The sequence below is a fragment of the Acinonyx jubatus genome, chromosome A2, assembly GCF_027475565.1.
Source record: "Acinonyx jubatus isolate Ajub_Pintada_27869175 chromosome A2, VMU_Ajub_asm_v1.0, whole genome shotgun sequence".
In the NCBI taxonomy this organism is placed as follows: domain Eukaryota; kingdom Metazoa; phylum Chordata; class Mammalia; order Carnivora; family Felidae; genus Acinonyx; species Acinonyx jubatus.
The window spans coordinates 110,854,385-110,996,889 of record NC_069383.1 but is presented as its reverse complement, the minus strand read 5'-3'; the positions used below and the strand labels follow the sequence as shown (position 1 = coordinate 110,996,889).

Sequence of the window (142,505 nt, the reverse complement as noted above, 5' to 3'; positions counted from 1 at the left end):
TAGTTTTTTGGGTTCTTTTAATGTTTATTTATTTTAGAGAGAGAGACAGACAGTGTGTGCACAGCGGGGGAGGGGCAGAGAGGGAGAGAGGGTCCCAAGCAGGCTCCACACTGTCCCCGCAGAGCCTGATGTGGGGCTTGATCCCACAAATCGTGGGATCACGGCCTGAGCCAAAGTTAAGAGTCGGACGCTCAACCAATGGAGCCACCCAGGTGCCCCGGGAAACATAGTTTTAAACGTTGACTGACACCGGCTCTGGATGCTTTGTGTCACTCAGGGAACAACAAAGAAAAACGCCTCCCAGGTCTGCCCCAAGCACGAAAGCCGCTGTTAACGGAACTGGAGATTCTTTTCACATAAGACTGCGCGCGCGCTAGCATGCAGCCCTTTTACAGACGAGGACTGAGCCCCAGAGATGTCGGTGACAACCTGCCGTCACACAGGTGGCCACGGCAGAGCCTGTCAGCCCGTCCCTTGGCCAAAAAATGAAAGACTCAACAAATGCTGCCTGACTCGACTGCAGGTGCACCAGCCATGGGGCGGCTCTGGAGAGAGGCCAGGGACCAGGGCACAGGCCTCTCTGTGGGCTCAGCAGGCGGACCTAAGGTCTCTGGGCCTCAATTCAGCCACGTGCAAAACGGGGGAAATAACATTGCCTGTTCCTGCTTCTGTCTTCGTGAAGATGGTAAAAGGAGTGATGGGCTGAACGGATGAGAAGGGACATGTTCCCTCTCTGTGTCGAACAGAGCTTTACAGGGCTGCAAAGCTGGAACAGAGCCTGGGTGTCACAGCCCCCCGGCATTTAAAACAAGTACAGGACTCCATCTCTGAGGCCCAGGGGCAGGCACCACATTGTACGGACCAGGAGGCCGAGGCGTGGCAAAGTTCGGTGAGTGGCTGGCAGACTGGAGACCCGGAGCCCCTGGGACAGGCCCCCGGGCTCAGCGAGCTGTCACTATTGCCCAGGCCCCACTCACTGCTCCCTTTGAAGTTCAAAGAATGGGCCTCGCCCCTTCCAAGCAGGCAATAAATCAGGCAAGAGAAAGGAAACTGTCCACCTGGGCTGAGTTATGGTGGCCATGGCGAGACAGCCCTCACCCTCTGGGACTGTGGGCCCCAACCGTACCTGTTTCTCTGGCCCCCCTCCAGCCCCTTACCTGCCCGACCAACCCCTTCGTTACCCCCGAGCCCATCAGCCAGCCCAGCTCCTCCATTCCCAGTTCCCCTAAAACCAGAATCTGTGGCTTGAGGTCCCTCTACACCTTCTCTATTAAGGAGTGGATGAGCCCATGCTTGCACACCTCCTATGATGGGAAGCTCACTCCCGTGCCCAGCCGGCTTTGGCTTAGACAAAGCACTTCTTCCCACAGGATTTCAGATTGGCTTCCCAGTGTCCCTCCTACCTTCACTCCTGTGGGCTGGCCCACACTCTGGGTTACAGGCCTCCCCCCCCCCCAACCCCAAGACAGCCCTGCAGAGGTAGGGAGGGCCACACAGCCTCCTCAGGTGGCTCTCATTTTCTCAGAGGTACCTGGGATGGTCACAAGGGACCTCTGGGTTTGCAGGTCTGAACTCAGGGATGAGGGTGCATTTGTAGGGGTGATTTGTACTCAGGGCTGTGGACTTGTGGGTAGATGAGGGGGTCAGGCACAGAGAAGTGTGCATGTTGGAGGGGCATAAAGGAGTGTGTGGTGTGTGATCCTAGGGTGGCCATCAGCACCCAAGAACACGGACCTGAGAGCATGTCTGTCCAGCAGTGTTTGTGCACGCACATGGGCGTGGGTCAGAGGGTGGGCGCGTGTGAGTGCGTGGCTGGGTGGGGGGTGCACTGGGGCCAGCAATTCAAGGGAACGAAGCACAGGTTGGGGAGGCTGTGGGGCTCCAGGGTGTATGTGAGAGTGTGAATGAGAGAAAGTGTGTGAGAGAGTGTGAGAGAATATGTGTGCGTGTGATTGGATCAGGGTACGAGAGAGTGTGCGTGTGAGCGTGTCAGTGTGAGTGAGTGTGTGTTTGTGAGACGGGGTGTGAGAGAATGCGTGTGAGTGAGCAAGCATGTCTGGGGAGGTGTGGCGTTAAGAGCGTGTGACCGTGTGTGTGGAGTAGAGAGAGGCTGGGGGTGTCTGAGGGGGCGGGCAGGCTGTGTCCCCCAGCCCCGGGGGGACAGCCCGGGGCAGGGTGACATCACTGGGCAGGAATAGCACTTGAGCTCATCTCCTGGATGTGGATCCGAGAAGGTCGCTCAGGAGAAGCCAAGTGTGGGCAGCAGGTTGGGGGGCAGGGGGGATGCGGCCTCTGCAGAGCGCGCCTCTGCCCAGGGACCACCAGGGTCTGGAGGGCAGAGGCAAGGGGCCTGGCTCCTGACTCCCCGGGGTCGCGGGGCTCTTGGATCAGCGGTGGGGGCGGCACTGAGGCTGGCGGTCATGGCTCAGACTCAGGCCCACCGCCTGATCCAGAACAAGCCAGTGCACCGGTCCCCCCTCTGAAGCGGGGGACTCACCCCCTCCTCCGAGGCTGCCAGGAGGGCAGCCCAGTCTGCCCGGCAGCTCCAGTCTGGCACTCTGTCCCTGCGGGGGCTGAACATGGCCAGCCGGTCTGGGGGACGGTGGGCCCGAGGCCTTCTCCCTTTGGGACCCTTGGGGCGAGTCAACCAGGGATGCAGTCGACACCCGGAAGCCATACTGACCTGCCCACCTTCTCTCGCCCCATATTCGACCACTAGCAAGGCCTGTTGGTTCTCTCTCCTCCATCTCTCTTGGGTCCATCCTCCCAGCTCTCTGTCGCCATGGCAACCCCCGGGCTTCCCACCACCATTATCTCCTGACTGGACCAACACAGCGGCCTCCTCCTAGCCTCCTGTCCCTGTCTTGCCCATTGACATAACCCAATAGGCACCTGCATATGCACATCCCCCCGGGCCTTCTACAAGCCATACTCACACACATCACTTGCCAAGCCAGGTCCCCTCTGGCCTGGCTCAGGCCAGGTTTCTGTACCTGTCCCCAACCAGGGAATATGACTATGTATGCTATTTGGCCCCAGCCCGCAGGGGCCCAGCCCCTGGAGCCGGGGAGGAGTCAGCATCCCAGAAGCACAAGAGCCATTAGAAGGGACAATGCGTGCTGAAGAACACAGCCCCTGTCCTCCCTCCCTTCCAGATTTCCGCTGGAAGTTTCCTCAATAAACCACAGGCACTGAACCCCTGCCTCAGGCTCTGCCTCTGGGAAGCAGCCTAAGCTGTGAGGGTGGCAGCGGGAAGACTGGGTGGAGACAAGGCAAAGGGACCCTCTGGCCACAGACAACAGAGTTCTGAATGCATCTGAAGGCAAGAGGAAGGAGACCCGGGTGTGCAGAGAGGGAAGCTGCTCGGGAGAGGGCTTCCCGATGGAGCTATGTGCTTCACTCCCCGTGTTAAGTGTCAGAAGGCACCAAACGACATTCAGCATCAACTTGGAGAAAAATCTCGCCTAAGAAAGAGCAGAGCCAGCCAGTCAGCAAAACTAACCAAGGGCCTGCTACGTCCAGGCCCTCCTCTGGGGTGTGGGGAGGGCAGACACACACAGACGAGAGAAGGCACAGCTCCTTCAGCCTCACTTGCCTTGTTTTCCTTCCTTCCTTTCCTCCTTCCTTCTGTCTGTCCTTTCTCTCCAGATCACTTCTCAGTCTCTACAGCCTTGCAGATCCTGTGTACAACAGATTTAACAGAACAACTAGACATTGTTGGAACCCTAAGAGAGAATAGAAGGCAAAGAGCTCTGGAAAAGCCCAGAAGAGGGAGGTATTGAGTCAGACTGCAAGTCTGGGAAGGCTCTGGGGAGTGGACCTCAAAGCCAAGTCCTGAGAGAGAGGGGATGACAGGTGGAGGGGGATCTGGGTGTGGACAAGAGGAAGGGGTTAATTTTTGGCAGGCAGCATCCAGACTCTCTCCTAATACCCCGAGAGGTCCTCAAGAACCTCTCCTTTCCTACTCCTGGGAGCCTCTTGGCAGAAGGGGATGCCCATCTCCAACCACAGAGTCTAAGGCACCAGCTTCTCCTCTCCCTGCCCTAGGGTAACCCCAGATGGGCATAGATCTGAGCTGGGCTAGCCAGATGCTGCAGCCAGGACTCGGGGTCTTGAGAGGCACCCAAGAGCTGAGGAAGGCGATGGAAAGGAGAGGCTGGGAGGCAAGCAGCCAAGCAGGTGAGCACATGGTCTCTGATGAGTCTCCAGAGAACCCTCCAGATCACCTCTCCCCCTTTTCAAAAAACACAATTTCAAGATTTGGTCCTTGTGAGGCCCACTCATTTTTGTTTTGTTTTTGTCCCTTACTCTGTAGACATATATCTGTAGACTATAAACAGTATTGTGACTGTGGGTATTAACTGCGAGTATCCTTTTTGTAGCTTGCCTCTCTGGCTCCACATTGTATTTTTTAAGATTTATCCATGTCATTTGTAGCTCAAGTTCATTCATTTCAACGGCTATATGACTATTCCAAAATGTGAAGACCTCACAACTGCCCCCAGTGGAGTCATTGACTCGAGCGCAATAACACAAACTTATGCTTTAAGTGACTGAGTTCTGGGTTGTTTTGTTATGCAGCAGTAGCTAACTGACACAGGTGTAGGGGTCTTCAGGATTTTGCTACTACAGGCGGTATAGCAGAAACCAATCTTGTGTCTCTTGGTGCCCACGAATACAAGCAATTCTGAGAATTTCCCTCAGAGGTAGTATCGCTGTAGAGCAGTTTATGCACTACCAGCCTGCCTGGATATTCTGGCTCACTTTCCAGTTAGGTCCTCCTGACTCTAATGGGTCTGTAAATTCCCACCGTCTCTTCAATAAAACCCCTTTTATTCAAGTCCCCCAGAGTTGAGCCCGGCCTAGATAAGAACCACCGCGCTGACCACCAGCTTGTAAGCAATAATAAATGGGTGTTGTTTTACGTTGCTTCTGGGGTGGTTTGTTACATGGCAATCACTGACACAGACAGCTGTCTCAATGTAGCCATCAGCTGAAAGCATCCATCCAGCTCTTTAGATACTAACCCTTTATGATGACAGAGGGAACACGGAATAACAAAGAACCACACCTGGACAGGTTAGTTAGAGCATTCTCATGCAAAAAAATAGTGACAACCAGAGTCCTTCAAATAAAGTCACTCAACTGGGGCTCAGAATAACTTACATGTGGTCCCAGCTCTCCTACTGGGTTATCATGAGAAGTAGGGCAGGTCCCTTTCCATCTCGGAGTCTCAGTATTCCTGTCTGTAAAATAGGATGCCAACCCCTAATTCACAGGCATAGTGTGAGGATTACGTGAAATAATGGGATTGGGTAGGGTTGGATTTCAGTTCCTCTGCCCCTGGTGGATTGAGTGGCATACAGCAAGCCCCTGGATCCCTTTCTGGATCTCTTCATCTGTAGTTTGGGAGTAATCATCACTACTTCAGGAGATTTGTGGAGCAAATGACCGAATGAACGTCAGATCTTCACATCAGAAAGGTTGCTTTTGGTGGCAAGTAACAGAAAAACAAATTTTAACAAGTCCAAACTGAAAGGGGGGTTTATTACATTTATTAAATCACCTAACAGAAAATTCTAAGGGTGGATGACTTCAGGCAGGGCTCGATCAAGGCTCCAGCTTTGTTTCGCTGTGACCCTTTCTTCTCTACATTCCTTTGGATGTTGATTTGGTCCTTAGGGTGACCTGTCCCCATGCACTGGTTAGCTTAGGTACTCATGGATCCATCACTATGATAAACAGGGTGGGATTGTCCCAACTGGCTTGGGCCAATCCGTGTCCATGCTAGAGCTAAAGTGGAGACAGTCACCTCCAAAATCTCATGACCACTGCTTATGAGGAGGGGAGAGAATAAATGCTGGGATTTCCATAATTAGGACTCTGGCAAGTGCCGAGTCCCATGCTAGACACATTGCATAAGGTGACACCACTCCTATCGTGATCATGTCCCTGTCTGGACCTTAGTTTCTCTGCCGTAATACAAGGGACTGCCTGGATGGTGTCTATAGACCTCCACCCTCCACCCCACCCCCTCCAGACTCGCAGAGCCTAGGTTTTGATAGACCACTTTGAGGCTTAGGTGGGAGGCTAGAGCTCACCACCTGCCATTCACGGGGTGGAGTGGACTCCACGGGCAAATGCCTCTGAGCAGAACAAATTGCTAGGGCATTGTTTCTCTTTCTCAGGGTGAATGATTTCCAGGGGCTTACTGAGGTGGGTGAATGATTTCCTTGCCCTGCCAAGCCCTTTCCAAGACTATAATTGCATTTCTAGTGATAAATTCTCGACTGGAGCCCCCCAGCAAGGGCCAGGCTGTGGCAAACTCCAGTTTCCACATCTGAGGCCATCTGTCTGCTGCCCAGCCACCTCCCGATCTTGCATCTAGCACTGCATCATCTCATAACCACGTCGCTGCCAGCCACATGTGGCCATTTAAATGGAAAATTCAGTCCTCAGTCACACTAGCCATATTTCAAGCGCTCAGTGGCCATATGGCTAATGGGTACCTTTGGACAGCGCAGACATGACATTTCTATCATTGCAGAAAGTTCTACTGGCCAGTCTACCTCCAGCAGAAATTTAATGGGAGACCTCAAGCCAGTCCCTTCACCCCTCTCTCAATGTCCTTTCTGGCTCTGAGCCTCAGTTTCCTCCTCTGTCAAATGGGGGTGATAAGGCTAGCCTTAGAGGGACAAATTCACAAGAGCTGGGGAATGCTGAGCCAAGGGCCAATAGTCACTGGAACATGGTCTAGAGTTCAGGCTCCTGCCACCCCAGATGTGTGGCAGAGTAAATGTAATATTTGAGCAGACATCACACAGTAGATTCGGTTGGGTGTTCACACATTAGTCATTTGTTCTTTCTGCTTATTTATTTATAGGACCCTCATTTTTCACTAGGGCTAAAACGCACAGTCTGGGGGAACGAAGGATGAGTGGACCAGCTAATCATGGCACTCTCACGATCATTTGCCTGTCACTGGTCAAGGGCTGACATCAGCAGAGGTGTGCTGGAGGCTTCTGAGAAAATGTCTCCTATCTGATAAGAGACACACACACGAGAAGAAAGTCACATTGGACCTTGCTCTCACCTCCCACTTCAACTCTATGGTGGCTGGCACTTCAGCAGCCATTTTGGAACCATGAGACACAACCCTGAACGAAAGGTGAACAACGCTGAGGCAGCTACGTGGGAGAACTGGGTCCCTGATGTGTCTGTTGAACCCCTGAACCCACACTGACCCCCCCTCACCTCCAGACTTCATGTAAGGCAAAAATAAATGTCCGTGATGGATGGACTTCTCACAGCCAAAAGCACCCTAAAGTGGTTCTCATGCAGGGGCGAGTCAGGTTGGCAAGATGCACAGGTCCATTCCCAGCAGAGAGAACAGTATGTGTGAGGGTGCAGAGGTGCAGAAGGAGTGCTGCATCCCTGGAAGTGTGAGAATAGCCTGTGGCTGAGGGCGTAGCTGCTGCCAGAGCTGGGCAAGTCTGCGCGGTTGCAGGCTGGTGGGGCAGGGGGACAGTGGAGCGTTTTAAGGACCAGCTCTGAGTTACAGGGTGAACTGTGGGTGGGGGCGGGGTGATGGGGGAGCGTGGCGGGGGCAGGGGGCGCGGGGGAGAAGCCAGGGAGGAGGTGAGAGGGAGGATGGGGAGGAGGTGAGAGGTTTGGGAGGGTGGGGAGGGAGGAGCAAGCAGGTGTTGATGGCTGAGGGACTGAGGCAAGGTGCAGAGGAGGAGCTGAGAATGCCTCGGGAGGGAGACAACTGAGAACAGGGCCCTGGGGATGAGGACGCCTGAGAGAGGGAGGAAACTGAGAGGAGACAGAGAAAGAGGTCTGAGAAAAGACCAGAGATAAGTGCAGAAAAGGTTTCCAGCAGGAGGGGTGGAGATATGCAGCCTCCCTCATTCCACGGCAGACGGGAGGCTGACCAAACTAAGCTGGGCCATGCTCCTCCTGCTCCACACCCTCCCGTGGCTCCCATCTTCCCGAGGTAAGAAAGAGCCAACATCCTCACAGCCACCTTTGATGCCCGAAGACCCCACTCCCCACCCCACCTCACCTGCCGCTACTCTCTCCTTACAGTTTGAGTCACACTGGCCTCCTTGGTGTTCATGGAATAGGCCAGGCATAGTTCCCCCCTCCAGGCAGGACTTGGCACTTCCTGTGCCCACTGCCTAGAACATGCTCCCTTTGAATCTTTGCAAGACTCATTCCCTCACCTCCTTCAGCGAGGTCTTCCCTGGCTACCTTGATAAGAGAGCCCCCTCCCAGAGTGCTCCCCAGCTCCCCTCCCCTCGGGTTATCCTTGTCCAGAGCCCCTGTGTGCAGGATGCTATATGTGTGCATACACAGCTGACCCTTGAGCAATGCAGGGGTTACAGGCGCCGACTCCCTATGCAATCAAAAATCCCTAAAAAAAAAAAAAGGGGGGGGGTGCCTGGGTGGCTCAGTCGGTTAAGCAGCTGACTTCGGCTCGGGTCATGATCTCGCGGTCCGTGAGTTCGAGCCCCGCGTCGGGCTCTGGTCTGACAGCTCAGAGCCTGGAGCCTGTTTCGGATTCTGTGTCTCCCTCTCTCTCTGACCCTCCCCCGCTCATGCTCTGTCTCTCTCTGTCTCAAAAATAAATAAACATTAAAAAAAATTAAAAAAAATCCCTGTATAACTTGTGACTGCCCCAGAAACTTAACTAGTAATAGTCTGCTGTTGACCAGAAGCCTTACTGATAACATAAACAGTCAATTAACACATTTTCTGTACGTTATATGTATGATATCCTCTGCTCTTACAATAAACTAAGCCAGAGGGAAGAAAATGTCACTAAGAAAATCATATAAAGAAGAGAAAATACATTTATAGTACTGTCCTGTATTTATCAAAAGGAATCCACGTACAAGTGGACCCACGCAGTTCAAACCTGTGTTGTTCAGGGGCTCGACGGGACTATAGCTACTTTTATATTTAGCAACTCGACTCGAGCTGAATGCCTGGCCCATAGGAGTGGAGGAGGAACATTTGCAGGGCTGCTGAGCGTATGAGGATCCAGCACAATAAAGACCACAAATATTCCTTCGGAGTTCGGCGACGAATCCGGAAAGCGGAAAGTGAGGAAATGGAGACAGCAGGTATGGACGAATCATTCAGAAGTTGGGGTGTGAAGGCAGAAAAGAAACAGGACACAGGGGAAAGGAAGTGAGGGAGGCCTTTCTTTCCCAGACGCATGTAGTTGACACAGGTTTAAACGCTGATGGAAGGAGCCAGTAGAGAAGGAGGAATTCAAGACACAGGGAGAGATGACTGGTGGAGAGGCTGGCCAGGGGCGGCGCGAAGGAGAGGGACCGAGAGCCTTGGAAGGCTGTGCCCGTAGAGGTCCGTTTTGTTACCCTAGCTCTGAAAGTGGTCCCTGCAACTGGTAATAAGCAGGAGAGTTAATAATAACATGTGGCATTTATCAGGTGCCTACTCTATTCCAGGCCCTGGGGGAAACTCTGCCATGTAGCTACAACCAAATACCAGGAAAAAACTGAGTCTCTCTTTGCAACGCTCCCTCCTTAGGGATAATGAGCATCATGTCAGCGTTGGTGTTTCCTCCTTTACTTGGCTACCAGGAAGCTCAAAGCCAAACTTGAAGATCAGCTTTTAAAACTGGGTAGAGAATTGTGTGGCCCATGAGCTGCCTTCTTATTTTCTTCCCCGACTTGACCACTAGTTAGATTTGTATCTTGTCTTGCCTGGAAGTTTTCGTTTGTCATTGCAAGTCTGTGGGGTTGCAGTTCATAGAAAATCTACCTAGCAGTGGATCAAAAGAAGACAGTACAATAAAACCTGGGGCTGTGAGGAACTTGGTGTGCTAATGTTCCGCGAGACGAACAAACATTTCTAATAAATTTTAACTTGATGAGCGAGTGATGTCTTATAATATGAATAGTACATGATGAAATGTCACACGATCTCAATGGAGCCAATGGTTCCTGAAATTCACTTTGATAAACAAGTGCTTTGGATAAGAAGCATGTTTCCAGAACGAATTGTGCTCACAAACCAAGGTGTTACAGTAGTTTGTGTTTCTCTCTCATAACCAGAAGCCAGGAAGTATATAGATCAGGCATAGGCAGCTAGGGACCTGGGCTCCCCCTCACTCTACTCTGCATTCCTTCAGGTGTGCTCCTTGAACTCATGCTCACAAGGTGGCTGCAGAACTCCAGCCTCAAATCCAAATCCCAGGCAGAAAAGACCTACCAGAGGATAAACAGTAAAATACGTTCCCTAAAAGTCCCTCCTAGCAACTTCTTCTTAGAACTCATCAGCGAGGGCGGTTTCCCATGCCCAATCGTACCTCAAGGGAAGCTGAGAAAGGTAGTTCTTTACCTGGGCAAAGTGCAGCTCTAAACAAAATCGAAGTTCAGTTACTGAGAAGAAGGGAAGATGGGTATTGGTTGGGTAAACGGCAGTATCTACCATGGTTAGCTACATTTTTCTCCTTCCTCTTTTATAGAATAAAGACAAGTACACATGTTGCAGTAGAGCATAAAAAGCCCTACCGTTGGCCAGGTAGCCATAAACTCTGTGTCTGTCTCATCTGTGGTTTTGTCTTCGGTTCCTCCAAAAGGAACCAAGCACCTCTCGCATGGAGATGTCATGATCCCCATCTTATAGGTGAGGAAATAGCTCTTCCAGGACCTCAGCACACATCTAACCACACAGTCATCGGGCTTAAGGTTATTATTCTGCAGAGGAGGGGACGTGGTCCAGAGACATCAAGTGACCTGCCCCAGATCACACAACTAAGTCATGGCAGACACTACAGGTCAGGTCTCTGGAGACACAGTTCAGATTGAACCTGGTCTGGACACAACTCAGCCCTGAAGGCTGACTAAGACAGGCTTCCTGCATTTCCCCCCTACCTATACCATTACCTGGTGAGTTGGGATAGAGTCACCTGTGAGTGAGTCAAGCAGCTGCTGTAGGGTCAGGCGAATGAAGAAAATAATTAATAATAACTTTCAACCAAATTCAGGGTGAAACTGCTAAACAATGAACTCGAGTGCTGAAAAAAAAATTGTTTTCATCTAAAATTCCATTTCCTTGGGTCAAAAGCATTTTCGGCAGGATGGCTTTCCAATAGACCATGAAGACCTGACCGTGCCCATCCCTTAATAAGTGCCAGAGAAACCCTGGGTTGGCGCCCTGACAAGCTGCCACCCAAATCACAATACAGTTTCAGCCCCCAGAGAGGAATCAAAGTCCCCATTATTAAAATGTGTTATTTATGGCTTACAGAAAGCCCTCCAGACCCCTGACAGCTCAGGAATGAGCTCAGAAGTTAACTCTTCAATATTATCAGGGTCAATCCATGTCTCCGGATTCTTTACCCCATGTTCTTCTTCTTCTTTTTCTTCTTTTTTTTTCCTTCCTTTTTCCTGAAAGGCACGTACTGAAGAAGAATTTCATTCAAGACACAAAGAAATGACGAAGCTGTTTGGGGAAGTGCCTGAGTCCTTTCGCTGCTCAAACCTCTGATTCATCCGCCCTTTCTGTAAAGACAGAAATGACTTCTCACTTAATTGAAGGTGGCCATGAGGACAGGAGAACACAGGAGGTGGCCGGGGATGCACGGCATGAAGCTGGACAGCTCCTGGAGACCCTCTCATCCCACAGAGGCTCCCAGAGGGCACAAGGCCTTGCCGTTGTCACATAGCAAGACTGTGCCCCAGTGCTGTGGGAGGTGGCAGGAAACCAGAGTCCCGGGGCCAGTGCTGCCCTCCTGAAGGTCCTTGGCAAAGTCCCGACTCTGCTTGGAGCCTCAGTGTTCTCATCCGTAAAATGGCTATGGACATGAGCCCAGTGCATTTCAAACACTTTTTTTAGTGGTTCAATCCTATTTGTTTTTCAAGCAAAACCATGCAAGGAATCCCCAAAACATACTTTAAAATGAAAAATGCAGTCACTTTCCTCCTGGAAAACCCAGATGCGAAAGGAGCCCAGGAAGGCTGTGGTTCCACGAAAGGCTGTTTGAACTTCAGGCATGAGCTGAGCATTGAGACACTTCCTAGTGGAATCTGAAGTCCTGCCATCGAGGGAAGCTGTTCTTTTACCCCCCACCTGAATTCTGACGGGGGTGGCCCTGAGCAATAGCAGGGTACCCCGTCCCCCATCCCAGCCCCACCCACCACACACAGGGCTCCCCAGTGCAGAGATGGGCCCTTGCTGGCTGATGGGACCCTGCTGGGAGGTGAAAGAGTGCAGAGACGGGCTGCCTTGCTGGATGCTGGGGGCTTCGAGCCCCCTACGTGCTGATCCTTCCCCAGAGGCTGCGCTAACCAGGGTAAAGCACGGGAGTGAGCAGCAGAATGCGGGCTGGCGGCCAGAGGGCCTTCGGTTAGGTCCTGTGTCTGTGAACCGCTCACGGGGTGACTGTAGCCAAGTCATTTCCCTCTCTGAGTCTGTTTTCTCTACAGGTGCAACGCCAAGGGATATATCGGCCGGGATTATTTTAGGTGCAAAGGATAGCGAATCCAAACTGGCTTCAAAAACTGGAAAAGTGGGAACCCGTGTGCACTGTTGCATAAATTGGGGCGGTCGCTATGGAAAAGAGTAGGGAGGTTACTGAAAAAATTAAAAACACAACCACCGTGGGATCCACCCATCCCACTGCCGGGGACATATCCAAAGGACATGAAAACACGATACTGGAGAGACGCTTGCACTCCTATGTTCACTGCAGCATTATTTACAATAGCCAAGATAGGGAAGCAACCCGCGTGTCCATCAACTGATGAATGGATAGAGACGTGATGTATATACACAATGGAATCCTACTCAGCCATAAGAAGGAAGGAAAACCTGCCATTGGCAACAACACGGATGGGCCTGGAGGGCATTATGCTACGTGAAACGAACCAGACAGAGACAGACAAATGTTCCGTGGTATCATTTATAGGTGCAAAACTAAAAAAAAAAAAAAAACCCAAAAAACAATAAAAAGTCAAACTCTTAGAAAGAGAGAGTTGGAAAAGGGTCGCCAGGGGCTGGGGGTGGGGGAAACAGGGAGAGGTTGGTAAAAGGGTACAAACTTTCAGCTACAAGATGAGTAAGGTCTGAGGATATAATGGACACCATGGTGATACAGTTGATAACGCTCTATCTTATAAGTGAAATTTGAAAATCACTAAGAGCGTAGAATTTATATGTTCTCACATATTTGTGTGAGGTGATGAATGTGTTCATTAACTAGATGTGAGGAACCCTTTCACAATGCCTAGGCATATCAACCCATCACCTCGCACACTTTAAGTACGTCACAAATGTGTCAGTCATACCTGAATAAGGCTGGAGAGAATAAATAATTAAAAATGCTTAAAAATGAAATTACAAATGCCCGGGGCTCCCAAATTGCAGCCATGTAGCTCCAAGCCCCTAGAAAACAAGAAGGCACTCCCCTGATGGCACCGAGCAGAATCTCAGACTGGGACCAGCTGGCCAGTCTCAGGTCACGTGACCACCCCTGACCCTCAGTCACTGTGGTTGGGGCATACTTTTGTCTGACGGGCCATGCCTGGGTCACATGCTCATGTATGAAGCCTAGAGTGACAATTCACTCCCCTTCCAACCCGTATTATCCCCCCAAAATAGTAAGTCTCCCCTAAGAAGGCCAACGGAGTGTGGGAAGGCCAAATCCACAGAGGACCACTAGAGAGAACTAGGGTCTCCAGCGGGTATAAACACAGAACCCCATGCTCAAACTATAGCTCAATGCAGTGCCCAGTGATCTGATGCAGAAGAAAGTTCAAGTTGCTTTTGTTGAACGAATAGGGTAATTTAGGACCCCGTTCACACACCGCCCTTCCCTTCTCTGTGGATCCCAGCTGGGATGTTGGAGGACCCATCTAACTCCCTAGAAGAGATGTTCTGATGGCCTCTGGAGGCTGGAAATCATGGCCCGTACTGCCAACAATGGCCTGAGATCAGGGACACTGTGCCAACCTGCCCCTTCCTGCTGACAGGCCCTCAGGTCATCTTGCCTAACCTCCCATCAGACAACTAAACCGTCTTCAAAAAGCAGCCTCTCCAACCTCCTCCATGCCTCCTTGGTGAGGGCCCTCATGCTCCTGGTACTCACCCCACTGGGTGCTATTGTCTGTTTAGCCTTTACGCCAGCCTATGAGCTTTGCGAGGGCAGAAGTGGTGCCTGTTTTCATTGTTGTGGTCCCAGCCTGATGCAAGAAGGCTTGGTAAATATTGTATGGATAGGCAGGTGGGTGAATGGATAGATGGATGGATGGATGGATGGATGGATGGATGGTGAGTGGATGCATAGGTGGATGGGTGGGTGGGTAGTTGGATGGATAGGTGGGTATGTGGGTAGTTAGAAGGATATATGGTGTATGTGGATGGGTGCATGGACAGATGGATGCACGGATGGAAGAAATACACATATCCTAAGATGACCCATCTCTTTCCCAGAAAATAGGACTTGGAAATAGCAGTTACTCAAACAGAACTACCAGCTTCTCGCAGTGTCATATATACACAGAGGGTCCTGTCCCCTGCCCTCTGATCCACAGACTTGCCTGAACCCCCTTTACTATTTCAGGACAGCCCTGCAGATACTAGAGGAGGTAGTGACCAGGATCCCTGGGGCTGCGTCTCTAAGTTGAGTGGCCCAGCTGCTCTAATCGAGCCCCAAGAAGCGAGGTCTCTACTGCCTGGCTGCCCCTTGAAGACATACCCAGCCTACACCTGTCCTGTCAAGGATCTCAGCTCTAGCACTTAAGGGATTCTGAAGGATGAAGGCAGCGGTCGTCTTCTTCCTTCTAGGCTCTGTGACTTAAGTAAGATGGCCTGGGGCACATTTGCTTGCCTGTACCACACAGGGACTGAGCTCCTGACCACCATGGACAGTGCTAAGCCGTACCTCCTGAACCTGGCCATGTGTGGCTTGCATTTTAGACCATATCCTGGATTCACATTCATTTCTAGTCAGATGCACTTTGCATGAATTCTGCCAGTGTGACAAGGCCATTCTGATTCCTGACTCGGTCTGTGGCCTGTCCACAGCTTTGGGCCACCTCCACCTCCATTCTTGGAGCAGCCAAGGGCAGGACATGGTGGCATTTCCCCCTGAGAAGCCGTGGCAGAGAAGGAGGGGGTTGGAGGGAGGAGATGGGATAGAGACGGGAGAGTAATGCAATGCCCTCGCAGCGAGTCCCTGGGTCAGACTCTGACCCCTGACCCTCCTCTAAGCATTTTTTCCACCCTTTGCTTTCCCCCTTATCCGGTGCTCAGGATTCCAGTCCCCCTTTGGCCAGAGGCTTCCCAAAGACTCAATCCTACTTCCCCCCCAAGAATCACTAACAAATACATGAAACACAAGTGTGTTTTTTTACTTTCCAGATGGGGAAACTGAGGCCCACTGAGAAGGTCTCTCAGAGCATCAGGAGCCAGATTGGATTCCACCTCTGTTAACTTATTGCCACCACTTAAACTGCAGGGCTGAGCAGTGGTTAGACAAGGGGACCCAGTTTCCAGGGTAGAATTCCGGTTCCATCCTCCATGAACCAGGCCACCTTGGGCAAGGACCTCTCTGGGCTCAGTTCGCCCCGTTGTGAAATGAGGATAGTGTGGCACTTACTCCACACTACACAGGTATTACGTAGATTAAACGAGATAGTCCGAGTCAAGTGCACGAACAGCGCCCCAGGCATAGAAAATCTGCGTGGTTTTCACTATCATGTGCCAGACGGAGTGCTGGGCACTTGACACATTGTCGCCTTTTTCCTCACTGCACACCGGCTGGTTAGAAAGCATTCTTCCCATTTTACAGCTGGGGAAACCGAGACTTGGAGAATGAAACCAAGTCAGCCCCTCTGCTCGCCCCTCAAACTTCCCAGCGTGTGTCCTGTTGAACAAGAGGACGAGAGCATCCACTGTTGGGTTGCTGCCCACTTGCTTCCAAGTTCACGGTTATTCTAATTCTCATTTCCAGGCTCCAGCCTGGACCCAAAGGAGACTGCAGAGAATGGAACAGAGAAGGCTCATTTTTCCCTGTCGAGGGACACCAGGGCTGACCCTCAGCCGGTGCCATCCCTACTTTCACTTGGGTGCCCCACCGTACCCCTGAAAGAGCTGGACCTTAAACAAGTAAACAAATACACAGAAAAGACTGATTGCAAACGTGACAGTCTCTAATGAAAAGAAACAGGACAATAAAGAGATGGGGTGGGCAGGACTAGGATGGCCAGGGGCCATCTCTCAGGAAATACAATATGAGTTAAGAAAAGGATGGATCGGGGCTCTCTAAAGGAAGAGGTTCCAGAGAGGGGAACTAGCAGGTGCAAAGGCCCTGAGGCAGGGATATTTGACATGTTTGAGGAACAGTGAGGTGGCCAGCATGGCTAGAAAGTACTAGAAGAGGCACTGAGTGGGAAGAGACGAGGCCGATATTAAGGATAGCCAAGAAAGCAGTCAGCCTCTCCGGGTGGTATCAGCTCTTGCAAAGCATGGGAAAGTGTGCTTGGAAAAGGGAAAAAAACACAGCACAGATCACTTTCAAGCCCAGAACATTTGGCATACAAACTGACACACAGATGCTGGGAATATGAACTGATATCAAGAATCAAACATTAAAAATGCACATCCTTTGACCAGACAATTTCAGTCACGTGGAATGGGGAATAATAACTATAGCAGGGAAAACCTAGAAAACACCTAAGTATCAGCGGGGGGTCTGGTTGTGTGTATTCCATGTCAAGGCCACAAGGTACGATGTGGTCGCGTGAAATGATGCTGCAGAGAAAAGTTTACCGACACGGGAAGATGCGCGCTACCATTAAAATGAAAAATGGCATGGTCCCTTCTTTCTAAATATAAATCTGCATGCGTAACCACAGTGAAAGAGACTAGAAATGCAAATGATCATCTCTGCGGATCCTCTAAATGCTAATGACCAGCTCTGTAGGAGGAAACTGCAGGCAAATGTTCTGCTCTTCCTTTTGTTTAGCTGGGGTTTTTCCCCCAAAGTTACTTCAAGCCCCCCCCCCCCCCGAGTTAAAATGAAAACTTTAAAGAGACTCATGGCTTTGCGGTTCTGTCCCCAAGATGGTGCCCAGAGTGCTGGTGAGTGCTGGGCTGTGGCTCCGGGGGATGTAAAAGATATGGTGACCATCCGCAGCCCTCTGGCCATGTGCTGACCCACAGCTGAGTTCTCTAACAGGACACTCTCCAGGGCCTGGGGGAGCCCACACTGCCCTGGGCTGACCCAAGGGGAGGGGAGGTGCAGGGCAGGGCAAGGCCAGCCAAGCAGCCAGGACATCAAAGGCCAGCACCCACAGGACTGTGCCAGGGGGCGCGTGCCCTGCACAGCCTTCCTTCATGTCTCCTCTCACCCATTTTGGGAGATACTGCTGTCCCCACTTTACAGATAGGGAAACTGAGGCTTAGAGAAAGGGGCCAACCCACCTATGTTCTCACAGCTAAGCAGCACTAAAGCCAAGACCCAAATTCAGGCCCGGAGGACTCCAGGGGACACGTGACTAGACGAGAGGGCACACTTATGGCCAGGAGCCCACCTGCACATTCGGCATCTCTCGGTGCCTACCATATGCCGGGGCCTACACAGGGCAGCTCAGCACATGCCCTCGCCACAGCCTCATGATGGGCAACTAGGCACAGAGAGGTTAAACAGTTTACCTGAGGCCACACAGCCTGCAGATAGCAGAGCCTGGGGCTCCAACTCCCCTCTGCACACTCCAGCTTCCATAAGAGGTGAGTCCAGAGAGAGCTAGGAAGAGAGTCACCTCCTGCCCCTAAGGACTAGCTGGGGAAACAGAGGCAGTTGTGGGTGGTTGCTGGGAGCGGCTGATGACCCCCTTCCCAGGCACCCCAGCCTCCCTGCCCTACCGTCCAGAAACTGAGGATCTTGGGTGGAGACTGATCAAAGTATCCCCTGGAGGTGTCCCCAGAGCCATGGAGTCCCACAGGAGTAGTGACTTGCCCAAGGTCACACAGCACAAGGGCGAGGCAGGGCCCACAAACCTCCCCCGCTCCTGGTACTATGGGCTGGAGTAAGGGGGTTGTCAAGGAGAAGGAAGGAGAGAGCCCACGTCTTCCAGGCAGAGAGAGATTCCTCACGCCTGGCGATCACGTCATCGGCCGGGACGCCACGGCCCCCGGAGTCACCGTCCCCGTCCTTCATGACCTCATCTCTTGGCTGGGCCCCAGCACAGCGCCTGGTGCCTGGAATCAATACCTCTTGGCAGGGCCCAAGGCCCCCTTGTCTTCCTGTCCGCCCCTCCCAGGCGGCCCTGCCCAGCAGCACATCGACCGGCTCCCAAAGTCCAATTGGAGCTGCCTGTCGCCACTCACCACAGGCTGGGAGTGAACCCCGAGATCTTCATGGAGCTCAGACTGATTCTCCTCCTGACTCACCTGGGCTGTGCCACTGAAGGTGGGAAAGGCAGCTTGCACTGAACTCCAAAGGCCTCCCTGACACTTCCTGCCCCATCAGGGCAGCTCACGCAGCCTCCTTGTGATGAGAGGGTGATGGATCCAGCTTACAGAGTGGCCTTGGGGTTCCACTGGCAAACACAGTGCCTGGCAAACAGTAGGTGCTTAATAAGTGCTAAGTCCCTTCTCCCTTTAGTCTGGATGCTTGTGAATGCACGGTGGGGGCTGTTATCGTGCATAACAGGAACTTTGCACAGGAGGCTGGGTGGGAACTAAAACCTCCACTTGACAGATGGGAAAGTGGAGGTCTGGGGAGGGCCACATGGACACAGGTTTAGAGTCCAGCACTGCAGGACTTCAAAATGCAGCTCGAGGCTGCAGCTCAGGGCCTGGGCTGGAAGGCCTCTGAGAGAACCTGTCACTCAGCCCATTTCCTGTTCACAGGTGGGAAAACCAACAACCGTGGCCCCGAAAAGGTCAAGGCAGTGCTACAGTTCACAGAGCAGGTCAAAGGCAGAGGTAGACAGGGGCTGGGTGTCCACACTCCCAGGCCAGTGGGGAGGGGAGGTCTTCAGGACCCAGGACTGGAGGGTACAGAGACAGGAGGGGCCCTCCGCCATGCTCTGTCCTCACTGGGCTCCTGGGGAACTGATCTCCCCGGGGCATGCTTTACCAGGAAACCGGGTCCCTGCTGCCCAGCCCCCACCAGCTTCGGGGCCTGGAGTCGGGTGGGAGGGGCAGGGGGTAGGGAGGACCTGACCCTGACCGAGTATGTATGCGAAATCAATGCCCAGGTGCCAGGCAAGCAACAGGAGAGAAATGAGAGAAGCCGTTGGGGCCGGCAGACTGAAGGGGGTGGTGGGGACTGAGGCAAGCAGGACAGCATGGGCCCCATCAAAAGGGAGGCGGACTCAGTGCCAGCCAGTTGTTGCTGGAAATGTGGGCTGGGGTGGGGGGGGGGGAGGGGGCTTCTGGATTGTTGTCATAGTGTTGTCAAGAAAAGCAATAAACACAGATTTTAATTTAAAATCTCCTCATTGAATCACTGAAAACGCAGTCTCAGACAAAACCCACGTGCACGCTGAAGGAGGCCTCTCCAGAGAGGGCGGGGGCAGGGGGAGGGACAGGCAGGAGTAAGCATGGTGGACAGGAAGGCACCTGGGGAGCGGCCAAGTGGCCAGGCCAGCCAAGGGAGGCCAGCGGGGAACCCAGGGGCCTACTCGGGGCTCACCACTCAGCCCCAAGTTCACTGGGTGATTGTGCACACGCTTCCTGGCCTCTCCAGAGCTCCGCACGCTCCCTTTCCCCTTTGCTTTTCTCCAGCTTCTGGAAAGGAGGCGTCCATCCCTGAGTGGCCCACCCTGCTCTCTGCAGCACAGCGTTCAAGCCACGAGGCAGCACTGCGGGACAGGGACCCTCGCGCAGGCACCCTGAGATTCATGAGACCCCCGGGAACAGCCCTGAATGTGTGGGTTTGGAATAATTCCCGGTGTCTTTGCTGATGCCTTTCCTTTCTCTCCCAACCCAGGGAGCAGAGGGGGGCTGCTGAGAACCGGGATAACATGGATGTGTTCTGCCGGGGGGGTGGGGGGCAGTGAAAGCAAACCCTCGCACCCCTTTTATTCAGGGCACAACCCACCCCCTGCAGCTCACTCTCACTGGTCCAGACCCCCCCAGAGGACCCTAGTCCCTGGAGCCCCTGAATGTGTTACGTCCCATGGCAAAGGAGACTCTGTGGATGCGGTCATTAAGGATGTGGAGGTGGGGAGACCGTCCTGATTGTCCAGATGGGCCCAGCATCGCCATAAGGGTCCTTAAAAGGTGGAGGCGGGGCGGGGGGGGGGTGGTGCAGAAGGCCAGAGTCACAGAGAGACCGAAAGCTGCTGGCTCTGGAGGCGCAGGAGGAGGCCACCAGCCAAGGAAGGCAGGCGGCCCACCAAAGCCAGAAAAGACATGGAAGGAGATGCTTCTCTCCTGGTCAGTCCAGGAGCAGCGAGCCCTGCTGACACTTTGGGTTTATCCCCATCCGACCCATTGTGGATTTCTGAAAAGCAGGACTGTAAGGAGTGTTTGCGGGAACTGGACACAGCAACAACAGCAAATAATGCAGATGCCAAGTCGTCTAGAAGAGGGAGTGGGAGAAGAGCGGCTGGAGGCTGGGGGCGAGGGGGCCCTAATGCTTCGGCCCAAGCGGCAGGCAGCCCCGGGAATGTGCCCCCTGGGACAGCACCCTAGCCCCCGGAACGGCTACACCCCGGAATGGGTGGCCTCGCCTCACCCAAGCTAAGCTGGCCTCTGGCATCTGACCCAGGCCAAGGCCAACAGGAACATGCACCCTCCTCCCCCAGAACTGCCGCAGGAAGGGCCCAGTCCGTGTAAAGGCCAGAACCTTCCCTAGCTCTGCCAGAAACCCTGCCAAGTGAGGCCTAGAACCACGGCAGCCCCTTTGCCATCGTGAGGATGATAAAGCCCAAGGGGGCCAGGACCAAGAGAATGACCGGTGAGAGCTGAGGACAGTGGCTGCAGAGAGGGCAGAGGGGCAGAACGAAGAAGACTGGGGAGAGGGAATGGGAGACACTCCCTGTCGCTGAAGAAGGGAGGACAGCCCATGGGGACACCGAGCCACCAGCACCTCGCCTACATTCTCCCCACGGGGGCCAGAGGTGTCCCATGAAAACCTAGGTCCGATCGTGACACTCCTCTGCTCAGACCTCCCATGGCTCCCACCTCACCCTGAGCAAGGCCAAAGTCCTTCCTGTGGCCACAAGGCTCTGCACCATCTGGCCCCATGGCCTCCCCACCTCCTTCCCCCTCAGGCAGCCTGCTCTGTAACTCAGACACACCAGCACAGGCCTGCCTCAGGGCCTTTGCCCAGGCGATGCCCTCCGCCTGGTTCACCCTCTCTCAGATGCTCACTGGGCTCACCCCCTCCTCCCTCTCTTTCAAGTCTCTGCCCAAATGTCATCCTCCCAGGAGAGTCCTTCCCTGACCCCCAGGCATCAGAACTGCAATCCCTGCCATCACTCGCCACCCTGGTTCCTGCTCGGTTGGCTCCCTAGACCGTTTATTCACTAATATGTTTTCTTAATCGACTGTAGCTCCCCGAGGGCAGTGCCTAGAGTGCTGCCTTACACACAGTAGCTGTAAAACACACACCTGAGCCAGAACCTGGAGGCCTCCAGGTGGAAGTTCCTGCGCTCTGACCCCACCCTCCCATCCCCACCCAGGGCCCAGGCTTGCTCTCGGGCGCCCCCCACTGCCCGAGCCGGCCCTTGGCGCCAGACCCTGCAGGCTGCACAGACAACTCCGACTTAAAAAGAGCAGGCATTCCTGGGCGCCCCCCTCCCATCAGCCCTGGCCCCAGGCCTCCCGTGCACGAAGGCACGTGTGCTGACAGGCCGCACGAGTGGATTCCAGGAGCCGAGGGAGCAGCCCGCCGGGCCCAGAGAGGCTGTCCACCGTGGGGCACCACCTGCCCCTGCCCCCCGGGAGCCCCAAATCTGCTACTTGAGCAGGGGGGGTGGGGGGGCTGCTCCTTGGCACACAGGCACGCACACACATGCACACACACTCTACTCAGAAGTTCTACGACCTCAGAATCTTAGGGGTCGGGAAACTTGTTTAATCCTTATTTAGCTTGCGTGGTATTCTTTAAAGTCTGGGGCATGGCGAATTGTACATATCCGAACCCTCAGCCCCCTCATGAGTCCATGCACAAAGGCCCATGAGATCATTCTGAGGCAGAGTCAGCTGGTAGCCCCAAGCACCGTCTTCCCCTTCTTTCTCTGATTTTCAGCTGGGCTCCCAGAATAAAGGCCTCATTCCCAGCCTCTCTTGTATTTAGAAGTGATCATGTGACTAAGCTCTAACCATTGGGAAGTATGAAGTGATGCCCAGCATCAACTTCCAGGAGCCTGTCTTAAAAGAAATCTCATACCCGCCCTTTGTCCCTTTTTCTCCTTCCATCCTTCCTCTGTCCTTCTGCTTAGAACTCTGATGTGACGGCTGGAACTCCAGCAGCCATCTTGGACCACAAGAACCAGATGTCCTTGGTTTTGTGATGCCGGAAGCTAGAAGAAGGCTGGTCTCCACGCCAGAACTGTACACTAGCTCTGGACTTAAATAGGAAAGAGAGATTTCTTCCTCATTGAAGCCATTGCTCTTTGGGGTTTTCATTTACAGTCCGACCCTCTTGTTGCATAGATGAGGCAAGTGAGGCTGGGGTCAGGCACAGACTGTGAGTCAGAGCAGGGCCAGCACAGAACTGAGGCACTGGCCTTATCTTCTTGTAATCCCCTGGGTGGATTCCTCTTGTGATTCCCTGGGAAGTTTCCTCATTTCTGCTTGAGTGGATTACAGAACCCACTTCCCTCAAGGTCATGCAGGCCAGCCTTGGGACCTTCCACTCATGGAGGTCCCAAGGCCCCCAGAGGCAGCCCTGGGCAGAAGCCAACCAAGGTCTGGGCTCCATCAGAGGCATCTGTGCGAGCCTGGGCAAGGCCCTCCGCCTCTCTGGACTTCATGTGCACTTCATCAGCCCCAGTAACTTCTCTCCATGTCTTCCTTCCCTCACTTCCTCCAGAACCCAGGATTCCTGGGTTCAAGACCAGACAGAGGTCACCAGGGGTCCCCCAGCCCAACCCCTGTCCCTCTCCTGGCATCCCTAGTAGACGGTCACCCAGGTGCTGCTTGGACACGTCAGGTGCCAGAGAGAACACTTTCTCCCCGACAGTCCACCCCAGCCCTGCTGAGCTCTGACTGGGACACCTGGGCCCCCAGGCCTCCATCCTGACCCCACCCCCTGAGCTCACCTGAGGACAGAGGCCAGGACCTGAGGCTGCTCCTGTCCACACTCATGGGCATTTGCCACCCTGCCACCCTCTAAATTCTGCATCCCCGGAAGACAGACAGGAGAGTGGAGGGAAGGGAATGCCCACTGACTGGGCTTCCCCTCAAGTGCCGGATTTTATTTCCGCAGATTCAAGGCTGCAGAAGCTGACCCGGGCCCCGCATGCTGAGCCCTGGCTGTTCACCCGGCAGAACACTGAGTGCCTCGTACATCCTCTGCTCTAATTTTCATAACAGTCCTCTAACCCTATCATTAGCCCCATTTCCGAGATTAGGAAACTGAGGTGCAGAGAAAGTCGTTCATGGTCGTGGCCCTAACAAATCCAGATTCGACCCCGATGTGTCCGACTCCAAGGCCCGGGCTCCTTCGGGGAGCCCAGCCGCCCCTTGCCCCCAGAGCAGGCCTCGGCCACGGGGTCTGAGCACTGACTGGCCCACCGCCTCCAGGGCCCCTCCCGTGGCCCTCGTCAAGACAAGACTCCAACTTGCAGGAGAAATTATGAATAAGGCAAAAGAAAGTTATCCTGGCCCCTGTGCATGCCTTAAGTATTTAAATTCTTTTTCATAATTATCTCAAATAGTAATTATTGCAGGAGCAGATGCGCTTATCACAGACAAGAAACCACCTGCCTTCCCATTTTTGTCAAAAGTGGAAACACTGACATTATTTCTGCGATTTGCTTCAATAGCTGTTTTCACTGTAAATACCACCTTAACCACAAGAAAAATACCCTGGGAGACGCTGGAGGTATTCGAGGTTTCAGAGGAATTATTCCAAGTGGGCTGTAGGTGTTTCACAAGGACGCGGAAAGAGAGGGGCACAGGAAAGTGGCTTCCCCTCCACGCCAAGGGAACAAGGGCACGAGCCGAGAGAAGGCCTTTACCACTCTGGGAGGGAGTTCGCATAATACTTACTCCCCGACACCCCGTCCTCCTCTCTGCCCCCAGAGCCCATCCCACTGCCACCTCCCTGGGCTGGCCGCCCTCTGGAAACACCTCATGTACCCCGAAGGACATCAACATTAGGAGGCTCCCTTCTGGGCTCTACCAGAAACGAGGGGACCCCCTTCTGATGGAAAGTTCTAAGAATTCAAAGGCCGAAGGAGCAGGTTTCCAAGCACAGAGCATTGCTCTCTCCTCTGGCACCGGTGGGCACAGGGGAGGCTGGGAAAGACAAAAGAACCTCAGAAGCTATGGCCTGAGAAGCGCCCACCCTAGCAAGCTCCTTCCTCTGGGAGCACTCCCTCTGCCAGAGCTGGCTACCTACCGCCTACAAGGAGTGTGCAAGAGGGCCTGGGTGGTCCAGGAGAGTCCAGGGCTGGGTGAGAGGCTGGGGACAGGGGCTTTGAAGGGGCAGGTGCCAGCTCCAGTCAGGATAAGCTGTGACAAGGAAACTGGCATCTCAGATTCTAGTCCTGTGTCTGCCACAGGGTGGCCCTGGCCAGGCTGACAACGGGGTCCCCATCTGTCAGATGGACAGGCAGTCTGGGGGGGGTACAAGTTAAGCAAATCCCTCCTGCTCAATATTCCCATCTGAATAGCCAATCTCCCTCCCTCCCTCCCTCCCTCTCTCTCTCAGCTCTACACCCCCAAGTCATTAATCCTCATCATTATAAATTATCATCACCGAGCATTTACTAAATGCCAGGTACTGTGCTGAGTACCTAGCATGCATTATTACGTCAGCTGCCTTGCACAGGATTCCCGCACCACAGCCCTACCATCAGCCCCGTCTTCCACATGGGGAAACTGAGGGTCGGGTGTAAGCAAGTTGCCCAAAGCAAGTTAATGAGCCAAGGCACACATCACTGCAAACGATGTTACAGAGACCTACGACGGCCCCCACAGAGATGGAGCTCTGACTGTCCCCATTTCACAGACGCAAGCATCAGGAGTTTAGCAGGCACTGTTCCTGCTGCTGAGGAGGGAGCAGCTGCAAGGACCGGCACAGAAACGCGGGGGCTCTGTCCTCAGCCCCAGCTGCCCGACAGCCCCCCAGCGCTCAGGTTCAGCCCTCTGTCCCCCATTCTCTCCCAGTCGTGTTCTCTGCTGCCCCTGTGTGGCCACCAGAGCTGACGCAGCCTTTCACAGCTTTTGGGGTCCTGTGAGCCGGCTTGAGTGAAGAAGGGGTGGCGGGAGTGGGAAGAAGGCAGGGGGGGCTGGGGAGTGGGGCACAGCCCTTCTCTTGAGTCCCTGTCAGCCCACTTCAGCCACTCCAGCGCATTCTTACTTCCGGCCTTCGCCCCGCAGGTCCCTCTGCCAGCCACGTCCTCCATTCAGGCTTGCAGCCCTACGATGCCACCTGTCTCCTACCCAGGCCTCCGCTGTTGCTCTGCTCCCCCGTCCATCTTTCTACTTGTCACCACCTGCCATCACATTCTAAACTTATTTGTGGACTGTCCATTTCTCCGGCAAAATAATGTCAGCTCCAGTGTCTGGCACACAGTAGGGGCTCAATAATGACTTTTGAACAAATGACTGCTTCAACATTCCCATCCAGTGGTCATTCCAACTTGCTCACCCCCATTATGGGGCAGCTGTGACTAAAATGGGAGCACTTACTCACAAACTTGGGTCCTGTCTTCCTAAGGGTCCCAGCCCTACCCACAGACCTACTGACCCCTCCTGTCCCTCCTGCCCCAGGACAATCTTGCCCAGAATGAGGGACAGGAGCTGGGACCCCTGGGGCTGCACTTGTCCTGGCTGAGCCACTCTTCACAGACAGGGGTCTCCAGGGTTCACTGCACATCTCAGAGTCCACTGAAGGGTCTGGACCAAGCACAGGAACCAGGGAGCTCAGAGAAGAGCAAAGTTGAGCTGAACATCTCCTTCACTGCAAGCATAGATCTTCGGTAATGTGGCCTGACAGACGCAGCCATGCACTCAACAAAATAAATTCATGCTGTTCCATGCTGATATGAAGAGGTTTGCAGAAATGAATTTGGTCTGGATATTGATCATGGAAGAGACATATAGGCTCAGCCATCTTCATCCCACCCACCTCTTTCTGGCCATGTGACCTTGGGCGAGTCCCATAGCCTCTGACTTTGGTTTCTCTTAGGTACAGTGAAGGGCTAGTGAGAATGGCCACCAAGTTCCTACACAAGCCTCTCTCATTGTGTGACGCAGCTAGGGGAGGCAGCCGCTCAGGTCTGTTGAATAACTATTGTGTGCCATAGCCCGTCCTGGATGCGCCCCCTCAGCCCCAATGGGGGAGGTGACTGCGTCCCATTCTACAGGTGGGGACCCTGGAGCTCCGAGTGCTCAGCAGCTGCTCACAGTCGTGGCCTGGCACAGACCCTGCCTTCTGCAGCTCGACCTGCTGGGGCCTGCCGTGTTCCTTTTTTTCCCCGGAAGGGAAAGTTTGGGCCAAAGGTCTCCTGGATGCTCCCGGCCCTGAGGATTTATCCATCTGCTTTTCTTGACTTCCGGAGGCTCTGCAGCTCCTGCTGTAAGTGTCTCGGTTTCCGAGCCCGTGAGTCAAACATGATGTAATGAGTGATAATAATTCCCACTCCATGGAGGCAGAACTGCGCTGCCTCCTTCGGCCCTCCCTGCAACCCTGTGAGGCTGGTATTGTCATTAACCCCGTCTCACGGGCCAGGAAATGGAGGCACAGAGAAGGTAAGGGAGTTACCCACAAAGAGCTGGTACCTGGCAGTGTCAGGGTTTGAACCCAGGGCCTGGCTCCAGGGTCTGTGCTCCTCACCACTCTATACCATACTGAGATTCAGAGCACACGGAGTCCAGAGTTCTGATGCTGAGATATGAAAGCTGCAGTATCACAGACACAAAAGAAGGCGTAACCTCCTTAATCCAACGTCCCCCTGATCTCTGCCTTCCCTCTCTGGGAAAACGGGGGTGCCCAGAAATCTCTGGGTGCCCGTGCCCTTCCGAGAAGTGACCCAAGATCTCTTACTACCTCTGGGCGGCCTCTTCCTTGAGAAGGGGCACCCCAAGGGGGGCTTGGGGCCGCTGCTCTGGCTCCCTCCAACCCCAGTCCACTCACAGAGGCACTACTGGGGGAAGTCTGAGCCGGCCCCATCAGCCTCCCCACCGGCAGTGGTGAGTGGCCAGACCAAGGAGAGGGTGGGACCCCACATAACCCCGGTCTTGGGGAACGGCGGCGAGACCCTCAGGGCCAGGCCCGCCACCCACGGGGCCTGGGCTCCTGTACACATTTCCCACGGCGCCGCAGCGCCCCCTGGCGGCGCCTGGCTCCAGCGGCGCCCAGCTCTGGCCTTGGGCGCCTGAGGCCCTTCCTGCTGGAGCGCCGGCGGGGAGTGGGATGCCCTGGGCGGCAGCGGGGCAGGGGCGCGCCCCGGGAAGGGGAGAGGCGCTCAAGGCCTGGCTGGGAGCCGCTCAGGGACAGGGCTGCTGGCTCCCTGGAGGGCTGGGCCTCACCACCTGCCAGAGGAGACTGACTGGCCCTTCAACAGAGCCCTGGGCTTCTTGCCCCCTTCCCCACCCCCCACCCTCACCCCTTCCAGGCCTGGGCAGCAGCCAGACAGACCGGAAGACAGAGACCACACCCCTGAGCCCAGAGGTCACGGACCTTACGGCCGGCAGCTCTGTCCTGGGGAGGCATGGGCAGGGGTTCAACCTCCCCACCAATCAGTTGTGCCCAACAGGCAGGCCCTCCCTTCCTGCAGCGCCTGATGGGACAGCCGGAGCCCAGGGGATGTCTTCAGTTGCAATCCTGCTGACAGCTGTCACTGTGGCCAGTGACGCCCACCCAGCAGGGCCCACATTGTGCCTCAATGGGCGCGGGAGCAGGGAGATGGGCTCAGCATTGATTTTTCTTAAAGCAGAACCGTGTGCGGGTGGAAATGCCAGGGCTGGGGACATAAAGGAGGGCAGGGGAATGGAACACCTAAACACAGTGGGTTGGGGCCATGCCGGTGGTCCAGATGCCCTGGGTTTCCTGTGCCCCTGATCCTTCACCACTCTGCAGTACACTTGGCCCTTTCATCATCTGCTTCACACGCGAGACGAAAGGGAGGCTCAAGGGTAAGGAGGATGGCCAGACTGGGGGTCCCCAGTCTTGGGCACTGGCCCTCAACGAGCACAGACCTCAGGCAGAGTTCCTTCCCCAAATCCAGCAGCAGGTGGGGTGGCCCCCATCAGGCAGCCCTTCCCGGATCTCACAAAGGGAGGTTAAGGCTCCCTCTGCTGGAGCCTAGTGCCTCTGTTTCCATGGCAACCTCTCTACCCAGGACAAAGCGAGGCTTCTGAATTACCCACATCATGCTGGCAGGCTGCAGGAGAGGAGAGGGAGAGCCCGGGCCTTAGGGTACAGACGGGGAAACTGAGGCAGAGGCTTGCTCTGAGCCCCCCGCAGCCTCCTGTGTCTTCCCCATCATAGCACTCATCACACCACAGAGTCCATCTACGAGGGACCCCCAGACAATAATCGTACAACTAAATACATAAAATAACATCAGTTGAAGATGTTTGGAAGAAAAATATAAAAGGGTAAGGATGTGGGGAATGATACGGGGGCGGGGAAGGGCAAGGACTTACTGTAGATATGAGGACAGGGAAGACCTCCATGAGGAGGTGACAGTTGACAAACGAGCTGATACAAAGGAGGGGAATCTTATGAACACCTGGGAAACAATGTTGCAGGCAGAGGGATCAGTAAGTGCAAAGGCCCTAAAGTGGGAACGTACTAGACAAGGTCAGGAACGTACTAGACAAGGTCAGGAACAGCGAGCAGCACTATAGTGGACGTGGAAAGAGACTGAAACAGAGATGAGGTCAGAGAGGTGAGCAGGGGCCAGAACTCAGAGGCCTTACAGACCACGGGAAGGAATTTAAATTTATCCTGGGTGTTATGGGAAACCACGGAAGGTGGGAGGCATTGAGGACGGACAAGTTATTTACAATAAATGTTCAGGCAGCTTTGAGGAGAAAGGGTGGCGAGGATGGGAGGGGTGTGGATGAGGGAGGAGGCAGGTGCAGGGCTCCAGGTGAGAGATGAGGGCGGGAGCCAGGCTGGGGGCAGCACAGGCAGGGGACATGGCTGGGTTCCGAAGTGTTCTGAGGACTGATGATGCAGGAACTGCCTGTGATTGGATGTGGGGGTTAGCAAGAAGTAAAAGCTAAAGAAGAGGTTGGGTTCTAGAATGTTCTGAGGGTCCAGCAGGCCAGACTCCCTGATGTAGGTAGGGGGCGAGAGAGAGGAGCCTGGCTACTCCAGGCTTCTTTTTTGTTTTAATTTTTTTCCATGTTTCTTTATTATTTTTGAGAGAGACGACAGAGCACAAGCAGGGGAAGGGCAGAGAGAGAGGGAGACACAGAATCGGAAGCAGGCTCCAGGCTCCGAGGTGTCAGCACAGAGCCTGACGAGGGGCTCGAACTCACGAACCAGGAGATCATGACCTGAGCCAAAGTCGGACTCTTACCCGACTGAGCCACCCAGACGCCCTGCTACTCTGGGCTTCTAAATGAGCAACTAGCTTACCAACGGTGCCGCGTCCCCTGCATCCCCAATCCCACTCAGGCTTGCCAGCCCCTGCCCCGCCCCCACCCTTCCCACTGTGACTTCTGGAACTCCCGGTGAGGCCAGCAAACCTCTCCCCTTACTTCTTCACCATCTGAGCTGCCACTGTGGCTCCTGAAGAGCCCTGCTGAGGGGGCTTCCTCTCTGACTCCCGGGGCCTGGAGGGACGGGTGGGCAGCGGTGCAGGGGGACGGTGTAGCTAAGGCCTTGTGGCTCGGGGGTGGGGGGAGCTCCCCCAAAGTTAACAGTGTAGGGGTGGCTGGTACAAGAAGGGGAGGGCCACCAGGCAGACACGAACTACTGGTGCCCCCTGCAGGTGCACTCGTCAGTGAGCACACACCGCCCCTTATGCCTTCCACGCTTGAGGAAACTGAGGCTCATGGAGGCGGGAGGTCCTAGCCATTGTCAGTGAGACCAAGGCTGGACTGGCCTCAGGCCCCACCGGTCGGAGACTTGCCCCTCACCACGGCTGCTGGGTGGGCCTGCCCGGAGAGTTCCCGTCCCACGGCACTGATAGGGTGACTTGTGTTCACTTTGGGCCCAGTCTGCAGGGGGACGGTTGTCTCAGGGTGCCTCTGCTCCTCCTGCCCCCCTCCTGGCCAGCTCCTCCAGGCCCCCAGCTCTTGGGGTGGGAACATCAAGGCATAAATCCTGACTCGGCCGACAGCGCCCTGGGGCCGACGCAGAGACCCACTGTCCCCTTCCTGTCCCCACCCTTCCTGGCGTGTTTCACAGGGTCAGAGTGGCTGGGGTGGGGAGGACCAGCTCATAAACCTTGGCCCCGGTCGGGCCGGACCAGCCTTGAGCTTCCGACCTGATACACGGATGGAGGAGAGGATGAGGCCTCGCCCAGCAGTGACCTTTCAGGGCAGAGAGAGAGAGAGAGAGCCACCGAGGGCTGAGCCCCACTGGGGACCCTCAGGGGCCTGTGTGGAAGAAGCAGCAAAGCCCCCGCAAGGTGCCTACAGAGAGGAACCTAGGGCAGATGCTTCAGTTACTTGGTGGCAGTGCCACAGACAAGCCCCAGCCTAGGACCCCCCACCCTGACTGCCGCTGTCACTACCACTCCGCCCTGCTCCTCCCTTCAGCAGACAGTTGGATAAACTCAGATTACCACCTGAATAGCTGGAAAGGCCCCAGCCTTTCTCCCAAGCAGCTCATGGGGGTGGGGAATGCACAAATATGTTCGTTTATTCACTCAGCAAACATTCATTAGTGCCTCCTTTATGCTGCGCCTGGCGCTAAGTGCTGGAGACGCAGAAATGCCGTTTATCCGCATAAATCCCGAGATTTACGGGCTACCCTGCAAGGACGTGTGAAGGCAGCGGGGGCCGGAGCAAGGAGGTGCCAGCTCTCTGGGGGCAGTCCAGACAAGTAGGAGTTCGCCAGCCACTCCCAGTACAGGAAACAGAATAGCGGAGGCATGGAGGTGCGAAGGTGCTTGGAGGGGGTTGGGAAGGGCTGGCAGCTGGGGTGGCTGGAGCCCAGGGAACAGATCGAGAGTGATGGGTGATGAGGCTGGAGAGGTCAGGGTCTACAACCCAGGACTGAGGAACTTGGACCCGATGCTGTGGCGAATGGGGAGTCATGGCGGGAGTTACACAGGGGAGACCGAAGCTGAGGGCTTCGTCTGCTGGGTCAGCCTCAGACATCTCCTGACATGGCAGGTGGAGACAGCTGAGGCTCAGAAAGACCAGGCATCCTGCCCCTCATCATCCATGGCTAGACAACCTGAGCAGCCCTGGGCAAAATACCGAACCTCTCTGGGCCTCGGTTTCCACATCTGTAAAATGGGAGTGGTCACAGAAAGGAGGATGAGTTTGGTGAGGCCAGGAGGCTTCACTTGTAGCCCGCCTGCCTCTCTCAGCGGAGGCAGGGCAGGCCCGACCCCCCAGACCACTTGCTAGCCCTGGGCACTCCCGGGCAGGGTCTCCTCCAGAGGCCAGAAAGACCGGGCTGAACAAGGGGCTATAGGTCAGGCGGCTGTCAGAACCCAGGCACCAGAGATCAGCATCCCCCCCACACGCTCCCACCCCTACCACCGGAACAGCGGTGGACCGCCCCCCCCCCCCCGACATCGGATGCTCCCTGCCGAGTTTCCACTTGACCACAGAAACACAAGCACAGACACCTCCACTGACACAGATATCACTGGAGGCCCCGGATAGAGGGTAGCCCTTGAGCTGGTGTGCTTGTGAGAGTTCCTTTACAGCTGCCGTCCCTGCCTAACTGTTAGTGGTGCCTCTTTCTCAAGTGTACAGACCTAGGGGCTAAATTATATGCACGGCCGCCTCATACTGGACGGACACTCACTGCTGTAGCCTTTCTTCTTAAGAGGGCTTCTCAGCTAAGTAGGTGTGTACATATGCAAAATTGTGTGCAAATTTGTGTGCAAATTCGTGTCCTTGTGTGTGCAAATACGCGTGTTTGTGTGTGCACGTGTTGCTTGTGTGTATACGTGCACACGTTTGTGTATATGTGTGTGTGTGCCTATGTGTTTCTGTGTGTGCATGCACGTTTGTGTGTGTGTGCCAGAAACGTCTTTGGCCCAATGGGGGCGTCTGTAAGCTTTTAAATGCCAATTAGACTGAAATTACGGTTATCAAAATACTAAAAGGAAATCCATAATATGGCATTATGCGGGCTCCCTTCTTAACACAGTGACTAGCACGGTCTGACAGCAGGTCTGACACCCACGGTAATTTCAAAGTACTGATGAGCTTCGATGATATTTTGAGACAATCCGAGAGGCGGTGTGAACACAGCGAATGCTGCTGTGGGTTTGCTGCCTGTGTGAACAAGGAAAGGAAACTACAACTCCATCAGGTTAGTAACGAACAAAAGATGTCGGTCTTGCGCATCCCTAGGCACAGATCCCCTGATTTCCGCCCTGGGTTGCTGAGCCTCTAGCCCTCTGCCCCAGCTCCCCCGCCCCCTCAGGGACTCTCCCCGTCGGCGCCTGCGCGGCCGCCTGCAGTTCCGCTCACCAACGCCAGGTGTCGCCGCATACACGCTCAGCGGGCGGCAGCCTCCGCAAGCCCAGACCTCGCTTCAACCTGGGGCGGGATCTGTGAGGCTGGAGGGAATGGCACCCAAGAGTCCACCGGCCCGCCTCTGGGGAGTTACCGCTGCGTCTCCACTCCGCGCCTGAGAACTTCCGATGCTTCCCCAAACCTCTCACTTCGGTGCCAGCGGGTTCCCCTCCCTGGAATGCCTGCCTGCTTCTCCACGTGGGAAACTGGGCAAAACCCACTGGAGGCATCACGTCCTCCAGGAAGCCTTCTCTGATGCCAGTGTAATAGCCCCTCTAAGAGTCCACAGCCCCCTGCGGCTTCCTTCTCATCGCAGTGACTGTGCAAATGGTCGTACCTGTTTCTATGTCTAACTCCCCAGCAGACTGTGAGCTTCTGGAGTCTGGGTGGGGCAACACAATGAGGTTTTTCTTTTGTTGTGTTTCTAAGAGACCGTTTTTCAGGGTGGTTGTAGGCTCGCGGCAACACTGTGTGTAAAGTGCAGAGCTCCCATGTACCCCTTTCCCTACACATGCACAGTCTCCCCTACCATCAACACCCATCCATGAATCTATGTCAACACGTCATCATCTCCCAAGTCCACAGTAGACAGGACCACTCTTGGTGGTGTACATGCTTTGAAGACGTATGATGATATGTGTCACCATTAAAAGTATCATACAGAGTAGTTCCACTGCCCTAAAAATTCTCCGGGCTCCCCTCCTAGGCATACCTCCCTCAATCCTAATACCTGGTGACTGCTAATCTTTTTACTGTTTCCCTAGTGTTGCCTTTTCCAGAATGTCATATTGTTGGAATCACACTACGTAGCCTTTTCAGACTGGCTCCTTTCACTTAATAATATGTATCTTAGGTTCCTCCGTGTCTTTTGTGGCTGGATTGCTCATTTCCTTTTAGCACTAAATAATTCCATTGTCTGGATGGACCACTGTTTATGTACCCATTCACCTACTGAGGGACAGCCTGGCTGCCTCCACGTTGGGGCAATTATGAATAAAGCACAACATCTATGTGCAGGTTTCTATGTGGACATAAGTTTTCAACTCCTTTGGGTAAATGCCAAGGAGGGTGAATGCTGAATTACACGGTTAAGAGTATGTTTGGTATGGTTAAGAAATTGCCAAGCTGTCGTCCAAAGTGGCTGCACCACTTTGCAATCCTTCCGACAACGAATGGGAGTTTGCACTGTTGCGCATCCTCACCAGCATTTGGTATTGTCGATGTTCTAGATTTCAGCCATTCTACTACATGTGTAGCACTATCTCATTTTAATTCACACTTCCCTAATAACATATGATGTTGAGCATCTTTTCTCATACTTGTTTGTCATCTGTATATCTTTTTTGGTGAGGTGTCTGTTCAGGTCTTTTGCCCATTTTTAAATCAGTTTATTCATTTTCTTACTGTTGAGTTTTAAGAGCCCTTTGTATTTTCTGGATAACAGTCCTTTATCAGTGATATCTTTAGCAAATATTATCTCCCCGTCTGTCACTTGTCTTCTCGTTCTCCTGAGCCCTGAGCTTTTGCAGTCAGAAACGCCTGGGCCTGAATCTATGCGACCTTAGGCAAGTCACATGCTCTAAGCCTCAGTTTCCACTTCTGTAAAATAGGAACAGAAGCCCTCCCTTCTGGTTGTAGAGGGGTAGAGTGAAATCTTAGCAATGCAGAGCTTCTAAGCACAGAGGCTGAAACCTGGCAGGGGTTGCCGGGTAGATGCTGGTGGAACGGAGGCATGTCCGTTCTCTGGGTGGTGCACTTTGCCCACAGTTCCACCATTAAGGCAACTGGCCGTCAATAGTGGCCCCGTCCACGGCAGTCCAGGCCCGGCCAGGCCAATAAGTCCATTTGCCAGGAAAATTCTTATGGGTGGGAATTCTTGGTCCCACAGGCGAGGCAAAAGAGCAGACCCCAGGGCGACCACAGCCTTGGGGCAAGGGACACACCTGCTGTTCAAAGGGAGGGTTGACCACTCTGCCGAAGTCAGGGCGCCATCCAGGCCATGTCCCCTTGAGGACCATTCCTCACTCAGCATCCAAAGCTCTTCCCATCTGGCCTCCCCCAGACCTCGAGCCAGTACTCCTGGCATGCCCTTCCCCCCAGCCACATTGGGCCATGGGCAGAGCCTCTAGTGTGTCCATGTGGTATCACGGTCCTCCTTACCATCAAAAACACCTTTCCCTCATGCCCACTGGTCCCCATCCATCCCTCTCCATTGGAGGTAGAGCGTGGGCTGAGGCTGAAGCCACCAGGGGGCGCCATTGCTCCACAGATACGCCAGAACTCAGCTGAAAACTTTGGAAGGAGCAGCCTTTATCCCACTGGCTGCACAGCAGCAGGGAGGGGAGGACAAGGGACCTAACAAAACCATGGCATCTGGCAAGACAGAACTTCAAGGCTCCATCCTGTGTCCTGACCCTCCAGGCCCACCTTGCATGCCTCCTGTGACGGGGCCCTTACTACCCCTAGCCAGGCTGCCTGGCCATCACAGGCTGGCTCTTGTGAGAAAAGCGGACTTTGATCTTTACGGACACCATGAGGTTTTAAGGGACCACAGGGGCTGCCTCATCAAGATATTTTAAGAGAACGGCTTTACCCTGGGAAACTATAAGCTGATGTGAAATACTGGCTCAACCAAGCAATGGAGCACATGGGCCCAGGCTCACCGGACAGGGCCCTGGTTTGTGGTGTAGCTCAGGGACTCGGATAAAGCAGGCCTTGGATGCCCGGTGGGGTGCTCAGACACCCCCACCCCCACAGGGGCCACGGCACTGCTCACCCCGTAGCTTGGCCTGTGTCGGACAGTGAGGTCATCCATGGGGACAGAGGCTGATGTGCTGCCTTTCTGGAAGGCAGCGTGACAAAATGTGGCCAAAATAGGGGTGCAGGCGTCCCGTGACCTGCAGTTCACTCCTGGTTTCCTGTCCTGAGAAGTCCCGAAAGAGGCCCCAGAGGCATGAGGACGTGGACATTCACGGTGGCAGAGTCTGGGGCGTCGGTACCCAGGGGCGGCCTGGGTGTTGTCACAGGGTAAACTGTGGGGTGTAGGGGGCGCCCCCGGAGGGCTCTGCAGCAACAGGCCAGACGCACGCAGCAACAACAGTAACAGTTTAAAACGGGACGAGTGCAAAGCGATTAAGCAACTGAAGCCCATCTGTAACACGAGACCGTCAAAGAATTAAAACTATGCGCACAAAAGAAGGCAGCAGGGGAAGAGGGAAAAGGTAACTTTACGTGGGAAAGACCGACAGACACGACCTCAGCCAGGTGGTCAAGGTCAACACCAACAGTGATGTGTCATGTTAACAGCACGCACCCTTGATATGCTGTGACATCCGGAGTCTTCCTCCCCCCAAACCACAGTCCCTGTGGAGTCGTAAGGAAAACAGCAGACGAGTTCCGTGGGGCGGAGTCTTACAATGCACCCGATCAGCACTCCTCCAATGTCAACGTCATCTCAGACAAGGAAAGTCTGACAAGCCATCAGGGCCAAGAGGAGCCATGACTAACGGTAATGTGGTACCCTGGGTGGCGTCCGGGGACAAAGAAGGGCACTGATTAACAACCCAGGAGATCTGAACGAGAGGCGGACTTCAGTTCATAAAAGCGTATCGGTGTTGGCTCACTCCTTATGACGAATGTGTGGAATAGGGTAAGACGCTAACAATAAAGAAAACTGGGCGGGGGTGTGTGCGGGAACTGTCTGCACTGTCTTTGCACTTTTTCCGTAAATCTAAAACTACTCTAAAATAAAGGGTTTGGGGCGCCTGGGTGGCTCAGTCGGTTGAGCATCAGACCTCGGCTCAGGTTGTGATCTCGCATTCATGGTTTAGAGCCCCGGGTCTGGCTCCGGGCTGACAGCTCAGAGCCTGGAGCCTGCTTTGGGTTCTGTGTCTCCCTCTCTCTCTGCCCCTCCCCGCCGGGAAGGGCAGGATGGGGATGCAGACCCAGACCCCAGGGATACGCGTGTGGGCGAGTGCCAGCCCTCCCCGCAAGGTCTGAAAATCAGTGCAACAGAAAGGCCAGTGGCCCCAGCGCTCCCCGCACGGCCCTCTGTGCACAGACACACCGGCCATCCCTCGTGGGTCCCAGGAGGGAGGTAAGTATTGTGACGGCACATCGGCACAGACACCCCTCCCAACCCCACCGTGTGGGCGCCTCTGTCTCTAGTTGGCTCTGCCCAGAGAGGGCAGGCAGGTTGAGCACAGCTGGGCCCCAGAGGCACCAGGAAGCCTCAGAAGGGAGGTCAGAGGGCAGGCAGGGGGCCTGTTGGAAGGTGTGTGTGTGTGTGTGTGTGTGTTTGCAGGGTGGCTGGCCTCCACCTGACACACCTCCGTGAACTGCCTATCCCCAGGGTCTGGGGGGGGGCAAAGTGCATGCAGAAGAGCAGAAAACAAAAACAGGAGCTTAAATGTCACCAGTTTTGGCTAAGATAGTTCCAGCAGGCTTGCCTAGTGTGGTGAGTGAGTCACTGGCTTGTCCCGGAGGTAAGGAAGACAGGGCATGAGATAAGGCTGGAGTGATAAAACCAGGTCCAGAGGCCTTAACCCACCAAGGTGCTTACCTCCCCAGAGGGATCGACCCCTCTAAGGACCTGCCTTCAGCCCTGTAATCCATTCTCCAGACTGCAGCCAGGGGGATGTTTGTACAACACAAATCTGGCCCTGTCCCCGCCCCACAGGGGCTCCACAGCACCCCACGCCGCCTGGATGAGATCAGAGCCCTAGCCGAGGCCTCCCTGTCCAGCCTTCGGTCACTCCCTGCACTCCTCACCCAGTCTCCAGGCGTGTCAGCCTTTGTGCCCATCTCGGGAGTTTGCATGTGCTGTTCCCCTTACCTGGCACACCCTTCCCCACTTTTTACAGCATCCCGTTGGATTTTCCTGTTGCATTTCACAGACGACTCAACCAAACTAGTTTATGCAGAAAAGAAAGTAATCACAGGAAAATTTAAAGGCCATTGGGACCGCAGGGCTGGTGGGGCTCGGGGCTCAGGTGCTGCCGTGGGGACTGTTGGTGGCCTTTAGCAGGGCTGGCTCCTGCCTCAGCATTCACCTGCAGCAACATGGGGCCTGCAGCAACATGGGGGCAGCAGCTCCAGGCTTGATGGCCCCTCAGGTTCAAGGTCAGCCCGGTATTCCCAGGAAAGGTCTCACGGCACCTTCCTGCCTCTCGGACTGCATCAGGGGCCCACCCTGGAACCAATCACCGTAGCGGGAACACAGGTGCTAATCGGTCGAGGCCGAGCACAGACGGACTCCAAGGTCGGGCAGGGAGTCCCAAACAGAAAGTGAGGCGCTGTGCTCAGAGCCGGGGGCTTGCAAACGCAGATGCCCTGAAAAGCCCACCCCTTTGGCCTCCCAGCTTTATACACACTTTCCTCCCTCTGCAAACTCCCAAACACGCTCACACATCAATCGAAAGCATCAAAGCCAAGCACCACTGAGCCCAAGCCTCGGCTCTTTGGTGGCCGTGAAATGTGGGTATAACTCCTCATGCCGTAAGTCACCCTCCATACCTAATGTCCACCGTAGAAAGAGGCAGAGAACAGCCACAATAATCCCCATCACATTCGTACCCTTGGGTGCTTTATGATGAGATCAAATTCAGGTTCAGCTTGTCTCTTGCTGTGGGATCGCAAGGACAGCAGAAAGAGGTGCCCGCTGCTGTCTGACCTCCTTATTTTTCCTTCTAAGACCTTGGGTGATATGGCAGGCGGACCGTCCAGCGCCTTCACCACCACCAGACGGCAAGAAGTACCATCTCTGGGCCACGGCAGGGGCACCCCCACCTCTCCCCATCACTCAGCCACATTCGGGGTTTCCCCTTTCTAACACCACCCTCCCGGCCCCGGTTTCTGCACAGGCCGTTAAGTGGTGAGTGAGAGAAACCCCAACCTAAACCAGTTTATGCAGAAAGGGGTTCACAGACTCACATAACCCAAAAACCCCAGTGTAAGCCTAGTGCCTCTCTCCCCTGGTCCCTTGAACCTTTTGGCTAGGATCGGTTTGCGACAGAGATGACATCACAGAGTAACTATCGCCTCTTCAGCGTCATCCATCTGTGTGTGTGCACAAATTCAGCTCTAAAATCAATGCCAAGACAGGATTAAACGTGCCAGGACTTCGTTAGGGGAAAGTGCCTGAGATAGAGAATGGGGAGAGGTCTGGGCAAGAACCTGGGGGCAGGAGAGGGAGAGGGAAGTGCCGAGTGGAAGCATCCCTGATGCCATCAGTCTGAGGAAGCTGAGCAGCACTGTTGGGGACCCTCTGTCCGGTCGGCCATCCATCAGAGGACATCAGGAAGGCGCCTGCCTCAGTATCCCTGCAAAGCCCAGCCCCTACTGGGAGCATCCCTTGGGAAGTGTGTGTTCTTGTAACATGGCAACGGCTTGCAAAGCTTGGCAGCTCCGGGTGGGGGTGGGGCGCCTGGGTGTCTCGGTCCGTGGAGCATCCAACTTCGGCTCAGGTCACGATCTCGCGGTTCATGGGTTCGAGCCCCGCGTCGGGCTCTGCGCTGACGGCCTGGAGCCTGCTTCGGATTCTGTGTCTCCCTCTCTCTCTGCCCCTCCCCCACTTGTGCTCACTCTCTCTCTCTCAAAAATAATTAAAAACTACATTTTTTAGAAAGCTTGGCACTTACACACCCATACTTGGAGGTCTGCAAGGCATATCTTCATGGCGCCCTCCCTCTCCACACAGAGGGTCTGGTGAGCCCATCTGTGTGGCAGGAAAACTCAGAAAAGGGAGGTGAGGAGGGTGACCACAGCTCCTGTCACTGGGGCTGGCCCACAGGTGACCGCCGATACTCGTCCCCTCCTCCCTCTGCCATCAGAAAGTCCCCTCACACCTTTTTCAGGAGTTGGGGGCTCAGCTGGTGGTTTGACCCAAACCACATCCCGAGATAGCTTTTGCTAGTTCGCACCTTGACCGTCATGCCTGTCACTGTCTGGGGTTGCTGCGTGCGTCTGTTCACAGGCGCAGGGGCGCAAGGGCTCCTGAGGCGGTCGGGGCTCCTCACATACCCTCCCCGCCCCGCTGTGTCAAAGCGGCCCTGCCCCCTCTGCTAACCAGGGTCAACGACACCATCAGGGTGGAGGCCCCACTCATCACCTACTCGTCCTGGGCAAATGAGGAGACCAACGCACCTGGACAGCGGCTGTCACGGGTAGGCCGATGGGACCTTTGCCGTTCCCCCTGGGAAAAGTGTGCTCCCCTTTAGGGACCAGGACCTCCAACCCTGGGGGCCTCGAGTCGCAAGGACAGGAAGACAAAACCCCTCAGTAGCAGGCAAGGCCTCTTCTGCTGCATTGGATCCCAGACGGCTTACCCTTCCTTGGGGACACAGCATCATAGGGGGTCTCGGATTTAACGGGGTGCCCCCGCCCCCGTCGTGTTGGCCTGCTTCCCTCCAGCTGGCACTCCACTTGCACCTTCAGAAAGCCGTTCCCACACCCTGTGAGGCTGGCGGCCTCCGGGTCATGCGGTATGCACATGACCCGTGGGTCCCCTGGTCACGGGCCGGTGTCTCAGCTCTTCCCCTGCGCCATGTGCCGGAGGGCCACATACTCTGTAAGCCTCCATCTATCCCAGAATGGAAGGGGGACGACAGAGTCACCTCGCTACCAAGTGGTCCGTTGGTCTCCTTGCGGAAGAGAGACGAACGGGGCTCCGCGTTCATGCTTGTTGTACTCAGAGGCACATGACCTCAAAATTCGTGTGCTCATGTAGGGTGGCCAGTCGTGAGGACCGGCTAACGTCACCCGGATGAACCATTTTGTTCTCCTGGCCGGCCATCATCCTTCCCCGGCAGACGCACACTCGTCGGCATTAACGTGTCACGCAGAAATCCTCTCGCTTGTGCCCGCTCCCACCCCTCTACCCACAGGCCTCCACCCAGAACCCCTGTCTCCGGTCATCCCGCCCTTTCGTGTCTAGACCTCTGGCCAGATGGCCCGTCAACGGCCACCACCCACACTGCCTCACCTCAGGTCACTTCTCCTTCCACACAAAGTGGCTGGCTGGGACGCTGCCCACAGCACCACCCACTGGGAAGATGCTCCCTGTCCGCTGTCTTCCCAGGTCACTTCTGGATGTGGCTGTTAGGCAGGTGCATCCGTTTCCAATTCGCACCTGTACTGAGCTGACCGTTCTTTTAACCAAGCTCTGGCATTTTCTTCCTCTTCCAGCTGGTTGTAGAGAAACTTCCACAAGGCAAAGGGGAGAGGCTTGGGACATGGGTGACACGGGGGTCTGAACCGCCTGCTCGTGGAGCCCGCTCACGCCTCTGGTCCTGCTCAGGCTTACCCGTGGATGTTTCCACCTGACGGCGCACTGTGATGGGCTCATCCAACTTTATGACTTGGTGGGTCTGACAGACCCAGCATGGAGTGAGTGGCTCCAGACACACAGCCACGTGGTGCCTGTGGTCGACTGTGTGGCCTCCACTAGGGCCCAGATGAACACACATCTGGCCCCAGTGGGAAGGCCGCCTGCATGTCTATCTGGACCCGCTGCAGCCCCGCCCAAAGCTGGCAGCTTCTGCCACGGCTCGGAATCAGCCATCAGTGTAGTCTAGGCCGCGAAGAGACACTCTGGCAGTGAGTATGCCCCATCCCCCGGGTTCCTTGCCCAGGTGTCCCACAAAAGTGCCCCGAGCTCAGTGAAGTCCTGCTTATCCAGCCTCTCATTCTGGCTCTGCTGGTCAAGCACCCTCAAAATCCATCTCAGGATGGCTCTTCTCAGCACCTGCTGGAGTTTTTACAATTCTTGGGTGTGCAGTCTCTTTCCTTCTTTATCAAGTCCAGCACATCTCCTGCCAGGTTATGCTGGGATTTAACCCGAGTTATTGGCCCGGCAGCCAGGAGAGGTGAGGGTGGCTCCCGAGGGGGCACGGGCTGCCTCGCAGAGTAGTGGCAGCCTCCCCCCCCCCACATCTCCAGAGGGTCAAATGCCCAGATGTTTCCCTCCATTTTCAAGGCCTCGGGTTTCTCACCCTGGGGCCCGTGGGTTCCCATGACTGATCTTGGCTGAGCAGCAAATGTCCCTGGAGCTCCGTGACTCCCACAATCAACCAGGTTTGCAGCCTGCCACTCAGGGGTGTCTGTCCTTCCCCTGCAGCAGGCAGGTGCCTCTTCGTAAGCTGCCTTTGAAGGGCTCTGCCTCACCGTCAGCCATTACCTGTTAACAGCCCCAGATTTCTCCTTGTCCCTCTGCAGGCCAATACAATCTAGCAGTAACCGGCCAGTTCTGCTGTCTCTATGAGCATGGCTCCCTCATGTTTTTCAAATGCGTGCATCATCGCACCTGCTGCAGCATCCCTTCCGCCGGGACCACACGCTCCGGGTGACGTCATTAGCAATGGTGCTGCCACCTTGTGCCGGGGACTTTGCGTGCCCCAACCACCCATCAGCCCCAATACAAACTCCGGACTCCAAAGGTTCCTGTGAGCGTCCCTGTTGGGGGATGGTCTGTGGGGATTATCACACATTGAGCCCAGGAGGAGGTAATGCCATCCGGGAGGCCACAGTGACAGTGTAACCAGAAACCCCATACTCCAAGACTCCTGGATTCTGCCTTGTGCGTCTCTTCCATTGGCTCACTTTGATTTGTATCCTTTTGCTGCAATAAAGCTGTGAAGATAAGCAAGACACTTTCTTGAGTTCTCTGAGTCATTCCAGAGAGTTACCGAAACTGAGGGTGGTCACAGGACCTCTGAGTTTGCAGCCGGCTGATCTGAAGTGTGCCCACAGTGGAGACCAGCACGGTGGCCGAACCTGCCGTCCCTTCCAAAGGCGGAAGAAGTGGTATACACACGGAGAGAAAGGGCGTTGTAGCTGAGGCGGAAGAAAGGAATGGGTTATGCGGTGAGGGAACCCTAGCATTCCACTTATCCAGCGTTACATTAATATCTCAGGAGAGGCTTGGAGGGAGCGGTATGGTCTCTTAGCTTGATTATACCCGATGGGCAAAGCCAAGCCCTCTCCTGCCTCTGGAACCTGCCAAGGCCGAACGGAAGCTGCCAACCCGAGAGGGCCGACCTGGGAGACGTTTAGTCCTACAACACACAATGGGCTGGGCAAAGTGTCAGTGACAGCATGGGACCCAGCCTTATCAGCCGGGCCTCACCCACCCGCTGGACACGCTGTAGCACCCGCACCGTGGGTGGGTTTCCACGCGGCATCGACGGCCCCGTGGGTGGCAACGCTGAGTTACAGCCTCCTCAGGATGGAGGAAAACAGCCGGGCTGAGCAACAGCTGAATCTGGCTAACCGCTAGCTCATTTCTGTGCTTCACAGCTCTGCACAAGCGTATCTTGAGGTACCAACGGCGGCAGATCAGGGGGTGAGAGAAGTAAGTCTACACACAGATGCCCAAACATGACCGCTCCAGGGGCTAGAATTCGGCTTACCTAAGGGCAGAGCCCTCAGCGCCTGGGAGATGAGCTCTAGGCCCCTGGAATGTCCCGACAGGACTGGCTTGGCCTGGGGACATGGGGCACTGGACAGTCTAACAATGTGACTCATAATGGGGGCTTTGGGGCAGGCCAGATGGCTCTGACCTCCAGGAAGGACTGGACACCAAAGGTCAGCCGTGCTGTCAGTATGACCAAGCTCCAAAAAAGTGCTGGACACCAACGGCTTCCTGGTTGGGAACACCCTGTGTGCGAACTGTCACCCATCACACCAGGAGAGGCACCCCTCCTGGGGATACGGACCTCTCCTACCCTATGCATCATTCCCCTTGGATGATTCTACCTCGTACCCCTTTGTCGTAACAAGGCTATCATCCTGGACTTGGAACTTCCCCGAGTTGTTCAGGTGAATTAATGAACCTGAGGGTGGTCATGGGGACCCCCAAGTCTGTGTCCGGCATCCTAAGCAAGAGCAGTCTTGTAGAGACAGTCCCTCAAACTATGGCTTGCTCCTCGCACTTGCTCCTCAAACTCCTCGCAGACGTGGAATTCCAGAATCGCTGAACCTTAAGACATCTAAAGTCAGAAGGAAATCTTGCTCTCCGAGACCCTCCGGGGGAGCCAGGCACCAAGTCAGATCCTGTGGGCAGGTCGCACAGCAGCCCCGCGAGGGAAAAAGTGCGGGCACTCCCCTCCACTGATGACGCAACTGCAGCCCAGAGGGGTGATGTCACTTCGAGGGTGCACAGGGAGTCTCCCTTGAGCTGGGGGAAGAAGACATAACTGTGTAGGACAGGGCCAGCAGCCACCAGCCAGATGCTGCCCTAGCCCCTGCTGGTGTCCCTAACCTGCCTGTTGAGCACCTGCTGGTCCCCACCTGCTAAGTGACTATGCCTGACATGGCCACTAGCCCTGGTTTCCCTTGAGGACGGAGCCAGTGAGGGGGGCAGGGAGGGGAGGAAAGGCCATGAGACAGTGAGGCCTCCCTGGCAGGCTTACAGCAACCAACTTTGAGGCCAGCTCATGCCCACTGTTGAAAACGTTTAAATAATCGCCGCGTCTTACATTGGAAGATTTTACATCAAAATGTGGTCTGGGAGCTTGCCTTGAAGAATGAGAACATCTGGCCGTGCGGTGGGGGTTCCCAGGTGGCAGCATGGCTGGAGCCGTGTGGCACACGCGTTCGCATGCGCACACACACACACACACACACACACACACACACACAGACACGTGCACTGCTGTTCCATGGCACAAGCCTTCCTTCCACTGCCAGGCACAGAGCACTGTGATTCTGTCTCTGCTGTTTCAATGCTGGCTGCCACCCACCTGCCACCCACCACATCTCGTTCAAGGCCCCTGGAGTCACACACTGCCTCCATCTGAATTCTGCTGGCTTAGAGAAAGAGCCAAGGGGGGCAGCAAAGGTGCATGTGGGGGACTCAGACCTGGGCCCAGACACCCGGGTGGCCTTGGGCCTGTCTCTTCCCTTCTCAGCCCTCCTCCTCTGCCCCAGCCTCAAGGCCCCAGAAACCTACATGGGAGAAAAAAGATGAATTCTCATCTTGGGGTTCCTGTCCACATCCTCTGTCTGACCTGATGTTTTCAGGCCCCCGTGACCAAGACCAGTCCTGGAGTCTCTAGACGATATCCTGAGTGACAAACCAGCAGAGGTCCACATTTGGGGAAGGAGGAGGAAGAAAAGGAAGAGTAGAAAAATAAGAAGGATCCCAAAGCTGGCATGCATTTATACTGCGATCCCTTCACCCCCAAGGGAGCTCCTGGTTCGGGGCAAACTCCGAGTGAGGCCTCAAGGAAGGTCCTGATCAACAGACGCATGGGTCAGGCTAGGGAACCCTGAGACACGCAGATACGGTCGTCAAACGCAAACACTTTACAAAAAAGTAAACTGTTTTCTTTTTTCACTTTATAACCCTTTGTTACTATTTGAATATATTTTTTTGCAATGTGCAGGTACTACAATTCAACAAAACACTTAACATGGTTTTTTTTTTTTTTAAAGTAAAGAGCAAATCACAGTGGGATATGAAATGGAATATCAACTTTGGTGACAGGTCACCCAGCGAAGTCCAAACAACGCCTCGTGGCCGCTGTGTTTCCTCTTCAGTCACTGTTCGGCCTTTGGCCCTCTGACTCCACCCACAGAGCACCTACAGTGACCCTGAACTGCCCTCAAAGCTTCCTCCCTCGGGTTGGGGCACGGGAGAGGCCCAGGAATCCAGTAGGAATCGAGTCAGCAAAATTAAGTTAATTTACAGAGTTATAGTAAAAACACCACCTTCACCCGGCCCCACACATGCGGTGTTCAGCAACCACGGAAAGGTGTGCACCGGCAGGGGGCGCAAGGGTTGGTGCAGGGACACAGCAGGAGGATCCTGGGGTTCCGTGGCCCCCGCGGGGCGCTCAGGCGGGCACAGGCGGGCAGGCGTCTCACAGGGCAAAGGTGGTAAAGAAGATGTGCATCTTGGCCAGGAAGGTGGTGACGGAGCCCTGACGCCAGAGCTTCATCTCCACGTCCAGGGCGAAGTCCCGGGGCTCACGCACCAAGCGCTGCAGGTAGACGACGCCCGTGAAAGCGTTGAGTGGGCGCGTGCCAAAGTAGCCCTCCTCGTTGCCCTTGGTGATGGTCAGGGAGATGGTGTCGCCCGCGAAGACGGGCACCGGGCTGATGCGGAAGATGTGTGCCGGCACGAGCAAGCCCGTCTGGAAGTTGAGCTGGTAGTACGTGATGCGTGCCGGCGAGTTCTGGCACTCCAGGAAGTCACGGCATGTGGTGCGCTCGCACTTCCTGTGGGATGCACGGGGGCTCGGTCAGCGGGCCGGGGGCTTGTGTGCGTCCGCGCCTTCCCGCCCCTGACGTCCGACCGTCCGCAACACGGCGCAGGCCTCAGACGCGGGCTTGAGGGCCGGCCAGCCCCGGCGTACCGAGTCACCTTACCTCTCTGGGCCTCAGTTTCCTCATCTGTAAGACGGGCTACTAGCCCGTGGTCTCGCCAGCTGGCTGGGCTAAGTTAATAAATGCGCAGGGCTTCGCGATCGGCCTGGCACGGTGTGTTAGCAGCCCTCAGTCATGCATGTGTCCCCCACTCGCCTTCTTCCTCCCTCCCTTCATTCTTACCCACCTTCGTCCACCTTGTTTGCACTCGCACGCTTGCCATTTGCACAGATTCCCCGGGCACAGCGTTTTGATGGTTTTAATCATTTTCCAAATTCCTTCTCTTCTGCAACTGACTCTCCGTTGGAGCCATTTCCTCTCCTCACTCGGAACGGCCTGCCCTTTTCCAGGGGAAGCAGACCGGGGCCAATAGCCCGCATGGGGCTCCACCTCACCCCTGCCTGAGGAAGCCTGGAGGCTCGGCCAAGCCACGCAACAGTGACAATGGGGGGTGAGCCTCCACCAAAGCCACCGGGGGCCTTGATTTCTGAGCACAGCACCCCTCTGTCCCTTCCTGACTCTCGGAGCCACTAAATCACCGTCTACAAGCTCACTGCTTCCAAAACGGACACTGCTCAGGCGCCAGGCCCCAGCAAGCAGCTGTACAGGATCCTCTGAGCAGAGGTCCCCAACCGGCGAAGCGCGACAGGCACCACGACAACCACCACGTCACCAGCCACAAGTGACTGAGGCCGCAACTCACCGCTGTCTTTCCTCATCTCATACGCGTGCCTGCCCCCAGGTGGCGCTGCTCTCATCCCCACGTTGCAGACGGGGCCACCAAGACCCACAGAAGGGAGGCTACCTGTCCAGCCCGCCCCAGCCACACTCCCCTAAATGTCCCAGCGCGCATGCACATGGATGCTACGGTGTATGTGGTGCTGAAAAACGGCAAACTGCCAGCAGGGCAGCCGGGAATCATGAACGCATCCATACTGCTCGTGGCGTGCCGCATGCAGAGACGTGAGACAGCTAAGAGGGAGAAACTTGTGCCAGGCTAAGAGGGAAGGTGGACACGCTCAGCAGCCATGAGATTTGGCTGCAAGGGGGAGGGAGGGGCAAGAACTTTGGCCTTGCCCACTTGTTGTTGAACTACTTTTTTAAAATGTGTATTCATTTTTGAGAGAGCGAGCACAAACAGAGAAGGGGTGGGGGGGGGGGGGAGAGGATCTGAAGTGGACTCTGAGCCTGTCAACACGGGGCTTGAACCCACAGACTATGAGATCATGACCTGAGCCGAAGTTGGACACTCAACCAACTGAGCCACCCAGGCGCCCCTGTTGTTAAGATAGTTTTAAAAGCGGATGTCACGTTTGCAATTCTAAAAATGTACATCTGGAAAATACCTTACAAAGTAAAATAAAGTGGGAAACAACTGAATTATAGGAAAAACAAAAGCACTCTATAAGAACGTATGTTTAGTAAAGAAAGGACAAGAAAGGGGAGCCTGGGTGGCTCAGGCGGTTAAGCATCCAACTTCAGCTCAGGTCATGATCTCGCAGTTCATGAGTTCGAGCCCCACGTCGGGCTCTGTGCTGACGGCTCAGAGCCTGAAGCTACTTCGGATTCTATGTCTCCCTCACTCTCTGCCCCTTCCCTGCTCATACACACTCTCTCTCTCTCAAAAATAAATAAAATGTTAAAATTAAAAAAAAAAAAAAAAAGGACAGGAAGTATGGCAAAATGCTAAGAAGTTATCAACAAGAAGTGTGGTCACCGGTCCGTAAGATGGTCCCGGGTGTCCCGCCTCCTGATGGTCATGCCTCGCGTGGTCCCTTCTCAGGGTACCCCACCTCTCGCTGTGTGGCCAGCGGCAGAAGGGATGGTATGTCACTTCTAACATTAGATTAGGTTACAAAGGGCTGTCACCTGCTCTCCTGATGACCCGTGCCAAGGGAGGCCACATCACAAGCAGCCTCATAGAGAGGCCCACGCGGGGAGGAGCTGAGGCCTACTGCCCACAGCCACATGAGCGAGCAGCAGGGTCCTGCAGCCCCAGTCAAGCCTTCAGATGACGCAGCTCCACGAGACTTTGAGCTGCAACCACCCAGCTAAGCTGCTGCCGGCTTCCTGACCCTAACAGCCATTTGTCTGTAAAGAGGCTGAGTGTTGGGATAATGCATTACACAACAGCAACTCGTGTGTGTGTGCGCACACAGGAGCAGAGATTTTCCGCGAGTTTTCTTCCCTTGGCTCTCCACACCCTGAGCAAGGTGCTTCTAACTTGTACCACGTGTGGTCGGTTAGACCACAGACCCAGTGGCCGGGGCCTGTGAGGAGCAGGGGGGGCGGAGGCAGGCGCCACGGCCTCTCCCCCGGACAGCACGAGACGGGTACGGGGGTCCCAGGCCTCGGGCCGGGCGGGGGCACTCACGTTTCGGAGACGCGGACGTAGTTCGGAGGGCACTCGAAGCGCAGGCAGCGGAAGCCGCCCCGGATGTTATAGCAGGTCTCAGCCTCAGAGCAGTTGTGGGTGCCCAGCGCACACTCGTCCAGGTCTGGAGGGTGGGGGAGAGGAGGGTGAGGAGTGGGGTCCCCTGGCCGGGGGCAGGAGTCCACACCACCCTGGCCCACGCTGCAGGCCTGGGTCTCAGGGCAGCTCGTCCCAACGGTAAGCACACAGCTCCCAGACCATCCTATGCCACACGTACCCGCCCAGGGGCCGAGGACCCTGCTCTAAAAACAATCATTTGTGTCTCCTGAGGGCTTCCCATGCTCCCGGAATAAGAACCTAGTCCCTTCATGGACACCACAGGCCCCTCTGGCCCTTCTCCGTCAGAGCTTCTCTCCTTCTCCTTAGGCTGCAGCCCTATGGGACTTGTCTGGGCCGCTCCAACACCCTGACCCCTATCCCACCGCAGGGACTTTGCATATGCCATTCCCACTACTGGAACTTTCCCCCCATCTTCCCATGGCTGGCTCCTTCTCATCTCTTGGGTCTCAGCTCAGGGCCACCCCCTGCAGGATACCCTCCCCGTCCACCGTATAGTGGTCCCCTCCCATTTCATTCTCCTTCTACTTCCTGTCCTGCTCTGAAACACACTACTTAGTATGTCCTGTGTCCAGCCTTCCCCTCCTCAGTGTGAGCTCTAGAAGGCCAGGGGTGTGTGTCCCTCTTGGTCCTGTGGTGTCCCCAGCATCCAGCAGGGTGCCTGGGACACAGCAGGTGCTCCACACATACGGCCAGATGGAAGTGAGGGACCCCCCCATCCCTTGTAAATACAGACTCAAAGATGCACGGCGACGAATGCCCCCCCCCACACACCGCACAGACGTGCTCACACTCCCTGCGTGCACACACACAAACAGGCAGATGGCTGAGCACACCCATATGCTCACGCATACCCACAGAGATACACAGAATCACAGCCACAGGCATATGAGGAGGGCCCTTTCAGGATGCTGAAATACACACACGCACACACACACGCACACACGTATGGATACGTATCTGACAAATGCTCAGAGAAGCACCCATGGGTGTGTGTGTGTGCACGCATGTTGCACAGGCAGCCTGTAAGTCAAGTAGGATAAAATAAATGGGTTCCGGAGACCCCGTCCGTGAAGACCAGCTGCTCAGCTCAGACAGCGTGGCCCCCGGGGGCCCCACAAGGGCTGCCCCTGGGGTGAGGGGAGCAGAGTTCCTGTCAGGAGCTTCCCTGGGAAGCTTCTGGTTTCTTTCTCCAATCCTCCACACTGATCCAGTTTAGGGGTTTCTCCTCACTCAATCCTCATGCCAGGCCTGTGGGGTGAGGGTCGTGGGCCTCCCCAGACACAGGAGGGGCACAGCCTTGCTCAAGGTCGCACAGCAGTCAGCAGGCAGCTGGGGCCGGAAGCCAGGGGTCCAAATGCGATGCCACGCGGTGGCAGTTACAACAACGGCAGCCAAGCTGCATCCCGAGTCTGCCGCCTGGCGTCCATCCGATGCTTGAGGCCCTGCTGCACTCACTCACTTGTCCCCACAACCCCACGAGGCAGGAACGGTGTCACTTCCCACCCTCACGTGTGCTCAGCGTTCAGGGCTTGAACCCCCAACCCGTCCCAGACTCCAGGCTGTGGGCCACCACCCCCTGTGGCAACAGATCAGCTGACATTCATTCACCTCTCCAAGCCTCCCTCCCTTTCCTCCTACGCAAACTGGGTCACGATCCCCATTTCCCAGGGTGGCGCAAAGGCGAGTGAGAGAAAACAGGGCAGGAGTCAGTGGGACCAGGATGGGCGCGGTTGTCGTCCTGATGGTTCATTAACTGAATCCACATGAAAGGAGGGCCTTCTGCTCTTCCCCCTTTGGCCCCAGCTATGCTTGGGCGGCCCACAATGGGAGCAGGAAGTCCTGACCCCAGCTTGGGCAGGGGTGTGGCGGGAAGCAGGAGGGAGCTGCTTCTTGCTGTCTGCCCACCCAGTGCTGATGGAGATGCCTAGAAGTGAGCAGGAGGAGCGCCAAGGGTCAGCACCACTGTAGCCTGGCCTCACCACGCTCACAGGAAGCTACCAAGGACTTCCCTGTGAGCCTGGGGTCGCCGCCCCTCAGTGCTTCCAGGCCACTCGTATCTGCGGGGCCCTTGACCCTGGAGCCTCTCTCGGAGAGGTCAGGCCAAAGGGAGAGCTGGACAAGGCCATATACCCAGGGGGTGTATGTACACACACACACACACACACACACACACACACACACACACACACGTATCTATACTGGCATAACGAGACTGGAAAAAATGCATCTAAGTATCAGGAGTAGTTGCCTCTCCATTTAGGTGAGTGGTTGAACGTTCAGTAAGCACCTACTGTGTGCCGGGCACTGCCCTAAGTGCCAAAGAATGAGTCACGGCCCTTCCTTCACGGAGCACGTTTCTAGAACACACTGCCGAGTCTCAATTCTTTCACATTTTTCTTTTTTTTTTTGACCACTGAAGAGAGGCAGGATTTACTGTGACATATTAACCAGCAGGTTCTGTTCTCTGCTGGCTGTGCTCCCATCCTCCCGCTGGAGCCATGAGACCTCAGTGGTTGGCCTGAGTCACAACAGGACGAGGGAGCACAAAGAGGGTCACCCCTTAGATCTGAAGGTCAGCGGGCTATAGACGTGGGTACCACTGGTGACTCAGGAAGTGGACATAACCAGGCAGAACCACCAACCCGCGCTCTGTCCCTGTCCGGCCTGTGACAGCATGGAGACTTTTCCAGCAAGAGAATCTGGAGGGGAAGCAAAGGCTATCACATGTGCAGCGGGGCCCCTGTCTCACCTGACCTCCTGATGGAGGCTACAGATGTAGCAGGGACAGAAGAGAGGTAACCCGTGCCCTCTACCTTGCCCAGCTGGCTTGCCAGGCCTAGCTTTGGTGGCTTCAGGAAGTCCCAATGGAACCGAACTTATAATCGTGACTTCCCAACTTAGAAGGAAGATTAGAGGTCACAGAACCTGGTCCCCATCCACGGAAGTAGCTGCAAACTGCAAAAGCAGGTGACTGCCCACCTAGTCTGTACATCCCCAGTGACGGGAAGTCCCCCCCTCCGCAGCCCCGTGTGGCCCTACCCAGCTCTGCATAGCTCCGGCTGGGACAGCGTCTTTCTGCATGCAAGCTTAGCAGACGCAGCTGCCTGCGGATGGACATTACAACCCCTGAGCTACAACCCTGAGGCTGCTCTCCAGGTTCCTCACCCGCCTTTCAGGACCACCACTCAGGATGCCTGTCCCTGCCCCAGGAGGGGGCCCAGAGCTCAGCCCAAGCCTGGAAGACTAGCCCGAGCTGAGTCAAACAGAAGAAGACTGTCTCCTTCCTCATCCCGGGCACAGACCTCAGTTAACGTGGCCACCAGCGGCATCAGCCATTCCCCGTTTATGCACTAGGTGTCGTAGCTCCCATCGCACAGCAAGCTGTGTAAGGCTTTCTGGGCCTGCTCAGAGCCTGCCCGAGGCACTGGTGGGGCAGGGACCCCTTGCTTACCCTTGCAGGACCTCCCATTGGCCGTCATGGCGTAGCCGTGCTCCGGGCATGCACACTGGTAGCTCCCTGGCACGTTGATACAGCGGAAGGTACAGAGGATGCCGGCTCCCTGAGCACACTCGTCAATGTCTGTCAGAGAGAGGGTCAGCCCCTCGTGAAGCCCCTGTACCCGCAGGGCCCAGCCACTGACAGTCATTCTGGCCCTGCCACAGCCCCGGAGCCCAGGGGCCCATTTTACCAATGAGGACAACAGGGCACAGAGAGGGGGAAAGAGTTGCCAAAACCCACACAGCAAAACGGGACTCCCATTCCAGTGCTCACTCCCTGGGGTTGCTCCATCATTGCTGCTATCGGCGCAGGGCCGAGAAGTTACCAGGCACAGGCCTGGACAAGGTCTGTTAGCGCAGCCTCCGTCTCACTGAGGCCAGGACCATCACCACCACTTTATGGCGGAGAAGCCTGAGGTCAGGGCTGGGGAGCTCCCGCCCCGGGTCACGCAGCCGAGCAGATCGCAGGGCTCAGAGTCCAGCTCTGATGTGACACTAAAGCCTGTGTGTGTCCCGCGTGTCCCCGCCCGGCACGGAGCCTCTGGGGGCCCGCAGGGGAAGGCGTGTCAGTGGGTCAGGGGGCCCCCGGGCAGGGGAGGGGTACCTGTGCAGGTGTGCCCATCCTCGGCCAGCTGGTAGCCTTGACGACAATAGCACTGGTAGGAGCCATAGGTGTTGGTGCACTCCTGGCTGCAGCGCCGGGTCTCACACTCATTCACGTCTGCAGGGAGACCGGCCTGTGGTCGAGGGACAGTCCTCCCAGCCCAGCAGTGAGGGCCAGGGCCCCAGCTGACCTGGAGCCTTAGCTTGGGAAGCCACTCGTTCCAGCCCCTCTCAGGGGCCAGTGGGGAACCAGAGACCCCGGAAAGGGCAAGGAGCCCACCGGGGGAATGCAGCCGAGGCAGGGGCGGGGCCGGGGCTTGCTGGCAGAGTCTCGGCCTGCTGCCTGGAGGAGGCAGCTACAGAAAGATGGGGCTCAGGTCTCCCGGGTGGGGAGTTAGATGCCGCCCTATGGAGAGCCCGTAGCGCCTGGGAGAGACGGCTCTGGGAAGTATCATCTATGCACCAACCCCTCGAGGGCTGGGGCCTCACCTGCCTGCCCTGATCCCCAGGCCTGCCACTGCATGGGGCTGGGGGGAAGGGTAAAAGCTGCACGTATGGACGTATGGGCCAAACGATGTGGCAGCCGACGAACGAGAGGTCAATTCGTGGCTCCACTTGAGCATCTGCACCCTGAGCTCCTTGAGGGCAGGGACGCGGCTTTCCCTCATCCAACCAGGAACTGCTGAGCTCCTACAACATCCCGGGTCTGTGCTGAACTTGGGGACTTAGCCGGGAACAAGACGGACAAAACCTCCACTTTGCGGAGCTCATGCTCACACGTGTGCTGGTAAAGAAGGGGGAGGGGTCAACTAAATGAGTAAAATAACCAGTATGTCAGAAGGGGCAAATGCTGCGGGGAAAGAGCAGGGAAAGGGACAGGGAGTGTGTCTGGGAGGGCTGCAGCTCTGCAGGCGTGTGGGCATCTGGGGGAAGTGTTCCAGGTAGAAGGCACAGTAAGAGCAAAGACCCTGGGGTGAGCATCTGCCTGGTGCCCTCAAGGGACAGCAGCAAGGAAGCCAGCGTGGTCAGAGCAGAGTGAGCCAGGGGAGGGGAGCAGGAGCAGTCAGTCACGTGGAGCCTGGTCACACTTCCCTGCCCCTGGGCTGGCCCTGTCCCACGGGAGGGCCAGCCCAGGGGTCTCAAAAGGCTCTCCTGCCCAGGAGGGAGGTAAGAGCCCCTAAAATGGGAAGGGCTGGGGAAGACGGTGCCAGCTAACCATGGCTGGAGACCCACATCCCCTTCCCTCGCCGACCCCCTCACCCCTCCACCGAGCCACCTCGGGACTTCCCTCCGTCCCAGTCCTGCCAGGCCTGGTCCGACCATGCCGCAAACACACATGGGAACAGCCTGACAGTCCATACATGTGAGAACTTGGCCTCAGATGTCAGCCCGTGGGCAGGGTCCAGCCCGTTCACATGCTTGGCTTAACTCACAGTGTGTCTTTTGAAAGTTTAAATCCAGGGCACCTGGCTGGCTGAGTCGGTTAAGCATCTGACTTTAGCTCAGATCATGATCTCATAGCTTGTGGGTTTGAGTCCCACATCGGGCTCTGTGCTGACAGCTCAGAGCCTGGAGCCTGCTTCAGATTCTATGTCTCCCCCTCTCTCTGCCCCTCCCCTGCTCGTTCTCTCTCTCTCTCAAAAATAAACATTAAAAAAATAATAATAATAAATTTAAAAAATAAGTTTAAGCCCACTGTAACATGTAAAAACCCAGCAGATTTTACACAGATACCTAAATGTCTAGCATCTGGAAAACCAGGAAGATCGGGTCGCCCTGGACTGGTGCTGTTGGGTGGCACCATCCACAGGTGCCGTGCGGCTGCTGCTATTTGGTGGCCACTGGGCTCTCCAGGTGGCCAGGAACCCTGCCTCATGTTTCACTCACTTCTGTTCCTTGTCTGGACCCCCAGGCTGTGCGGTCACGACCAGATCAGAACCCACGAAGGGGCAGAGGCCGGGCTGCCACCCGGGTCTGAAAGGAGCTGCCGTCCAGGGGTACGGACGCCTCAGAAACCCACCCCTCTGGTCTGAGATGGCCGGGCCCTGGGCCCTCCAGGAGGGCCCATGGCAGGAAAGAGCCGGACCAGCTGAGGCCAGGGTGCGTTTGCAGAAGTAGGGAACTGGCATGAGGCAGGGACGGGGTCTGTGAAGCTATGAGGCCAGGGCCCGGGCGAGATGGCTTTCCATGGTGGCTGTGCATCTGTGCGGGGTCGGAGGTCGGGGCCAGTGGTACCTTCGCAGCGCTTGCCATCGGCGGCCAGCAGGAAACCAGAGGCGCAGGAACAGCGGTAGGAGCCCAGGGTGTTCTCACACGTGTGCTGGCACAGGCGGCCAGGTGAGGTCCAGCACTCATTCACATCTGCAGGCGAGCAGCGGGCAGGGCGTGGGTGGCCCGTGGCGAGGGCCGGGGTGGCCCGGAACCCGCTCCCCCCACCCCAGGTAGAAGAGGGGGCTGGGTGAGGACAGGGACACAGACACCCGGGAGGGACAGGGAGGAACCAGGACAGGGAACAGGAGAGGCAAAAAGACCGGGGCAGACGAGAAAGGCAGCAAGGGTGTCGGAAGGAGGCTGCAGGCAGAGCCAGGGATGGAGACGGACACAGCAAGGGGCGAGAAAGGAGGGTGGCAGCGACCAAGACTGAGAGAAGCAGGGAGGACAGCAGCAAGGAGGCACCATAGGGCAGGATGGCAGCAGACGGTCCAGCCGGGGCCGCCCAGCATGCTGGCAGAGCAGGGCGGAGGGAGGAGGAGGGAGGCCTGAGGGCCGGGCGGGGGCAGCCAGACCCCACGCGGGGGCTCCCGGCCACCATCGCCCACCTACCGACGCAGGCCCGGCCAAAGGCGTCCCGCTGGAAGCCAACTTTGCAGTCACAGCGGTAGGAGCCGGGGAGGTTGTGACACACCTGCCCCTCGCTGCACTGGTGCACGCCGGTCTCACACTCGTTCACGTCTGCCAGGGGAGGCGAGCAGGGCACCCTGAGGCCTTGGCTCTCCCTCTGCGAGGGCCTCCCACAGGCAGAGGAACCCCGGAAGGCCCAGGCTGGATGGGAGGCAGGGAGGGAGGAGGTTGGCCTCACCCACACACTTGGTCCCGTCCTGGCTGGCGTGGTAGCCTCGCCCACAGAGCAGCGGGTTCCTCTGGCACGTGTAGGAGCCCACGGTGTTGACGCAGCTAAAGCCTGGCCGACAGGGCTCGGACAGCGATGTACATTCGTTGATGTCTGCAGAAGTAGTGTGGGTGACGGGGGGCCTGGCACAGCTGAGTCCAGGGTCACACAGGGAGGTGGCCGGTGTGGGGCTCCAGACCAGCCCTGGATAGGGCTGCAGGGTCACACCGTCCCAGTCCCGTGTCCTATGACCCCAGGGCCTTTTCCTCCAAGAACCTCGCCCGCTGGGCGCTTCCTACATTCTCACAGTTGCCCTGATGAAGCAGCTGAAGGCAGAGGTCCCCCTACGACCTCGAGCTGAGTCCTAGGCTACCTACAGTAAGTTGTGCCCCTGCTCTGCATTTTCCCACCAAACCATCAAGCTCATCGTCCATCTCTCCCTCACGCTCTGCCCTAGCCTCACTGTTTCCTCATCATCCCATGATGCCCCAGCCCACCACAGGGCCTTGGCACATGCTGCCCCCCACCCCGGCCAACACTGCCCTCAGATATTTTCAGGGCTGACTTCCTCTCTTCCTCAGGTCCCTGTCCCAATGCCACCTCCAACCATTCTAGGTAGATGAGCCCACCCCCCTTTTTAAGACTGTTTTCTCCACTTGCTTTATTATTTATCAAAGCACCTTTGAATAACTGCCACTTCTATAAATATGTTTGCCTATTCAGTCCCTCCTTCTCCAAAATGTCTCATTAAAGTGCCAGAACTCCCTGGGGCACCTGGGCGGCCCAGTCAGTTAAGTGTCTGACTCTTGACTTCAGCTCATGATCTTGCAGTTGTGGGATCGAACCCTGCGTTGGGCTCTGTGCTGAGTGTGGAGCTTGCTTGGGATTCTCTTTCTCTCTCTCTCCACACCCCCAACCCCTCTCCTGCTCATTCTCTCTCTCTCTCAAAATAAAATAAACTTAAAAGGAGTGCCAGAACTCCCTGACATCTAGAACAAGGCACATAATAGGTGCTCCGAAAATGTTGTCAATGAACGAATCAGTGAGGAACTGTTGGCCATGGGGCAGACGCCTCCCCACCTTGCCCTGACCCCGGCTGGGTATCCCAGGGCAGATCGCAGGGACCTTCTTGTGCCCACGACCCTGCAGTGACCCCGTGACATTGCTAGGGTCACACAGTGAGGAGCTGTAAACGCGGTGCCCCAGAAAGGCGTGTGACAGGGCCACACTCTCACACACCCCCGGTTTCTGTCCACAACCAGCAGCCGGCCTTGCACACCTGCCCGCCTTCCCACCTCTCCGTCTGCATCTTTCACCCCGCCCCTCCCCCATAGGGTTGAGCACAGCCTTGGCCATGCCCGCACCAGACGCCGTCGGTCCCGCGGGGGCTCTGGCGCCCTGCCTCTGGGCCAGACACACTCAGGAGCCCTGGGGGAGGCGAGGCTGCCGGCCAGCAGCTGTGCGGACGGAGTCGGAGAGTGTGAGATCTCAGACCCACGCAAGGACAACCAGGCCACCATATGCAGGCCTTAACCCAGGAGTGCGGCATGAAATCAACCCGTCCTTTCGCCTCATCCGCCTCACTAGCATTCTCTACAAATAGAAACTGTAGCGAGTATCACATATAGCAGAGATATAGTATCACATATATCACATATAGCAGAGAGAGTAACGTTTTGTGGCGTTTTGTGGCCGGCCGCATGTAAATGTGTCTCTACCAAGTCAAGATATAAAAATATTCCCTGCGGCTAGCTAGGCTAAAAGAATCTGAGACGCACTCATGCCCACAGATGGGTAAGCAGAGGCCACAAGACAAGGAGCTCAGCCAAGGTCAGACAGCTCGGGATAGTAAGCGTTCTGATTCCCAAGTGCCTCCTGAGGCACGGACATGTCTATTCACGGGTAGGGATGGGTAGGGACGCTGAGGCTGGGAGAGGGGATGAGCATCCAGCAGGGAGGCCCCAACACCCCCTCCCAGAGACGGCCCTCCCCCCGCCCCGCCCCTGGGCCCTGCTCACCCACGCAGTTGCCCTCGGGGTCCTGAAGGAAGCCATCCATGCAGCGCGGCCGTGCCTGGCAGTAGAAGGAGCCCTTGGTGTTCTGGCACGTGAAGCCCGCCTGGCAATTGTGTTTGCCCAGCTCACACTCGTCCACATCTGCCACGCAGAGGCGGGGTGTCAGGGCTCAGCGGGGTGGGGGCAGGGGGGGGCTGGCAGGCCCCTACCTGTACTCCCCACCATGACCTTGACGACAACACCGCCACACTGACTGAGCTCCTCTGTAGTACCAGGCACTGTCCCAAGCACTCCGAGATGGATTTATTTACGCGACGCTCGCGACAAGCCTAGGAAGCAGGTGCTGTGACAAACCCCATCATCGACAGGGGGGACTGAGGCACACACACGGTTGGAGCGCTCGGCGGCACTGGGCTGGGCCCTGCTGCACGCTTCCCAGGGCCAGCAGAAAGGAGCGTGAGCGCTCATGCTCAAGGGCCTGCGTCCAGGCCCCTCGGGAGGCGGTGCGGCCAATGGAGCCACACCCGGACAGCTCTGAGCAGGTCACCGAGGGCCCCTCACCTCTGCACGGCACTCCACTGTTTACAAAGTGCTGGCACTGCCCTTTCCCTCACGCTCCCTGCAGCAGTCACACCAGGCCTCCTTCACAGACGAGGAAACGGAGACGGGACGCGGGAGGGCCACACACATGCTCAGCCGCGGGGCGGACGCTCGCTCAGGTTTGCCGCTGACTGCCAGACCAGTGCCTGCGTGTGTGTCTGTCTGTGCTCCTGCCACCTGTCCGTCCTTGCCTCCACCCACCCCCTGTCTGGTTTCCAAGGCCTCCGCCACTTTGTCACAGCAGCCCAGTCTCTGGGAGGCCCTGCACGGGGTTCCAGGCACCCAGATGTGAACCAGGCACAGCTGCCTTTCAGGGACCACCACATGCCTACGGAGGCAGCCCCTCCACAGACCAGAGTGGCTAAGAAGGAGGTGGCCAGCACCCCGAGGCGACAGAGCGGCAGCGGCCGTGGGACACGTCCAGGGGGGCGGTGCCCCTTGCCAGGCGTCGGCGTTCTCGGGTTGGGGGTGCTGGCCCTGGATCCATCTGTGCACACATGTGTGCCGAGGGGACGGGGCTCATCTCTCATCCCCCCTCCCAGCTGCCCCCAGCCCCAGCTCAGGGCCGGACACGGAGCTTGCTAAGCACCCCCCCCGCCCCCGCCCCGGGCTCACGCCCGACTCTGGGCCACTCCTCATCCACGGTTTCCGGGTTTGCAACAATTACGCACCTCTGTAGGTCTTACCTCTTTGGTGACATCCTCCTGGACATTTTTAGTTAGAAAAAAAACCATGCTTCCCATCACCTGTGAAACAGGCTCTCAACCCCCTCCCTAATGGGGCCTGCCAACCCCACCCCCATCCTTCCACACTCCCAGCCTGCCTATAACCCCGAGACTTTCCGTTCTTTGACCATGCCAAGATCTCCCCTGTCCCCAAAGGCCTCACACTCGCTGTTCCCTCTGCCTGGAGCCCCATGACTCCACGTCTGGGTTCCTCGGACATCACCTCCGTGGGAGGCCTCTCTGGACCCCCACCGAAGGGAGCACCCAGCCCACAGACACTCCTGTCCCCTCATTTGCTTGTGCAGCCTCTGTCTCCCTCATCAGGGGGTGACAGAGAAGGACACCGTGCCCCAGCAGCTCAGGATGTATCTGTTCAAATGGTTCAAGGAAAATTCTCCCTCTTCTTAGGAGACTAGAATTTTCCAGTGGAAGGCACACGAGTGAGCCTTCTGTGGAGCTCTACCCCAACGTACAAACAGGGGAACAACTCCACACCAAGACACCAGCAAAGGTCGCAAGCCCAGGAGCACACTCTGCCTCCCCACCACCAGCCTCAGATGCCCCCACCCTGCCCCAAACACTGTCGTCTGTGGGGGCTTCCCACAGGCAAGAAACCCAAGTGCTTGGGGCCTGCCAGAGGGAGAAGGCTCTGGGCAGGGTGAGGGTGGGGCCAGGGGCAGGGCACGGCAGGGGTGGGGTGTCCAGCCTGCCCCCCTCACCTGCGCACTCGCCGTCCTGGAAGGCGTAGCCGGGCTCACAGGTGAGAGCCTTGTAGCAGTGGAAGGAGCCCACGGTGTTCACGCAGTGCTCTCCCCGGCTGCACGTGTGCAGGTCTGCCACACACTCGTTGATGTCTGCGGGGGGAGGGGCCGTCAGGGGCCATGGGGTGGCGGCAGGACCTTGCCCTGGCTCGGCCAGCCCTGCCCTCGAGGCCTCAAGGTGCTCACCACCCAGAGACTCACACGTGGTTGGTGTCCACCTGTCTGTGCATCCATTCATTCAACAAAGATTTATCAAGCATCTGCTGTGCCAACAAGCATTGTTCCTGGCACCAGATCACATCCATCAGTGACTAAGACAGACACAGCCCTGGCGGAGGCCCAACAGATAAATACACAAAGTAGGGAGGGGGGGTGGTCACGAGTGCTGTGGAAAAGACAGAGCAGGGCCAAGGAAATAAGGAGTGCGTAGGGGCAGCAGGGAGGTCAGGGAGGGATCGTCCGACAAGAGGGCCTTGGAGCAAGCGTCTGAAGGGGTGACAGAATGAGCCAAGCAGACATTCCTGGCAGAGAGGACAATGGACACCAGGGCCCCGAGGAGGGAGCCTGCCAGGCAGATTGAAGGACAGGCCAGGAGGGGGTGTGGCTGCAGGGGAAAGAAGAGAAGAGAGTGTTTGAGATGGCAGAGCAAAGTGGGAGCCACGGAGGGTTCCGGCAGAGGACTGAAATGGCCTCGCTCATTTGTAACAGGGTCCCCTGGCTGGGTGGGATGCTCCGGTGGGGTGGGGGGGGGAGTGTGGAGGCTGTTAGGACAGAAGATGGATGCTGGGGTTCAGACCACCACCCACGGAGGTGAGGAGAAGCCAGCTGTTTCTGGAAATGCAGTGAGGGTAGAACCGACTGGATCCACTGACGGATGAGATGGAGGTGAGCAAGAAAGAGGAGCTGAGAGGTGTGCAGAGCTTTCTGGCTGAGCAGCCAGACAGGCAGGGGTGCCAGCCCTGGCGATGGGGACGGCTTTGAGAACCAGGCTGGCAGGGAAGGTCAGAGCCTGTGGACACATTGCATCCGAGTGTCAAGAGGCAGCCAGGCACACACGTGAGTTCACTGAAGGGGTCTGAGCGGAGACACTAACCGGGGAGTGGTCAGTCGCTGAGGTCACCCAGGGCACAGGACACAAAAGAGGCCAAGAACCCACTTGGGATGAGCAAGTGGGAAGGGGAGAAGCCGGTGACAGTGTGCAAAGGGAGGGCAGGACACTGGAGAGTCAGCCAGAAACTGCCCCAGGCCTGGCGCTCTGGATGACGGCCGGCCGGCCCAGTGCCTGCCACCTCCATGCTCCAGCAGGCAGGGAGGTGCCCCAGTCATTCGCTGACGCGTTCCTCCCTTCACACACAGTAACCAGCATCTATCCTGTGCCAGGTGGCCAAGCGGGGGCGTTGGCCACAGCGCCTGCCCTCAAGGGAACTGCCAGCCTGCCGTGGGGACGGGACAGGGAGGAGAGATGCTGGGGAGAAAAGCGATAGGCTCAGAGCCCTGGCCTGTCAGAGTCACTTCTCGGGGGCAGCGACAGGTGAGCTAATTCCATGAGGATGCTGGAGACCAGGTGGAAGGGGGCAGAGCAGGGTAGTGAGACAAGAGACTCCCCCAGCCTCACAGGAGAGCCAAATGGCATACGGGCCAGGCTGACTGTGAGACTTCAGTGGGGGTGGGGAGGTGGGAAAGGGAGAGTTTGGGGCCAGCAGTTTCCAAGGAAGGCTTGGCTGGGCAAGATGAAGACTTCTGATTCACAGGATGGATGGACAGGGGAGGTATGTTCCCACGACCCCAGAAACGCCAGAGCCCCAACAGCCTGGGAGGAATCAGGTAACAAATAAAAGCAGCCGGTGCTCAGTGAAGTTCACTAGGGGCCTGGCGGTTTACAGATGCAGCTTCACAAACGAGGAAATAGGTCTCCCAGAGGGGCTGTGACCGGACCAAAGTCACACAGCCTGCACGTGGCAGCAGCAAAAAGGGAACCCAGAGCACCCAGCCTAGAGCTGCGTCCTTTCCACGCTGCTGTGGGAGAGGCCCCAGAACCCTCCCATCATCTAGCAGCACGGCCCATCTGGGACACTTTTCCCAGGGGCCAAGATGGTCCTCAAAGGGCTGGGCACAAAAGGCAAACAGCAGAAATTGCACGTCCAGCAGGAGTCTTCTGAACCTGGCCCCACCCGATCTCACTGTGGCTTCCATACCTCCGGTGATGGGGCGCTCACTACCTATGCAGGCTGCCTCGGCGTGACACATTTGTTGACATAACAATGACGTCAAATACCAGGACATTCTTCACACAGACAATCTCTACAGTGACTAAGGTGGATGTTATCACTATCTCATTTCATGGATGAAGAAACAGGCTCAGAGAGCTGAACTGATTTGTCTGAGGTCTTACAACAGGAAAGCTCAGAGCCAGGATTTGAACCCACACAGTCTGGCCGCAGAGGCCATACTCTTCATCCGCGTGTGAATCTCCCATGTCACCAGCCAGGGTTCATGAGCATGCGTGGAGCAAACAGATGACCGGCAGAAGACATCGGTACCCATTTGTGCATGAATAAATGATGGAAAGACCAAGTGCTAACAGATGGTAAGACGAGCAGGTCAGTGGAACAAGAGGAAGGACAGGAGACGCCCATGTGTCTGTGCAGAATGAGCAAGGAGGGAGACACGAAAGAATGAGAATGTGAGCTCATAAATTTTGCTGAATGAAATACACCTTTGCTCTTCTAGTCCCAGAACCTGTTTTCTGGCTACCTGGTGACCCCTTTTACTGCAAGATCTTCTGTCCAGGCCACCAGGGGAGCCTGCACACCCAGGCACGGCACGGGCATCCTGGGAGGGGTGCTTGCAGGCCTGGGCAGGATCCGCCTTCCCAGACATACACACACAGACACGACCCAGACAGGAAGAGCCACCCAGCCACTGACAAGCAGGTTCGGGAGGGCTCATGTTGTGCCGACGGCTGGGGGGCCAAGGGCAAACATGTCTGCAGCCGCCCCTCAGCCCAGCGCCGTGGGCCCATCTGCCCAGCGGCGGAGGGTGATGAAGAAGAGGACATGTCCAGGCTGGACATGGTCCCCAAGCACAAAGAAGACAGACGGGGCTCTGATCACGTGCCCTGGACGCGCTCTGCACTGCTCCTACCTGCACACTTGTGTTCAAGCTGTTCCTCCCACCCTGCACGCCCTTCCCGATTTCCAAGTCCCGTCCATCCGTGGAGACCACTGCAAATGCCACCTTCTCCGGGAAGTGTGTCCAGATGCCACCAGGTGGAGTGACCTCTCCCTTTGCCTGTGCCTCTGCTGGAGCATTTCCAAGAGTCTGTCCTGAGTCCCTGCTACTTTGGGTCTATCTCTCTGTACAGAACCATCACGTTTCCTCCATGAAAATATCAGGCCCCCACACTTGGTGCCCTCCCCACTCCCTGTGGGGCACACCTGAAGCCCTAGCCACTGGCCCACATGTGCACCAAGAGGCAGGAGGGGAGGGCCGTTACAGAGCACCAGCCCCACCCATGCTTGGGCCAGGAGCTGGATACCACTCGGTACCACCCCCTGCCCAGTCCTCTGGCCCCAAGGTTAGAGGCAAGGAACCAGGCTCAGAGAGGGAGCTCCACTGTTCAGCGTCACACAGCAAATGAACACTGAGTGGGGGTGCAATGTGGGTCTGCCAGACCCCAGCTCCATCCTTCCGCCTCTGGAGGGGATTCTAGTTGTACCTAAGGACAACCTCAGCAGCTGACATCACGTGCTCACGATGCCCCAGGTCTGGGCTCCGGCATGCACATGTCATATAATCTCCAAAGGAGCGTCAATGTCTCCTCTTTTCACAGATGATGAAACTGAGGCTTGGAGAAGGGAAGACATTTGTTCAAGGCCACAGAGCTACTAGGGGCTCCTGCTTCAAACCCAGGCCTCCCTGCCTCCAGACCCCACGGACCCCCATCCTGCTGCCTGGACATGCGACCTCCTCATCGCAATGCCCCAGCCAAGTCACATATCAACTACCTTTCTGACTCGCAGGCACGTACGTCCCTGAGGAAAGCAGCCTCCCAGTGGTGTCAGTAGAGAAGCGGGACAGGACACCAGGACAGACAGGGCATGGCACGGAGCAGGGGGGTGCCGGCCGTGCTGAGAGCTCATATGCAAAGGGCAGGCCCTTTAGCATGTGGCCACGGCATGGCTGCTTGGCGTGGAGCAGAGCAGAGAGCCGTGACAGTGGCAGCAGGCGGGGGCTCTCGCTTACCCACGCACTTCCTGTGCATGTTGAGAATAAAACCCTCAGCACAGAGCACCGTGTGGCTGACACAGTAGAAGGATCCCAAGGTGTTGACACAGAACTGTCGCAGGCTACAATCATGAGTGCCCATCAGGCACTCGTCTTGGTCTAGGACAGCCGCAGGAGGGAAAACAGAAGGGCCATTAGAGAGGCGTGGAGCATTCAGTGACAGAGAGGAAAACTGAGTCCCAGGGAGGGGCAGGGACCTGCCCAGGGCCTCCCAGCGCATCAGTCGTACCTCTGGGCTTTGGGCCCAAGTCTGCGTTTGTACAGTCACATGATATCAGAGCCAGAACCCCAATAAGGACAGGTAGTAAGGTGAGGCTCAGAGAGGATGGCAGGGTGGGACCAGAGGCCGTCTCCCACCCAGCTCCGGAAATATTCCACCTCCAGAGGCAGACAAAGGAGCCACACAATGGCAGGTGTTGCAAACTCAAGTGCCTAAGGGACCAGGCTGGCAACATATACAGGAGAAGGGGCCAAGAGGGGGGCTCTATGGGGCACTTTGGGGTCTGTGCTCTGTTCCACTGGGGGACCAGGACTGTGAACCCCTTGTGGGCAGAAGTTTGAAGAGAAACCTGAAATCTTGTCTTTTTTTTTTTTTTTTAAGTTCTTGAGTTTTCACAGTTGGTAACTTGCTTGATTATTTTAAACGAGCAGAGCCCAGCAGGACTCCCCTGCAGGGCTGGCTGCACCACTCCAAATGCCACCTGTAAACTCTGGCCTGGACCCCACAGCCGTCACCACCAGGGGTCCTGCAGAAGCCTGGAGACACACAGACACTGGCCTGAGGCCTGACTGGGACCCGGAGGAGTCCCGACACAGGAGAGACACATTCCTCACATTTTCAGGGCCCTGAGAGATGGGGAGCAGGGCCCAGAGGGCACTTGAGATCTGCTCCTACTGCCTGGCCATGGGGTGGTTTTCGTCCACAGCAGAACACAGTCTTGGGATGACCTGGGTGGCTCAGTTGGTTGAGTGTCCAACTTCAGCTCAGGTCATGATCTCACAGTTGATAAGTTTGAGCCCCACGGACATCAGGCTTGCTGCTATCAGCACAGAACCTACTTGGGATCCTCTGTTCCCATTTCTCTCGGCCCTTCCCCCTCACACACTCATGTGTGTTCTCTCTCTCTCAAAAATAAACATTCAAAACACAAGTAAAATAAAATAAAACAAAACAAAAAAAGTAAAGTAAAATAAAATAGGAACACAGTCTCAGCCAAGGGGCTGGATGTGGGGTCCCAGGATGTGGCAGGGATACGGGTATTTTCTCAGATAGACTTAACCCTTTTAACAAATATCATGTGACGTCACTCATATGTGGAATTTAAGAGACAAAACTGATGAACATAAGGGAAGGAAAGCAAAAATTATACAAAACAAGGAGGGGAACAAACCATAAGAGACTCTTAAATACAGAGAGCAAACTGAGGTTGCTAGAGGGTTGTGGGGAGGGGGATGGGCTAAATGGGCAAGGGGCACTAAGGAGGACACTTGTTGGGATGAGCACTGGGCATTGTATGTAGTGATGAGTCACTAAATTCTACTCCTGAAATCATTATTACACTCTATGTTAGCTGACTTAGATGTAAATTTTTAAAAATAAATAAATAAAATTAAAATAAAAAACAAAAGACTTAAATTAACCCTTTTACCCTTGGACACCCATCAAGGTCACATCTCCAAAACCTGAACCTGAACTAAAGCATTTCCTAGCCCGTCCCATGCTCCAGGCCTGGGAGGTCCTGCCACCAGATATGAGGAGGTGTAGTCTAGAGGTCTCTCAGGCATCATTCACTGTGGGAACCACCCCAGCAGGTGTCGGATCCAAATGCCCCCAAGTCCTGGTCCACCGACGTCCCACCGAGACAAGACCCAGTCCTGACAGGGTCACAGGTGTGAAAGCCACACGCTTTTGGACCTTCTTTGGCCCTTTTGTGAATGGCAGAGTTACCAACATCTATTGCCCCTTCTTTGGATTCAGTAACAGAACTGAGCGCATGCCATTCAACTGGGGCTCCTACTTCCCAGCCTCGCTCCCCATCAGAGGCAAACGTCACTTCCAGGTCCCGCCTTCACAGCGGGGCATGGACATCCCCCTTTCTCTTTCTCCACACATGACCACAACAAGGACAAGGTGGTCACAAACCAACCTCAGCCTCGCAGACAGAGTGAGTCGGGAGTGTGGTCCAGGGATCTTGTCAGAAATACAAACCCTCGGGCCCCTCCCCGGACCCAGGCCGCCTCGTTCTGCCTGCCCTGTCTCCCTTCCGGGCCCCCCACCACAGGCCAGCTCAGGTTGCCACAGGTACGAGAGCAGCCCCCGTGGATCTCACCTTCACAGGACACACCATCCGCCATGATGGCGTAGCCAGGGAAGCAGGAGCACATGGCTGTGTCCCCAATGACGCTGCACACCTGCTTGCAGGGCCCATTGTCTGGGAAGAAACCACACAGAGATCAGGGACCACTGGGCTCATTACCCCCGGCTCCGCCCTCCAGGCAGAAGGAACCCCACACTCCTGGTCCTTTTCACGAGGTCCCCGGTAAACCAGCTCGCACAACTGGTTGGTATCTGGGACAATCGCCACCAACACTCGGATACCAAACCCCTCCCGGGAGTCACAGTGCTGCCAGAAGGGAAGGGGACAGAGAGGACAGAGAAGGAGGGAGAGCAAGGATGCAGAGACAGAAGGAACAAGAAAGAGGAAGAGAGGAAGAACAAAGAGAACTTTCTACGCAGTACTGCAAGCAGTCTCCAAGACAGTTCTCAAGCAAGGATTTTATTCTCTCAGTACTCTAGGAGCTGAGACAAAAGCAGCTAACTGACTTGCTTGGGGTCACACCCTGGCCCTCAGCTCCCCCCATCCACAACCTCACCTCCTACCAGCTACACTCTCAACTCCTGACCTCAGACAGGCGAGACCAACCAAATCCCCAAAGCAGAAGCACCCCTTTGGCAGGAGGCCAGCTTGCACATGCCCAGCACTGGAGAGCTCACCCCCTGCAGGCAGCCCAGACCCACCCCATGGCCCAGGTTACCTTTGCAGGTGTTGGGTTGTGGCTGTGGTAGCAGGATGGTGTTGGAGGCCACTTGGGAGGACTCTGGTTTCAACGCGGGCTCCTCTGGGGCCTCCGGCTGTGGGGGGTCACTGTCTGTCATGGGCAAAGCAGACAGGAGGGGAAGGATGCATGTCTTCAGCCTGGCCTCAGACTCAACTCACACCCTAGGCACCACGCCAGGCATGTGTCAGAGACTGCCTCATTTAATTCTCTCCTCCTACCCATTTCACAGGAGAGAAAACTGAGGCTCAGAAAGCAACATACTACATTACAGCTATTTGGGGCAGAGGAAGAGAGGAAGCAGGGGAGTGAGTATCTATCCCTGGAAAAGCAGCAGGCAGAAAGCACCCCCAGAGCAGGGGCTAAGGCAGCCTTGTAGGCTGCCTGTCAGAGCCTGAACCCCTTGGGCCCAGTGCTGGGGACACAGCTTGAGTTGGGTTGGTGGGAGCCTCTGCAGCCTGGGTCCTGGCCCTGCACTGGGGTCTAGGGTGGGGTGCTGGGGCTGCCCGTGCAGACGAGGCTTCAGATGGAGCAGATGGAGTTTCAACCTGCCTGCCTGGCCTTACAAATCCCATTGCTAGAGGCTTCTGATTCCCAGAGATTCCAGCATGTAGGGTGACAGGAGGGCAAGGAGCCCATTGTGGCCATCACAGGACCACCACGCTCCACTGGCAAGATCAGCCCCTGCCCCAGCCATCTGGGCCCTTACCTGGCCGGCAGGTACGGCCATCGTCCTGCAGTGAGAAGCCAGGAAAGCAGGCACAGCGGTAGGAGCCCACGGTATTGATGCAGAGATGCTGGCACAGCTCCCCTGGGAGGAGCAGGCACTCATCCTGGTCATCGCCAGGCAGGCTGTTGGGCAGCTCAGTCTCCGTGCCCAGTGACAGGGCCTCCCGGCTCGCCAACTCTGCCTCTGAAACTGGAGCGGGGGTCAGTGCTCATGATGGGACACGAGATCACCCAGTGGGTGGCTGACACTACAAGCCCCCATGGAAATCAGTATAGGTCCTCGTCAGAACCTCTGTGTGCCCAGCTAAGATAGCATGGATGGACAAAGGATGGATGTATCGATGCATCGATGCATGGATGCATGGGTGAATGCGTGGATGCATGGATGGATGGATGGAAGGATGATAGATGATGAATGCAGGGAAGGATGGATGGATGGATGGATGGATGATAGATGATGAATACAGGGAAGGATGGATGGATGGATGATGGATGCATGGATGGATGTATGGAAGGATGATAGATGATGAATGCAGGGAAGGATAGATGGATGGATGGATGGATGGATGGATGGATGGATGGATGGAAGGAAGGAAGGATGATAGATGATGGGGCGCCTGGGTGGCTCAGTCGGTTGAGCGTCCGACTTCGGCTCAGGTCACGATCTCGTGGTTCGTGAGTTCAAGCCCCGCATCGGGCTCTGGGCTGATGGATCAGAGCCTGGAGCCTACTTCCGACTCTGTGTCTCCCTCTCTCTCTGCCCCTCCCCTGTTCATGCTCTGTCTCTCTCTGTCCCAAAAATAAATAAACGTTAAAAAAAATTAAAAAAAAAAAAAGGATGATAGATGAACTCAGGGATGGATGAATGGATAGATGGATGACAGATGATGACTCCAGGGAAGGATGGATGGATGGATGGATGGAAGGATGATAGATGATGAATGCAGGGAAGGATGGATGGATGGATGGATGGATAGATGGATGGATGGAAGGATGATGATGAATGTGGGGAAGGATGGATAGATGGATGGATGTAAGGATGGAAGGATGATAGATGAACTCAGGGATGGATGAATGGATGGATGGATGATAGATGATGAATGCCGGGAAGGATGGATGGATGGATGGATGATGGATGGATGGAAGGATGATAGATGATGAATGCAGGGAAGGATGGATGGATGGATGGATGGATGGATGGATGGATGGATGGAAGGATGAAGGAACAGACCTCCAGCAACAAGAATGCACCCATCAGAGCCAGGTCCAAGTCTTTGTGCCCTGCAACATGACAGGGCCAGGCCCACAACAGTCGTGAGGAAGCTTTGGCTAAAGTGTTGAACTGGATCCAGACCCCTAGTCTCAGTGACATCTGGGAGGACCACCTCTAGCAACAGAAAGACCCCAAACATGTGTTCTGTCAAACAGAGATCTGAACTCTTACTCAGGCCTCCCTTAGCCATGTCACTTGGGCAGTACTGGGTCTCTCCATGCCTCCCCAGGCTACAGTGGGGAGCAGGTGACTGTGGCAAAGAGGGCTCCCGGGGTTGAGCTGCATTGGAAGCTCTTCATATAACAGTAATAGGATGGGGAAGGGAGGGGGGCCCGCAGCCCTCCACATTCCTAGTCGGCATGGGGCTTCAGCCTTGCTCACTAGCCCCAGACAGCTGAGCCCCACAAGAGACCAACTGCGTGAGGTCACATCTGATAAACATGTCTCGTACTGAGGATGCTTACACTGCGCTCCAGCCCGGTCAGCCCTGGCCTGGCACATGCAGGTGGGGCCGTGATGGCTGGTGGTCCAGCCCGGAGTCCTGGCACTATGGGTGGGCAGCAGACAGACTTGGGCCCAGGCTCCAATAAGCATGCCACACCCTGGGCAGCATTTCTAGGATTCACGTTCAGCCCACCCTCATCAGCATGCTCTTCAAACAATCCTCCTGGCAGGGGGGAAACTGAGGCTCAGAGGAGCAAAATGATTTTGCCCAAGGTCACCTGAGCAGGGCTGGAACCCAGGTCAACTTGACCCTGCCATCTACGTCCCCTAAGGCCCAGGTTATCCACCAGTTCCCCACTAGAGGACAGGAACATGTACCTCTGCATCTGGACCCTGACTAGCCCTGTCCCCGTCTTGTGACTCCTGAAGCCTAACTTCCTCCCAAACTTCACCTTGAACCAAACACCTCTGGGTACTCACCAGGCCTTCACACTGCTACAACAGGCCCCTACAGCCAACCCCAGCGAATGGTATTTCCTTGGACTGGACACAGATCAGTGTTCACACTAGCCTGGTAAGGCTAGCCACTCCCTCTTAGTGGAGTCTCTGTGGGTTCACTGGGACACTGCATCAGGCTCCTGCTGGCCCACAGGCACAGTGGAGGCTAACGGTCATGAGTCCAGAAGACATCCCTGGCTAGGGTGACAGAAGCTGGACATGGCACCTAGAACAGTGACCACAGCACGTGGAGGTCAGAAGAAGGAGGAGACCCCGGAGACACTGAGGGCTCAGGCAGCAGCAAACAGCTCCAAGTTCTGCACTGGCACCAGAGTTCTCATACCCATAGCCTATGGCTGTTTGGGAACAGGGACACAGAGGAAGAGGGCGCAGTGCTGGTCAGCCCTCAGAGGGCTTGTGGTGGTGAAGGGAAGGCCACCAAACAAACCCATAATCCATTCAGTTATTGGCGAGTGACTCTCAGGGGCCGAGCACTGAGAATATAGGGAGAAAAGACAGGGCTGGTCTGAAGGGGCTGATCAGGTGGGCAGGGCAACATTTATGAATGCATTCTCTATACTGGTTATATCCTGTACCCTGAAGACACAGAATGGCACAGTGAGAGGGATGGAGAACACATGGATAAAGGAAGGGTAAATGAATGAATGGATGAGTAAAAGGTTTCCTGGCTGGGCTGGTAGGTGAATACATGAGCAGAAGGCAGATAGATGATGGATGGATGGATGATGGATGGGTGATGGATGGGTGATGGATGGATGGATGGATAGATGGATGGATGGATGGATGGACGGGCAGAAGGTAAGTGGACGGGCTGCTGGGTAAGTAGATGGGTGAGTAAACAAATTGATGCAAAGATTGATGTGTGAGTGGATAGATAAGGGACAGAGGAATGGATGGTGTACTGGAAGGATGAATGGATGGAGGAATGGACCAGGGGCCAGGAGAATGTGCAGGGGATGGTGAGATGGATGGATGGATAAAAGAGTGGACGGGAAGGAAGACATATGGATGTGTGGATGAACAAAGACATGGGAGGGTGGGTGAGTGGAGAGGGGAAAGGTGGTAGGGGGTTGGTGGTTTGGTGGCTGGAGTACATGCATAGCTGTATTCGATTACCATCTCAGAAATAATAGGGCAGAGTCACCATTGGAGGCTACAGAAGAACTCTACCTAAGAGCTGAACTTGTGCCTCAAGCCACAGGTGACAGTACACACAAGGTTCCTACAGGAGGCAAGAGGGCATCCGACCTTGGCCAGAAGCTCCCAAAGCTCTCTCTGCCTCTCACTCAACTGGCCTACACACCGTGGCCCAGTGGGCAGCACTCACCTCTCCGCGGTACGGCTTCGGGTTCCAGAGGCCGGCGGACCTCGGGCACAATGAGGGGGTCTTCACCCTCACAGCAGGAGAGCATGACGTGGTTGCAGGGGTAGCCCAGGTTGGGGTTCGACTCGCACGAGTGGCCCTCGGCCCGCACACGGAGTCCCAGCCCACAGCAGTCACAGCATTGCTGGAAGGAGAGGGGCCATCACTGCCCACACTCTGGCCCCTCAGAGCCCATCTGCCTTCCTCACAGACCGTGAGCCCATGGGACTCACCCAGGGCCCCCAGGGCACAGCCTGGGTCCAGGCTCGGGGACTGGGATGAATTCATCCTTGTCTTATTTCTTCCGGCCCCGTATGTGCTCCCTGAGAGCAGTGCTCCCTGTCTCCACTTCCCATGTCTGGCTCAAAGCAGGGCCAATATAAGCTTTTTGCAATAATTAACAATTGGCCACCTATGAAAAGAACCACAAACTAACCCCAGACATACCCACCCCCCCACACACCAATATTGACTAGCAGAACCCAGTTCTACCCAGGCCCCCTAAAAGACAGAATTTCCCTTGAAGTTAGAGACAGGAGTGATATGATGCTTTCAGGAGAGCTTTAAACTAGGGCTGACTCAGCTTGGAAGTGTATCTCTTTTGCTCTTCTCTTTCCTTGATTTTGGTTGGTGTGATGGCTGGAACCCCAGCAGCTATCCAGGGTCATGAAGTAACCTGGAAGATGGAAGCTACAAGCTGAAGATGACTGTGCAGAGAAGCAGAAGCCTGGGTACCTGAAGGTATCACATAGATCCACCCCATCCCAAACTGTCTACCTCCAAAAACAAAATATTTAATCTGTTGAAACTCCTGTGGTAGATGGATTACAACAACAGCCCCGTTCCTTCACTCCTCACTGTTCTGCTGTCTTTGCAATGTGATAGCTCAGTTTCTCCTTCAAAGGAGAGAATCTATGTCCCAACAGCTTGATTGGGCCTCAAAAGGCCTTGCACATTTCTACGCCCGGTGTTGGAACCCAGCCACTAACGGAATAAGCCCAGGTTAGGCTACTGGAGGTTGAGAGACCACATGCAGCAAAGAAAAGCTGGCACAGCCGTCATCATCCCAGAGCGGTGCCAGGAGAGCCATCGGCTTGTGGCAGACGGGTAAGCGAGCCCAGCCAGATCAGCTGAGCATGGCCCAGGTCAGCAACTCATGAGTTAACTCATGAGTTAAGTGAGGCATAAGCCACTAAGCTTTGGGCTGGTGTGTTTTGCAGCAATAGCTCATGGATTCTCCAGACCTGCACTTCCCAATGGTGAGCACAGCCACCATGTCCTTAATAGTTTGCATTATCTCTGACCCTCACAGCCACCCCAGAAGACGGGGATTATTAGCCCCACTTTACAGATGGAGAAGCTGAGGCCTAGAAAAGAGGACTGGTCCAGGGTCAAACACACACAGTGGAATGCCAAACTTGCCTGGCACCAAAGTCCTTTCCCTAATATCAGTTGTTAGGAAATTGGCCCCAACATGACAAAAATCAAAGTCCAAATCCTCTCCCAAATTGTGTCCCCCTTGTCACAGTCATCCGGGCTCGTGACACAGGCTTCTTTCCACTCCTTCCCTTCCTCTCTCTCCTAGTCTCCCGCAAACACCTCCTTCCGTGGTTTGCTCCTGAGACTGTTCTACGGTCTTAGGTTTGCTCTCGGCCCCTGCTGCAGACAGTCAGCTGTCCACCCCCACGGTCTGTTTCCCCTTCCTCCTGACGTTCAATGGACACACGACCTCCCCAGAATACAGACTGCGTTCCCCAGCCTCCCTTGATGCTAGGTGTGGCCACCGGGCTAAGTTCTAGCCAATGCAGTGGAAATGGAAATGCCTTCTGTCCTCAAGGAAGGCTCTTCTTACCCCCAAGTTCACAGCAGCATTATTCACAAAGGGTACCAGGCAGCTGTCGGTGCCCACTGACAGAAGACTGAATGAACTGTGTTACTTCTGTACAACGAAGTGTTATTTCACCTTGAGAAGGAAAGACAGTCTAACACATGCTACGACATGGGTGACCGTGGGGACAAGATGCTAAGTGAAATGAGCTGGACACACAAAGTAAAAAAAAAAGAAACAGAAAACCCTCCGGGGGCAGGAATTTTCACGTGTTACTCATTTTTGCATCCTTAATGCCTAGGACAGCCTGGCACATGCTGGTGTTGAATAAATATTTCCTGCCTTAATTGGCCGCTATAATAACCGATGATGTTTTCTGTACAGATGAAGAGGCCCCCCACCCCAACCCCAGGCAAGAGTGTCACTCCCTATGGGGGAGTCCCCCAGGGAGCCTGACGCCCCAGCCCTCAAGGACCTCGGGCCCAGGCTACGAATGCCGCAGGTCGGGCTTGCCTTGTACAAGGAGACGCCACAGGTGTCGTTGTCCTCAGCCCCACAGGCCTCGCCCTCCTTGGCCCCCATGACGCCAGCCATGCAGCTCTTTTCCTTCAAGTAGGACACGCAGCAGTGCTTCTGGGCTGTCCTGCAACAGAGGTGTGCGTCAGCCGCACCCGAGCGCCTGCCCCCATCCAGGAGGGATCACAGGTCCCATTTCACAGAGGAGGAAACTGAGGCTCAGAGAAGGAAGCCCCTCCCAAGACCCACTGCAAGCAAGACCAACGCTGGTGGCAGGGGCATCAGCAAAGCTAGCCCATCCCCCACCCAAGAACACGCGTTCTATTTCTGAGCTTAACCAGGAACACTCGGGGCCTGGAGCCCACCAGACTCCATGCTGTCTATTCCTGACCAATGTGGGAGGGGGTCAGCATCCTGAGGTCCCCACAGGGCTGAGAAAGACAGGGGGACTCAACCCCAGGAAGCAGAGGGCAGCTCAGCCCGGAAGAGAGTAGCCTCCAGGCTCCCTGGCCATGCCTCCCAGGGTCTGTAGGGCTACCCCGGGCAGAGGTAGTTGATGAGCCAGCACACTAATAGGGGGGCTCACAGGGAGGTGGGGTTCAGCCTCACTTGGGAAAGGGCATGTCGCAGTGGGAGCTGTTCAGTGATGGGACTGTCTATCTATGAAGGAGTGAGTTTCCCATCACAAGACAACACAAGCACACTCTCAGGGCCCCTAAGCTCAAAACTCCTGAATGATAACATTCTCTAACTCCTAAGTAGCTCCTGAACTGGTGCAATGACAGAAGGGAAAGGAAAGAGACAAGGCTAGAACTTAAATGTTTCCAAAGGGCGCACAGTGGTCCAGACATTAAGTGACAGGGGGTCTAACCCTGGCCGTGCTCCTGGGGAGCCGTGTGGCTTTGGGTAAGTCATACCACCTCTCTGAACCTTGCCCTCATTGTCTAGAAAAACAGTAGGTTGGAAAAGAAGGCATCCTTGGGGAAAAGGAGGTGAATGGCCGGCCGAGACGTCTTCGGGGCCTGGCACCGAAGGGGCAAGGGTATAAATTCTTCCTTTGCAGACAATACTAGTCAGAAGAAACAATCAACACAGGCAGCAGAGGACAGTGAGAGGCCAGCCTTTTGGAGACCCCAGGGTAGCAGAGTGGGGAAAGAAAGAGGGCTGAAGGCTCCCAGCTCAAAGCCAAGGACGAAAAGCCCGTGCGGGCCAAGCACTGCCCCAGCAGCAAGGGCAACATACAGCGAGTGAGGCACCCAACCGTTCCTGGATGATAGTGGTTCTTTAACACTTGCTCCAAATTGTAGGATCTTTTTACTCTGCTCATCAGTCCAGCTACAAAAGTACGTGCTTAGCTTACTCCTGCAGCCAGGCTTGGGCTCTCCACACCTGGAGAAAGCCAGCTAGCAGGCTCACAGCAGCCACAACCCAACTGCCCCTGTACACCTGGAGACAGGTGAGACTCGTGCTCACCTTGCACTGCCGGGGCCCCGGGGCCCAAAGCAGGCAGGGATCTGGAAAAGGCGAATGGGCAGCTCTTCCTGCTCCAGCGTGCCCACCCCTACCTGCAGGCGTCACCCTCAGCGCCACTCTCGGGGATTTCCAGGCACTCGTCGTTGTCGATGGCCCACTGCTGTCCGGCTGCACAGCACGTCTCGATCAGATCCTTCGTGGAGACTGTGGGTGGCAACATAGGCAGAGTCACTACTGTGGAGGAGGCATCTGGTTCCAAGGTCTCTCAGGGCCAGCAAGCACGGTAGATGTTGCTGGTGCTATCCAGACCCCCGTTACTGGGCTGGAGACTCACTCACCCCCAGCCCACAAGGACGACCTTCTTCGGAGAGCTGCCTGCGAGGTTAAGTCCACCCCACGGGGGAGGAGGCGGGGAAGTATGGCCAATACGGGATGAGTGGGGGTACAAAAGCCCAGCCCTGCCTCTAAGGGGACAGCCCTGTGGAGCTTCCTGTGGGATGGAGAACATTGGTCAGCTCCTTCCCTGCCCCCTCCCCAGGCAGCTTCTCCAAATGAACCACCACACGCACAAAACCCTCAAGTCAGGCTCTGCTTCTAAGGAACTTGACCTACGACACCAAGACAAGACAAGGCATAAGAAGCAACAGCAGCAGTGAGGGAAGTTTAAAACTCGTCCGGGAAAGTTCGTGGGGGAAATATTTGTGCCTGGGGAGAGAAGGAGGAGGCAGAGGTAGGGGAATGTGTTAAAACTGAAAGGCACAGACCACAGCTTAAAAAAACAGATGAATTTGCCCACCCCCAAATTCAAACTGTATAAAAAAGAACCCCATAGACAAATAGAAGAGACTGCTGACAGGTTAGGAGGCATTTCTGGAATGTCTAAAACTGGCAGGACGTCTGGGTGGCTCAGCTGATTAAGTGTCTAACTCTTGATTTCAGCTCAGGTCACAATCTCATGGTTCATGAGATCAAGCCCCACATCAGGCTCTGCACTGACAGTACAAAGCCTGCTTGCGATTTTCTCTCGCTCCCTCTTTCTCTGCCCTTCCCCTGCTCATGTGCGTGTGTGCTCTCTCTCTCTCTTTCAAAATAAATAAACTTTAAAAAAAAACTGGCAAAGAATTGCCAGTGAGAAAACATAATAATCTCCTGAAAACTAATATTAAAAAAAAGTAAAATACCTATTAAACTAGAAAAATTTTAAAAAGCAATGCATGCCAGGCACAGGTGGGAACCCTCCTGCCCTGGGGACAGAAGGGGTCACCGGCACAGCCAGTCTGGAAGGAGATGAGGTACTGCTGACACAATTAAGTATATACCTCGTCCTGACCCCAGTGGTCTTGCTCCTGGCTGTGCATGCCAGGAAAGTCCTCCCCCAGGCTCACTACAAGGATGCAATGCTTTGGCACCATTTGTGGAAAGGGGTTGGGGGCAGCCTAGGTGTTCATCAGTGGAGAGGTGGATGAATAGAATTTGGGGACGTGCTCCATGGAGGACTCCACAGCTGTCAGAAATAATAGAATAGACGTACACCCAACAACATGAAGCTGGACACACACACAGCAACGTGGAAGCGCACAAAACAGAGTGCTGTGGGGGGGAGAGGGAGAGGGAGGAAAAAACCAAATGAGATCTATTACACAAATTAAAAATATTGCACACAAAATTATAATATGTTTTTGCACATAAATTAAAAACACACACATGCAAATTAAACAGAAGAGAACATTTACCTCGGGTGGGGCAGAAGTTGGCGATGGGGACAAGGGCCAAAAGGGAATATATACATAAATAAAACAAGAGAGAGTCTTACAGAGACAATAACATGTAAGGTGCCAGAGATGAGTACAATTCACCCAACCATTTGGCTCTGAGATCTAAAAATAAATGCAAAGATAAATCACATCTAAGCCAAAAGACACATGAAAAGGTGCTCAACATCACTAATCATAAGGCAAATGCAAATCATAACCACAATATTAGAAAAACACAAGAAATAACAACCACTGGCGAGGATGTGGAGAAAAGGGAACCCAAAGGGGTTCCCAAAAGGGAATGCAAAGTGGTACAGCCGCTGTGGAAAATAATATGGAGGTTCCTTAAAAAATTAAAAATAGAAATAGCCTATGGTCCAGTAATTCCACTACTGGCTATCTACCTAAAGAAAACAAAACACTAATTTGAAACACCCCTCTGTTTATTGCAGCATTATTTATAGTAGCCAAGATATGGAAGCAACCTATATGTACATCTATATATAATGGAATATTACTCAGCCCTAAAAAAAGAATGAGATCTTGCCATTTGCAATAATATGGATGGATCTAAAGGGCATTATGCTAAGTGGAATAAGTCAGACCAAGAAAGACAAATACCATATGATTTCACTTACATGTGGAATGTAAACACACACACACACACACACACACACACACACACACACACACAACAACAACAAATGAACAAACAAAAAACCCCAAAGAAAACAGACTCTTAAATACAGAGAACAAACTGGTGGCTGCCAGAGGGGAGATAGGTGGGGTGGGTGGGATAATGAAGAGAATTACAAGTCACAAATTTCCAGCTACAAAATAAACAGAGATGAAAAGTATGACATAGGGAATACGGTGGATAATGTTGTAATAACATAGTATGGTGACTACATTTATGGTGCTCTGAACAATGCACAGTATTGTTGAATAGATATTTTGTACACCTGAAACTAATATAACACGGTATGCTATTATACCTGAATAATAATTTTAAAAAACAAAGCAAAGCTCGTCTAGAATACCTACATGCAAGCTGGGGGGCAGCAGGGTGTCACAGAATAACTTTGAGCCTGGGTCCACCTCTTTGTGCAACCATGTGTAGGCATTTTTTCTCTCTAAAGACTCCATGTCCTTCTCTGCTATGAAAACCCTTAGCTGCACAACCATTGAAACCTACGAAGACTCTCTAAATGTCTTTGAGCAGGTCATAGAACCCAGAAGAGCTGAGGAACAAATGTACCAAGGGATGTCAGCAGCCTGCAAGGTTCCAGGAAAAGAGTGACAGCTCACTAAGAATCATCAGTTTCATCCCCTGAGTGGGCATTTCAAGTTATTGAACTCTTCTAAGTTTCAAGTCCCGTTCCTTAAAAGAGGGAAAATAAATTTCAGTAACAACCTGAGGGCTGTACCAGGAGGAATGAAAACAATTCTTAATAACAACCATCTACCAGAAACAAACTCAACATTAGACGCCTGCCTCACTGAAGTGAGAGATACGAAAAAATGCCTACAACACTCTAATTGGTATTGTCTTAGAGATAGATACTAGCAGCTACAATAAAGCAAGAGAAAAAAAAGAGGCAGTAGAAATAGAAACAAAGAGATGATGGGCAGCTCAATCCAACTTTGGCTCAGATCATGATCTCGCGGTTCGTGAGTTCAATCCCTACATCAGGCTCTGTGCTGACAGCTCAGCACAGACTCGGATTCTGTGCCTCCTTCTCTCTCTGCCCCTCTCCCACCTGTGCTCGCTCTCTCTCTCTCTCTCTCTCTCTCTCAAAAATAAACAAACAGCAAAAAAAAATTTTACAGAGAGATGATGGTCATTATTTGTAGATGTTATGGTTTCATCTTTCTAGAAAATCCAAAGGAATCAAAACTCACACAGTACTCAAATGAATACTAATTAATAATAATTATTATTATGTGGTAGCCAAAATCAAAACCAACGTACTCCGTTTAGTGGCTTTCCTATACAAGAGCAACGATTAAATAGGAAAATAGTAGAAAAAATTCCATTCAAAACAGATACAAACCTAGAAATAAATCCATCATAAACATGCTAAATCCACATGAATAAAAACATTTAATTGTCTAAAAGATATAACAATGTATTTTATTAGAAATATATATCATGAGGCTGGACAGGAAGGTGGGAAGATTCAGTACCTTAAAAGATGTCAATTCTCCTCCATTTAATCTACAAATTCAATGCAACCCAAAATCCCAACACAATTTATCATGAAACTTGTCAGGCTAAGATTCTAAGATTCATCCAAAACAAGAAATGTCTAAGAATACCCAGGAAAAATTCTGAAAAGAAAAGAAGAGCATACTTGAAAGTTCCAATAACTAAAGATACAGGAGATCAATGAAACCACAGAATTTAGAAACAGAACGATATACATTAGGGAATTTAGTATGTGATAATGGTGGCATTCAAACTCAGTGTGGAAAGGACTGAATATACAATGTTGGGACCTACTTCACACTACACACAAAAATAAAGTCCAAATCCAAAGGCAGGATTAGAAGAAACCTAAGAAAATAATTTTAGGATAAAGAGAGCCTTCTTCAGAAGTAAAATCCACAGAAGAATGAAATTGGACCCTACCTCACACCATATACAAAAATCAACTTAGGGTGCTTGGGTGGTTCATTGGGTTGAGCCTCTGACTCTTGATTTCAGCTCAGGTCGTGACTTTGTGGTGGCGGGATCAAGGCCCATGTCAGGCTCCACGCTAATCATGGAGCCTACTTAAGATTTTCTCTCTCTCCATCAGCCTCCCCATCCCTGCCCACACTCTGTCTCTCTCGATCTCTTTCTCTAAAATAAATTTTTAAAAAAATATGTTTTCCTCTAAAACATCAACTCAAAATGGATTAAACATTTAAACGTAAGACCTGAAATTGTACAAGTCCTAGGAGAAAACACGGGCAAAGATTCTTGACATTAGTCTTGGCAATGAGTTTTTGGTAATGACATGAACACACAAGCAACAAAAGCAAAAAATCAACAGGTAGGATGACATCAAACTAAAAAGCTCCTACAGCAAGAGAAACAATCCATAAAATGAAAAGGCAAGTTACAGAAAGGGAGAAAATATCTGCAAACCACATATCTGATAAGGGGCTAATATCCAAAATACAGAAGGAACTCATATGATAGCCAAAAAAAAAAAAAAATTATTTTATTTTAAAATGGGCAAGGGACCAAAACAGACATATAAATAGTCGACAGGTATGTGAAAAGGGGCTCAACATCACTCATCACCGGAGAAATACAAATCAAAACTGCAATGAGATGTCACCGCACACCTGTTAGGGTTGCTAATGTCAAAAGGCAAAAGATAACAAGTGTTGGTGAGGATGTGGAGAAAAGAGAACCCTCGTGCACTGTGGGTAGGAATGTAAAGTGGTGCAGCCACTATGGAAAACAGTATGCAGGTTCTGCAAAAACAAAACCAACAAACAAAAAACTATGGTCTAGCAACTCCATATACAAAATCTTCCGGGTACACATCAGAAGGAGATTAAAGCACAATCTCAAAAAGATATCTGCACCCCCATGTTCATTGCAGCATTATTTACAATAGTCAAGACACGGAAGCAACCTAAGTGTCCACTGATGGATGAATGGAGAAAGATATGGAAAGAAAGTGTGTGTGTATGTGTGTGTGTGTAACGGAATGTTATTCAGCTATTAAAAAAAAAGAAGGCAATCCTACCATTTTCAGGAACATGTCTGGACTCTGAAGGTATTATGCTAAGTGAAATAAATCAGAGAAAGATAAATGCTGTATGATCTCACTTATATGTGATATCAAAAGAAGCCAAACTCAAAGGACAGAGTAGTTTGGGTGGGTCAGGGGGGTACTCTGGGGAGATGGGGAGATGTTGGGCAAAGGGCACAAACTTCCAGTTATAAGATGACTGAGTTCTGGTGATCTAATGCCCAGGATGGTGTTTGTACACTTGAAAGTTGCTACGAGAGTAGATCTTAAAATGTTCTCACCATAAACAACAACAAAAAATGGCAACTATGTGCGGTGATGGATGTTAGTGTTATTGTTGTAATCACCTCACAGGGCATATGTAGAGCAAATCATCACACTGTATACTTAAACTTACACAATACTGTATGTCACCTGTGTTTCAATAAAGCTGGCACGGGGGGGGGGGGGACAAAATCCACAAGTACAAAGGAAAACCTGAATACGATAAAGTGTAAAATACCTGTATGGCCAAAGACAGCATATCTAATCAGCCCCAGCTACTCTCTTACCCCGTCACTCCTTTTCAAGGCTCCTTGAGTAGCATTCATCACTATGTGAAATCTTGTTTACTTATGAGCTTACTTTTCCGCTTGCCTGTTTCTTTCTCTACAACGGCACTGGCGTCTCTGTGGCCACCGAAAGTGATGCCACCATTCCGTGCTTGATCCTTTCACATGACACTCCGGACACGTGCCTAGCTCAAATACTTCTGGTGATGGGGAGCTCCCTCCACCCAAGCAGCCTGTCCCTTTTCTTCACAGCTCAAGTTCACAGCTTTCTTTTGCTGGACCGAACTCTTACTGCCCCAAGCCTTCTCCAAGACTGCCTTACTGACATTAGGAGATTACAGTGGATCCCTGGGTCTTAGCCAGCTGATATGAGATGGGTGCCCCATCGAAGTAACAGTAGCAGCTAAAATGAAGTGGGAGCTGGGCTCGGGTCCAAGCACTTTCATCCTCACAGTTTCGATGAGTACTCTCGTTTGCCTTATTTACAGCTCAGGTGGTGAGCCAGAACTCCCAAGCCTCAATTTCCTAACTTCTCTTCCCCTCTCCAGGCCTCAGCTTCCCCACATCTGTGGCACAGGCTGCTTGATGTAGCTGATCCTGAAGGCGCTGTCTGAGAATCTAACCAGAACCAGCCTGAGAGGGGGTGCTGCTTCCCTGTGGATCGACTGGAGTTCTCTTCCTGCTCCCTCCTTGATCAGAAGCCAGGTTCCAGCCTGTGCTTGGCAGACTTCCCACCATTCTCCCCTGGCCTTTCCCACTCCAGCTTCCCCCTGTTTCAGACAAAGGAACTCAGAGGCCGTGAACCCTTATGCTGGGAGGGCCACCCACTTGGAGCAGGAGGGGGAGTCCGTATAGGGGCCAAGCCTGGTGCTGCTCGGCACTGTCCAAGATGTGGGAGGCAGAGCCGGGCAAAGCCCAACAAGATGTGTACCCCTGTATCCTTGTCCAAAAGACACACCCGCCTCCCCTACCCCAGGGCTTTGAGGCTCAGCCCAGAGGCCCTCTCCTCCAGGTCTCCTTCCTTGACCACCCCCTCTGAGCTCCCCAGACTCTGTCTTTCCCTCTGGTTCTTTTTAAGTTCCCAGGCACCAATCATTCAAATTTCCAGTTCTAGGGTTTACTTCTTCCCTTCTCCGTCTCCACCCCGGCCCTGGCTGATCTCATCCAGTCTGCGAGCTTCAAGTGCCTTCTCCAACACGATGCCCTCCCCCCACACCTGTCTCCAGCTGTAGTTTTTTGCACACACATGCAGCTGGCTAAGGAACCACCACCGATGCTCCCTGGTGTTCCCACTGCCAGAATCTGTTCGGCAACTGATTTCCCCGGGTCTTCCCTGTGTCAATGAGGGGCCCCTGGAAACCTCAGGACCCTCCCGGGCCAATTCCTCCTTGCTCACGTCCCTCCATCACTCATGGGGCCACCTCGGAAGTGATCCCAGTCCAGCCACCTGGCCCTCACCCTGCCACCGCCACTTGGCTCAACAGGGCCCCTGCTCTCACGGGTATCCTCCTCCAGGCCATTTTCCAGAGGGTGTCAGAATGAGTTCACAAATACAAATCAGATTGTGTCTCTCCTGGACCCACAGGCCCCCAACTGTTATCCCTTCTTTACAAAGCCCTGCTGACTGCCTTACCTCATCTCCTTTCTCTGACCCTCTTTCTCACTCACTCCGTCCACTCCTTGAACTCCCTGGGCTGCCCCTGCCCCAGGGCTTTTGCGTGTTCTGTACTTTCTGCCTGGAATCCTCTGCCCTTTTCCTGTGCCCTGCCCCAACCCCACTGTCTACAGGGCTGCCTTCCTTTTCTCCTTCAGGGCTCTCACCTCCTCAGAGAGGATCTCCCTGACTCCTGTATCTAAACTAACCTCTATGCCAACCCTTTTCACACCACCCTACTCCGCCTTTTAACCCTGGCCTTCCCCAGTCCAGAGTCAGCTCGGGGAACCTGTGGTCCACAGACCCCACTGGATGGCCACTGACGTATGGGATGAAGCACCCCTCCCTGGTGTGGCAATCACAGCCCAGAGTCATGTCCCAGCTCTCAGCCTGTACCCTAGCTACACATGCTTCCCCTTACCACTTTGTCTTTGCACATGCTGGTCCATGTTAGGAATGCCCTTCTCTGCTCTGTCCAACTGTCCATCCCTAACCAGCCAATTCATATATGACTCCCTCTGAGCTCCCACTGGCACCCACCTCCACCCCGGGGGGACCAGCAGCCCCCTCCTCTGGCTTCATTCACGTCAGCACTCAGTACATGCTTTCACCGTAATGTCACTCTCAGATGACATGCTTGTCTCAGCCACCAGACGGAGAGGGTCTCGGGAGCCGAGACTGGGTCTGAGTCCTCTCAGGGCTCCCAGGGCCTGGTGCTGAATGAAGTATCCCAGGCCCTTGGTGTATATCATGTCAGGGAAAGCTTACATCAACAACATGAAGTCAGATGATTATCTTGATCTTCCAGATGTGTAAATAGAATTTAAGATACACAGCCCCGGGCACAAGCTTAGGAAAATGAGGAAGGAGAAAGAAGGCACACCATGGCCCGTCCACCTTGCCTGCACCGCCTCTATGTGGCAGTTTCTACCGGGGGTCCCAGTGGGCCCAGACACGTCCGTACCATCACCGTGAACATGGGCTGGGGGACATTGGCAGGCCACTCATCCTCTGAGCCTCCATTTCCTCGCCTGTAAGATGGGTGAATAACCTCTCCCTGCCATACTTCACAAAGTGGGAAGGTGAGAAGATTCAGTGTCTGGCAAAAAACAGATGCTCAGGAATCGGTTCCTCCCTACCCCTGGCACACAGGCAGGTGTTTGGGGACTACTCCCCAATAACTAATTAATTAAAACACAAAGGAACTGGGGTGCCCGGTTAGCTCAGTCGGTTAAGCCTCTGACTTGGGCTCAGGTCGTGATCTCACAGTTCGTGAGTTCAAGCCCCGCGTCAGGCTCTGGGCCGACAGCTCAGAGCCTGGAGCCTGCTTCGGATTCTGTGTCTCCCTCTCTCTGCCCCTCCCATGATCACACTCTGTCTGTCGCTGTCTCTGTCTCTGTCTCTCTCTCTCTCAAAAATAAATAAACATTAAAAAACATTTTTTTTAAACGCAAGGAATAGACTAATAAAGGGGCAGATAGGACAATAATCCCTTTAGCACAGGTAGCCAATGGGGCTTTCAGCAATCTCTCCCTGCCTTTTTTTGCTCTCCTCTGGGCTTTCACGGACTCCCTCATTTCTGGCCACTTTGCCACCTTGCCTGAGCTCTTGGCCAAGAGGCCGTGCGGTGTCCCTCGCCTGCTGGTTATTTGCAAGCACTGTGGACAGGACGGGAGGGGCATCTCCCACCGTGACAGCTACAGCCTGGCCCTCTTTCTGGCCTCCAGTGACATGGGCCAGCATCACATCATCCTGGCTTCTGAACACTCCACCACCATCTGCCTCATGGACTCTGGCAGGGAGCCTGCCTCTGACATCCCCGAGTAGCAGAGGGGGAACAAACCCACTCCGGGAAACAATCACCTTCATCTACTAAAGCGGAAGATACCCAAAGCCAATGATGCAGTGATCTCACGTTCAGGTATACGCCCAGGAGAAACAGGTGCCCACGGGCTCCACCTGGAGACCCACAAACAGAAGCCCCGAACTGGAAACAAGCCAGGCGCCCCTCCACAGGAGAAAGGGTGAATAAGCTGTGACAGGACCACATGATGTGAGCACATGCATTACAACCACACACAACAACGTGGACGGATCTCAGACAGGACCTTGGGGGGAAGAAGCAAGTCACAGAAGAATACGGCATACTGCCTTTTACATGAAGTTCAAGAAAGGGAAACAGCGGGGTGCCTGGGTGGCTCAGTTGGTTAAGCGTCCAACTCTTGATTTTGGCTCAGGTCACGATCTCATGGTTTGTGGGTTCGAGCCCCACATTGGACTCGAGGCTGACAGCACAGAACCTGCTTGGGATTCTCTCTCCCTCTCTTTGCCCCTCTCCTGCTTGTGGTCTTTCTCTCTCTCAAAAATAAACATTTAAAAAAAAATTTTTTTTAAGTAGTATGATTACAAAAGTCTAAGACTCAGACTAAAGTCTAAGAGTCTTTAAAAAAATAAATAAATAAAATAAAGTCTAAGAGTCTTTTAAATTGTGACCTAAACAATGACATTAGCCAGACATAAAAGGACAAATATTATACGATTCTACTTACATAGGGACCTAGATTAGGCAAATTCAGAGAGACAGAAAGTAGACTAGAGGTTACCAGAGCTGGGGGAGGAGGAATGGGGAGTCTGTTGGATGGGCACAGGATGTCAGTTTAGGAAGATGAAAATGTTCTGGAGACGGATGATGTACCATGTGAATGTACACGTGTCACTGATTTGCACACTTAAAGCTAGTTCAGGGTGCATGGGTGGCTCGCATCTGAGTTTGAGTTTGGCTCAGGCCATGATCTCAGGGTTCATGAGTGTAAGCCCCACTTGGGGTGAGCTCAAGCCCTGCTTCATTCAGGTGAGCCCTGGTTCTCTCTCTCTCTCTCTCCCTCTCCCTCTCCCTGTACCTCTCCCTCTCCCTCTATCTGCCCCTTGTGGAATTCTCTCTCTCTCTCTCTCTCTCTGCTCCTCCCTCACTTGTACCCTCTCTCTCTCAAAAACCAAACTAAACCAAACCAAAACAAAACAAAACATTTCAAACGGCCACTCTTATGTGTATCTTACTACAATGAAAAAAAAAATGCATTGCAATGTAAAAAAAAAAAAAAAGTGACCCAGCACTTCCCCATCCAGAAATCTAAACTGACAGACTCCCCTTCCCCATGGGCTCAAACATGCAGGACTGGGATGCTTGTCACAACTGAATTTGTGACAGCAAAGATCCAGAAACAACCCAAATCTCACCAAGAGGGCAGTGATTAAATAACAGATGTTCTATCCGTCCACTCTTACGCAGATGTTAAAAAGAATTAGAACTTCATTGCATTTCTATGATATAATTTCTGAATGTCCTATGAAGCATTAAGAAGAAAAGGCTCAGCGCTGTAAAGATGTCACCATCTATCACTTTAAAGGGATGTGCGGACGTACATGGAGTATTTCTGGAAGGACATTAGGAGATACCGATGACATTGGTTGGCTTGGGGAAGGACCCGACCATGGGAGGGAGGAAGCAAACTGACATTTCACTGTCTGCCCCTTTTGTATTGTTTATCTGTTTCCCGTGGTGTGCAGGTACTGCCCATTCAAGAGGCATTCTGTGATAAAAAGGTCCTGAATTCTGGAGATTATACCCTCCTTTGATCACAGGACAATGGGTGCCCTGAACAAGCCAGCCCAGAGGTCGCGACCCCTCTAGACAGTCCCCCACCTCCCAGACATTAAAGCCCTAAAGAACTGTGCTTGGGAATTGCCGCCGAAAAATGTGTGCACCTGGCAGAAGGGTGATGAGCGGGCCATCTCCGCCAGTGCCCTGTTTGGACAGGATGTTTGAGGGGCCTGAGCAAACAGCCCAGTGCTGCAGCTCTGATGCTCCCTGCAGCCTGGTATTCTTAGGGGCGGGTACCTGCAGGCCCTGGGAGTGCCTGGAATCCTCTTATAGTGACTGCAAACTGGACAAACAAGAAAGATTCCTGAGTTCCGTGTCCCTGAACCAGGATCACAGACACAATGGCCACACACAACCGGAGCTCCCGGGCTGAGCCCACCCACCAGGGCCCACCCAACTCAGCCCCTCCGAGATGTCTTCCTCCGCCACCTGCCACCCAGCACCCGGGAAGGGCAGTCCCCACCCTCCGGTGCCCTTTCCAGCACCTCCCATCATCCTGCTTCCTTGTGTGGGGGTGTTTACTGCCTGCCCACATCTGCCCAAGTCACAGGCGCTGGGCTGGCTGCTCTTGCTGATGGGCTGGAGGCTGGTCTCTGCTCTGGCTGAGCCGCCTGCAGGGGCGGATGGGGGTGGGGTGGGGTGGGGGCCCTGCTGGAACTCACTGCATCTTCCCTTCAGCTCCAGAAAGGGGCTCCTATGCGCACCCCCATTTTACAGAGGAGCAGTCTGCTGCCCAAAGAGGAGGTCCCACTCGCCCCAGACCACATAAGCAGCCAGGAGCAGCCACAGGATCCTAGGGGAGCGGTGCCTCCAGACTGCGGGCCACTGAGCATAGTGCGGAAGCCAGCAAAGGAGAGGGTGAGAAGGAGGCAGGCAGGGGGAGTCCAAGATCCTCTGTAGCAGCTGCTCCAAGGGAAGCAGCCCCCCCCCAACTCCTCAGGCTCCTTCCCCATTGTCACCATGGGCAGAAAAGAGACCTACTTGTATACAGCCCCTCTCGATTTCTGACAAGGCCAACAAGGACAGTCTTTTCAACACCTGGTGCTGGATGAGCTGAATATGCATTTGAAAAAAAGAACGAAGGGGCGCCTGGGTGGACTTCAGGCCCAGGTCATGACCAATGGGCTGTGGGCTCGAGCCCCGCATCAGGCTCTGTGCTGACAGTTCAGAGCCTGGAGCCTGCTTCGGATTCTGTGTCTTCCTCTCTCTCTGCCCCTCCCCTGCTCAGACTCTGTCTCTCTCTGTTTCAAAAATAAAAATTTTTTACAAAAAGAAAAAAGAATGAATTTTGATTCCTACTCACCCCCCCCCTGCGAAGAAACACATCTAAATATGATCTAATGTGAAAGGTGAATCAAGTTAAAATGTCCAGAACATAACATAGGAAAATATCTTCACAATTCTGCGGCAAAGATTTCTGTAAAGAGACCAAAATACATTAACGTAAAAGTAAAGATCAGTAACTTGGATTTCATTAAAATTAGGGATCTGGGTTCCTCAGAAGACAGCATTTGCAATGTACTCATCAGATACCATCATTAAGAGAGTGGAAAGAGGGGGGCACCTGGGTGGCTCAGTCGGTTAAGTGTCCAACTACGGCTCAGGTCATGATCTCACGGTTCCTGAATTCAGGCTCTGCGTCCAGCTCTGTGCTGACAACTCGGAGCCTGGAGCCTGCTCTAGATTCTGGGTCTCCCTCTCTCTCTACCCCTCTCCCACTAATGCTCTGTCTCTCTCTGTGTGTCTCAAAAATGAATAAACATTAAAAAAAATTTTTTTTGTAAAGAAAGTGGAAAGAGGGGCACCTGGGTGGCTCAGTTGGTTGAGCGTCCAACTCTTGGTTTTGGCTCAGGTCATGAGATAGAACCCCACCTCTGGCTTCTCGCCGGGCATAGAGTCTGCTTAAGATTCTCTCTCTCTCTCTCTCTCTCTCTCTCTCTCTCTCTCTCTCCCCCCCCCCCCTCTGCCCTGCCCCCATGGACCCTCTTTCTCTCTCTTAAAAAAAAGGAAGAAAGTGGAAAGAAAAGTCACAGAACAAAATATGGTAACATGTGATCCAAAAAAAGACACACAGAATAAAGAACTCCCACGAATCAGCAAGACAAAGAAGGCCAATTTCAAAACAAGCAAACGACGACACAATGGCCAACAGTGATATGAAAATGTGCTCAACATCATGAGTTATGAGAAAATGCAAATTAAAACCATAACGAGATATCACTACATAGCCACCAGATTGGCTGCAATGAAAAAGAATGACAACATCCAGCGTTGGCAAAGATGGAGAGCAACTGCCGGTGGGGAGGCTAGCCGGTGATATACTTTGGAAAAAGGGCAGTGTCGGCTAACGCTGACCAAATCCCTTATCATAGCAATCTGATTCCTAGGTATCTATCCACCGTGAATGCCTCTGTTGTCCAAAGACTCTTGATAAAAACGTTCACAGCAACTGTATTCATCACAGCCCAAAACTGATAGTGGCCCAAATGGACCTCCATGCTAGAATAGAAAAATAAACCATGACTTGTTTCCACAATGGAACAACAAAGAGCCATCTTGCTAAACGAACCACTGCCATATGCAACATGGTGAGTCTCCAGCTATCTTGAGTGGAAGAAGTTAAATGCAAAACACCACACGGTTCCCATTATACAAAATAAATTCAAGGACAGGCAAGATGGCGATAAAAGTCAGCATCGTGGTTCCCACGGGGGAGGGAGAGTAGGAATGGCTGACAAGGGGCACCAGGAAAACTCTCAAGTGCTTCAAGTGTTTTATATCTTGATTTGGGGTGGGGGGCTGCCCTGGTGTATTCATATGTGAAAATCCACTGAGCTCTTCTGTTAAGATCTGTGTGCTTCACATATGCTGCACTTGACAAAGAGCATAATAAATACAATAAAAATACGAAAATAAAAAGTTGTAAAGGGAGTACTATTATATTAATCGAGACTTAAAAACACTCAAGAGTGGGGCGCCTGGGTGGCGCAGTCGGTTAAGCGTCCGACTTCAGCCAGGTCACGATCTCGCGGTCCGTGAGTTCAAGCCCCGCGTCGGGCTCTGGGCTGATGGCTCGGAGGCTGGAGCCTGTTTCCGATTCTGTGTCTCCCTCTCTCTCTGCCCCTCCCCCGTTCATGCTCTGTCTCTCTCTGTCCCAAAAATAAATTAAAAAACGTTGAAAAAAAAAAATTAAAAAAAAAAAAAACACTCAAGAGTATCCATGGCATAATTTAGCACAAACTTCTAGAAAGAAGGAAACTCAGAAGATGTAACAACTACATATGAACCAAATAATGTCCAAACCACCCTTGATTAGATATTACTTTACAAAACCAGACAAAAATACACTTTGGGGACAAGGTGAGGAATAAGAATATGGTCTGAGAATCGGATGGCATTAGGGAATTAGTAACTGAGTTAAGAGTAGGATCATGGTACGCAGTAGTATTGGAGAGAAGCGTCTTTATTTTTTAGAGTTATGCCATATACACGGCGTCAAGACTGAAATGCTTCCATCACACGTATACACACGTACGTGTGCACACACGCTCCATCTCAAAGGGGACAGAGGAGCAAGACCTATATAATTAGGGGGCTGAGACTTCCCTGAGCCCTTAGAGCAGCCCCACTGAGGGTCCATCCCAGCTGCCTGGTGTGGGCCGGGTTCCAAGTGGAATCCGGGGATGCTGGTATGTTGTGGCTGGTAGAGCCACAGATATGAAGGGGACTCTCTGGTGGGCTTTGCCGATGTGGAGGGCCTGTGAGGCCCCAGGGCACGTGGCCGCAGCATGATCTTTGGGAAGCTTTGGGAGGTGGTATCTGAGCAGCAGGATGACCCACGGACAGGCCCTACCCTCCACGGCTTTCCAGGGAGCAGATGGTGGGATGGGGTGTGTGCCTGCCTTCTGCATTTTAACTGGCCATTTTCGCTGAGGCATTTACGGTTGATGAAAAGTCAACTCTGTGCAATAAAAGAAAAGTAGCTTGCACAGAAGAACAGGCTTTCCTGATCAAGAACAGTGCAAAAACGTTTGACAAGCTTAGTTCTGTTCAAAGGGAGTATGCAGGGGCATCTGGGTGGCTAGGTCGGTTGAGCCGCCAACTCTTGATTTTGGCTCAGGTTATGGTCCCACGGTCTGTGAGTTCGAGCCCTACATCAGGCTCTGCGCTGACAGCATGGAGCCTGCTTGGATTCTCTCTCTCTCTCTCTCTCTCTCTCCCTCACCCTCTCTGCCCCTCCCTCAAAATAAATAAAATTAAAACAAACAAACAAACAAAGGGAGTATAAGGAAGTGGCATCATTTTTATCGGATGCCACCCTAGAAAGAGTCACCAGACATAGAGAACCTTGAGGCAAACTCTGAAAAGCTGAATGGGACCAGCCCCATCTTCTGAGAAAATAACTTTCCCAGAACAGGGACAAGACAAAGGTCCATATGCTGGGACACAGGAGTGGGCAGCTCACATTCTAAGAATGAACCAGTCATTGGACGATCACGCCAGAATTAGAACATGGCAAAGAGCCTTCTGAAACAGTACACGTGTCCCAGGGCGGATGCCCATTACGGTCCTTCACCAACTGCTGGCCTTCATGTAAAACACGAGACGAGCTATCCCTCCTTCCGCTCAGGATCACCCCAGGCTCCCGGCCATGTCCATGGCCTGCTGAAGCTCACAGAGGCACCAGACCCAAGGGCGAGACCCCTCACTCACTGTGCTCCTGGAGGAAGCCTCTCCCAGCCCCCACCCAAGTGCAGCCTTCCAATATCACTCCAACCTCAGACCAAGTGTGTGGACCTTCCAGAACTTCAAGACTCCCGGGACGTGTTCTGTTCCTCCTCAAAAAGCACTGTGAATTACATCTCCTTCGTTATGAGTTTAAGAAACCTGCTGCTACTTAAGACACTCTATGGACTTCTGCTCACGGAGGAGTCTGATGAAATTCTGGTTCTCGGGACGGCATTTTGTTCTATACCTGAATCTTACAAAGGACTGAATTCTATTTCACTGGTCTTTCTGGATAGTTCGATTTAATTACCCGTCCATACGTACCACACATATATAGTTTAGTAAGAGAGGTTTAACTATAAGCAATTTTGGTTTCCCCAGGCCAGTTTTTTTTTTCCATAAGAGCAAGGTAAACGTTTATTTTTACCTTAATAAATAGTGATGGGTTGAAAAATTACAAAAATTAAAATATCGCATAAAAAATCGGGTCAGTTTTTTTTTTTTTTTCCTCCTCTTAGAGGCAAACAGGAAGCAGGGTGTCACCAAGGTTTCCTGCAAAGCCCCAGGTGGCGGTGCGGACGTGGAAATCTTGCCTGGAGAAAAGGCAGTGGGTGCCCCGGGCTCAGTCACCAGAAGAGGCAGAGGGGCTGCGGACCTGTGATCTCAGGCTCCCAGCATTCCCAGGGGGGATACCACAGGGCCAGGCTGGGGCCCTTCCAGAACCAAATTCCCAGTGACTCTGCCCAGCAACTTTACATTTCTCTTAACTGACATATTTGGGACTACAGCCCCACCAAGCCCTGACTCCACCTAGATCTTTACCGGATCTCTCCCCCACCCCCCACGTACCTCCATCTTCTGTCCCCTGCAGCCTGCAAGGGACTGGCGACTCAGTACTCAGCAGAGCAATGAGCCCATCCCAGGAGCCCAGGAGAGGTGGGCTGACAACCCCACAGTCTACACTGAGGGCCACATCTGGGTGTCAGTGGGAGCAGAGAGCTAGGACGCCAGAGAAGCCACCCAGAGCCCCGTTCTTCCCTCCACTGACTGAGCACCCTCAGGCAAGACCCTTGGCCTCTCTGTTCCTGCATCCAGGTTTCAGGGGCCATGGGGTGACAGGGAATCAAGGGTCCTTCTTTGGGTGCTTACCCACCACCCACGCACTGCCTACCTGCCAAGTGGGGCAAACTTGATGGGGAAGAGACAGAAACCCAGCCATTCTCTAGCCGGGTTCCCACCTCTGGCCCAGATCTCGGCCTGGCACTCCAGACTCACACACCCACTGTCAAGGCAATGTCTCTACCGGAGTGTCAGCAACTGTCTCCCACGCCTCCAGAACGAGACTGTGAGTAGCCCTTGCCCGCAGATTTGGGGTCACTCCTCTCAGGAAGCACATCCCCCAAACCATACCTGGGAGGTGTGGCATCTTGGAGAGATCCTGACCCCTCCCCGGCCACACCTATATATCCATCCTCCACCAAACCTGCTGCCTGTCCCCATCTGTCCTGGATCTGCCCTTGGCCCCGCTCTTCGCGGACAGAGGCTGGCCTGGAGGGGCTGCAGCACGGGTCCCCAGGCAGGCGTGGCCACCTCTCCAGAAGACCACAGCTCCTTTAGGACCTCAGCTCTTGCTAGGTTCCCCTTCAGGCCTGGGTGTGAGAGATGCCAATGCTGGCACGGGCCCTGCTGGTCTCCTAACCCCACCCTCACTGTGCATGTGGCCTCTTCACTCTCTCCAGTGGCCCTTCGAGTGTGTCACTGGTTTCCTGGGCTTTGACTCTGCCAGGCAGGGAGGCCTGGGAGGAAAGCACGCTGGGCTGGGAGTCGGGATTTCGGGGCCCATCCCCTGAACCCATCCCCTGAACTCACCCCTCATCCACCTCCGGCCTCTGTGTCCTAGCTGTGTAATTAGGGGTGGGAAGGGGTAGGGAAGGTGGTGCTCTGTGGGTCTAAATTGTGGCAAACCGGACCACTGCACGCTTCACCGGGGCTTTAATGAATGTGAATTCGTTGGCAACATTTACAAATTGGGAGCCTTCATATAAAATTCCAGGTCCCTGGCTTCTTTTGGACAACCCAAACTTAGGGGCCACGCTGGACCTCCCCTGCCCCAGGGCAACAATCGGAGCTGGAGAGCAGCTGCATTCCAGGTGCCTTCCGGTCCCACGGCCCCCACGGGACCCCATCAGCTGGCGGCTCTTGCCTTCCAGCTGCCTCACCTCAAGCATCTGGCTTTGCTTCCAAAGGTCTGCTCATTATAGCAGGTACATGCACCCCAGGGTGGGGCTGGGGGGTGTTCTCCTTTTCGGTTCCCACCGGATCCCTGGCTCAGAGCACGTGGCCCGTAAACGTGCTGAGTGAGTGACTGGGACAGATGAGAGGGTGGAGGCTGCGGGCTCAACAAGACAGGTTCTCTCACTCTCCCCCACCCCACCCCACCCCTCTCAGGGGCTGGGTGCTCTCTGTACCCAGGCAGGTGGCTCCCTGCAGCCAGACTGTGTTCCTCAGCCTCTTCCACCCTCCCCGACATGGATCCCAGAGAACCCCGGAATCCCAAACTCTATCCAGGAAGGGTTCCGAGGGCCAAGGGCACACACACCGCTTGGACCCTGTGTGCCCCTTGCGGGCCTGTGACACAGGGCAGTCCTGGAGCCCTGGTCTGCTGACAAGAACTACATACTCGTGCCGGGCAACTAGGCAAACCTGAGGAGGCAGTCAGGGCAAAGGGCTGAGAGTCCGTGGTGGCAAACGTCTGCTTCATTGCCCTCAGTGGCCGTGGACAACTGCCTAACCTCTCTACACCTCAGTTACCCCACCTCTCGTGACAGGGGCGTCACAAGGCTTAGCACCCCGGTACACATCCCGTGACCAGCACGGCAGCAGCCATGGAACGAAGGCTCCCACACACAGGCCAACCTGTGATGGTGGAGACTCACAGAGAGCAGCCCCTCCCCATCTCTGGGCTGTCGGCCTCACCGTCAGGCTGCACCACTGAAGCAAAGACCTCAGGGACGGGGCGTTCGCTGACTCAGTTGGCAGGTGCTGAAACAGAAGTGCAGGGTGGGGAGGGAACAGCCGGGAGGAGCCCTGCACATCTGGAGGCAGCTGGAGTGACAGCGCAGGGGTGGGGAGCAGGGAGTGAACGCCCCCCACCCAACCCCACTAGGCCTGGCCTCGTTGCTTTTTCACCAGCGGGAACAACTGCCAGCCACCAGAAAAGACACACACATCTATTCACGTAAACAAAAACACAAGTCCGCACCCGCACCCCCACCCCCAGAGAGCAGGGGCCCTCTGACCCGGGAAAGACGGCAACTCAGTCCTAAGCAGCTGCCCCGTGGGGGCTGACATCCCCTCTCCTACTCCTCTCAGTAATCCTGGGCCAGTAAGATGGCTCCCCCATCTTGCGGATGCAGAAACTGAGGCCCAGAGAGGGAGAGTCAACTACCTGAGGTCACACAGCCACAGTGGCAGAGGCAGGATTCACACCCAAAGATTCACCCTCTGAGGACCAAGCTGGCTCATCTCTGATACGACGGGCCCCAAGCCCATTTTCCCAGTATGGGACTCCCGGAGTGGACAAGGAGGGCCCAGGAGAACTCCAGCCCACACGATGCTGACCTCAGTCTGCAGAGGCCTCCCCCTCAAAGCCCCAGATGCTGCAGGACAAAGGACCCAGAGGCCACAAAAAATCCTAGCGGGGGCTTGGAGGAGATGCTGGCAGGCAGAAGATACTGACACCGCCCTCAGGGAAGCCCTGAACACAGACTCCTCAGCTCCAGTTCAGCAAGGCACCCAGGATTCTGGGAGGCTCAGGGTACAGGAGGCCAAAGGGCTTGGTTCAGCCTCAGGACAGCCGCATCTACTGTCTCAGGTTCAGTAGATAAACAGGAAGCAGCCCAGAGCACAAAAGCTGTTGTCCTCCTGACAGAGATCCTGGGGCTGGAATCAGCACACAGGACACCAGCTGTGAATAGAGCCCTCCTATGCAACAGGCCCCAGCCCAACACCAGCCTTCTGCCAACTGAGAACACAGCTGTAGGAGGCAGCCCTCAGGAAAGCCCATTTTACAGATGAGAAAACTGAGGCCCGAGCAATAACGCAATTTGCCTAAGGTTGCACAGTCTAGGGAGGGGCAGAGCCAGCTCGAACCCGGGGAGCTTTGTACCAGGCCTACCTAAGGAGGCAAGCAGGAAATCCAGACATGCCTTAAGCATTGACGATCCCGGGTTCAGACCTGGGTCTGCCACTTGCTGCTGGGCCACGGGCCACACAAACATTTCCCCCGTTGTGGGAAGGGACTCACTGTAAAGTCGTTTGGGACTAAGTGAAATGAGGTACATGGGGCACCCAGGGCAGCACCCGGGGTAGATTCACTGCACTGAAAGCCCCAATTCTCCTCCCTTCCTTTATGCACACCCTGCGCAACGTGACCTCACGGCCCTTGAACCTGGGCTGGCCTCATGACCGGCTGGCAACAAAACGTGGCAAACGAAACAGGTCTGCTAGTTCTGAACCTAGGCCCAAGAATCCTTGCCTGCTTCTAGTCTTTCTCCCGGAGCCCCGTTTCTGGGGCGAGAACAAGCCAGGGCTAACCCGCTTGAAAGGCACAGAGTGCAGAGAGAGGAGACGGGACACCCAGGCGGAGGCTGTCCCAGACCAGCCAGTCCCCACGGAGCTGCCAGCCGACCACAGACACTCACAAGCATGAGCCCAGCTGACATCAGTCACTCCTGGCGGCCCCGTGGACTTGGGAGCAAAAATGAACGTTGATTGTGCGGTTGGTTGCCCCTCACACTACTATGGCGATAGATCGTTCATAGCGCGACCAAGGTATGTCCCCAGAAGGAAGGGCTGGCGCTGGTGTGCTGAGAGGGGCAGAAAGACCAGCTGGCACCCCCACACGGGGTTGGCCAGACTTGCCGAGGAGCTCTAGGCCAAGGCGGGATGGGTGGGGGAGCACAAAACCCTCATGTACACTAAATCCACCCCACCCCACATGCCATCTTCCACCTCCCAGGCTGGCCAAGTTGAGAACATTTTAGAGCACCTGCTTCATTTTCTCCTTAGCGCCTTGCACCATCTAACACAGATCTTCCATACTCCTATGACTGTGTGTCCCCCTCCAAGCCCGCCACGGAGTGGGAGCTCTGTGAGGGAGATGGGAGGTCCACCCATATTCTGATCACTGTGCTGTGTCCCCAGCACCCGAAGCCATGCAGGAGGCACTCGGTAACTATTTGTGGAATAAAGAAACGGGAAAACGCATTCTCCTGTATTACAGGTATGAGCAAAACGTGGCAACCTTTTCAAAGGAGGTTGAGCCGACATCTACCAAGGTTGTTAAGTACGCATCCTGTGTTTTCTAAAGAGGAGCACACAGGAGCCAACACCTCCCAAAAGGGGTGTGTGCGAGCAGTCATGAAAAGACTGGCTCGGGCAGTTACATGGTAATACTCTTCCTAATGGTCAGACTTGAAACAGCCCCAACACCCCTTGACAGGACAATGAACAACGGGACTGGGGTCCACACATACAGCGGAGCACCCCTCAGCAATCAGAAGGACCAGCTAGAGCACACGTAACCCAGGGAACCCCGGAAAGGCTGTGCTGACCCAACAGGAGCCAGACACAACAGAGAACAGACTATATGGTCCCATTTATAAAAGTCTGAGAGCAGAAAATTCATGTCTGCTGTTAGAAGTCAGGGCAGCGGGTCCCCGGGACGTGCACTGAGGGGGTGACCTGGCTTGTCGCATGATGCTTTATGATCTGAGTGCCTGTCACATGAGTGTGTTCATTTGTGAAGACGTATTAATGCACTGTGTGCTTCTGACAGGTTCTATTGATTATACTTCAATAATGTTACAAAAAATATCTAAAATATGTAAAGAAATGCACAATGACCCAGCGCTCCACACCATGGCATAGCATAAAGATATTCACTAGAGCATTGCCTTTTTTTTTTTTTGACAGAGAGAGAGAGAGAGAGAGAGGGAGAGAGAGAGAGAATCCCAAGCAGGCTCCACACTGTCAGCACAGAGCCCGACTTGGGGTTCCATCTCATGAACCGTGAGATCATGACCTGAGCCAAAATCAAGAGTCAGATACCTAAGTGACAGAGCCACCCGGGGAACCGCTAGAGCATTCTTTTCAATGGCAAAAGGCTGGAAACAAGCTGAACATCCATCAGGAGGGACTGGAAAGTAAAGCTGGAACACAGGCTGGTAAGGGAACTCTCCACATACTGACAAGGAAGAACTCCAAGATGTGTTGTTAATGGCAAAAAAGCACAGGGCAGAACGGTGTGCATGATATGTTAGTGTTTGCATACTGACCAGTGGTTCTCAAGTGTGGTCCCAGGCCCTGGAGGGCTCCCAAGGCCTTCCCAGGAATCCCTGAGGCAGCATTATTTTCATAACAACACTACATCACTTGCCTTCTTCATGCTCTTTGTCCCACGAGTATACAGCAGAGCTTTCCAGAGACAACATGACATTGTGATGACGCCATCGCTTCAGCGGCTAATGGAATGTGTGCTGTGTGGTCTGTGTTTTCTAGAATTTTCTGAAGTGAGCTCATGAAAAGATGGTCAACATCATCAGGCATCAGAAACACTGCAAATCAAAACTGCAGGTACCATTCCCAGCCGGTGGGATGACTGTACTCAAAAGGACAGACAATAACAAGTGTTGGCGAGGATGCGGAGAAGTTGGAACCCTCACGCATTGTTGGCGGGAATGTAAAATGGTGGGGCTGCCGTGGAGAGCGGTCTGGCGGTTCATGTGATGAGTAAACATGCCGTCACCACATGACCCAGCAATTCTACCGAGAGAACCAGAAGCAGCTGTCCGCACAAAAGTACGTACGTGGGCATCGAGAGCAGCAGTGTGCCCCTAATAGCTGAGAGGTGGAAACACAATGTCTGTCAGGGGATGAATGGATGAAAAACACACTAATCCACACCACAGAATGTTATTCAGTCACAAAAAGGAACAAAGTACAACGCTTGCTGCAATACGGATGAACCTTGAAAGAATTATGCTAAGTGACAGAAGACAGTCCCCCGAAGACCACATATTGTATGATTCTGCATCCAGGAATGTCCAGAATGTGCGAATCCACAGACAGAAAGTAGCTTGGTGGTTGCGGGGGGCTGAGAGAAGGAGGAAATGAGAAGGGGCTGCTACTGGGTGTGGGGTTTCTTTTGGGAGTGATGAAAATGTTCTAAAAGTGGAGTCTGATGATGTCTGCACAACTCTGATAAAAACTACTGAATTGTACACTCTTAAAGAGGGGACTTTATGGTGCATGATTATATCTCAATAAAGCTGTTCTGAAAGAAAGAAAGAAAGAAAGAAAGAAAGAAAGAAAGAAAGAAAGAAAGAAAGATGGAAGGAAGGAAGGAAGGAAGGAAGGAATACAGAAAAAGGAAAGGAGAAAGGGAGGGAGAGAGGGAGGGAGGGAGAGAGGGAGGGAGGGAAGAAGGAAGGAAGGAAAGAAAGAAAGGAAAGGAGAGAGGGATGGAGGGAGGGAAGGAGGAAGGAAGGGAGGGAGGGAGGGAGGGAAGGAACATAGTTTTAAAAATTAAAACAAAGAAACCCACTACAGGCCTAGCCTTGGCCTGTGATCCTAACTATGGGGAGTGGCCATGAAATGCACCCATTTCCTCCAAGTGCTATATGCTGTGGGACAGGCAAATACAGGGAGGGCCCAGCTAAGGCCACTCAGACCCACTGTGTCTCCAGGTGCCCCGTGGGAGCCAGGAACCCACCCACCCCCCACACTGGGAGACTGCAGCCCCCTGCCCAGCTCTACCGACACCTCCAGAAAAGCCCCCATCCCCTCTTAGTTTCTCTTCCGTGAAACAGAATGGCCACACAGACCACGGGAAGAAAGTCTCTGCTCTCACAGGTGCCCCCAGCACAGGACCCGACCCCACTGCCAACCAGGGCCAGGCCGGGGATAGAACCGGGCAGCGCTGGTCCAGCCAAGCACAGAGCGCGCACCCAGTCTGCAGGGCGGGCAGCCCCCTCCCAGCTCCCCCGACAGCCCGCCTGGGGCACACAGGCCTGGTGTGCCCACAGCTGCCAATGTTCAAGGAAAGCCCTAGAGCTGAAATTTACATGAAACCTTCCCATTTCAACCTATTCCCAACAAAATTCCACTGCTTACACAAGTGCTCTGCAGAAAGAAGGTAATGGGCGGACCGAGGGGAGGGGCGTGCGCCATTTTGACAGCACAGCAGGGAGACGCGTGGGCAACACCGGCCCACGTCCTCACTCCACGCAGGCCTTGCTCCTAACGCCTTGGTCCTCACCACAGCCTCGGGCCCGTGCAACCGTGCCATTCTGTCAACAAGGAAAATGGGGCTCAGAGGGGGTGACGTCCCAGATGTCCCAGGCCCCAGATCACACAACAAGTCAGTGGTGGGCTTCAGACTGAGGACTGACGGCGGACGTGCAGGGTCTGTAGCGGGGGGGGGGGGGGGGGAACCCTTGTCTGCCCATCCTGTCGCTCACGGTAGGCCCCACATGGCCCTAGCAGTCAGACACCCCATTTCAAGGCCCTGTGGTTTGGAGTAAGGACAGGAAGGGCTGGCCGGGCCCTCTTGTGAGCTCTCCCGGCCGGGCTCTGCTGCTGAGTAGGGTCACAGCCCCCACAGGGCGACTCCGTCCCCAGCCTGCTCCAGGAGCCTGGAGCTCTTGCAGGAGGTAATTCTGTTGCATGCGACCTGGGCTCAGGGGTCCAGAATCCCAACCAGGTTCCCTCAGGCCCCACACAAATTTAAATCTCCCGCAGGCCAAGACGAGAAGAGAGGGGAGGGTCTGTGAGGATCCTCTGGGGAACAGGAAGAGTCTAGGCAAGTCCCTTTCCTAGAGTCACGGCCTGGTGATTCTGGGCAGGAGGTAGGAGGGGGCAACTGGAAACCCACAGACATAGGGAAGGCCCAGTGATTGTCCTGTGTCCCTCCTTCCAGCACCCAGAGGGAGTGCTGCACTGCACAAATAAGATCATACCACCTCCTGCCTTACACCTTCAATGGCTCCCCACTGCTCTTGGGACAAAGACCCAAATCTTCATCCTGAGGATCAATACCATCACGGTCCCCTACCCCTCCCCAGCTTCATCCCAGCCACACAGCCTCCTTTCCATCGATTTCACTCCCTCCAGCTACAGGGCCTTTGCACGTGCTGCGTCCTCGGCTTGAAGCACTCTCTTCTCTCTGCTTGCCACCTACTGGCCACTCAACAAGCCCTCGTGCTCAAATATTACTTCCCCCAGGAAGCCTTCCCTGATCCCCAGGAGAAGTCAGATCCCCCGAGACAGACTCACAGAGCACACCCACCTCCTTCCTCAGCCCTAGTCATGGCTCAGAATGTCACTGGGTCATCTCTCCCACTAATCCGTAAGCTCCCCAGGAGCAAGGATGGTGCTGGGTTTTGTTCTACACTGTCCATTCAGCATCTGCCACAGCCCATGGACACACCAGGCACTCAGAAATGACAGGGATGAAGACAAGAAGAAACGCAAGGGAACCCTGGATCCAACATTCCCTGCATGTGTGTCCTCAGACGAGCTGCCTGATGCCTCTGCTGTGACCTAAGGGGGCGGCAGTGAGTATTAAAGGGGTTAATTATCACAGAGTTCTCACGACGGTGCTGGCACAAGTCACAAACACTACAAGGGGTGTGCAATTAATACAGTTATTTGAGTTTACAGTTTCTCTGTTAACTGGAATGTCAAAGCATCCAAGGATGCCTGCCCTGCAGAATCTGATTACATGAGGGTCCTGAGTAAGGGGCCCCTTTCCTGCGACGTGGTCTGGGGGCCCACAGGGGTTTGGCTGGAGCCTTTTCCCAGGAGGGGGAAACTCCGACTTCCTGAGGGCCACCCTGCCCCTTGGGGCCCAGAAGGGCAGTGGGGAGAAGTCCCTGGCTCCCTCCATCATGCCAGCCCAGTGGCAGAAGGGGAAGGCACTCTCACAAAGCCCCCTGAGTGACAACAGACATCAGACCCCTTCTCCCCGGCCCAGAGAGCCAGGCATGTGGCTTCCATTAGACCACATCTGGACATGCTCAGAGGCAGCCGGGATCCCTGGCACGGCTCCGCCTCAAAGACGAGACCCCCACCCCAGCAGGGCCTGGGGCAATGGCTGGAAACTTCCTTCTCCTGGCCCCAGGGCTGCCATGGCAACATGGCTGGGGGTCATTTCCGGCCCCACGGCCTGCCTCTCAGCCAGTCCCACTGGTGAGCAGGGCAAAGCTACCTCCCCAGCTTCTCCCCACTGAAGGCCCCTCCATCACTTGGGATGCCCCAGTCCTCTCTCCCCACAGCAGCAGCCAGGGGCCTCTAACGTCCCCACTTCCCAAAGGATGCTCAGTCGGGCACCTGACCCCCACCCATGAGCTGTGTGTCCTCAGTTGCGGCCACGAAGAAATCTGTGTGTGTGCTTATCCATTTAATACCCATCTCCGCCATCAGACCTCGGAAGGGAAGAGGCTGTGCCAGCCTTGTTCGCTGGCACACCCCTGGCACAGACAGCGTGCTCCAAAAACATCTGTAGATTGGAGAAGAAAGGGGGAAGAACCACGGCTAACAGTTTTAACTACTCAGCAAGCGCTGAGCTCCATGCTGAGCACTGGGCACGCATCAGCTCCCTGAAACCTCAAGACATCCCCATGAAGCAGGGACTTTCCTGCTTACAGACGGAGAAAATGAGACCGGAAACGGCGAGCCGCCTGCCTAAGTTGTACAGGTAGTGGAGCAGAGTGCATGGATTGGTGGGTGGCGGTGGGAACACTGGGTGAGACGAGGAGGAAAGACGGATGGGGTGGTGGGAGGCAGTCCGGTCCTTGTTTATCTGGCCAGGGCCAAGCTCCCCCAGCTCCCAGCGTCCCACACCTTCCTTTTCTTGCACACCAAAAAGTGCAGCCGCCTGTCCATGCCCTGATGACTCTCTCTGGGCTTTCCATGTGCTGGGCCCTCTGCCAGGACAGCCCTCAGATGGGATAAGGGACACCCAATCAGGGGCTGCTGCCCCCAAGCAGCCCTCCCCAAAGGCCACACCCCAAAATCCATCTGAGAAAGCTCAAGGCAGAGAAAAAAAAAAAAAAAAAAAAAAAACTAGGGCTCCTCAGAACAAAGAAAGTCTCCAAGATTCCAAAGGCCCAGAACCACAGAGAGGCCTCTGGAGCAAGAGGCAGGGGTGGGGGCGGAGGCTACAACCCAAACACACTGCATGTACCATGCTCCAGCCAGGCCTGCAAGCTCTCCCCGGCTACACATGTACTTCATTACAGCCCCCACCCCACCCCACCCCACCCCACCCCACACAGGCTCCCCACATCCTGCAGGCTCAGGGCTGGGTGAGGAGGAGCCCCCCTGAAGCCCACTGCCCTGGGTCTGGCCCATCAACTCCCCCTGTGGGACCTGGAGCCACTCCTCTCTGACCCGCACGTGCTTGGTGCTCAAGAAGAGCCCACCTCCCCGGCGTGTGGGAAGGATCCAGCCACGGCAACGGGGCCTGGCACCTGGGAGGTGCTCGGCAAGGGTAAGTTCTGTGCCCTACTCGCCATGACCGGGCTGAAAGGAGAGCCATCTGGCTGGGGAGACTGACTGCAGGTCAGCGGAAGCCTGCGGCATCACCCCCTCGCCGCAGAGGCACAAGCTGTGCACAGTCTATGTCCGACCAGAGCCGCAGGACTTGAGAGCTGTGGGCAGCAGGGTGGGCGTCCGGGAATGCTGCAGAAATCCCAGATCCCTCTCCTCTCTCTCTCTCCCTCTCCCTCTCGCTCGAGAGGAAGAGAGACAGGGGGAGAGCGAGAGGGAGGCCCCCTCGTGCCCCCCCGCTCCAAGAAACCTTCCCAGACACCACCCAGGCATCCCTCCCTCACAGCCCCCAGCCTACGGACATGGACCATAGCGGTCCATTTCTGCCTCCCCAGGGCCCACCAGGGCCTGTTCACAGTGGATGCCTCAAGAAGGCTTATAAGGAACATTTACACAGAACACAATAGGGATTGAACGAGACGCAGACTCTCAGCTATGGGGAGGGATCTCTAGACCATCAGACACCCGCCTAGGGTACCCTCAGAGGTGAGCCAGGGAGCCAGGGAGGGGTGGTGGTGAGGGGATCAGACAAGGCATAAAGATTCAGGGAAAAGCTTCCTGGAGGAGGTGCTGCCTGAGCTGGCTGGGAACAGTGTGAGCAAATGGGTGGAAGAGAGGGAATGTGTCAGTATAAGGTGTTTGTGGGATGGAAGGGGAGCTAGGGTGAGAGAGGGTGACAGGGGGTGGCCAGAAAGCCCCCACCCATTCCCTTTTATTCACCTTATGTTTACATAGCACCAACGGTGTTGCAGGCCCTGCTGGAGGCCCTCAGGCATAGCAGAGGAAATGATAGATGCGGTCCCTTCACTCGTGGTACTAACATTCCACTAGGGGAGACAACATTAAAGAAACTATATACTATAATGCCAGGTATTTCTAGGAGAAATTCAAGCAGGGTAAGAGAAAGGTGGGGTGCTCTTTTAACTGGTCAGAGAAGGCCTCTCCGGGGAGGTGACCTTGAAAAAGAGAGCTTACAAGAAGGAAGGAATGAGCCAGATGGACACCTGGGAGAACATTTCAAGAGGGGGGAGCAAGTGCAAAGGCCCTGGGGCTAGAAGTTACCTGACAGGGGGTAGGAAGCCAGTGCAGAGTGGGTGAGGGGGAGAGACCCATAGGGACTGAGTGTTTAAGCCCCAGCCACAAATTCATATGTTAAAACCCTAATGGGGATGGTATATGGAGATGGATCCCTGGGGACATAATTAGGCCATGAGGGTAGAGCCCTCAGGATGGGATTAGTGCCTTTGTAAGAGATGCAAGAAAACGCGCCCCTTCTCTCGTGTATCTCAGGTGAGATATACCCTCATCAGCCAGGCAAAGACATAACGAGCAGACAGCCAGCTGCAAACCGGGAAGCAGGCTCTCACCAGACACCAGGTCTGCCGGCACCTTGATCTCGGCCTTCCCAGCCTCCAGAACCGTGAGAAACAAATACTTGTTGTTTAAGCCCCCTAGTCTGTAGCATTTCTGTTAAGAGCAGCCAGAAGAGACTAAGACAAAGGTGACGGAGAGGTGGTCCAGGAGGTCACACTCCAGACTGTGCCGAGCCCGTGGCCCGAGAGTGAGTTCTGGCTTCTACTCTGAGTAGGTGGGAGCTAGAGCAGAGTGCTGAGCGGAGCAGGGACGAGAATGACAGGTGTGTAGACAGGACCCCTGGCCGAAAGGGGTGGGGACCTGGTACCGGGTTCTCACAAGGGGCCCCAAGAGGCCACATCCCTTCTGCTGCCATGGCGGGACAGAGAACACAGCCCTGCCCTGAGGCTACTGTCAGGGAGGATGTGAGCAATTAGCTGTGTCTGCAAAACTCCCCACTTCCTGCCAGGGCACCTGTGGACCCCACTGGGCCCCACCTGTCCCTGAGTTAGAACCCTCCTCAGGAACCTTCCAGCCCTGGTAAGGTATGCCTAAGAAGCCCTCAAGCACAGCCCTAGAGGCACCCCAGCGCCTACCGCAATGGGGACCTCACCCCTACCTACCCACCCCATCCCCGGGAGCAAAGCCAGGGAGAAAGCTCCATCATGTTAGAGTCCCCGGCCCCGTAGTGTGGGGGCTGGGCTGGCTGCCTCTAGCCTGGCCCCACAGACTCAGCTTCCCCTGCCCCAGGCAAATGTGCAGGGACCTGGGGCACTGAAGGGGCCCTAAGGCTGCCCATCCCTGGGCTGAGTGCTCCTGGAGGAACTAGAAGAGAGTCTTACCTTCAGGGTTACCTCTGGGGACAGAATGGACAGAGTTGGGATCCGTGTCCTCCTCTGGCCGAGAATGGAGCAGCACCGGCGGCTGCCTGGGCACTTCCTGGGTAAGTGGGACCCAGGCTGCCTCACGAGGAGATGTCGTCAGGATGGTGTGGGTACTGGGCTTCGTCGTGCCCTCGGGAGAGCTCAGTGTGGACTGCGTCGGGGGGACGCTGGCTGTGCTTGACACCGGAATGGGCCCAGCTCCCTCTTGCCCGGCCCCGCGGGGAGTGACCTGGGCTTCCGGGATGAGGTTCTCTTCAGGCCCCACCCTAGCCTCTGCCTTGTCCTCCTGGGCAGGGAGACCAGGCCCAGCTGGGCCTTCAGTGGGCCGGCCATCCAGCTCCCCGGGGCCACCTGCGGCTGGCTGCTCCCTGAAGGTCAGCTCCTCTGTCTGCCCCTGCCCTGCCCCGTGGCTGTCCTCCGTCACTCTCCTGGCTTTGGCTTGCACGGGGGCCGGGGGACCCAGGGCAGCAGCCGCCGTGGGCCTAGGGAGGGCGGCCGGCCAGGGGGTGGCCTGGATGGCGGAGGACGGCTGACTGCCACCTCCCAGAGCGGCTGGGCCCCCTGGGCCCGCCTGGAGCTCTCCCGCCAGGGCTGCTGCAGCTTCCGCCTCGCCCACCTCCTGGTCATAGCTGTAGGGGTCCTCGTAGTGCCTCTCGGGGTCACCCTCCTCAGCATCCGAGAAGTTCCCGGTAGCAGCGGCACCTCCATGGCAACCGGGGAGCTGGTAGCAGATGAGCTCACCCCCGCTGTCGGGACAGTGGCAGGCCCGGCAGGGCGGGAGGTGGACCGTGTGGCCAGCAGCATACTTGCGACCGCCGTGGATGCAGCCCACCTGGCCGCACTGCGGGCAACTGTCGGCCACCAGCACAGCCTCGATGCAGTTGGGGGGCAGCTCCGGGCACAGCATGAACTGGCAGCTGATCTTGCCACCACCAGGCGGACAGGTGCACTCGGTGCTGCCGAAGTCCACGAAGTAGGACTGGCCGGCAGGCACCCGGCCACGCACAAAGCCCCCCTGCAGGCAGTCGTAGTACTGGTAGCCTTCACAGGCACAGCCCCGCTGCACACAGGTAGCACAGCAGGCGCCCGGCTCCAGGGCCTCCTCGATGCAGTTCTCCAGCGGCGGGCACTCGACACCCGTGCAGTCCTGCCTCGGGGCCGCCGTGCCGGCGCTCAGGCCCAGGGCCAGGGCCACGGCCAGCGCCAGCCAAGCTCCTGCGGGCTCCCAGAGCAGCGCCATGGTCCCACGGCCAGTCCAGATGCCGCCTCAGGATGAACCCTGGGGGGAGCAGAAGGAACACCCGTCAGCACACAGGTGGACGGAGCGTCAGCCACCTTCATGCAGGCGTGTGCGCCCCTGGAACACGGCTCACCCACGCACACGCTCCCGGTCGCGACTGCTCAGACGCACAGACGGGGGCATCCACAGTCGCTCAGGCACCACAGGTGCTGACGTCCTGTCACCAACACGGCCCCAAATCAGGGCCGCTGACCCCCCCCGCCCTCACCTGACATATGCCTCCTGAGAGGGAGCCTCCTGCCCACAGTCACATACACACACACACACACACACACACACACACACACACACGACCACCCAAAAGATTTCTGTTCTGCAGCCATCCACCCAGCGGCTTGGGCTGCCAGCCAGAGGATGTGGTCAGACAGACGCTGAGCAGGAACAAGCCCCCCCCCCCCCCCCCAGCCAGCCAAGCCACCCCACCCCGACTGCAGCCCTCAGACCCCAGGGCTCAGGAACACCCCCCAACAGACCTCCTTGGACTACAAGCTTAGCCATAGGAGAGGTTCCTGCCAATGTCCTCAGCTGCCTCAGCAAATGTCACCACCATTCCCAGAATTATCCCCAAAAATTCTGTCCTTCACACCACCCACCCCCACAAGACCTGTCCACTCGCCTCCAGAACAGCTCTCTACCCTCTGCCCTCTTCTCCTCATTTCCCTGGCACTCCCCCACCTCCAGCCTCACCTCCCATCTGCCCTAGGATATGCCCGTCACGCTCCCCGCCCTCCCCAACTCCACTCAGCCCTTTCTCTGCGAAGCCGTGTGACCTGAGAGCAGCTGACCCCAACACACTGTGGCCCCAAGCCCTGTCGACGCTTCCCTGCTCTGGCAAGGGCAGATCTGCCATCCGGGTGGGAACCGCCCTGACCCTGCCCTCACTCCCAGACACGGGCTCCTTCTCCACCCACCGCAGCGACCTAAGCTATTGTTTGCAGTCACTTTGCTAAAACCGGCTGGCTTTCTAAAAACAGGAAGGGGAAGAAATACACAATAAAGTGACATCTCTAGTATTTTAAGTGTTTGTCATTGCAAACCTAAAAATATATAATAATAACTTCTTCGAAGTTTCTGATGGGAGGAGAGAGGAAGCAGAGAGCAGAGCCACCACTGTTTCTAGAAGACGCAGCCTCGTGCTGCCCGCCGCCTGGCTGCGCCCAGGCAGAGCGGGCGGGCGGGACTGGAGTTCAAGGGTCAAGGGGACAGTGACAGCAACTCAGCAGCACCCAGCACGGCGGGACAAGAAGGTCTGCCTCTGCTGACCAGTCAACCAGAACTGGTGCTGCGTTATGGCTTCATAAGACGGCTTCACGGCCGTTCTGCCCATGCAGACACTCTGGTGTGGGGAGGCAGGCAATAAACCCACAGCAATTTGGCAGATTACTGAATGCCCGGCCGTAAGAAGCACAATGGAGAAATGAATGACAGAAAGCAAGGAAATGTGACAGGAAGTCACTGGGCTGTGGGAAAGCCTATTTTAACAGGGGTGGTCAGGCAAGGCTTTTCCAAGGAAGTGCCATTTCAGCTGAGGCATGAATCAAAGGAGACGGCCATGTGAATATCTCTGGAGGTAAAGGCATATCTGTATGTCAGCTGGCCAAATAGGAAGCGCAAAGGGCCCGAGGCAGGACCAGCAGGGGGGAGATGAGGAACAGCAGAGGGCCACCACACCTCGGCAAATGAGCAAGGATGATGTGGGAACAACAGTCAGATCAAGCAGTGCTTCTGGAAGCCTTGGATTGGAGTCTGGAGCCATGTGATGGGACTCTTTACTTAAAGGAATTCACCTGGCTGCTGTGTTGAGAACAGGGGAGCTAGACAGGAGCAGGGAGACCAGGGAGAGGGCATGAGATGGCCAGGGTGGCAAGGGAGGGGAAGCAAGAGAGGATGATGGAAAGGGGAATTACTGAGAAGGTAGAACTGACAAGGTATGCTGATGGACTGGATGGGGTGTGACAGGAGAGGAGTCTGGGACGAGCCAAGGTTTTGGTCTGAGCCCCTGGAAGGATGGAGCTATGGCTTCCTGAGGCAGAGAAAGCTGTCAAAGGAGGGCCTGGTTGGGGGGGATGCAGCCCAGTTTGAGCCATGCCAAGTTTGAGAAGCCCAAGGAAAGCCCAAAAGATGGCAAAGACACCGACAGACATCCCCACCCCTGACCCGAGCTGAGAAGCCATCTCAGAAGGCGGGTGGCTCCATAACGTGCGACTAGGAATGGGCCATGGGAAGACCCGGGGCCTGTGATCCCCACTGACCAGGGGGATGGCCCTCTACCTGAAGATGGTGGGGCACAAAGGCCCCAAAGCGGCCCTTGAGTCCACTGTCAACAGTGTCATTTAAGGAAGGAAATCTTCGCAGACCAAGACTAAAACCCTCTTCCCACCTCTACCCCAATCACACAAACAACACATCCCCCAGGGGCAAACATTCCCACCACTGGCTGGCAGGCTTCTCCCAGACCTTCTCCCAGAGGAACTTTGGTCCCAGCCAGCCCTGCCACACTCCACCCACCCCACCTCACTTTCTCCCACGAGCTGGTCCCCTAGTTCCTCTCGGCCCCCTGGGTGCCCTGGCCCTTGATCCCCCCAAGCGTCACATTCTGCCCACACCTAGGTGATTCCAGATCTTGGGGTCGCCCATCACTCCCACCCCAGGCCCAGGGGAACCATAAAGAACATCAGGCCCTGACTTTGTGTTCTCATTTGCTGTGCAACCCTGAGCAAGGCCCTCGCCCTCTCTGAGCCATTTGTATATAGTGAAGAGCTCCATCACACCTTAGGTCACAGCAGGGGGCCCACAGGTGCTGGTTAGCCGAAAGTGTGTTTTGTTTGTCCCACACAGTGGGTTTTCGGTTTTAAATTAGTTATACCAGCATTTACAAATTAGAAATGTTCATGTGAAAATTCAGGTGGGAAGGGAAGGGAAGGGAAGGGAAGGGGCGGGGAGGGAAGGGATGGGGAAAAAAGGAAATCCAGGTTTCTGACTCTTCCTGAAAACCACCAAGCCCTGGCCACCCTCAGATGTCACACAGGGTATGGGCTCCTATAGTCTCCGTGGCCTCATCACTCACATACATGTGGTTGGGTGTGCTTGAATTCAAGGTCCCCCAAGGTCTGCCCCTAAACTGGAAACCTCACGGTCATTCTATGATCTCCAGCTGAGAGAATGGAAGCCTGGGGCCCTCTACACGCTGCTCAGAGCCTCCTGGTGCCGTCTGAAGGTTGCGTGCCCACCTTTGAGAAGGGTCCACAGGTGAAAAGCTTTCCTCCGTTCAAGGATGGACCAAGCTGCTAGGGGAAGGGGTGAGCTCCCTGTCCCTGGAGATAGGCAAGCAGGGCTGGAAACACACAGGTGAGAAGTAGGAGGCCACAATCTCCACACTGCTGGTTCTCAGATTCAAACATGTCCCTCCTGGAGACTCCAGCTGCTGTTTTCCCACGGCCCCCACAGCAAGTGGCCCCCTTAATGTCTGGCTTCTGCTGACACCCCCTCCCTCCAATCTAAAAAGAAGAGCCACAAGAGGAGGGGCTGAGAAAGGGAGCCTGACCTCCCTGCAGGGGGGAGCCCCAGCAGCCAGACTGTGGTCACAAACAAAGAGCCTAGAGCCAGGCTGCCCAGTGCCTGCAGGCTGGGTCACACACTCCCAAGGTGGGAACTTATTAAGGGCCAGGCAAATGCAGAGCAAAACTCTCACAGATCAGACTGGCAAAGCTGGCAAGTGTTTGCACATTAGTAACAAGAAAATTGTTATTATTATAATGCTAGTTGGCCTAAGTGACCACTGGAGCAGACACCCTGGAGAGTGACCTACATGCCTTCAGGCCCACATGGGCACGCACTGCGGGCTTGCAGAGTTCTGCCGCCAGCAAACTATCCAAAGAAATCTGCAGCAGGTCCACAGGCCCACGGTCGTCACCGGGTATTCATCCCGTGGTCGGTGGGGATACCACAGCAGGTGCGGGCCACTGTGCCAGTTACCTGTCCCTAGATCCACTCCCCTACCCTTATCCACCCTGCTCTGCACCTGGGAGGCTGACCTCTTCAGACTGGAGGTTCCTGCATCCTTCAACAGCAGCCAGAGGGAAGGAGAGAGAGAGCGGGGAATCTATTCCCCATCTCCCTCCCTTCTTCCCTCCAGGGCAGGGGTTTGGTCACAACTCCAGTTGGGTGACCCTGCTGGGTTCTGAGAGCTGCCTCTCCCCTACCCCTGCAGGCCCAGGGCTCCAAGGACTCCCCACCCACAGCCATGACTCCAAGAACTGCCCCAACCCTGCCCACACCTCTGCTCTAGGTCTCCTCATTAACCACTCCTCTGGTAAACCGTGTGAGCCCCACCCCCACCCCATTTCCGGCTAGGACCCTGACAGACACACACCCACAAAGACCCTACAGAACCCTAAGTCAATGATTTGGTGTGCACAGAGCAACAAGGATGGACCTTAAAAACAGAACACTAAATGGAAAAGGTAAGAAAAAGCACAAGCCAGCCCGACACCGTTCATGCGGAGTAAAAATACACCCGCCCAAGGTAAAACACACCATTTGCAAAACACAGGCAAACAGAAACGCACTGAGCAGAACTGGATGTCTGCCATAGTGGGGAAATGGAATGGCGTGGGGAGCAAAGATAATGGGAATAAACCAACCAATAAAATAAAAGCAGGACCCTGCAGAGACCAAGATAATAGTGTGTTATTATTGAGGAGTATAATTAACTTAACTATTAGTGCCTGAGGTCTAGCTGAATAAACAAAAAGAATCCCACGTCCTAACTGGGCCCCCTCTACAAGCAGGAACCCCACCAGCCTCAGGGAGGGTTCAGTGGGGGGTCCTTCCTGCACCCAGCTCCAGGGTGGGGCACGGTCCCATGACCACACTCAGCCAAATCCACAAAGCTTATCCCCTCTTCACTGTGACTGGTTGAGGGATGGGCCTGGGAACACCAATGAGACTCAGAACCCCAAGTCCTCCCATAGGGGAATGGCAGTGGGGATGCAGGGCCGCGTGGATGAGGCCCGGCAGCTTCCACCTGGGTCTCTGAGGGCACTGGGCCACCAGGGAAGAGGTGTGACCACCCTGCCAGCGAGACCGCATGAGCCCAAGATCCATCCCTCCTGGTCACAGCACTGGGCGTGTGAGTCCACTCTGGATGCCCCCCATCAGCCCAGAGGCCAGGTGAACACCACTAATGTCCCCAACTGATGCCATGTGGAGCTGAATAAAGGGCCAAGGCAGCCTGAATTCCTGAGCAAATTCCATGCTGCTGTTGTTGTTGCTTTCCTCTGCCAAGGGTCGGGGTCGCTGGTGATGCAGGGACAGGTAACCAGAACCACTGGGATCTAAGCAATGAAAAGCAGATGATCCAGACGGGGGACACCCCACAGGACAAATGTCCCCCGCCTGTTCGGCACATAGGAAAAGCAGAGAGAGGAAACAGACCTGAGATAGAGCAGCCCAATTTGTGTGGGGTCCTGACTGGCCCCAGGTGTGAACTAACCAGATGAGAAAGACATTTCATCTACTTGAGGGGTTGCAAGGACAGAGTAAGGAGCAGCCCATCATTCTGTGAGCTGTGATGGCTGGCACACGCTGGCATTTTTTAAAGATGAATACTTCAGGGTGCCTGGGTGGCTCAGTCGGTTAAGCGGTCAGCTTCGGCCCAGGTCATGATCTCACGGTCCGTGGGTTCGAGCCCCGCGTCGGCCCTGTGCTGACAGCTCAGAGCCTGGAGCCTGGTTCGGATTCTGTGTCTCCCTCTCTCTGACCCTCCCCCGTTCATGCTTTGTCTCTGTCTCAAAAATAAACATTAAAAAAAAATTTAAAAAAAAAGATGAATACTTCACCTTTTTTATTAATACTTAATTTGGTCATTGTGTCTGTAATATGCCCTAATATATTTCAGCATGAACAAAGGTCAAAAGCAAAATGGCAAAATGTTCACAACCGTGAGATCTAGGTGATGGGTGTCTGGTGTCCTTTCGGGTCTCTTCTGTTTCCGTTTGCCACTCTCTACAATGAAGAGCCACAGTGGGTGTGTAGGGGGGACTGAAGGCCAGGAAGCCACCGACACTCACATCCGGGAGTGTGTCCCGCTCAGGGGGGGGGTGACTCTTTGACTCCCTAAACTGGAGATCCCAGAGCGGCCTCCAGGCAGGACCAGCGGCGGGGGTGGGGGGGGCCTGCAGTCACGGTCTGGGCTGCCACAGCTTCCGTCTTTGTTGATCAGACACCTGCTGTGGATGGGGCCAGTGGGCATTCTGATGTAGCCTGGGTCAGGTTCTCACGGGTGGGGGTGGGTGCACACTCAGGAAGGATCCCTTCCCAGGGAGCATCCCCCAAGACAGGTGGCTAAGCGCACTGTGTGGAGACATGCCTGCTCTCTCACCACCCCTCGCAGGGTTCCAGGGGCTGGCAGCATCAGGAAGGGAAGTCCCTGGCACAGCGGAGTCAGAGGTGCCCTGGGTGCTCGTCAAACCTCAGCTACCCTCCCTCGCTCTGTCTGCAAGCTCCTCTCTCTGCTGCCCTCACTGCTGCTGCTCCCAAACTCAAACACACATCTCTGCAGCACCTCCTACAGCTCCCATCCACAGCAGGCCCAGATGAGAATGGTCTGGGCCGGCCAGGCCACCCTGGTGTCCCCCAGATGGCCCTGGGAGACACCGATTCATCGCCAGGGCCGTTATCAAAAGCGGGGTCTGGCTCTATACAGCGTCAAATCACAAGATAAGGAAATGCTTCCTTTCGCCCGTTCTCTGATCCTTCTGGTCTCGACAAGAGCAGGCTTGCCAAAGCCAGCAAATAAAAGCATGAGACATGCAGTCACAGTGGAACTTCAGATAAGCAACGCGTAATTGTTTAGCACAAGTATGTCCTATCTTATTCATCGTCTATCTGAAATTCCAATTTAACTGGGCACCCCACATTTTTACCAGGAAACCCCAGACAGAAAGAAAAGCCCAGGTTGGTGCTGGTATGGCTTCAAAACTTTTTAAATATTTACAGGGGGTTCTCTCTTTTTACACAAGAGACAGCTATATGAAAACAATGGGACTTTCAAGCACCTGGGGATGGACAGAAGGGAAATAAACACACAAGACACTTGTAGACTCACCAGTTACAAACATGTGAGTCATCAGGACCACCTGGCCCTGCTCCTTCCAGAAGCTCGGCCCACACAGCTGCCCCCTGCGCCCCCCCCCCCGCCCCGCCCCCCGCAAGTCCAGCCAGAGAGGGTCACAAACCAGCCGTCTGCTCACCGTCCACGTTCGGGGGCCCGTGTGTGCTTTTGAAATTAGTTGCTGATGTTATAACATTTCAGTGTCATTAATGTATAATGAACTTAATGATAACATTTAAAACCAGAACACTTTGGGGGAACCTGGGTGGCTCGGTTGGTTGAGCGTCTGACTCTTGGTTTCAGCTCAGGTCATGATCTCATAGTCGTGAGATTGAGCCCCACGTTGGGCTCTACACTGAGCGTGGAGCCTGCTTGGGATTCTCTGTCTGTCTGTCTGTCTCTCTCAAAATAAATAAACATTTAAAAAAAAAAAAAGAAGACTTTGCACTGAAGCTAGACCCCCAACTTCTCCAGGAAAACCAGAAGGTAGGACCTGACAGCAGGGTGTCTCTGGTCCACGGCAGGTCCAGAGTCATTCCCCGTTGGCATCAGTGGACTCCCTGGTTCCTCTCTATCCCTTCGGACCCTCCTGGGCCTCGGGCTTCTCTTGTCCACACCCAAAGGACGGAGGCCCAGAGGAGGTGGGAATTCCTGCTCCCTCCTGCCCGGGGTCACCTCCTGAAAGTCCTGGTCTCCTGGGTTAGGACCCACCTCTTCTCTAAGTGGTAGACAGTGGGGATTTTGCCCCTTGCAAGGATCCCCCTACTGTCCAGGTAGCGCAGGAGGCCACAGTATGTCAATCCTAGCAGATTCCGACAGCATCCCAGTCGTACAAGATACACAACCATGGCGAGGAATGTGGGAGTTACAAACTGTCTTTCACGGAGACCCCCAGAAGCAGAGCCTGACATGGGTTCTCATGCATGTGACTTAGTGGGGGACGACTCTTGGAAGAAAGGGAAGGGACGGAGGGGACAACACTGGGCAAAGATGTGCTACTGGCTGGAGTCTGGCACCAGCCTGATCCCTGGGGAGCCTTGTAGTGCGACTGGCACCCCAGGGCTCATCCCATTCAGGGACCTTAGACAGTGACTGGCCAAGGGCCATGGTGGGGTGAAGGGGGAAGGATAACTTGCCGGGCATGCAGTGGGAGGCAAGACCTGTGGGCCAAGGACGAGGATCTGGAGAAGGATGCAGGTGGGAGCCACTAGCAGCCAACACCTGGGGCAGCTGGGGGATGAGTGTGCCCCCAGGTGACAGGGACCAGACAGGGCACCAGCAATGGCCACAGCATCACACACACACACACACACACACACACACACACACACAACCAGGCAGAGGCAGATAAAATAGTACAGTCCTACAAAGTGTCCCAACACCTACCTTTAATTTATAAGTCAGTCTGAGATCACCCCAAGCTCAGAAAGGTGAGAAATAATGTACTGAAACAGCATTTGCACACCCACGTTCATTGCAGAATTATTCACAACAGCCGAACGGGAGAAGCAGCCCAGGTGTCCATCAACCGATGAGTGGATAAATAAAATATAGTCTCTATATACAATAGAATACTACTTGGCCTTAAAAAGGAAGTTCTGACACAAGTCACAACATGGATGAACATTGCACTAAGTGAAATAAGCAGGCACGACGGGACAAATACCGTATGATCCCACTTATATGAGGTCCCTGGTGTCATCAAGCTCATAGAGATTTAAAGTAGAATGGTGGCTGTCAGGAGCTGAGGATGGGGGAGGTGGGGAACTGTCCAACGGGGACAGAGTTTCAGTTTGAGAGACACAAGTCCAGGAGATGTGATGTTTGCACAGCAGCGTGAATGTACTTAATGCCACCAAACTGCACAGTTAAAAATGGCTAAGACGGTCCATTCTATGGTATGTGTATTTTATTTTATTTTGTTTGTTTGTTTGTTTGTTTGTTTTTTATGGTATGTGTATTTTACTACAGTAAGAAGCAAAAACGCACGCACTGTGGGGCCGGAAGTGAGTTATTAGAGAGCACAGAAAGGCAAAGAAAGAAGGATTGCACTGAAGGCCCAACAGGAAACCAGGGCTGTTCCTGAGACCTCCCCTTGATAGTAAGCTTCCTGGCAGCCAAGGCCAGAAGGGAAATCAAAGGATGATCCAATGCTCCTTGTCTGATCAGAGGAAGTCATCTAGTTCATCGAGAAAAATAAACTTGTTCTTGGCACAAAATATTAGCGGGGATTTTAGCTGCTGGCTAGGTTCATATTCAACGATCACTTCCTCAGTGCCAACACAATGCCAAACCCTGGCCCCAGAGTTTCCAGGGAAGGTCAGATCACCAGTAAAAGGTAGCATGGGGGTTTGAACGCAGGTCTGTCCAGCTAAGGGAATACAGCCAGAGTCCTTTAGCTTGTAGATATTTATCACACACTTGCTACCTCCCAGCTCCTATTATAGGTACTGGGATGTGGCAGAAAACAAAACCAGCAAATGGGGCCAATGTCCTGGTGGAGGGAAAAGACAAGGAACAAATAAATAAGAAGATAATACAGGCATTGTTTAGAACAGGGACTGGGACCCTTCTTTGGCAAGAGTGGTTAGAGTAACCACATGTAAGAGGTGACATCTCAGCTGAGACTTGCCTGGCAAAAATGTGGTGGCCATGCAAAGATCTGGGAAATGGCATCTCAGCAGAGGTAACAGTATGTGCAAAGGCCTTGAGGCAGGAACCAGCCTGACACACTGTGGCTGATATGCAAGGAACAAGGAAGAGAGCAGGATGTGGCGAGATGAGCAGCAAGAGGAGAAAAGGTGGAGGAAGCGATGTGAAACTGAAAAAAGAGAGAAGCTCTGAAGAGGAGGTCCACCAGTCCCCCAGGTGCAGCGCCCCCCAGAGAACTCAGTGAAGCATCTAGTGCATTTAGCAGACACTGTTCCAACAGGGTCTGAGAATTCAAGAGGGAACTGCAGACATCCTTTTCAAGGAGCCTGAGGAAGATTCCAGTCTATAAGGTCCAAAACCAGGTAAAATCTGAACAACATCATACAGGGAATGCAAATATAGGAGGCAGAACTGAAAAGCCAAGCTAGAATGGTCACCATAAAAGTCTGGTCGGGGGGTACCTGGTCAGGGGAGGGAGACAGGGAAGGGCCAGAGGAGCTCCTGGGGGTGGGCGGGGGTCCTCTCGATTCACCCAGGTAGTGGTTACACGAGGGCTTGTTCAAAGGTACACTGACTTTTATGTACTCTCTTTGTATGTGTGCTTTTTCACAATAAACGAGTTTTTTTAAAGAAAAGAAAAAAGGGCCAATTATAGTAGCCCAGGAAAAGAAAACAAGAGCGAGAGAGGGTGTTGGCAGAGACATGGGAAGGGGGGGGGGGTGTGTGTGTGAAAAACAGTCACAAATTACCAAAAGAAAAGTGATCACGTTTGGCTTCTGTTTTTGCAGTCTTATTTTCCTTCATTTCCTTGTGGGCGAAAGTCTTTATAATTGCTGGCGTCCTTTGCAAGAAGACAGGGCTGGCCGTGAGGAGAAGGGTTACAGGGCCAAGGGTTTGTCCGGGAGGTGGGGGTCTGGGACAGCCTCAGCGGGAGTGTGCCAGCCAAGAGCCAGGCAAGGCTGAAGGCACAGGTCAGTGGCCTGAAATCCCCGAGGAGGCGGGAGGAGCTGGGGACAGTGTGCAGGAGGACACCGCATCTCTGAGCTGGGTGCAGAGTGCTGAGGAACATCAGGGCCCCGGGGGGGGGGCCGTAGAGAGGGGCAGGGAGCCTTGTGTCCTCACATGCTCACTGGCCCTTGGGGATGGCCAAAGGGGTGAGCTCATGAAAACACTGTGAAAAATTATCCTTCAAATAGAACAGCCAGGGTAGTTTCCCCTCCCTACCCTCTCCTCCCTTAAAAAAAAAAAAAAAAAAGAAAGAAAAAAAAAGGAAATGAATAAAAAGCTCCTTACAGGCTGAGCGAGAGCTGACCCTGTGTATATAATCACTAATCTCATTACCAACATAAGCAGGTGAAAAATTACAAAGATGAATGTCCGTGACTTATAATCAACCTTTGAGGAAAGAAAATGTTGCTTTTGGCACCGGGAGGGAGCTGCTATTTTCCTTCCCCACAAGTCACAACTCTGGAAAGAGGAAATGCTCCCAGAGAGGAGCGATGAGAAATGGGCCTGCCCACAGCCACGCTGAGCTCACTGCTCTCCCCACCTGGAGTCCAACGCCCTCCACCCGGCCCCAGACGGATGGGCAGTGTCACACCCTTGACCTCTCCCTCTCTCCGGGAGATCCAGGCATCTTCCACCCAGCCCGCCCTGTCCCACCCTCAGGAGGCTTTTCGTCAGATCTCCTCACACCCCTGCTCAACATCCTGAATGGTTCCCTTGGAGAACCCAGGAAAAGCTATGCATAATACACCACCCTCCACCAATGAAAGGGAGAATGTGAGCAAAGCTTGGTAGTGGACAGGGGGTGGTTTCTGACCATCCCATTGTATATTTACCTGCCTTCCAAGAGCAGCCTGGGGGCTTCATTCTGGCATCCACACCACCACCCCCCATCCCCCACTATCAGGGTTTCCTATTCCTGTCACGACATGCGGAATTCAGACCCGGACACCAGGCCAGCACGAGCCCAAGAGACCCAATACAGGTGAGATTTGGGGCAAGTGGTCTCTCTCTTTCCTACTGGACTGGACATGAAGTGATTTAATGTCCAGGATCCCTGAAACCATCTCATCCTCAGGTGGAGGATGGCACCAACACCCAAACAAGAAAAACCCAAGAGGTGGGGAAAACAGAAACAGTGATAGCTGTCGAGAACCTGGACCCAGCCACGCCTAATTGAAAAACTGACAGGAACCCAGCGTGTTAAGCTAACCAGGACCAGGTTTTCTGTCGCTTACAATTGAGAGTCTTAACAGAAAAACGGGCAAATACCAAAAATTTCTGTGTATCATTTTAGGAGTCTCACAGACCCCTGGTTGAAGACCCCTGGCCCAGGAATAAAGTGAAAACCCCTAAGGGTGGCATTCAAAGTCCATCACCATCTAGCCCCACCTATCTTCCAAGCCCATTTCCCTCTGCTGTCTTCCATTCACCCAATTCTTGATAAACTGGAAACTCTGGTTCCCAACCCCTCATCTTTGCTTATATCGCTGTCCCAGACCAGGGTGCCCTCTGTTATGAATCTCTGAGGACTAAAATCCCAGCTCCTACTTTAAGGCTAAGCCTTGTAGATAGACGGACAAGTGGATGGCTGGGTGGGTAGGTGGGTGGGTGGGTGGGTGGGTGGGTGGATGGATGGATGGATGGATGGATGGATGGGTAGATGTGTGGGTGGATGGGTAGATGGATGGGTGGATGGGTGGGTGGATGGGTGAATGGGTGGGTGGATGGATGGATGGATGGATGGGTCGATGGGTGGATGGATGGATGGGTGGTGAGTGGCTGATGAGTGGGTAGCAGGTGGAAGATGGATGGATGAGAAGGTGGATTAGTGGATGGGTAAGTGAAATGGTACGTAGATAGAGAGTTGATGAAGAGATGGATGGGTGAACAGACCGATGGTGGACAGATCATAGATACATGGGTGGGTGAATGGATGGCACACAGAGGACAGACGGAGGGGAAGGTGGGTTAATGGGTGGGTGTATCAGCGTGGGAATGAATGGCTGAGGCACGACTCGATGACCAGGCAGGCAATGGATCAGTGGACAAGTGGAGGCATGAATGGTAGGTGGGTACACAGGTGGTCGGGCAGCAGACAGGTAAGTTCTCCTGATGCTCAATCAGTGCTCTTCCCAGACCCCCCCAGAAAACCCTAGAACAAGGCCAAAGACTCTCCTATAGGCCAGCATCTCAGACAATTCTTGGCCACGGTGAATAGTTCGGAAGCATAGGCCCCAGCGTCGCATTGGCCTACATTCACAGCCTAGCTGAGCAGATTCCCACAGTGTGACCACAGACCAGAAGCTGAGCCTCATTTTCCCCATCTGTTAAATGAGAAGCATCATGCTCTCCCTACAGGGTGCTGTGTGCTAAAATAAAGAATTATGTGCAGAGTCTAGCCCTAGGCATGGCATAGTCAGAGCTGACAATAATTTCCATCCTATTAAAATAAAATTGTTCCAGGACCTAGAAAAAGAAAAGGGGTGGCCTTCTCTCATTTTGTAAGACTAGGAAAATCCTGATACCAAAACCAGACGTGGATACTATAAGAAGAGAGAAGTATAGGCCAGTTTCACTTATGAATCTAGCTGCCAAGTCCTAAATAAAATACCAGAAAATTGAATCCAGCAGCATATTATGGGGATGATAATAATATATTGTGCCCAAACAGCGTTACCTCAGGAATGCAAGGGTAGTTCAATATTAAAAAATAATGCAGTTCAATAAAAGAAAAATCCTAAAGGATCATCCCACTAGATGCTGGGGAAAAAAATTCAATAAAATTTGACATTTTGCGATTAAAAGCTCTGAGACTAGTCAGCTCTTTCTGGTAAAAAGGACCACCTGCCAGGCTCCTATGGAAATGGATTCACCCATCCCCCCCTCCCAGAAAATAAACTGGCCTTGGGGGAATTTAATGCTTTTCCCAAAGGAACACAGAGGTGGGATTTTAGGCACTGTGGCAGGCCAGTGGGAGAGAATACACGAGGATGTGTGCATGTGTACGTATGCACGCACACACACACACACACACACACACACTCTCCACACGTGCTGGGCCATCCTCCCCTTCTCCAGCCCCAGGCAGTGGGTCACTGCTCCCCAAGGCTCCTGACCATTCCCTTCTCCTTACCTTTGCCCCCTCTCCTTGGCCCAGACCACGTTGTCTATTCAACACCCCAGGGACTTGCTTCCTGCTCCCTGCCACATCCCTGGCCCCCCAACCTTGTTCAGAGCTCCAACAGAGCCCATCCGGTCCTACATCACTTCTCTACCCCCAGTGTAGACAGCCCTGCTGACATCACCACACACTGTCCTGGACAGGCTCATTCTGCCATCAACCGCATTTCAGGGATCCTATCCCCCACCTAACCAGATGGAATGCCAAGACTGGAAGTTTCCTTACCCATACTTAGAAGCTGACATCTTACACTGATGTGTCCATCTGCTGGTCTCCCCAACTGGACTGTGATTCTGAGGCAGGAATCCTGCCCTCCTGTTCAGCCTTGACCCTGGGTCTAGGCCACAGCAGGTGCTCAAAATGTTTTGGGTGGGTGGGTAGATTAATTAATTAGTGTGTATGGCCCCAGAAAAGGACTGACAGAAGACACAGGATGACTTATAAACATGAGTGTTACCAACACTCATCCCAGAAGGGTCTTTTTTTTTTTTTTTTTTTAGTGTTTATTTATTTTAGAGAGAGAGAGAGGGAGAGAAGGAGTGGATGAGTCAGGGAGGGGCAGAGAGAGAGGGAGACACAGAATATGAAGCAGGCTGCAGGCTCTGAGCTGTCAGCACAGAGCCCGACGGGGGGCTCGAACTCACAGACCGTGAGATCATGACCTGAGCCGAAGTCGGACACTCAACTCATTGAGCCACCCAGGCGCTCCCCCACCAAGAAGGGTTTTTGAAATTGGCAAAAACTTGCCTGAGGTCACCTGGAGAGTCACGGCCCAAGCTGGGAGCCCCACACCATAACCGCAGGTGCGCACCCACCCTTTATACAGAAGCCCTTTTCTCATGTGTGCTCTTTGAGCCTCATGACTCCATGAAAGGCAGGGGTGGAGTGTAAAGGGACAGGCAGAAAGAGACGAGACAGAAAGGCAGACAGAGAGCAGCAAAGACCAAAAGCCAAGGAGACACACAGACAAGACACAGACAGACAGGAGGAAGAGATGATGGAGACAAGCAGGCAGGGCCGGCCCACAGCAGCCCCAGGCTCCCTTGGCTGCCACGGCATCTCGAAGGAGGCACCAGCCGGGGAAACTCTGTGTCACTCCCCGGCCTTTGCTGTGCCCAACGCCCCTATTTATTCGCAGGGCCCTGAAATTCAGGAATTTCTCAGGGCTGCCAGTGGGGCGGCAGTGTGCAGCAAATGGTGGGTTCTGGCCCAGGCTGCGGCATAACCGTTGGGCCCCTGGTGCCATCAGCTGCCCCGCCACAGCACAGACAGACAGCAAACAGGACCGAGCTCTGGACTCGCCCAGGCTGCTGGGCCACTCCAGTGTGTGACCCTCTGAGAAGCCATCTGCACATGTGCCCAATCAAAGCAGCCTCTCAGCAACACGGGGAGTGGGGGATGGGGGGTAGGGAAGGGACTCAAGGAGATGATGTAGAGACCCTAGCACTGTGCCTGGCAAACAACAGGCACTCAATACATGCTCAATATTTTTAAAAATTACTGTTCCCAGCTACTCTAAATCTGTCACACCTCCTCAAATCTGCCCGTTTCCTCGGTTCCCTCTGCCAGGCACATCCTTCTTCCTCTTAGCAAGCTCCTATTCATCCCATCCCCTCACCATCCCCTCCTCTGAGAAAGCTTTCCTCAGAGTTCACAGATGCTTCTTTTGACCCCCCTGCACTCTGTACGTGGAGTGCCTGAATCTTCACAGGGTTCACGGACAAGAAGGATGTGAACAAGAGGGTTAAACCAAACCCTCGGGGAGTAATGGACTCTGCCCACATCCTCACCACGGGGTAAGTGTGGTTGGGTTGGAGGCCAAGACCCCACAGCCCCCACCCCCTCTCTCAACTCCCTGTTTAATGAAGGTCTAGCCCAGACGGGCCCCTCAAGTGAGATAGGAATGGGGAAAGAAAGTGTAGGCCATTTATACAGAGCAATCCAGTGATGCTGTGGGGATTCCCACCCTTTTCTCCTGGCAAGAGAACCCCAATTTCCCTCTGGGGAGCCACCCTCTCTCGGGCTACATGGACCACATGATCCCAGAGCTGCCAGGCCACCTGACTGCCACATGGCTGAGCCTGCCTGAGAATAACACAGCATGGAGGATGGAGACACAGTCCTAAGGGCATCTTTAGAGCCCCTGGATACAGCCAAGCCTGAAACTACACCCTGTACTTTTCATTCCATGACTTTTCTTTTTTAAGTTTATTTATTTTGGGAGACAGCGAGCATAATAAGCGTGGGAGAGGCAGAGAGAGAGAGAAAGAGAGAAAATCAGAAGCAGGCCCCACACTGTCAGCATGGAACCCAACCTGGAGCTCAATCTCATAAACTGTGAGATCACGACATGAGCTGAAATCAAGAGTCAGATGCTTAACTGACTGAGCCACCCAGGTGTCCCCATTCCATGACTTTTTTGTTTATGTGATACTTTCTCTCACCTACAATCAAAATAATCCTGACACTTATGATGAGAAAGTCAGACTAGCAACCGTGTTGTCTGCTGCTGACATGACTCCAAGGATGTTTGTTTCTGGAATTAGTAAACTTGGTCCCTGCCATAGGTCCTTCTGGCACTGGCAGTCTGCTCCACTCAGGGCCCGTTCTCAGGGACCATCTGGAGACAGCCCAGAGAGCCATGTCAATATCACGACCCCACCCCTGGCCGCAGCCCATTGGCCAGGGGTGGAAGTTTCGCCCAAGCTAGGCCAATCAGGGCTCTTCCCCGGGACTCTGAACTGGAACTAAAGGAACACACGGACCATCCGGTGGAAGAGACTGTAAACCAGGAGGCCTCCAAGCTGAGGGCAGGCACGTTTCAGTCAATTGGAGAGAACCAACCAGGCGCACAGAGAAAAGCAGAGACAAAACGAAGTTGGGGTGTCAGGCAGGCTTGGCGGCATCAGGGTCCCTAGCTGCAGCCTTCTAGGGCCAGTAGGTCCCTAGTCTTTCCTGACGATGCAGCGCAGCCCTCTGCTCCTCCTGAGAGGCCTCAAGCAAACTCCACATGGAGGAGAAATCCCTCACCCCACAACACATAGGCCCCCTTGGAAGCCGGGAACAGGGGAAACCATCCTGAGGGACAGAGCCCAGGGCGTGGCGGGGCCACTGTGCCTTACGCTCAGGCCCTACCACCCCCGTGAGACTCCCGAGGTCTGGAACCGAGGGAGGGTCACTGCTCCCAGCCCATGCACAGGAAGCCACAGCCATTCCAAGGGAGCACACCTGGGTCAGGCATGTCTTGCCTTGGGGTCACAGTGGGGCATTTCAGGCACAGGCAACTGACGTCACCATATCCTCTCCACGGCCAGCACTCCAGTAAACTAGTCTGTCTCCCTCGTCAGGGGGTAAGGTCAGCCACTCCGTTCAAGAAAACAAGTTGCAGGGGTGAGGGGAGTAGGGCAGGACTTTCCCTCACGCCAGGGCACGTGGCTAACTAAGGGCTCACCGGCCATGACTGTGCGTGTTACTGGCATGACCCATGAGAAGGAACGTTAATGGCATCCGCTCACTGCACTTCACCCCCTGCGAGGCACTTTGCTGCCTAGGCAGGCCTAAATTCCCCATGTCACCCAAAGACTGGGCCCAGCCTCACCTCACCAGGTACCATCAACCTCTTTCCTCAGCGCTGGAGCCCTGGCCCTAAGGCCCCAGCCCCTTACCCCCTTGGCATGGACCCTGGGCCACCCGACGCCTCAGGGAAGGCTCCCCACCCACCCCACCCCCCACCCCCGGCCTGAGAACCAGGGACTTGGTCTCAGAGAAGACATCCCTGCTGGAGGGACTGCAGCCTCCTCTCACATCCCTGCCCAGCAGGAAACATGCCAACAAGCGCCCAGAAAGCGGGAGGGGGGTCCCCAGCAGACAGGAGGTGTAGCATGACCAGTTAGAGGGGTCTGTCCAAGTGGGGCTACAGAAGACCGTGCAGGGTGAGGTCAGATCTCAGGCACAAAGCAGGGGTCATGGAGGCCTGGGGACAGTAATTATCCCCCTCCTCATTCTCTTTCACAGAGAACATCTCCCTGACACTTGCCAACCTTCCTCTGTACCAAGAAAGGGCGGGTCCCACAGCCGCAGGCTGAGGCAGGGAACAGAAGCAGCTATAGGACCCAAAGTCCTGCTCAGAGGCTGTTACCTGCATTTTCATGGGTATTGCTGATTTAGGGCAAGTCTGATTTTTCTGTCTACTGTTGTGACAAAAGATCTCCTTTTAAATAAATTTAACAGGGGAAGGATTTTTAAAAAGATACTATGGGGCGCCTGGGTGGCTCAGTCAGTTAAGCGTCTGACTTCAGCTCAGGCCATGATCTCACAGTTGATGGGCTTGAGCCCCTTCATCAGGCTCTGTGCTGACAGCTCAGAGCCTGGGGCCTGGTTCGGATTCTGTGTTTCCCTCTCTCTCTGCCCCTCCCCTGCTCACACTCTGTCTGTCTGTCTCTCTCTCTCAAAAATAAACATTTTTTAAAAAAAATTAAAAATAAGTAAAGAATAAAAATATACTACGTATAACCTCAAGGCACAGAAGGTTGGGAGATACGGCAGAAAATGTGCTAGTATTATGCTAATTATCCCTTTATCAGAAGAGGAAGCCTATACCCACTAGCTTTTTCCCCAAGAAAGGACACAAGGCCCCCTACAGGGCCTGCCTTCATCAGCCCCTGTAATCAGACAACAGCAGCCAGAGACCCTGGGGTGCTGATGGTCAGACAACATTTGAAGGAATCCGCTCTGAGGACATGCCAGGGGAGCAGATAAGGGACACGGAGATGCTCAGCCAGCACCAAACCACCACGAGGACAGCTAATCTCTCAGCTCCCGAGGACCAGGAAGGCTGGCGCGGAAACCACAGTGAAGAGCTGTGGCCGTGTGTGTGTGTGTGTGTGTGTGTGTGTGTGTGTGCGCACATGCCTGCGGGGGGGGGGGTCAAGGAAGGTACAGTGTGTCTGTGTCTTTGAGGAGTTGGCAAAGGTCAAGCCCACCCATGCCTTGACCCCTTGTGCTGCCCTGGTCCTCCGAGATCCTGCCCCACTGTGCCTGTCCCATGCATTCCCAGCCGGCTGTGCTCTCCTGCTCAGACTCCTTGCCTGGTCCCTAGGACTCAGGCTACAGACTCTTTGGGGGCTGGGGAGGTGTTCTCAGGGGTCCTGAGAGTTCTCTACCACAGTATTTTTAATGTTGTATTTTCATTGTGAGGAGACAGGAGAAGAACAGAATTTTCTGGGTCACCTAGAGCTCACTTAGGGACGGAAGACACAGCTGGGAATTCAGGGCCAGGATGGGAGACCCAGGCTGAGGAAAGAGACACGGAATCCGAAGCAGGTTCCAGGCCCTGAGCTGTCAGCACAGAGCGTGATGCAGGGCTTGAACTCACAGACCTCGAGATCATGACCTGAGCCGAAGTCGGATGCTTAACCGACAGAGCCACCCCGGCGCCCCAAAGTGTCTGACTCTTGATTTCGGCTCAGGTCATGATCTCATGGTTCATGAGTTCAAACCCTGTGTTGGGCTCTGTGCTGAAAGCATGGAGCCTGCTTGGGATTCTCTCCCTCCCTCTCTCTCTCTCTGAAAAATAAATAAACATTAAAGAAAGTAATAATAACTGATGTGCCCTGACCACAAGGCCAAGGGCTGGCCCCTACGCAGACCATGGCGTCTCAGCGATCAGAATATAGAGACACAAGACAGGAGAATGGGGTCATGGCACTCAAAGAGCCTAGCTAGCATGCATCAGAGAAGCACTGTGTACCTACCAAGAGTCGTGCTTGGGGCTTTCCACATGTCCTGCAGTCTGCACACTCAGGCTACTAGGCAGGCCACGACCACCAGGCCCACTTCACAGTTGGAGAAGCTGAGGCTGGGAGACACAGCCCTCATTATCCAGGATCATGGGACATGTGCCAGCACCCTCCTTGCTTCCCTGGCCTGGCAAAGCCCTCACCCCACTGTCACTCCACACGTCAGGCCCTCTTCCCACATTTCAGGCCACTCCTGGGCATCAAACAGCAGAACCGGGATGAGGAAACTGAAACCCTAGGAGGTGAGATTAAAGGCCCAGGAGGCCAGGGTCTGCCTGAAGGCAAGAAGCCTCCGGTGGCCACAGGCGGCCATCCCACTCCCCAGGAGCAATGGTGTGCACTGCCCCTGCCCCCCACCCTCTGGGCCCGGCCAAGTCTCCCAGCCCTGGGCGGGCAGGCGGCCCACTTCCTCACGAGCACTGTGACCTGGGTGGGGTCACTCTGGCCTACAACGCAGCATCCCCCCCACCAGAAAAGCTAGGCTCCCCACCCTCAAGGAAGGAAATAACCTTTCCCCAAACCAGCACTTTCTTTGCAACAATCTCCATATATGAGAAGACAGAGGCATTTTTGCAGTGTTTCCAAATAACCATGAGGACAATGGTGCAAAATGACTCATGGCCTGACCTGACAGGGGCCCCGGGAAGGGACCCGACCGGAGCAGGAGAATGAGCAGTGCGTGCCAGCCGTGCCTGTAATGAAAGGGCAGGCCATCCGGAGCAGGACCCAGAGGCGGACAGACCTGGCTCCCACTCCGTTCCTCCTCCACACTTGCCGTGTGACTACAGGCAGGCATGCCCCTCTCTGAGCCTCAGTTTCCCTGCCCTGTCACTCTCACAGGACCTCCACCTACCATTTTACCCCCTCCGGTCCCACCCTTGTGCTTGGGCTGCCAGAGGGACCGTCTAATGCTTTGGCCACGTCCATCCTCTTCTAAGAAATGCCCCAAGGCTGCCCAGCTCCAGTTCACAGACCAGGATGTGAGGTGCTCCATTGTCGGAGTCTAGTCCACCAGCACACCCGTACTTCCCACCTGCCCTTCTCCAAGACACGCTGGGTTTTCTCCTGTCCTTGTCTCTCTCTCACCCTTTTACCTTCACATCACAGTGCCCGTATCACCTCCTCCAGGAAGCCCTCCCTGACCACTGCCAGACTCAGCTAAGTGCCTCTCTGGCTCTCATGACCTCTAGGCTGTCCTTCGGGACAGCCCTGACTGAAGCATGTCAGAACTGCCTGTGTGCATCCCTGGGGCCCTTGGGTTAGCATGGGAGGGACACCAAGCCACCCCACACCAGAGGCTACTGCAAGCACCCAAAACCTTGGGCACACATCCTTGGCGTGATGTCTAGGGAGCCACTGACCAGGAACCCTGACTTCATAAGCCTCTCCCTGGCTGTTCAAAGCAATGCTCAGCCATGGTTCCTAACTCTCCCAGAGAACGACCACAATTCCACTACTCGCTATTGCCCCATAAGGCCCAGCTCTAGGCCCCAGTGGTCTTCCCCCAACAGCCCAGGGGTGCGGAACTTTAAAATCTCAATATGGGTAACCTGGGTGGCTCAGTCGGTTAAGCATATGACTTCAGCTCAGGTCATGATCTCACTACTCATGAGTTCGAGCCCCGTGTCATGCTCTGTGCCGACAGCTCAGAGCCTGGAGCCCGCTTCAGATTCTGTGTCTCCCTCTCTCTCTGCCCCTGCCCCATGCTCTCTCTCTCAAAAACAAATAAATATTAAAAAATAATAATAATAAAAAAAAGTTTTAAATCTCATTCAGAGCTCACCCCTCCCTGAATTGAATGTGTCATACCAAGAATAAAAATGAAAGCCCTCCTGTGGCCCCCAGACCTGGCCTACCAGTGGCTCTCCTTGAGCATGGGGGTCCTGATCTCCACCTGCTCCAGGTCATTTGTACCTGCCGTGACTACTCCTCCCAAAGTGTCTGCTCCCCTGCTTCCTCCGATGCTCTACCCCACCTCCCAGTCTTGGACCAGCTTTGCCATTTCTTCATTGCATGCACGGCCAGCACAGGACATCACAGTGAGCACCCGTAAGTCTCCTGTGTGTGTTTCCTGCCAGAACGTGCTCTGTGGGGGCAGAGGATGTTGTCTTGGGCACTTATTCCCAGCACTTAAAGCAGAACCCAGTACCCAGTGGATGCCCAAGAAATATCTGCTGAATGAAGGAATGAGTGATCTCATTTTCTCCTTCTGTTAACCCTAACAGAGAGAGATATGACACCCATTTTACAGAGGAGGAAACTGAGGCTCAGTGGGGTAAGTCACTGGCCTGATGGGAGCACAGCCTGTGGTGTCAGGACTGTGAATCTGAACCCTACAGGATGCCAAAGCAGGGGATTTCCTGCACCTGACTGCCCCCAGTTCTGGACCTGTAGCCAGCCCGGGGCGGGGGGGCTGACTATGGAAACAGTCTCAGGACTGAACAGTCAATGCCATGGTGCCCACGCCAGGAAGAGCCAGCAGTCAAATCACCAGAAGGAAACACACCCACAGGAAAAGGGGGTAAGAAACAAGGAGAGAGAAAAAGGGTGGGATTTTTCTTTTGTCCATTGGCCAAACTTTACAAAAAGTGACTCTGTTACCATCTAATTTGATCACAGTGGAAACTTTTGCATGCCATGCCAGGAAGAAGTCCGTCTGCTCAACAACAAGGTCAGTAAAGCAGGGAATTTAAAAACCATCCTCAAACACTTCCACTTATAATTCACAAACCAACAGTCACCCACCAACTGCCCAACTGCTTTTTAATTTGATGTTTTGAGCAGGCAATCCAGTCACATGGTTCAAAAAGCAGAAAATATAAACAAGGCACAGCGTGGGGGGCGTCACCTAACCCTTGCACCCTAGGCCCCCACCTGCCCACTCCAACCCACCCCCACCCCCAGGTAACCACACCAGTGAACCTTGTTCTTTATGCACATACAAGCCAATGTGCATTTGTATTTCTTTCTTCTTCTTTTTTTTTTGTTTATTCATTTATTGGGGGGGGGGGGGAAGGAGGGGCAGAAAGAGCAAGGAGAAACGGAGAATCCCAAGCAGGCTCCACACTGTCAGCACAGAGCCCAATATGGGACTCGAACTCACAATCCTCAAGATAATGACCTGAGCCAAAATGAAGAGTTAGACACTGACCCGACTGAGCCACCCAAGTGTCCCATGAATTTGTTTTTCTTATTTGACATAAGAGTAGCATGTTTTAGGGGCACCTGGGTGGCTCAGCTGGTCAAGCGTCTAACTTCGGCTCAGGTCATGATCTCACAGTTCGTAGGTTTGAGCCCCACGTCAGGCTCTGTGCTGACAGCTCAGAGCCTAGAGCCTGCTTCAGATTCTGTCTCTCTCTCTCTCTCTCTCTCAGCCCCTCCCCCACTTGCGCTCTGTCTCTCTCTATATATATACCAAAAATAAATAAACATCAAAAAACTTGTTTAAAAATTAAAAAATAAAAATTTTTAATAAAAATTTTTTTAAATAGTATGCTTTACATGCCATTCAGCACCTTGTTTTCCTCTCTTAACAGATCTTGAAAGACCTTTCTTTCCACAGAGAGCATCCTCATTTTTTGTAGCTGCATAATATTCCATGGCGAGGCTGTGCCACCATCTACTTAACCAGTATCCGTCACCCTGGATCTCAAACGTCTGCCCACAGACCTGTCTCCCCCACCCGCCCATAGCTTCTCAAGGGTGAGAACTGCACCCCAGCACGGGGCCTGGCACAGGCCTCCTGATCTTACGGCTCGAGGGCATGTTTTAAAACAGAAATCAGATCTCACTGCTCCTTCCCTCAAAACTTTTCAGTAGCTTTCAAACTCCCTGCCCTGCCCCTTCTTCACTTCCTCAGTCCCCTCCCTCCCCTCCCTTACCCACTCCCACCTCCTTCTTTTCCATCCCTCACACACACCAAGCAGGGTTCCACCTCAGGGCCTTTGCACTAGCTGTGCCCCTTGCCTGGCATTCTCCCTCACCACTCTGGTCTCAGCTCAGAAATCCTCTCTTCAAAGGACCCTCCCTGCCCACCTGGATTTGGTTGTCCTGCGGACTTAAACTTCTCTACAGCATCTGAAATCAACCTAATTCATTTGTCACCTGACTTACCCCACCTCACCCCTCCAACTAGAATATAAACTGCATGGGAGCAAAGACAATGTCTGCACTGTCCACCGTGAGTCCCTACCTGGACGGTGCCTCACCTAGGATGTGACTCCCGCACTTGGCCCAGGGGAGCCAAGCTCCTGCAGCAGCTCCCGCCTGACAGAATTATTCCTGCCAGCCCTCACAGAGATCATGGGACCATGGGAGCACAGCGGTCAGAATCCTGTTGCAAGCTACAACTGAACTGCATCCCGGGGCCAGGCCTTCGTCTGGGGGAGGCCCTTCGGAGTTCAGGAAGCCTGGGAGGCGGGCTACACCCAAATGCCTCCTGGAGAGCAGAACCCAGGATTCCATCCTCCCCTCCCCACTTCAGGACCATGAGCACTGGGAAGCCATCAGAGGATATCCACTTTACAGAAGGTAAGACTGAGGCCCAGAGAAGGGAGGGACGCGCCCTCTGCACTACCTTGTACAGCCCAGCAGGAAAGAAAACCTTCAGCAAGTATGAGGAAGAGGCCAGGGCTGCCCATCACCCCCACTCACTCTGGAAGGGCGGGTCCTCATTCAGTCAGGCCAGCAAACGTCCAGGAGGTGGCACATCACTAGGGCACTTCACTTACGTGAATGTAGCCACGTACATGTGCTCACAAGAGACAGCATGGGAACTAGGTCTTAAAATAACACAGCAACTGCCCCACCCATGCCACCCATGGAGAGGCCACCCAAGGAATGGGAGCCGGGAGCTGGAGCCTGTTCCCCACCTGGGTCCCTCCTTGCAAGGCATCTTGGGCGCCAAGGCCGACCTGGGCTTACTGAGGAAAATGCTCACACCCACGGCTCCCAGATGTAAGACCAACGTGAAACCTGACGTCCAACATAGCACACGACGATGCTCCTGAGGCCATACAGGCTTGAGACTCAGGAATCTTCACCCTGGTGGTCACAGGGTCACAGAGACTATGACCATAAAGACTAAAGCAGAGGGGCGCCTGGGTGGCTCAGGCGGTTGAGCATCCGACTCTCGATTTTGGCTCAGGTCATGATCTCACAGGCATGGGATCAAGCTCCTGAGCGTGGAGCCTGCTTGGGATTCTACCCCCGGCCCTCTCTCTCGGTCTCTCTCTCCCTCTGCCCTTGCCCCTCTCCCTGCCTCACTCTCTCTATATAAAATAAAAAAAAAATAATAGTACAATTTAAAAAGCACAGAAAACTGCTGAGCTTTCAGGCTGATAAAAGGAACCTGGGTGGTCGGTCAGTTTGCATGAAATCTTCTTCACTTTAGGCCCTGAATTTAGCTCTACCCTGACCCCTGAAGAGAAAGCAGCTGCACTTTCCTCGGTCATTCCACAAGCAGTTATTAAGCATCTACCGTGTGCCAGGCGTGGACCTGACTCAGGGAATTCGCCCAGGGTGGATGAGACCCAAGTCCCTCCTCTTGTGGATTCCTTAGGGGGAGGGGGAGAGGGGGGACAAAGAGCTTGGCTGTAGGGTCAGGAAAATCTGGGTTGAAATCCCAGCTCTACCATGTGTCTTCTGGAAAACTCCAAGCCTCAGTTTCCCCATCTGTCAAACAGGGTAAGGGTGTGACCTTGCAGAATCAATGACAGGATCTAAGAAGAAATGTGATGGTCAAGGTCTGGCTCTGAGATCATTGCCTCCCTTCCATGGGGCTCCCAGGACACTGTCCCCCACAGCCCAGCAGAAAGTGCCCACCATCACCACAAAGATGCCTTGTGGTCCAGGCCCTAGCATGCCTTTCAATGCACTGAAGAAGCATGAGGCTCACTCAAGGCTTCCCCAGCCATGGGTGAGTGGACTAGCCTAGACCCCTTCAGGGTGGGCAAGGCAGCAAAAACAGCCTAGTTTATACAGCAGGCACAGCCAACACAGAGGCCTGTGCAAGGCAGGTAGGAGCTGAGAACGTACAAGCAGGCCTGGTGGAGACTTTGGCCAAATGGTGCTCCCTCCCACCCTCAGGGGCAGAAGGCAGGCAGCCCTAGCCAATGGGTACCGCAGGGGGACGTGGACCCTGAGCTGCCAGGCACTGCGATTTTTCAAGTGAAGATGGAAATCCGGACTTTTATGTGAAACCTGCCAATTTGCAAATGCTGGCAGCTAATTAAATATTTAAAAATAATAACAACATGGTAAGAGCCAAACAAAACACACAGAGCCAGTCAAAGCTAAGGCTGGCAGGTTTGCACAGCCGGAGTAAGATTCTTTGATTTCACCCATTCCCTGCCCACTTCCCCCATCTCCCAGCTCTGGATGCAGGAGGGGAGGGTGAAAGTGGAGGGAGCAACACTTACAGGTCCCTCCCTCCTCCTGGCGGGGGTCTTCACCCTCAACTGCATGTGGGGAAGGTGAGGCAGGCTCAGGGCCCCAATCTTTCAGCTGCAAACCCACGCCGGGACCACTGTGGGGGCTTGCTCTGCCAGGGACCTAGACCAGTCCCTATTCGAGCGGCTCTGGGTGATGCCCCGCACCCAAATCTTTTTTTGGTTTGGCTTACCATGGTAACACCTGCTGGCTCACACCAGCTTTGGACCAGTCCAAGTGCAATCACCTGGTAACAGTAAAGACAGAAAAGGGCAACCCTGCTTGGGAGAGCAGGGTGGGGGAAGGGGAGAGGATGCAGGGGCTGATAAGGAGTGAGCAGGCTGGTGGAGTCTGGCCCATCCCCGAAGGCCCCTCCCTAGGCTCCCGGTGCTCCCACAGCCTCCCAGGCCCCAGGGCAAGACAGCCTCAGCCAAGAGACATCTCCCCAGCCCTACTCTGGCTCCCAGCAAACTCAGGAGAGCAGTGCCCGTTAGAGTCGGGAGTGTCAGGGCACAGGGGGACCATGAAGTTGTCGGCGTCTGTGCAAGACTCAGTGCGTGCGGGGATGTTTGTTACTCCAGCTACACGCGAGACACGTGTGTGACACATGTGAGATAGATATGCCTGTGTGACAGACACACGTGTGGCAGACACGCATGCGTGTTAGGGGAGGCACACGCGTGGAACGGAGACACAACTGTGTGAGAGAGGCGTGCGTGTCTGGGAGACGCCCGAGCGAGAGGCACGTGTGTATGAGGCATGGGTGTGCAAGAGCGACGTGTGTGGGAGATGAGTGTGAGGACCCGGATCATGTGTGTGAGCGATGGGGGGGGGGGGGGCAGCCCTGAGCACGGGACTTTATGACTGGGGGGATGGGGTGAGGGATGGTGGGTGCGCCCAGGCAGAGGGTGCAGGAACTCCTGGATACTGGTGTGGGTGCCTGTGTGGCAGTGAGCGTGACGGGCGGGGGGGAACTGACGATGTGAGCGTTGACGGTGGGGGTGGTGCCCGACGACTGAGGGACCTGAGGGGCAGGGGGGGAGGGGGAGGGGGCGTAGGGAAGGAGTGGAGCCATGCTGGGGCTGGGGGGCGGTGACCGGCTGGGTGCAGCGGAGGGAAGGGGCTGCAGCACAGGGGGCGGGGAGGGGGGGGGTGGCTGGGAGGACCCTGCCCGCGGACCCCGAGACCCCCCGCACCCCCCTCCCGGCGCTGGCCTCAGTGCCTGCATCCGTCCAATGGGACCGGGACTGGGATGGCGAGCCCGCGGCGGGGCGGGTGTGGACACCCCGTGGCTCCGGGCGCCCGTCCGCGGGGCGGCCGAACCGTCGGGGCGTCCGAGGGCCCCCAAGCCCACCGCGGCGAGCGGCGAGCGGCGAGCGGCGGGCTGGCGGGGGCGCGGCGCGGGAGAGGAGGTGGGGACCCCGCGCGGCAGGGGCTCGGCGCGCACTCACCGCGGGGCGCTCCGCACGTCTGGCCGCCCGTCCGTCAGTCCGCCCGGCCGTCGGCGCGTCGAGAGCCGCGAGCCCCGGCTGTGCGCGGCGCGGGGCGGGGCGGAGGCGCGGAGGGGCGGCCCCAGCCGGCCCCGGGCCCCCTCCCCTGCCTCCGCCTCCGGGGCGGGGTCTCGCCTTGGGCCGGGGAGGGGGCCGAGCCCATGCCTCTGGCGGCGAACGGAGCCGTGCGAACCGACGCCCTGAGACTGCCCCCCCGCCCGGCCCCCGGCGCGTCCGCGGCGGAGCCCTGAGTACCCGACCCGCCCGGCACCCCTCTTGCCCCGCCCGGTCTAAACTCCGAGTTCCTCAGCCAGCCTGGGCCTCAGTGTTCCCACCTGGGAGATGGGCTCAGCAACCCGGGGCACGCTGGGAGGGCCTGAGGGTGTGGGTACCACACTGCCAAGGGGCAGGCGGTGTGATAGGGGCAGAAGGCAGGCTTCTCCGTCCCCCTTGCTGCCCACCCTGGGAGCTCCCGCGCTCCGCCTGACCTGCATGCACCCCCACACTGCTACCGCAGGTCCTTGGGCAGATGGTTCCCAGCCCCGGCTTCGGGGCAGTCCAGGTTTGTCCTTTTCCTCGGCGCATCCAGCTAGCTGCCTGTGACCCCGGTGTGACCTCAGCCTCCTCGTCTCTTGAATGGGTTAACCCCGACTGGTGATGGGTAGCCCAGGAGAACCGGGTGTCATACCCACACCACAGGCCCCAACAGATAGTGAACACACTGCAAAAGGGAAACTAAAATGTCAGTTACTGTGGCTGTCATGCCCCGAGTTGAGGCAGAGTGGGGCATCCCCCGTCTGACTAGGAGCGGACCAGGAGCCTGTGCCTGGCAGGAGGCCCCGTGGGGAGCCTGCAGTTGGCCCTGAGCTAGCCTCCCCTACTTCCTCTCTGCCAAGGGCTCGAAGCCCCATCCCCAAAACACACAAGCAAAATCTGGTGCTGCCAGTCCCACATTTAGCCCCAGGACAGTCCAGGTGGAACAGAACTGACCCTCAAGCCTTTGGGCCCTGCAGGCCTGGACTCTGGCACAGGGACCCCAAGCCCCCAGCCCCTTCCCACTCTCTAGCGTCCCAAAGGCCAGTCAGCCCCGAAGAGAGTCAGGATCCTGGAATTCTGTCCTTCCATCCCTCTCTGTCCCTCTCTTTGCCATCTTCTGTCTCCCGATTTCTCTTTTTATTGTGGCAAAAGACACAACAGCATAAAATTCGCCATTTTAACCATTTTAAAGTGTCCAATTCAGGGGCATTTAGAACATTCACAACTTTCTCTGTGGTCCTCTCTTGGCCACGTCATCTCTACCTGTCTGTCCGTCTGTCTCTGTCTCTCTCTGTTGCTGTGAATCAACTTCTATCTGCATCTATCTTGGCCGGGTCTCTCTCTCTCAGGTCTCTCACTCTTGCCCCACTTTGTCTCTCCTTTCCATGTCTCTGTCCGTGTCTCTGTCTCTGCTTTCATACCACTCTATCTCTCCATCTGACTCTCTCTTCCTTGGTCTCTTCATTTCCCTATGACTCTATCTCTTGCTCTCCTTGTGTTTCTCAGTCCTGGGGCCACACCTCTAGGACCCGAAGCCCAGACCAGGACCTCCAGGACCGTCTTCCACCTGCCCGGAGACAGCTAGCCCAACAGTTGCCACCTCCCATCTGGGCAGCAGCCGTGTCCCCCCACCCCCACCCAGAGTTCTCGCTGTAGCCCGGGACAAGGATAAGGCCGCCAAGAGCAAAGGCAGAGAGAAGGGAAGCAGCTTGTTCAAGGTCACGTGGCCGGGAGGAGATGAAGCCAGGAAGTGCCCAGGGGCGAGGACGGGGCTGACCAAAGAAGAGCCAGGAGGGGATGGAGGGCCAAAGCCTGAACTGAGAACGTCGGTCCAGCCTGCCCCAGCTTTCTGTCTAACCCTGGGCTCTCTGGGCCCTTTTGCCAGCTGGAGCTTGCTTTTCCCCAAGGGCCTTTGCACATACCTGCATCCTCATGACTGGCTCATCCACGTCACTACCCTAAGACCCCGGCAGAGGTGGAAACTACCACTCTCTCAGTCTACCCTCTCTACTCTCCAGAGTACTTGTCACTAGCTGACTTTTTTCTTCATTTAAAAGCGACTGTAGGGGCGCCTGGGTGGCTCAGTCGGTTAAGCGTCCGACTTCAGCTCAGGTCACAATCTCACGGTCCGGGAGTTCGAGCCCCACGTCGGGCTCTGAGCTGATGGCTCAGATCCTGGAGCCTGCTTCCGATTCTGTGTCTCCCTCTCTCTCTGCCCCTCCCCCGTTCATGCTCTATCTCTCTCTGTCTCAAAAATAAGTAAACGTTAAAAAAAAAATTTTTTTTTAAATAAAAGCGACTGTAGGCAGCATAGCCTGCGGTTAAGAACTCCACCACTCACCAGCTGTGTGACTTTGAGCCCGTTACTGCACCTCTTTGGGCCTTGAATTCCTCAACTGTAAAATGAGCAGAAGGACGACAGGGCCTATCTCAAGGGGCTATTGGGAGGATTAAGTGAATCAAAAAATAAAAGTACTGTGAAGAGGGCTCAGCCCAAGGGAGTGTTTAGCAAATAGCTAATGAGTGAGTGATAGATTGAATCCTTCCTTCTGTCAGCAGGGGAGGAGTCCTGGGGCATAGAAGGCACTGGGCCTTGCCTCCCTTGCACCGTAACTCACCTAACTCACCGCCCCCTGGCGAGGCTCCCTTCCCCCGCTTCCCCCACCCCCACCCACCACAGGTCCCAGGCCTGGAGGAGAGGCAGTGAGCCAAGATTTGGCCTCACCTTGCAGCGGAGGCAGAACCCAAGGCCTGGCCAGCTTTCACAAGATAAAGTGGAGACACGTTGCCCGTCCTCTGTTATCTGAGCTGCAGATGTGGCCAAGGCAGCTGACTCCTCGGAGTCCTGCCAGGGCTGTTATCACACACAGAGCGCGCATCACCCACCAGGAATTTGGGGCCCGGGGCCTGGCCGAGACGCCAGGGTTGGAGGAAGTTCCAGGCCGATAAGGCGCAGATAGTGCTCACAGTGGGCAGCGGAGTTATTCACATCAGCGACAATGTGACCAGCCCCCGGGGCACCGAGGCGCCGCGGCTCGCAGGCCGGGAGCACACCTGTACCCCCTGGCCAGCGGGGCTGGGGAGGAGAAGGCTCGGCTCAGGCTCAGGCTCACTGGGCTTCATGAGACGAGTCCTCGCTCGGGTGGCCTCCGGGAGGTCACCACACCTCTCCCGTTTCTCTGAGAAACGGGAATAACGATAACACCCCCCATACAACAATAGCCTAGGGTCTAGGAGCAGTGAACTTGCAGCCAAATGGCCTTGATTTAAAGCCACATCCCCCTGTGTGACGTTCAGCAAGTGGCTTCAACCCTCTAGCCTCAGCGCCCTCATCTATAAAATAGTTGCTGCTTCATAGGATAGTTTTGAAGTCAAGATGCGGAGAGCAGAGTTTGGTGTGTGATAAGCCCTCAATTAAATGTTGTTGTTGGAGCACCTGGGTGGCTCAATCGGTTAAGTGACCGACTTCGACTCGGGTCACGATCTCACCACTCATGGGTTCGGAGCCTGACACTGGCCTCTCTGCTGTCCGCGCAGAGCCCACTTTGGATCCTCTGTCCCCTGCCCCTCCCCCTTTCATTCTCTCTCTCTCTCTCTCTCTCTCACTGTTTCAAAAATAAATAAACCTAAATTTCTCTTTCTTTAAGATTTGTTGGTGTTAATTGCACACAGCCGAAACCAGCGTGAGCCCGCAACCCACCTGCGTGCAGACAGCACGGGGCTGCCCACTCCTTGAATGATGGGCCCGGGATTCCACACCAGAACTTCTCCGGCCGCCACTTCTGAGAGCTGATGGGAGGGGATGGGAGACCCCTTCCTCTGCACTGGGTTCACTTAGTCGTAGCTCCTGCCTTCCCTCCCACATCTCTTGTGGCCACAGTGACTGGACAGTATGAGGCAGCTGTGTGTCCCTGGCCACAAAGAAAGCTAGGAGAGAGGGTGTTTGGGCCCAGCCAGACCGCCAAAAGGGAGAATCCCACAAATACGGGAACGATATTCAAGGATGATGGTGGCGATTTGCAGACAGAGGCTCTCCTCACCCAGGGAGGAGGCATTGCCTGCCATCCTCCTGTCCAACTGAGACCCAGGGCGGCATCTACACTCAAGCTCTGGAACAAGGCAGTCCTGGAGAATCACCCAGGCCCTTTTATTTTTATTTTTTTCAAATGCCAATGTCTGCATTCTACTCCAGAACAATTAAATCTATGTCTCCGTGGGTGCGGTGAGGCCTCGGTATTTTTTCTAACCCCCAGCCGACTGTAAGGAACAGCCAAGTATGGAAAACACTGCTTCAAGGACTTCCCTCTGGCTTTCTTCTTCCAGCTGTGCCCCTCCCCAAGGAGACACCAAGGAACTGTGCCCACCTGGGGCCCATGACGCCTCACACCAGTCCTTGAATTCCCTCCCGAGTGGCCCTGAACCCCCGGGTTTGTGCTGGCTTCTTCCACTCATCCCTCCCTCTCCCCAGGAATGGGCCATAGCACCAGCAGACACATCCCAGGCCCGAGGGGTGGCTGCGGGCAGCTGCCGGCAGGTGACGTGAATGACGTTCCCAATCCGTGGGCACACAATCGGTCCTTGGAACCCAGGCCCGGACCTCACCCGGTCCTCTGGCCTCTGCCCCCATGCACACCCCTGTCTCTACTCTTCAACCCAGTGAAGAGCTGATTATACACCGGGAACTGATTCTATACCCCACTTCCCTGCCTTTCCATCCACCTGAAAGCTGTTCCATCCAGAACAGTCATGCCTCACTCTTCATGTTAGAAACCTAACTGTAGATGTTTTACGCAGACCCCTGGCCTCCTAGCTAAAGACACATCCCCAGCCCCCCGGCGGCCAGGTAGGAGGTGTGGCACCACTGAACAGAAGCAGAAGTGATGTGGCCTTCCCCTTCCCTCCCCCCTTCCTGCTGGCTGAGTGAGGACCTGGTGGTGGACAGAGAGCAGGAGAAGCCAGCCTGTAGAGCGGGCAGAAGTCACGCTTGGGTGAAAGGAACCCCTGAGCATCTCAGAGCCACCATACCCGGCCTGGATCATCCCCTGGAAGAGAAATAAACTTTCAAATGCACAAGCCAGTCTCTTAAAGTCTCTTGGATAGAGCAGCCTAACCTGTACCTAACTAATAACCCCCATCCCACTTCAACCGCTGGCCCCGGTGCTCCATGAACAAGTCACAGACACGTCGTATGCACTGTTCTTCCACAGGCACTGCGCTCATGGTTCGGAGGCCTCCATGAACACCCGTGCAATCTACATCGGCCGTGGCCACCAGCCTCCCGAGTGTCCTGCACAGAACCCTCTTCTCTCCATTCTGAGTCCACGGGTTTTGTTCGGATGGAGCCTTTCCTCCCTTCCGGGGAGGAGTGGGGGGCACCTGCTAAAGTAATCCGTCCAGATGAAGGGAGGAGCCCCTTTATTTCAGGTGGACTTCCCGCGTTGGAGCCCGGGACGGAAGCGCTCTTTGTGCCGCATTGCCCAGCGGCGGGTATGAGCCTGTGGCATGGGAGCCACCGCGTAGGGAAGCCTGCTAAGAAGGAAACACCAGCTCAGAGGAAAGCAGAGAGGAGAGAGAGACGGCTTTCGGATGGCCTAACATTTAAGCACCTGATTATAGCTTGGCCTGGCCAAGCCACCTCTGGATGTTTCAGTCACAAAGGCCAATACATCCCCTTTGGGGCTTCAGCCCATTTCAGTTGGGGCTCTATCACTTGCACCCAAGAGTCATGACCAACAGAATTGGTCTCATCGAGGCAACGTTACCAACCACGTCTGGCGCCTGCACTCCCCAGGCTTGCTTCCGACACCGGGGCTAGTTAGCAATATAGGGATCAGATTTTATGATGTCCAGACTCTCCCCAAAGGTGCTTTGTCCTGAATGAAGGAGACAATGGCTGGAATGAAAAATAAACTTCTATCTGTTAATCATACACTGCGTGCCAAGCATCGATTTGAATAGGCACCTTCTATTGATTCATTCATTTCATCCTCCAAACGATCCTAGAGATGCTGGATATTATTACCCCCATTTTACAAAGAGTCGGGCTTAGCGGCACAGCCAGGGCCCCTGCCCAGAGCTGTCTGACTCAGAGTCTGGACCCTTCGCCCTGCCCTTGCAGAGGGAGGAATGGAGCACGCTGCAGTGAGGCCATGGGCTCCCCTTCCTCGGGTACGTGAGCAGGGACTGGGTGACCCCTTGCCATAGTGGTCGGAGGGGCTGAAGCACACAGAACGGGGTGTGCGGAGAGAAGAGGTGGGGAAAACGTTACAATTTTCCTTCCACTCTGGGGCTTCTCTGCACTTTCCCAAGCTGTCTGCTTCTTACAGGAAAGCTGGCCAGCCCGACGCCTCCCATCTGGGAATGGTCAGCCCCTACCTCCTCGAAGCCCGGCTCGCTCGGCTCATTCGTGACTCACTCCCACCCGTCTCTCCGCCTGGTGTGATGAAATTTCTGGCACTTCTGAAAAGTTCTGGTCACCCCAGACAAGGCTTGGTTCAGCCTTGCCGTTTAAGCCAGCTCTCCTGTCAGTGGGGAAGACCCACTGAGCGCTGAGCTCAGAGGCTGAGATCTACCCAGTGGGCTGCAGGGTCTCAGAGCCCCTTCCCTACTGGAGCAGCCCAGAGAGGGAAGGGATTTGCTTAAGGCCACACAGTGAAGCCCAAAGGGGCCGAAAGGGGCCCTCGAGACGGCGAAAGCAGCCCAGAGACAGGAAGCCTGGTCCCAGCAAGTGTCTTGTCTGCTCTGAGCCTCAGTTTTCCCACTCGTGAAATGGGAGAGGCTGGCTCTGATTTTAATAAATAAGTTGGAGAAAACATACAATAGAACAGTTAACACCAGCAGATCTACCTTCGCAAGAGAACACCTTCCAGCCGCTTTTGTTCTATACGTATGTGTGTATATATAGGAAAGTGTGCATATGCATGGACGTATTTACATACAGATGTGCACAAGTTCTAACGGACATTTTTTTTTCTGCTCCATTTTCCTCTCCATATATCGTAGCCATTTTTCTATGTCAATAATGTATCTACACAATCACTGTCAACAGCTGCAGAGAATTCCACTGTCTGCTTTCGCCACAGTTTACTTATTTGATCCTCCACTGATCATTCCTAGTTTTCTTTATTATAAAAACTCATTCGGGGCGCCTGGGTGGCTCGGTCGGTTAAGCGTCCGACTCTTGGTTTCGGCTCAGATCATGATCTCACGGTTCGTGAGTTCCAGCCCCATGTCAGGCTCCACAGCTGGCAGTGTGGAGCCTACTTGGGATTCTCTCTCTCTTTCTCTCTCTCTCTCTCCCCCACTCGCACTGTCTCTGTCTGTCTCAAAATAAATAAATAAACTTAAAAAAAATTAAAAGCTGATTGGAAAAACAACCCTCAATCTGTGTATTTGGACACTTGTCCCCCTCCAAGAAGTTGCAAGGGCAAAAGGCATGTACGTTTTTAACTGCTTTTGAGATATACTGCCAAGGACCCTCCCCGGAAGTTGTACAAATTTCCTCCCACCAATAATGGTGAGAATACCACCCCTGGGTGTTCTCAGTCTTGCTGATGTTTAGTCCATCTCTTAGGTGAAGGTAGTATTCTGTTATTTGAAGTTGACCATCTTTTTTTTTTTTCAACGTTTATTTATTTTTGGGACAGAGAGAGACAGAGCATGAACGGGGGAGGGGCAGAGAGAGAGGGAGACACAGAATCGGAAACAGGCTCCAGGCTCTGAGCCATCAGCCCAGAGCCTGACGCGGGGCTCGAACTCCCGGACCGCGAGATCGTGACCTGGCTGAAATCGGACGCTTAACCGACTGCGCCAGCCAGGCGCCCCTGAAGTTGACCATCTTTTTAAACAATTACCAACCACCTGTGTTTCTTCTAGAACTCCCGTACATATTCATCATTCATTTCCACTATTGAAGTGTTCGACTTTAGCTCGACCGTTTTTAACCATTCTTTATATAGTAGGAGAACTGGCCCTTCATCTCCCACGCACACGCAGCAAACACCCCTGTTTTAACTTTGGTGCTATACTTTTTTTACATACAGAACCTGTAAAATGT

General features: G+C 54.5%; 1 protein-coding gene across 4 annotated transcripts; it reads right to left on the bottom strand.

Moving 5' to 3' along the window:
- Positions 1-45,146: 45,146 nt before the first annotated feature.
- Positions 45,147-106,713, bottom strand: FBLN2 (fibulin 2). Of its 4 annotated transcripts, XM_027042738.2 has the most exons (17): positions 105,400-106,713; positions 75,584-75,695; positions 74,016-74,145; positions 71,639-71,819; positions 68,056-68,265; positions 67,326-67,439; positions 66,620-66,721; positions 64,248-64,388; positions 59,961-60,095; positions 57,920-58,057; positions 55,872-56,015; positions 55,616-55,744; positions 55,028-55,153; positions 52,794-52,910; positions 52,143-52,271; positions 48,572-48,695; positions 45,147-46,050 (listed from the first exon to the last, which is right to left on the bottom strand). In XM_027042738.2, exons 1-17 carry the CDS (start codon positions 106,679-106,681, stop codon positions 45,693-45,695), a joined length of 3,672 nt encoding a protein of 1,223 aa, XP_026898539.2. In that variant the 5' UTR covers positions 106,682-106,713; the 3' UTR covers positions 45,147-45,692. The 4 variants fall into 4 exon arrangements, with proteins under 4 accessions (XP_026898539.2, XP_026898540.2, XP_026898541.2 ...); XM_027042739.2 differs by lacking the exon at positions 55,028-55,153; XM_027042740.2 differs by lacking the exon at positions 64,248-64,388.
- Positions 106,714-142,505: the final 35,792 nt, after the last annotated feature.

What these genes read in the sequence shown, in the direction of transcription:
- FBLN2 (XM_027042738.2), bottom strand. Translation starts at nt 106,681, where the DNA reads ATGGCGCTGCTCTGGGAGCCCGCAGGAGCTTGGCTGGCGCTGGCCGTG. An exon ending in CCCCGAGGGCAACTGCGTGG is followed by an intron (nt 56,016 to 57,919) that starts GTGAGCAGGGCC and finishes CTACTTCTGCAG; the next exon opens with ACATCAACGAATGTACATCG. An exon ending in CTTTGGCCGGGCCTGCGTCG is followed by an intron (nt 55,154 to 55,615) that starts GTAGGTGGGCGA and finishes GCTCGCCTGCAG; the next exon opens with ATGTGAATGAGTGCTGGACC.